This window comes from Solea solea, chromosome 5 (assembly GCF_958295425.1).
Source record: "Solea solea chromosome 5, fSolSol10.1, whole genome shotgun sequence".
Classification (NCBI taxonomy): domain Eukaryota; kingdom Metazoa; phylum Chordata; class Actinopteri; order Pleuronectiformes; family Soleidae; genus Solea; species Solea solea.
Genome location: NC_081138.1, coordinates 26,541,240 through 26,646,556, shown reverse-complemented (window position 1 = coordinate 26,646,556; position 105,317 = coordinate 26,541,240). Strand labels below are relative to the sequence as shown.

The 105,317-nt window shown below is 40.6% G+C and overlaps 6 protein-coding genes across 14 annotated transcripts; 4 read left to right on the top strand and 2 right to left on the bottom strand.

The window, feature by feature from the left end:
* Positions 1-11,646: 11,646 nt before the first annotated feature.
* On the top strand, positions 11,647-19,437 carry cops2 (COP9 signalosome subunit 2). The gene is made up of 13 exons (XM_058630279.1): positions 11,647-11,804; positions 12,201-12,314; positions 13,119-13,196; positions 13,294-13,419; positions 14,314-14,403; positions 14,483-14,560; positions 14,666-14,840; positions 14,919-15,097; positions 15,572-15,624; positions 16,852-16,949; positions 17,044-17,126; positions 18,233-18,291; positions 18,852-19,437. Exons 1-13 carry the CDS (start codon positions 11,751-11,753, stop codon positions 18,994-18,996), a joined length of 1,332 nt encoding a protein of 443 aa, XP_058486262.1. The 5' UTR covers positions 11,647-11,750; the 3' UTR covers positions 18,997-19,437.
* Positions 19,438-21,117: 1,680 nt separating this feature from the next.
* secisbp2l (SECIS binding protein 2-like) lies at positions 21,118-40,140 on the top strand. Of its 6 annotated transcripts, XM_058629069.1 has the most exons (20): positions 21,118-21,395; positions 21,573-21,667; positions 25,624-25,832; positions 27,629-27,956; positions 28,064-28,202; positions 29,649-29,872; positions 30,454-30,478; positions 30,668-30,786; positions 31,097-31,207; positions 31,321-31,431; positions 31,590-31,757; positions 31,859-32,000; positions 32,313-32,488; positions 32,626-32,758; positions 33,471-33,633; positions 34,357-34,577; positions 34,717-34,871; positions 35,014-35,070; positions 35,283-35,502; positions 36,145-40,140. In XM_058629069.1, exons 3-20 carry the CDS (start codon positions 25,696-25,698, stop codon positions 36,807-36,809), a joined length of 3,294 nt encoding a protein of 1,097 aa, XP_058485052.1. In that variant the 5' UTR covers positions 21,118-21,395; positions 21,573-21,667; positions 25,624-25,695; the 3' UTR covers positions 36,810-40,140. The 6 variants fall into 6 exon arrangements, with proteins under 6 accessions (XP_058485052.1, XP_058485049.1, XP_058485048.1 ...); XM_058629066.1 differs by lacking the exon at positions 21,573-21,667 and having other exon boundaries at positions 30,671-30,786; XM_058629065.1 differs by lacking the exon at positions 21,573-21,667.
* A 1,735-nt stretch (positions 40,141-41,875) lies between these two features.
* Positions 41,876-55,283, top strand: LOC131459746 (SHC-transforming protein 4-like). Of its 2 annotated transcripts, none has more exons than XM_058629823.1 (13): positions 41,876-42,035; positions 42,695-43,206; positions 44,395-44,465; positions 46,570-46,630; positions 47,250-47,369; positions 47,501-47,551; positions 49,502-49,553; positions 49,678-49,804; positions 50,619-50,808; positions 51,118-51,196; positions 51,462-51,558; positions 51,817-51,964; positions 54,656-55,283. In XM_058629823.1, exons 2-13 carry the CDS (start codon positions 42,697-42,699, stop codon positions 54,782-54,784), a joined length of 1,635 nt encoding a protein of 544 aa, XP_058485806.1. In that variant the 5' UTR covers positions 41,876-42,035; positions 42,695-42,696; the 3' UTR covers positions 54,785-55,283. The 2 variants fall into 2 exon arrangements, with proteins under 2 accessions (XP_058485806.1, XP_058485805.1); XM_058629822.1 differs by having other exon boundaries at positions 47,498-47,551.
* Positions 55,284-59,637: 4,354 nt separating this feature from the next.
* Positions 59,638-66,270, bottom strand: ppm1g (protein phosphatase, Mg2+/Mn2+ dependent, 1G). 3 transcript variants are annotated; one of them, XM_058628698.1, is made up of 14 exons: positions 66,254-66,270; positions 64,788-64,924; positions 63,884-63,953; positions 63,525-63,610; positions 62,997-63,126; positions 62,709-62,811; positions 62,232-62,434; positions 61,756-61,937; positions 61,518-61,649; positions 61,298-61,400; positions 60,709-60,840; positions 60,303-60,432; positions 60,049-60,148; positions 59,638-59,946 (listed from the first exon to the last, which is right to left on the bottom strand). In XM_058628698.1, exons 2-14 carry the CDS (start codon positions 64,896-64,898, stop codon positions 59,749-59,751), a joined length of 1,680 nt encoding a protein of 559 aa, XP_058484681.1. In that variant the 5' UTR covers positions 64,899-64,924; positions 66,254-66,270; the 3' UTR covers positions 59,638-59,748. The 3 variants fall into 3 exon arrangements, with proteins under 3 accessions (XP_058484681.1, XP_058484683.1, XP_058484682.1); XM_058628700.1 differs by having other exon boundaries at positions 61,756-61,934; XM_058628699.1 differs by lacking the exon at positions 66,254-66,270 and adding an exon at positions 65,920-66,058.
* Positions 66,271-67,244: 974 nt separating this feature from the next.
* On the top strand, positions 67,245-69,492 carry mis12 (MIS12 kinetochore complex component). The gene is made up of 2 exons (XM_058628708.1): positions 67,245-67,695; positions 69,074-69,492. The coding sequence occupies exons 1-2, from the start codon at positions 67,276-67,278 to the stop codon at positions 69,341-69,343; spliced, it is 690 nt and encodes a 229-aa protein (XP_058484691.1). The 5' UTR covers positions 67,245-67,275; the 3' UTR covers positions 69,344-69,492.
* A 19,173-nt stretch (positions 69,493-88,665) lies between these two features.
* Positions 88,666-96,721, bottom strand: dld (deltaD). The gene is made up of 12 exons (XM_058628687.1): positions 96,255-96,721; positions 95,868-96,164; positions 95,021-95,081; positions 94,084-94,341; positions 92,775-92,835; positions 92,509-92,639; positions 92,218-92,387; positions 91,886-92,102; positions 91,602-91,775; positions 90,764-91,493; positions 90,366-90,645; positions 88,666-90,236 (listed from the first exon to the last, which is right to left on the bottom strand). Exons 1-12 carry the CDS (start codon positions 96,303-96,305, stop codon positions 90,231-90,233), a joined length of 2,436 nt encoding a protein of 811 aa, XP_058484670.1. The 5' UTR covers positions 96,306-96,721; the 3' UTR covers positions 88,666-90,230.
* Positions 96,722-105,317: the final 8,596 nt, after the last annotated feature.

The window sequence follows — 105,317 nt, the reverse complement described above, 5'->3', positions numbered from 1 at the left end:
CATTCTCCGGGTTTTTCTGCCTTCTATAGCCTTACCTCAGGTTCAGCAGGCCCCGACTCATCTGGAACCACAGAAGACAAAAAGAAAAAAATGCTGAACGCTGAACTGCTATTACCCTCCTTATGGGATTGCCTAAATGTTGTTAACCACACCATCATCTGTGGTAGTTTATGCATGCAAATGTGGTTTGTAAGTGTGTTTGATCGCACTTCTTGTTTACTGTGACAATGCCATTTATTTTTCTGTATTAATGCTATATGAACAGTTGCCTGGCACCAAAAAGACCCAGGGTCACGACCTGGTGAGAATGAGGGCCTTTCTGCGTGGAGTTTGCACGTTCTTCCGTGTGTACCTGGGTTTTCTCCGGGTTCTGCAGTTTCCTCCCACAATCCCAAAACATGCACAGATTAATTGGTCACTCTAAATTTCCCGTAGGTGTTTTCCCTGCGACGGACTGGCGACCTGTCCAGGATGTACCCCACCTTTCGCTCTATGTCAGCTGGGATTGGCAGCTCCATGACCCTCAGTCAAGACAATGGTACCACAACTATCTACAGATGAAAGATGAGCAGATGTTTGGGACAGATGCCTAAAGCAACTACGTCCAAAGGTTAGCATACACTCTTCTCCCTCTCATGCGCGTTATAGGTAGATATTTAATGTATATAATGTTTTTAACGTTATTTGTTGCCTTGTCATCGCTGCTGTTCCTGCTTGTAGAGTAGCAAACACACTTTCTTTTTACAGTCTCTGCCTGTTTTTGACAAAGGAAAATACATCACATTGGTTAAATGATAAAAATTAATCTGTTACGTATGTGCATCAAGGTTCCCACACCTTGACTGACATCAGGACTTTCCAGGAGCAATTTCCTTAAAATTTAAGGACCAGATGTGCTGATAAAGCTTAAGATGGGAGGGCAACTTGTAAGAGCTGCTTCGCCAATGGCGCCCACTTTTATCGATTTGTAGCACGCTCTACATCTGGACAAGTGATTGTCCTTGGGATCTTGGTCAAAGTCCGTTTTTGTAATTATCTTTGATGAGACAGAGATCTTGGAATTTTCATTTCCCAGGCGTCACACCATTTGCACTTTCATGTTTAACAATACTCTTTCATTGTTCTGCATGGAATCTCCCGCCAACGGCAGAGAGAGACAGTGGACAGTGTCCACAACACCACAGTAATTACAACTTAACGTTTGTTCTGCTTAGACCTAGTCTACGTACATCAAGCAGTGCAGGGCATGAAACAAGGCATCGGTGGTGGGAGACGTTTATCTAAATATCAACTTAACTTCTTTCTTGCACAAAATTCAAGCACTTCCAATGACCCATATCTATTTAGTGTGATTTTCAAAAATTTTCAAGGCCCTTGCATTTTCTTTTTATTAGTTCAAACTTTCTAGGATTTCAAGGACCCATGGTAACCGTAGTGTATTGTTTCCATGTTCCAGAAACTTTGGCAACCAACACACTACAATATTTTGAACTGGGGTTACAGTAACCTTTTTAAACACTAAAGATCACTGTCCCCTTTAATATTAATAACTTATTCACTGTAGGAACACAAGAGTGTTTACAGCAATGCATGTCATCTTTTAAAGCAGCTCTTTATCATGTATGAGCAGCGACTTCAAGTGTGGAAAATGAAAGATCACAGAGCACCATCTGTATCTGGGGAGGTTGTGCAACCAGACAGTGATGCTCCATCTAACATGTGTGCACCAACAGGCTCAGTGAGACACACATGGTGTACACGGACACTTGTTGTCTAAAATGTAAACAAGGCCAGAGCCAGTGAATGGCCATCATTCCACACTCTGAGAAAGACGTTTTCCTCTCACTTAAATGCCCACCGCTTTTCCAAGCACTTTAATTTGTTGCCATTTAACACTGAGGGCACTTAGGGAGAGATATGGTACTTCAAAGTGATCTCTCAGCGCCGACCTTGCTTCCATGCAATGGAAAGTTGCTATTTGTGACTGACTGTGGAAAATCTCACATGCCTCACTGGTATTTCACTGCCATTCTCAGTTCAGAATATGGGCAGCTCACTGGTAGAGAAATAAACAAAGTGGATCCTAATGGATGGAAGAGAGGGCTTTTATCTGATCAAGGAGATACAGTAATCTCTTTGACTGTAGCCTCAATCAAGCCTCAAATAGTGCAGTGGAGTAACAACAACGAGTCAGACAAACATGGCTGATTGTAATATCTGCTGGTGCAATATTAAAGAAAAAAGATGATTGTTTTAACACATTGTTTGCTCATTCAATTGAACTTTTCTCCATCAGTTTAAAAGTTTTATACATAATATGTATAAAACTTTAGGTACGATGTTGTGCAAAAAAAAAAAATTGTGGAATACAAATTAGGCACTGATCTAAATCTCTCAAATTAATTTTCCTCACCAAACCACTGGCTTCGGAAACTCCCATGGGCAAATTATTTCTTTTTGTTTGAGCATGTTTCATTAAAATTACATTTCCTTGCTTGAGGTGAGGACTCTTGGCCACCAATTTGTGTTTGCTCTGCAACTGCTTGGATACTCGTGCTTTAAAAATTTCCACCAAGCCCTGAATTCACTTCCATTCGTCTTTGAGAAGCTGTCCTTTCCCAGACTCATTAGGCGAAGGTGGATGAGCTTCAGTATGCTGGGTCAAGAACATCAGGCAAGTGAGTAAAAGCAGATGAGTATGCCTCACTCCAGAGACTTGAACTCTTCTGTGGCTCTCATCCTGCACACACTTGATAACCACCAGCTCAGCTCAGCTTCCTCCAACTCCTCTTCTGGCAGGTTCTTGCAAAGAAACGTGCCTCCCATTGCTACCTCTATGTCGAGCCTAAGAGTAAAAGGAGCAATATGAATTAAGGCTACATTCACATTTCTCTGTTTTCCTTTAAAAATTCATAAATTTGTCTCAGGATATGCCAGCTGTTCACGCTTCCCAGGAGTCCCGGAAATCGACAAGTTTGAAGACACTGCTGGATCTGCTTAAGTTTGACAACTCCTGGTTAAACCCTGGTTTCTTGGTAGAAACTTCCTTTCTGTACCTACGAATACATGCCCAGTGTAGCTAAATAATCATGTCATGTGCATTTTTATCATATGCCTGCAGATTTCTTCAGATATGGTGTTGGATGCAGGTCCAAACAAAAGACAATACTGTAGTATCAAGGCAGTAAGTGTTGTACTGCCTTGATGAGAGTGTTAAAGTAGAAGAAGCACTTCAGGTTTACAATGCTCAGAATGTCCTTAGAGACATTCTTAGTAATGTTAAAGGAAAAATCACTGACATTCTAGGTCTATTTTCGGATAATAACGAGCTACAATGGCATTGAGTCAAGACAAATCGCTATAAAACCACTTCAAAACAACATTTCATTTCACAGACGCATCACACAACATATCATTACGTTACTGCTAGAGCTATCAAACAGACCGTGCTGTTCTATGCAGCTCCCACTGAGAGATTGTTCAGCACTGCAGATGGCGTCACAGAACCACAACTTTGAAAACCCTTCAGTGTGGGGCAGGGTTAACACCTTTACCAAACATCCATGGTCCGACCACTGGGCTAATGGAGCATTCTGAAGCTCTGACATGTCCCCCTCTCTTTCTCAGAATGTTTCTGCTGAGCAATGGGTGTACGTCCATTTGAAGATTCATGGATTAGATGGGAAATGATTGTGGAGACACCTGCTTTGTGTCATTTGACAAGCTTTCTGAATTTATGCTTGCAGGTCACCCATGGTTTAGAGCTTGGAAGGGCCTCACAGCTGGTTGTCATCGTGCTGATTGGCTCTCGTCGATACAAGAAGCAGACCTAGCCGGTCTCCTTCTCTCTGACTCTCCACATGGCTGGCACCCAGACCTCTTGAATACATGCACACATGTTTCACACATCCAAGCATATGCCATACTGCTGCCCTACTATTTCTCCGCATTTCAAAGCGAAATGAACGAGTTGAATCTCGTCAAACTTGCGCGGAGTCGCTCGCGTTGTTGCAAACTGACGCATTTGTCACATTCAAATTCAATACTTTTGTTTGTACACATACTGTACAGCACTCTGTACACAGTTTACTCACTGGCAGGATTATGTTGTCTCAAAACAAACGCAACTGTCGAGAACTCGCTGGAAATGACAGTCACAACATTTGACCACAGTTGCCACCTGCCAAAATATCTGACTGATGAGTTGCTCACTGGACATGAAAAGGAAAGTTTTATATTTTGTGAGTGAGTGTGTGTGTGTGCCAGCTTTTTCATGCGACGTGGAAATCAGCACTAGTGACATCTCCTGCTTTTTCAGCCATCGCTAAATACTTTAATAGTCTCTGCATGATTAGCTCGTAACAGAGCTAAGGTATAGAATACACTAAATCTGTAAAAAATATTCCTGCAAATGCTTTTCTATAGCAAATAACTGCAGTTGTTGCATCTATGACTATTTCCTCACAATCCTCCACAGCATGTTGTTATATTGTTTTTCTATAATTGCAGCAGATTACACCATAATGCCACAACAGCTGCAGATTGGAAAAAAAAGAGAGAAATGACTGTAGATTGTTTGATGAGAAATAGCCCTGAAGAAGACAATAACCTGCCTAACTATATTTACTTTATGCTAAACCTAAAGACACACACAAGCCTTTCAACAGATGAGTTACGTGCGAGCCGAGGTTTTATTACTCCTCTTCTGACGAGCACTTTCACAGCTGTGAGTTCTCTGAGCTTGGCTGTCAGTTAAAGACGTAAAACACTGTCTTTGACAGGTCAGCGCGATGACAAAGAAAAGTGAGATAATTATCGAGAACTCCTTGTAGCAAAACCAGCATATTGTCTGCAAAGAGGTCCTGACACTGTGGCCAGAGTGGGAGCACAAGTCTTTAGTGAACATGTTCATTTCTTCTTCATCTGCTTAATTCCTGTGACCACTTATTCACTGAGAATGACGTTGGCATAGCCATTAGCTATGAATGTTTTTTAACAAACCATACTTTATAACTTTATAAGATGATGTATCAGTATCTGATTTCATTTTACTTCATTACATTACTGCCTTAAAATCATTACCTTTCTACTGAAAAATAGTACCGACTCTGACATTGTCACTGAGCTTCTTCTTCCTCTAATTCTAATTTGGTTTTGGGGGTATTTGTGATGTCACATTTCACGCCCAGCCGACACATGGGTGAAAAATGAGAATGGTGTAGTTGCATTTTTGTAAGCAGGTGTTCACTCAGGTTAAAAATCCAAGGTATATCTGCTAAGTTTAGTGTGAATTCCACACAATGACCCGTTAAATTCACACACTGTGGAGGCTGTGTAATGTCCAGTTTTTGACTGTCCATGAGAGCATTTTCTGATTTCTTTGACTTCTTCATGAAGCCACTTACCTAATGAGATCACATGATGGGGAATCATGAGCTTGTTTTGTCTCGCTGGCCCTCAGGGATATCTTGTTATAATCTTGATTTATTGCATTTTTCTTGCCACATTTTCATTGACTTGACTGACTTTAGCTTGATCTTTGACCTGTTACCTACAAACATTTGTCATTGGGAAATCACTTTCTCAGGTGAAAAAAAAATACATCCATGCATTTTGAAGTCATCATGAGTCGTGGTTTTCAGGGCGTCCAGATCATAGCATTCACACATTCATGTGCACACAGAGAGACAGAGATAGAAGTCAGAAAAAAGAACGATTTTCATCAGAAACCAGAAAGAAAACTGTGTTTTTTTAATATATTTAATTTCCTGAACCAAACCACTTGTCAATTTATCTATATTTTGAGGCGTAATGACACTGGGGAATGCCCTTCTTAATCAGTGTGTAAAATTACCCACGTTGGTTTGCCCTTTCCTTCAATCATTTCTCTATTTTTTTTTCATGATGCCTGTCAACAAGGACACATCACAGCCATGTGCGTGTTCACCGTGACGAGCAGGCATGCAGCTGGAAGGGACCACCTCAGAGGACATATCAATCCACCCTTTGATGTTATTGTCTCTTATCGTGGAAAAAAAAAGGTTGCTCTCGTGAGAAATTTTATTACTGATTATTACTGAACTTTATTCATGAACTGTCTCACATGACTTGCAGGCTGGATCAAACTGCAGTTATGTTGGAAGTTCCCACCCCTTGTCTTAGTTTCGTGTTAGTTCTTTATCTCACTTGTCATGCACTTAATCCTCCCCCCCGCCCCCACCCTCACTCCCTGGCTTTATCATTATATATTTGAATTTAAAATGCACCAGGAAAAAGAGGAACTGAAGCTGAAAGGTGAGAGTGGGAGAGTTGATAAGTATTTCACCGAGACCCCTCCTGCACTCTTCATCCTGAACGTGACCTAAAAGCTGAACCTGCTTTTATGCCACATCTGTCTTTATTTTCATCCTTAAATAAAAAAAAGAATAATAAAAAACAGCGCATCTTGGAACTGTTTGCCTTCCATTGTCAGAGGGAAGTCACATCAGCGGATGGGGTATTCTGGTTCTCTACGCTGCAGGGAGAGCTTTGGCTGACTGGACTTCGTGACATGTTGGCAGTTATGACACAATAATAAACCCATACCAACTTCCCATGTGCTCAAATGGGTAATTTTATTAACTCTGTGTATAGGGTAAATTGAAGAAAGGCAACCACAGCTATGTCTGACTTCACATTTGTTGTGTCTTTTAATGAGTGATGGATGTAGAGTCATCCTTAAAGGGGTAGTCTGGTGTAATAAGAAGCAGGTATTTGCTTTTACTTCAAGAAGTCTTGTTGCAACAGTTTCTGCAGCTGGCCAAGAAATAGTCCGAAACATTACCCCGCAATATAACTTAGTTTTGTTTCTACACTTTGATTTTTTGCACGAATTAAGCAAGCAAGATGGGGCATGTTACGTGAGCTTCAGAGGTGCTGATAGGGGTTTTTTCTTCCCTTTGTACAGAGCATGACCTGCCGTTTCTCCCTGCTTCCTGTCTATGTAACATTAAATACAGACATCTTCTCCTCGACTCTTTGTAAGAAAAGTAACATCTCCAGAAATGTTCAAATGTTCCTTTTAATTTGGGGTTTTTGCGTGTTTATTCTATTCCAATGAAAAATGACTTGAAAGAGTAATGTCCTGAGCACTTTATCCACAAGCTAATCCTTATTTGAATGAATGTTTTTCTTACCCACTTACATTTATAATACACAAGAACTCTCCACACAGCCCAGCACCCCAGCACCGCGGGCCACATACCACACACATACCATATTATTCTAGCGTGTGATGCAGTGGGCGTGCGTGCGGACTTGGCATCGGCGGCTGCTTCAGCTCTTGCAAATTGGATTTCATCTGTAAATAACAGCCCCTACTTGATGGAAGATGTTGCATAAAATAGAGACACGCTTTTACATACCTTGTAAAAATGAAAACAGCAACAAAAAAATAAAAAGAGAAAAACAAACTGGCTAGTCACGCATCTTGCACAAGTTGAGAAGTGAGAACAGATATGATGACCCGGGGGCAGCTTGTTGAAGGCTGGCAACTGCACAGGTTTTGGGGGCATTTCACTTTATGTCTGTGCACAGACACGCATGATTAAACAGGTGTGTACAGTATATTAGGGCACACACACGCATATATACATACATTTATATATGTATATGTATATAGAGAGAGATATATACATATATACAGTATATATGAAACTATGTGTGTGCATGCGTGAGTAATGAGGTACAGGGGAATTGGCTGTGGTGCAAAAAGAATTAGCACCCTCGTGTGAGAGCTTCAGTGGTGAGAGCCATTTGTGTCGAGTATACGAGCAGAGCAGGCGGCCTGCTGAGAGTGGTATGAAGGCTTTTGCTGCCAGATGCCATGCTGGAACTACATTAAAAAGGTGCTTGTCTCATGTTTAAGGAACTGTCAGAAATTAGATTATTATTAACTCTATTAAGGTTATTAGGTTCGGCATAAAACAGTTTTTGGCAAACAAAGATAAAACGGATTATAAAGCCCAGTGTATACATTTACGCCCAGGGACTAATACAAATGTACTAATTTTATCGAGTGAATCATCGGATATCTGAAAGATGAAGGTGTTTATACAGCTTAATACCACACTTTTGGATCTGTAAACAGGGTCAGTAGGTTTGATTAACTTGTGTTTATCTCACTGTCACTCTGACACGGTCAGATAAATACAAGTATTTGGTGCATTAGAACTGTTTTTCAGCCTCTGCTCACCACAGGACTTTAGAGACACTGTGAATATGTTGACAGGTCAATCAGTCTGTGGTAATAATGCTGTATTTCAGCTATCAAAGACTTCACGAGGTTGTGAGGTTGTTGTCATGACAAATATGTGTGTCTCTCGTCTGAAACCCTCAGTAATTCTGATGTGGTGGATTCCGTTAGTTTGCATTTGTTTAGTGTTTTGTTGACACATAAAACAAATATGTGTGCACAAGTCACCAGGGCTGATGCAGAGAGAAATTAGAATATTCTGGTTTCTCTGTGAAACCAGTAGACATCCTCAGCACACCCGGGATTTACTGCATCTCCAACATGGTCATCTCTGTGTAGGAGATGTAGTTAATCTGTCAGTGCGAACATAAAAGATTATATAACGAAGGAAAGTGCACTGTCTGTGACTCATTTGTATACATGCGCCCTTGCAAAAGTTATATTATCGTGAGGCTTATAAATGCCTTCAAAGTTCAACATCAGTCTGTGAATAGGTTCTTCTCTCTCTAGTACTGGTGTTGGTGATTCATGTCTGAATATTATAAATATTATGGCCAAACTGACTGCGTCAGATGATGGACTTTTTTTTTGTTTTTCACTCGCACTCATCCGTTTTTGGATATAAACTTATGACACATTAAGTGATGACACACAAGCTGATGGCGTAGGTTTTCGGAACAGTTAAGTCATGTCTGCGGTGATGAAGCGTTTCACATGGTGCCCTGTGGGACGTGACGCGCGAAACAAATGGAAACTGTGGCCACAAAATATGTGAACTGTGCTCACAACACACAAATTCTTGGCAATTAGTATTTTGTGCAAATTAAATATGAATTCATGGGTTTCTTTTTTTGTCGTTGCATTATTAAAACACAATGTAACTTTGTTGTTGGTTTGTCAATAGAGAGGACAATCCTGTTGTAATGTAACAAAGTATAAATACTTTGTTACTGTACTCAAATACAAAATTAAAGTATCTGTACTTTTCTTTGTTATTTACTTATATTTACAGAAACTTTTACTTTTACTCCACTACATTTCCTCTGACTATCTTTGTTACTCGTTATTACCAAATAAAATCAGAAGAAGAGTTGGTAGTGGTGTGTATTTATATAGAGCTTTTCTTGGTGAGCTGCTTTACACTATAGTTTTGTCACACTTCAACATGGGGTTAAGTGTCCTTGTCAAGGACACATAGACTAGCAGAGCCAGGGATTGATCCCACAACCTTCCAGTTAAAAGACAATTTGCCCTACCATGGCTCAATTCTAACTCCTCACTTTTTTAATACTTTTACTTTAACTTCTAAAACTAAAATACATTTTATATCAGAAAATGACTTGATACTTAAGTACAGTAAAGGTCATATACTTTAAGACTTTTACTTGTTATAAAAAGTGACTTCAACCAAAGTGTTTTTCTGGTAAGATACTTTTACTCGAGTATCCCTTTCAAGTACAAGACTGTTCTTTTCTGATACGAATACCTTGTTGTTGACATTTTGTATACATCCACCTGTAACCGTGATCCTTTCCAGAGCCTTGTCGTTCGTCAGTAATGAAATCTATCCCAGCGTCCAAGACGTACCTCAGCTGGTAAAGCATTCTGACTCTCAAAATTCTACTTTAATGATTCATTGCAATGTCAGGCTTTTGTCTCCATCACTGCACCTTTGTTTACTCTCTATGGACGCCGGCTCCATAGAGATAGCTAAAAACACACCCAGGTTAGTATGTTGTGGCCACAAATTAATATTTTGAGACCACAATGTTTTTATTTGTTTGTTCATGTCGTTCCTGGGGCTCTGTAAATACTGTCTCTGAAGAACAGAAATGCAACAGGACCAGATGAGACACCGGCAGAAGTCACTGAAGCTGAAAATTAAATGGGCATCAACATCCTCTTCAGCAAGATCCAGGAGGGGGAACTCATCCTCACTGAGTCGAAGGAGGGAATCAGAGAAAGGGGGCCTCCAGGACTACAACAACTACTAAGGGATCATGCTTCTATCAGAGACCTACATGGTTCTAAGCAGAGTTATTTTGGAAAATGAGGATAAGTATGAGAGTTGACACCAAGCTCTGAGGTCCTGTGCTGACCAAATTACAGGGCAGTCACAGTCTTGAACTTCATTGACTATGACGGTGTGGATGGAGGTAACGAGAAACTGATCTACCTCATCCAATACACCTACCATAGCATGATCTACATGATAACTCCTGCAGGCCAACTGAGACCGTTCTGAGGTCAGAACAAGAGTCTAACAGGGCTCTGTCTCACTCTTCCTCCTGGTCATCGATGATGAACTAGATCAGTGATTGATCAGTGAAGTGTGGGCCGCTGCCCCCCAGTGTGCCGTGACGGTACTGCAGGTGGCCTGTGAAAGGTCATTATATATAAATAAATGTATTCTAATCAAGTTATAAATTGCTTTAAAATGTGTACGATAGATTTTAAGAAATGCTTATAAGGAATACAACAAAGCCATGGAGTTTAAATTATGTGTTATTTTTCTTTTATCTGACCTAGTATTGCAGGTAATATATTTATAGCAATATTGTGACATTTTATGTGTAAGTATCCAGTGTCAGCTGATCAGCATACAGGCCTGACATTTTAGGATTATATGCTGGCCTAACATTTTAGGATTTGCACTTAATGTTAATTTGTTCATTAGTAAATTGTTATTTATGTTGATGGCACTTTGTTGTGAAGCTAAAACTTAGTATAAATTAGTATTGCATGGAGCTCAGCTGCAACCACATGTCTGTGTTGAAAGTGAAGTGGACTGACTATTAATCTGTGCAAGTTTTTATCTCATGTAACACATGACAACAATAATATGGGAATTATTGATCCTAGTCTTGTGTGTTGATCAGGGTCCTGAGGATTCCCGATACTCTTACGTTTGGAAATGGCTGAAGTAGACAATGAACGAGAAATGATCAGAATATTGAAGTAAAAATATATGAAAGTATAAGAAATATAAAGCAAGTCGAGAGGGAATAAGCATGTCTGAAGAGGTGAGAATCAGAGTTTGTGATGTCATGTTGTCGATTGTGTTATGAGTATATTATCTGCGCTGGATCTGTGTACATACAGTATGTATGTATGTATGTCAGTTGTACAGTCAAACAGATTATGCTTTGTTCTTTAAGATAACAAAAAGAACAAAGCATAATATGTTTGACTGTACAACTGACATACATACATACATGCAACAAATTATGCTTTGTTCTTTATGAAAACAAAAAAAAAAATTCACATCAACATCCTAAAATTCCAGTATAGCACTGTCACGCTTTACCATGCAGCGCTGTGAGACTGTGGTTGGTAAAAAGCCTGTCTGCTCTGCAGTTGGTTGTCTTTGACGATCCAATAGCGCCATCTATCGACACAAACGGCTTCCTGCTTGTTTCAGTGCTGCTGTCACACCATCATCCCACCACGGCCGCGAAACACAGCACAGGCCGGGCCACCGTCTGTCTCTGAGTAAGGACTAGGAAACGTCGCCAAGATGTCTGACATGGAAGATGATTTCATGTGCGACGATGAAGAGGATTACGACCTGGTATTTACAACTGAAATAACTACGTTTGCCTTTGAAACTCACTCGCTTTTATCCGCTAACAGAGTCCAGTGCGGACATGGCTAGCTGTTTAGCATGTTGGCTAGTACAAGTAGAGAGCGGGTCACTGTCGCTAGCTTCTTAGCCGGCTAACTGCAGTTAGCTCTAACGACCAGGTGCCCGGTTGATATAATGTATATTAAGCGACCACCTGTTAGCTGAATTAAAGTGTATGCATTGTGTGGTCTAAATTACAGACACTGAAACCACAGGCAACTCGTTGTGCTCATTACGAAACCACGGCGTCTGTGTTGTTTTGCTTAGCATTGCGTTAGCATGCTAACGAGTGCTGTGTTTTATTTGGTAACGTGACTTTGACATGCATGTGTTTAAACGCAGGAATATTCAGAGGACAGTAACTCCGAGCCAAATGTGGACCTGGAGAACCAGTACTACAATTCAAAAGCCCTGAAGGAGGATGACCCCAAAGCTGCACTCAGCAGTTTCCAAAAGGTGAAGTAGAAAAGACTCAATAAACAACACAGCTTGCCACAACTCACCCTAGAAGCCACCTCAAAAAAGGCTGAACAGTGGGATTAGTAGGGCTGCATACTATAATGAAAATTTAGATTAAATTAGACTTTATTGATGACACACTGGAGTAATTCACTTGCTGCAGACGCAAAAAGGTTATAAATAGACACGTGTAAACAGTAAAAAGTAATAAAATAGAACATTTAAAAAAATGCAGTGCCACAGGATTGTTACACAGATGATGTACACTGGTACACTAGTAGAGGTGAGGGTTTATTTTACTGCTCCTTTGGTGTCTCAACACCCATCATGTGTACAATATATTTATTGTACATTGAGAGCCTCCTTACAAATTATTTTATTTGCTGCATCAACAGTTTGGCAGTAAGGCAAGGAACCGCCCAAATCATATTTTGAAAATCTGTTCATAAATCATCGTAACAATAATGACTGATCTGAACTCTCTGTGGGAGCAATGTGTCATCAAAAAGGCCAAAAGTATAAGTAATTATGACCATGTACTTAGCAATGAATTTATTTATCAGGATGATGTAACGTGCAACATCCCAGGAAGACAAACCGATCTTATCCATACTTATCTTTATATATCTATAGAGAATCTTGAATAACACTTTAGAAGTCTTTTGCATGTAAACATGGATCTCATGAAGCCAACACATGTGATTTCCTTTAAATAATATGTGATTTCTTTAAATAATATGCTGTTTATGTGTAACAAAAATCGTGATATTGACATATGTTTTGAATATATCGTTTTCTCAGGTATTGGAACTGGAGGGAGAGAAAGGAGAGTGGGGATTCAAAGCATTGAAACAGATGATTAAAATCAACTTCAAGCTGGTATTCTTTGCAGTATATGCCCTCATTTCTTTCCCCCTGTCCTATCAGAGGTGATTTCTAAAGTGAGAGTTATTATTTTTGTGTCTCAACCCTGCAGACAAACTTTCCAGAGATGATGAACAGGTACAAGCAGCTTCTTACATACATCAGAAGTGCTGTCACCAGGAACTACTCAGAGAAGTCCATCAACTCCATTCTGGACTATATCTCTACCTCCAAACAGGTATGGACACACAGTCCACCTACACACAAAAAGAGTTAGAATCAAATCAGGTTTTTTTAACCACTTGGAACCAGCATCTTGGGAGCCCTAAAATGCTATTTTTGGAAACCAGCTCCCAGGATGTAAACATTTTGAAATGCCATCCTTGCGTTTCTGTGTATACTATCAATACGCAACTTTGGGGAAACGATGATCTCACTCTTGCTTTGGTATTTCCTGTTGTCATTGTCGTCTTCTTCTTGTGTTTAAAATTTGTACACAGCTTGCAAACTTTTTGCACATAATCTAGTTTTTCCTCCTTTTTTGTTGTGTATTTGTGGCAGTGTTACAGCACCACATACAGTCCTGGCACATGTACAATAACGCTTAAAGACGTTGTGTGTGTATGAAGAATTGAAATAATGCCATATATATATATATATATATATATATATATATATATATGAAGAAAAATAACAAAGAAAAAGACCACAGTGACCATGTCTTCACGGACACCAAACATCTGAGGAGCAGCTTGATTTGTGGCTGTTTGTCTCATGAAGACATCCAGCTTTGTATGAGAATAGACTGGGCTTTTTCCTCAACTTTCATGGGAGTTTTCACCAATCGCAAGGGAGTAACGCTTTTCTGTCGTCCAATCATCTGACTATAATGGGTGGAGCTGGTCTAGCTACACCCTGACTGTACCGCACCATTTAACTCTTGTACCCCAAGGGAAGGGTGCCAAATAATGGAGTGGTTGGGGACAGTTATTTTGGTAGTATTCCTAATGGAAACGCACAAAAATATGTATCGTACTGTGTCAAGGGAACCATTCCACTCAGTGAAAACATGGCATTGGATTTCCAAATGTTTGAAATGTGTTTTGCTAAAACGTGTCTCCTATTTTACAAGATGGATTTGCTGCAGGAATTCTACGAGACCACTTTGGAGGCATTGAAAGATGCAAAAAATGACAGGCTGTGGTTCAAAACAAACACAAAGGTACACAAAGATTCTTCTCTGAATCCATGTAATAAAGCATAATCATTTCCTATTAAACCACACATTTCTTTCTTTGCAGCTGGGGAAGCTCTACTTGGAGAGAGAGGAGTATGGAAAACTGCAGAAAATCCTACGGCAACTTCACCAGTCATGTCAGGTAATTGGGTCAATTTTGATTTTTTGATTTATTGATTATGCCATAGTTAAATACAAAAAAAGTTTTTTGAACACCATTATAAGTAGTAGTACTGTTTCTACACAGACGGATGATGGAGAAGATGACCTGAAGAAAGGCACACAGCTGTTGGAGATCTACGCTCTCGAGATCCAGATGTACACGGCACAAAAAAACAACAAGAAATTGAAAGCTCTTTATGAGCAGTCACTTCATATTAAATCTGCCATTCCCCACCCGCTCATTATGGGAGTTATCAGAGGTATGATAAGATTTGTGTTGTATCAATGTCACATTTGTTGCACCTTATAGCTGTTAATTGAATTTTTCCTGTGACCAGAGTGTGGTGGAAAGATGCACTTGAGAGAGGGTGAGTTTGAGAAAGCGCATACAGATTTCTTTGAGGCCTTTAAAAACTATGACGAGTCTGGAAGCCCAAGGAGGACAACATGCCTGAAATACCTGGTCTTGGCCAACATGCTGATGAAGTCAGGAATAAACCCCTTTGACTCACAAGAGGTATGAAAATAGGTTTGGTTATGCATGTTCACTATGAAAGATTATTAAGGCTGCAACTATCAATTAATATTATTGTTAGTTGCAGCCCTAAAGATTATGAAATATGTGCAGACTACTAACGGCTTGAATGTGTCTAACGAGAACAAATTACTGAATGTACTTTGTGAGCGTCTTGATGATGGTAGTTTTAAAGCTACTTTCAGCATGGACAAAGACCATTTTGACCTACTTCTTTCACCTGAGTATCAAAAGGCCATCTTTCCATCATGGAGAAATGTGAACATGCCCAGAAATATAGGCGTGTTTAATGGTGTCACTCTTGTTTGTGTGTGACGCATGTTTACTTTCAAAAATAATGTAATTGTACATTCAAAAGACGCCACATGTAACCGGCCAGTCTGGGTTTTGTGCTTACTCATTGAACAGTGACTTTAGTTCAAGTGCCATTTATGACATTTCATCTTTTTTCCAAAGGCCAAACCATACAAAAATGACCCAGAGATCCTAGCGATGACAAACTTAGTAAGGTAAGCATGCATGTTTGTAAATTCTATTAAAAAAAAAAATCTATTTCCTACATTTTCCTACTGTAACATCTACTTAAAAGCAGAAATTGATTAGCAGATGGTAAACTCTAATCTAAAATGTTTAGGAGTGTATAGTTTATCCTTTTTATCAGATGTGTTTTAGATGATGTGTTTGAGCTTTTTATCTTATCAGTGTTTGATGTCACGTGTATGTGTTTGGCAGAGTCACTGCTTTATATCATTAGATCATAGTAGGGGAAAGAACAGCTCATAAATGTACCTTAGGTGTGTGCTGGCATTTCACACAGTGAAACACAGTGGGTGTGTTTCACTTGACCTGGCTTTGTGCACTGCATCTTTGGATCATAACCAAGTTGTTGAGGAAGGTATGTTTTTGTGGTTGGCTGTAATATACAAAATAAAGCCAGATTGCTATTAATAAACACTTGCCATAATGTTTTTAAACAGATATATCGACCTACGTTATTTTCCTGTAGCATTTTTCCAGTAGAGGTGCTGTTATTATGCTTGTGTCCATTGATTCCATGACGTTGTGGACCATATTCTTTTTGAGTCAGAATAGTGTTAAATTAAATAGATTTTTTTTTCTGTGTGTGTCTTGGCAGAATTTAGATTTGGGTATTTTGGTGCACATTTGTGTGAATTTTACCGGCAGTGCTCAGAAACTTTGGTCAGCTTTTATTTAGTACATCTCAGTTTCATTCTACTTCTGGCTCGATTATTTGATTATTCAATTATTAAAACAAGTTTTCTGATTTCTTGGCTTCTTAAATGTGAATATTTTCCGGTTTCTTTGCTCCATATAACAAAGAAATCATTAAAACTAAATCATTTTGGTATACATTGACAACATCAATGGACTGAATTAATATGATGTGTAGTTCGCTACAACTGTGCTCGTTCACCATTAGTTTACATTTCACTGTATTTTTACAGATTTTGGAACATCTTCTGCGTCTGTTTTTTTTTTTGTCCTCATGTTTACATAGGTTGCAGTCACTGAATCAAGCTGCACATGTTTCTATTGTATAAACAAGAAACTGAAAATGCACACCCAGAACTGTAATAAGAATAGTGTTTACCTAAAAGTCAGATATTTTGGAAGGTTTTTGGCAGCCTTCAGAATAAGATTTTGTCTTTGGGTCACAGAGACACAATGTACATAGTGTAACATCATTGATTGTTTTTCTTCTTATTCCCCTCCAGCGCCTACCAGAACAATGACATCACTGAATTTGAGAAAATCTTGAAAACAAATCACAGTAACATAATGGATGACCCCTTCATTAGAGAGCACATAGAGGGTGAGTCAGCGTCCACATGGATGACACGTGTTGAGAGAGGGAAAAAAACATTGTTCTTTTAAAACATAGCTGATCATGTGATGTTGTGTTTCAGAGCTCCTGCGGAACATTAGAACTCAAGTACTTATCAAACTCATCAAACCGTACACAAGAATACACATCCCTTTCATTTCTAAGGTAAGTCTACATGATCATAAACTGCCTTATACATTGACATCTTCTGAAAGCTAGTCAGTCATATCATTGAAGACAAAAGGTATAATCAGAAAAATCACAGTTAATCACACAAGTACTCTAGCAGAATCTGATATCAAAATATTTGACTTTATCTGACTTTCCAAGAATAGCAATAGCTAATTATTATTGTAGTTGACATTAAGCCTTTAAGTAAATTTAACCTATAAAGCAACACAAAACAAGTTTGGCTACATCCACTCTACTCCATTTTTGCTTAATACGGTGGAAATCTTGCTCCGGAAAGTCCCAGGGATGCGCTTTATTCTCGATGGGCAGATACTGAGACCTTTGGAAACTATGACTCAGTTGACTACATTTGCTTCCCGAATAGTTCTTATCAGCCATGACTTGACTTTTTGCTATTGATGAAAAGCTCTGTTAAAACATACAGTCAGCTTCAAATAAAAGAAAAATATCAGCTTTTACCTTTCACCTTTGTTGTTTGTCATTGTTCGTATTTTTCTGGAACAAGGCAAATAACTACAGGGGAGAGAATTAGCTGGCCGCACATTACTTCTTGGTGCTTGGCACAGATTTGAAAAAGCCATTTTCAAATGAAAATATTGAGATGTAGTCTGTGTATCTGAGTTCTCTAGGGGCGCGGTATCTGCTCTGTCAACTGCTGAGGCCAAAGGTGTTATTTTGTTATTGTAGTTTTTTATTGGCCTGCCTCTCTCACTCTCATGAATACAATTTCTCAGGATCTCCTTGAGGAAATTTCTATCCATTTGACACAAACATCTACTTGGTTTCAAAACTGACTTCTTTTCTAATCAGTCCCATTCTTGTGGTTTTTGTGGTTCGTGTGTCACATTGTATCTTAACCATGATTTGGGTCACTTTTTATGTCGAGTGACAGTTTAATATATCAACATATAAAGTACTTTACTCTAATGCAAAGATGAGATCCTAAAAGTAAAGATTGCTTCAATCATTTGTCACATTTTTAAATAACATTCAAAAATGGTAAAATTAAATTGCAGCCATTGCTAATTCGAAATTTCAATTTGAAAATATGTGACTCTTGTCTGCTTCTGTTGTCTCAGGAGCTGAACATCGATGTGTGTGATGTGGAGAGTTTGCTGGTGCAGTGCATCTTGGATAAGTAAGTTTCCCCACGTGACTACTGAGAAGTCTGAGAAAAAAATGATCACCTCCTTCCCGTAAATAGTCGTCGTTCCTCATAGTTAACAGTTTCTGTTACTTGATTGGCTTGCGCTGATAGTAGTTTGTTATTTCCGCGTCTTGTACCAGCTGCACTGGTTTGCTGTCGTGCGCGACTTGGATGTAAATCAAAATTTCAGCTGACTTAGATTTACTAAAACAAATTTACTAAGAAATGTTGAGTGATTTCTTTACACTCATAATTATTTATATCGTGCCTTGTGCTGGTATGTTAAAATTAAAAAATATGGCTAACTTGAAAGCAGACACAAGTGCAATCGTACAAAACACAACTCTCATGTTTAAGAATGAAACTTTGTTTTTTATTTCTAAGCACTCAAGAACCTATGCTGCATCATTTGTTGCAGTTATTTTCTTTTCTGCATCACCCAAAGTACACAGACTTGGCAGTTTAGATGTAGTGTAAATACAACACTATATAGTCAATTATGTGAGTCTAACTAAATTGTTTCTTTCTCACTGTCTGTTCATTTTATTTAGCACAATCCATGGCCGTATTGACCAAGTAAACCAGCTACTAGAACTGGACTACCAGAAGAGAGGAGGGGCCCGCTACACAGCTTTAGACAAATGGACAAATCAGCTGAACTCTCTGAACCAAGCCATTGTTAGCAAGCTCACATGATGACATGTAAAAATCATGAGGCGAGGAAAATGGCGTGTTTGAATACATCCATAAAATATGCTACTGTGCTTCTTCAAGTATAACCTCCGAGACGAGCGCTGCAGCACAGGTTTTGCGAATGCCAACAAGAAGACTCAGACCCACAAGAACATGTTCAAAGTGTGTTGTTTTGTCCCGACGAGAGGAAATCACTGACACTTGTTTTTGTTTTTTCATGTTCCTGATTGGCAGACCCATGTACAACACACAAACACTTCATTTCTGTACAAAAGGAATTCAAATGTGTGTTAAAACCGTGTACACAGTATTTAATGTATACTGTTGCCTGTTGGTAATAAACTAAATTCTTTCAGCACTAAAAAGATTTACCTGCCTTTGACTAGCTACAGGGTGTGGAAATAGGGTTGAAGTGGAATAAAAAAATCTTTTTAACTCAGAAAAGGAGCCCTGAAGAAATCGTTTTTTCTTGAGTTGTATCATTGCTCTAAGTTATTTGTAGACTCTCATGATGTTACTGGCTCAGCAGGACTCTTCCCAACAGAAATCTAGTCACTAAAAGTCAAAAATATCATATCTATAATAGCACTTTTGATGATATTAAGGAGGAATATTGATGTATCCTGCATTTTCTGCGACATGCAACTACTCACTGTCTACCCTTCTTTTGGACCTGTGAACACACTCCGGATGTTTGGCAAGTTGTAAAGCGATTTGCATTTGATTAGATCTATGTTGATCTTGTTTTGTGCTTGAAGGACATCTTGTTTGGCTCCACAAATAGAAAAACAATTTGAGATAATTTTTTTTGTCTCTTACGAGACTTTAACAGTTGATGGATTCACAAACGGATAATTAAATCCAGAGGGAGGCAGTAACGCAACATTGAAGATGCCAGCTGCTGTAAAACAAATAGAAGAACTTCTCAAATTTGTACATTTGACAAGAATGAAAGAAAACAATAAAATGTTTTTGTTCTTATTACCAACGTATGCTCATAAATGCTCATCGGCCACCATTTTGGATCATAACTGATAAGCCCTATGCTGATATAACAAAGTAAAACTGAAATGTGAATAGCAAAATTATATACTTCCACTTCTAGAAAAACGATATCAAGAACAACAGAAATCTTTGGACAAGATACTGCTCTCTAATTTTATTACCTGCATCAGACAGTTTTGTTATTAATCAGTAAATAACTTATTCTTGTGAGTTTAGTTCACACATTTCTGTTCCTAGAAACTAAATCGTGTTTTAGTGCAACCTTTTTTATTTCCTTCAAAAGTTTATTTGACTGTTTAGTATTTTCATTATTGGTTTCATGTTATTTAATATTTAATTAAAACATTATTTTTACGGTTGTTAGATAACAGTGTTGTTTATTTAGGTATAAAGCATTTTGTACATCATATCATTTAACATACTGGGGAAAGAAACACTATATATCAGCCATTGGCTGCTCTGATATCTAAATATTGGCAGATAAAGAATACTCATATCGGTTAACTTCTGAAACAATATGTAATGTCGTGCTACACCCCCTGTCACGCCTGCCTCACTGCAGGGGCCACAATGGGCTGTAGCCTCCACTTTAGGAAACACAGTTCCATACAACACTAGTAGTATTGCTTGATTTTCTGTTTTTCTTGATTTATTTTTACTAAGTTGGTTTTATTATTTTTGTTTGTGTGTATTTTTATTTCTTTGAATATTTATCAAAAATCACCAAGTTACGCACTGCAGCTTTAACTTTTAAAATAAAGTCTAATAATATTTAGCTTTTCTGAAGATATTTTATTGTTAAATCAAGTGATTTTTATGAAAAAGTTTCCCCTTCACAATTTTGAAAGTCCATAGTGCCACGCCTGGCTGACTGCAAGGGCCACCAATGGGCTGTGGCCACCACCTTTGGAAACAGTTCCATACAGTACTATTAATGTTGCTTGATTTTCTGTTCTTCATATTTAGATGATGTTATTATTTTTGTTTTTTGTTTGTTTCATTTGTCATGTATATTTTTAATTTCAATGAATATTTAAAAAAGGGGAAAAAAAAGTGTGACTGTGTGCCTCGGCGGCTTCCGTCACAGGTGACTCCCATTTCCACAGTGACAGCAGTTTGCTGGCTCTCAGCAGCAGCAGCAGCAGATACTGAGCTTGACCACAGGCTGCTGCTGCTCTCAGAGCTCAGCTTCACCAGCTGACGCAGTAGCGTCAAGCAACAGTTAGCAGCGCCGTCCAGCAAAGAGCCGTCGCCGACCATTGCTGCTGTCGTTTTTCAATACTATTTAATCCACAATGAAGAAATTAAAGCGGCCCTCCTCCTGACGTTCACACTGTGGCCAGGGAGGCTGTTTTTCCGCGGTGAGGGTGACTGACATGGACGCTTGTGACAATAAGGTAGGTTTCTGTTTTTGGGGTCTTGCTAAAAATGCATTAGCGGGTGGGAAAATGTATCTCAACGATAGTAAAAAGATGCTAAGGCCACATTTTGGATTATTGCTCATGTTTCTGATGCATTTCATTGTATCTACACCTCGTAGTGTAATTTAACGTATGCTTACATTTTCTCTTTAGGTCATTATCCACTTTAAGAGCACGACGCGGTTCGGTAAATGGCAACAAGACTGTTATTCCACTCGGCTTTAAAGCTAACCTCATAACAGCTAACGGTAATCACGGTTTTATTTTCAACGCCAGCGCACAGTACGTGTATTGACATGACTTCCAGTACCTGTGTTTTTTGTCCTTTTGATAAAAATGACTTGAATATGTTTTAATGTCAACGTTTCCATTCGTGAAGCTCAGAAAAACAGCCTTCTTCGCACATTAGCTTTGTTAGCTAGCTGGCTAGCTGTAGCCACACAGCTCAGCTGTCATTACACGGCGGTGGTTGAGGTAATGTGCCCAACTCCTTTTTTGTTCAAATGTTCGGTAACAATTAAGATAGGAAGTCGGCTTGGCATTCTATGTACACTTCTTTCGGTAAGGGATATGTGCATGAGAGAGGGTGATGTCAGGGAAGGCGGAGAGGTTTCATGACCGTCACAAGAGGAATGTCTGGTTCTTCTGCATGTATGAAATTCCTCTGACTGTTTTGCTATGCTGAAAGTTTGGTTGTACTCGGCTCTGCAGTGTCTCGGAGTAACCTCATTGCCACATAGGGGTGGTACTTTGTCACCTATAGCAGTGTTAACCAAACGTTGTATACTGTGACCCCTTTTTAAGGATCACACGACCAAATAGTCAGTTTAAAATGCTTTCTGTCAGAGCAGAAACTGACCGCTCCTACTATAGGCATTTGGTCCTGGAAAGCTCTTGAGCACGAACTTGTAATCATTATGCCTGTTATAAAACACAGGAGAAATCAATTAGTTCCTGTGAGCTGCAGCTGCTTTAATTCACTGATTCCACTTCTTGTTGTACCTGTTGCCCAGCTACAAGTTCTGGTTCCCACAAGGGACTTTTCATTATGTCTAAACACCTCCATTAATGTTGGATGTATTGCATGACTGTAGTATTATATGTATATTATATTATTAATTTAGCTAGATGTGATCATGTGCCTTTATGCATGATCTGGCCCACTGCTGCCATACAGGAGCAGATAGTGTCTGGTGCTGTTGGAAAGCAACTGGTGTAAAAATAAAAAGTTTGGACAAACAGAGGCTTGTGAGATCAGTAGCCCTCAGTTGAACCACTCTGAGTTCTGTCATCCCCAGCGGATCAACATCTGGGTCTGACCTCATTGTCTTTTTCACAATCACAGCTATTCTCACTAACAGAGATGCACAAAGACCCATGGGTGAATCTAGAGATTGATCCTCTGTCCAACTGTCTTCCTTCACAAATCTTAGTTACTAAATAGTCAGTTTAATTTGATGGTGTTTAAAAAAACTAGGATTCCCTAATAGTGTAAAGACTTCTCTGTGGTGGCTTGCAGTGTAATTAGCTTATCCTGCAGTGCTGTCCCTAATTCATCCTCTCAAACTTAATCCTGTAACAACATCCTATCTGCTTTACTGTGCGATTGTGCACTTTCAGATCCTGTACCATGTTCTTAAAGCTGCAGTGTGTAATCTTTAAATATAAATAATGTGCGTTGCATACCAGCCATTGCCAAATGAATGCACACAATGCTGTTAAAGTCTCACAGCTCTATGTGACTCCTGTGTTTTTTAGTATTGCAGTTTTTTTTAATTTTGTGTCAAGTAAGACAGCTGCAACTGGTCGGAAATATAACTAAAACCACTAAGAGGCACCCTCAAAAAGTGGATTCTACTGCTAAAGAGAGGGAGGGACAGAAGTTACACACTGGAGCTTTAGAACCACGCAGTTATGCACAAACTTGGTCATGGAGGCTGCTATTACTCTTAAAGAAATTTGAAAAAGTTTAATTTAAATCTGTAATTTAGTTTTCTGTTCTAAACTGGCAGAGTAGACTGTTCACCACGAGCCGGTTTAGGTAGGATGGGTTCTATAGATTACCTATGGAATGATGAGGGATCCACCCACAGTCAGTAGCAGTGGGTGACAATGGCCATCTGTGTTACATCCACTGGTTGGACTGATTCTGTATTCATGCATCCAAACCACTGTTTCAGACAAGTGAGGGGGTGTCTTTGTACTCTGAACCCTGTCACCTCTCCTTATCCTTTGTAGAATAGTAGATTATTTTATTGGGACCTCTTGGACAGAGCTGTTTTCTTGGGTTAGATAAGTGTCAACAAAATGTCAGATAAAGACATTTCACATGCACTTTCATTCAGATGGAATTTAAATTACATTTAAATATTTAATCTGACAGTGCAGTGTATCTATTTATAATCTATGCCTCAAGTAATGCTCTGTATTTTCTGCAGGACGTATACTGAAAACAATGATGTTTTCCAGTCTAGAATCTGCCCACACTACCAAATGTCTCTGATTTTGACACTGCAATGATTTGAAGTAGCTGGTTGAACTTTATAGTCCAAAGCCTGTCAAGCTGTCTAGTGTTTGAGTTCATAAATCTTTGGTCTCTCTGTGGCCTGTTATGTCATTTCCTACACCACAGCAACCTGTTGTTGGCTTGGTTTGGTCCAGCCATAAAGCCAGACAACCATAAAAGTAGAGTTAAAATAAACACCAATATTCTGCTTTTACCTGTTGCTTTTTGACTGAATTACCAAATTGATTGATTTATATGGCTTTTTGTATCTTGTGGTTTTCCAGATCTCCACATTTCCTTTAATTTAATACAAACAAAAGTGGTAATTATAGATCCCTTTTTCATTGTGTCATAATTAACAGTACATATTGCATTATGAGTAATCTGATGTTATCTTCAATACAAAAGTGGTACTTATTGGGTCTTTCGGTTTTCTACCATGCCTTTTTAAAAAAAAAAAAAAAAAGAAAAAAGAAAAACACAACTTGATTGTCATATAACATCATAACAGATGTTTTGTTTTCACAAAGATTTCACACAGATATATATACTTCCTGTTGTAGTTTCCAGTGTGGTTTCATTTTAATAGTCATATCCTCATGTGGCAGAAACCCCAGGACATCTTGTGGCACAGTTTGAAGATTATATGGTTCATCAAGTGAGGGCTTTCCACTTTCCGACCATATTATTTATCTTTTTTGAACTGGTTAAAAACTAGATTGATTAAAGTCTTTAATTTGATCAAATAGTATCTGCAAACCTGTCAGAGCCCAGTTTTTGACCCGTAGTGCTCTCAAAGGCCATTGTGTGTTGGTACTTTGAGGAAAATGGCCAATATTCCAAACTAAATCTATGACATTGTATGATCAGTTTCCCATATTTAAATACCTTTTACACAAAAGTCTTATTTTGAGTCTGACTTGACATGTTGTGTTCTTTGCTTTGATGTTTTTTGTTTGTGTGTTTTTTATGATCAATGTACTTCCTTCTTAAATGGGAAAAGAGTATGAGGAAATGCAGTGCTCAGCTGTGACATGTACTGCTCTCTCTGCCAGACTTTCAATACTTGATGTATCACTTAAATTTATTGGGCGTTGTTCCTCTCACGCATTTTCAGCTTTCACAGTATTAATAGAGATGACGATGGAAAATGTAGGGCTTATGTAACAAACATACACATAGAAAAAGGTACGGAAGTGCATTGCAAACTAGAAGGAGTATTTGACAGGATTATTCTGTGAATATTAGAATATTTGAAAATCCAACGCTTGAGAGCAGAGTGAAAGTAATGCAGGGTTTACAAGAACTTCTCCATCTGAAAATATAATATTATAGAAAAAAAATACCTCTCGCAACTAGTTAATCGCAACAAGGTAAATTTTCGTGATTGGGATAATAATGAATGGAAAAAAATATCAATACGAATGAAAAGTGGGTAGATTACAAACGGAAGCCTCTGCCGGTTAATGTTTGAGGAGTTTTTATGTCAATTGACAGTTGTGGAATGGATACAGATATTGAGAAGACAAAATGGGTTTGAAGTAACAGAATGTGCTGACTGGTATGAGCAACTTAATGTAAGGGTTTTACAAACGGGTCTCTATTGTTATTCAGTGTTGCTCAAATACACCGTGGAGTCATTAAGTGGCTACTAGTGCTCATGACATGAGTTTTATGACTGGTCATCTCTCTGTCTAGGATGTGAAGCTTTCTGCCGAAGTGGAACCGTTCATCCCACAGAAGAAAGGTCTTGAAGGATCCTTGGTCAGCATGAGTCTCTCTGGAGAGGCGGGTGGTGGAGGAGGCAGCGGGGGTTTAGGAGGAGGTGGTGGAGGAGTGGAAACCACACCCATACCGAGCTACCTCATCACATGCTATCCTTTTGTCCAGGAGAACCAAGCGAACAGGTACTGTTTTTGATTGGGTGGCTGTTGCATCAACCACATTAACCCAGGTTCTGTTGCGGTAATTGTGGTGTGGTGGTTCTCCAATATAATTATGAATTTTGCAGACTCAAAAAAAAATATTGCCACTCCCAGTGGCTTTGTGGGGAAACGATTGCCCTCGTTTTTAACTATATAAGCACAGTGTTCTCACTTCTGGACCTTTTGTATTTTTAGAATAACACTGTGTACTATTTTAATAAGAGAACACTGTGTCCCAAATGTGCTTCTCACAATAGATAAAGATCCTTTTAAAAAGTGTACTTAGAGCCGTTACATTACTCTGTTGTTTAAGAATGCTTAAATATGAATGGGACTCTCCCAACTGTTTACATGGAACCACAATTGATGTTTCCAGTGGCTCTGTCTTTGTCCACAGTGATCTGCTGTATCCTGCACACATCCGTTCCTCTGTTTCCTTCCCTGCTATTTGAATGCAAGGAAATAACCCACTATAGTAAACTGCCTGTGAAAATGTCATCTAGATCCTTATCATCATTTCTGCATACTATGTGACACACCCTAACAAACTGAAGCATCACATTAACCCAGGCACCACCCCCTCTTGCTAGGTACACTTACATAATTTTTTCTCTTTTTTTTTCTTTAAATCTTCCCTATGTTGCATTTTCAAAAAATAGATATTTTTGTCATACTGTTCTTAACTGAGAATGTACTTTTCTGTATGCCAATACAGAGTTACACAATACAGAACAGCTTTGCCACATTATACAGGGACACGGTGTACATTTAAAGCTGTCCTATTGAAATAACATTTGATGGCTAAATCACTGTGAATTAAGACAAGGTTGCCTGCCGTAGATTATATTTGTTACCTTCAGATGCTGCCACTGTCATGAGACAACATCTGATGATTTTCCTTGTCTTGTCATATATGCTTTTGTAATGATTCTTCATCTGAAGTAGGTTTCAACTTCCTGTTTATAAATTACAAAACTTTAACCAAACTTAACTGCTTACTGGAACCAGTACTCTCCACCAATGAGGTTGGACTTACCCAAGCACATTTAGGTTTGTCCCTGAAACCCAATTTAGGTCCTGGTTCAGGCTAAATTGGAGTATGAGTATGCAACTGGCTTTTTTAAATCACTTTAAGTATATTCCTTCCGCCTTTTAGTTAAATAAGAAGAAATTCATTGTTTTCCTTTTGGGAAGTACAGCATTCTACACCTACTTGTGTTTCCTTGGCTGTGGCCATGATGCTTATCATTGATGACACTCGCAGATATCTGTTTGTTTTGTTCTTCCTGACTGTGACAGACAGTTCACGGTGCCAAAAGAGTTTGCCCTGCAGGAAATGCTTGACTACAAGTCTGTTTTTCTGTCATAGAAAAAAATGCTGTCATAGGAAAAAACATTTTTGAGTTTTGTTTGTATTGATTAATTGTTTCATGGCCTGAAAGCTGGATTTTCCTCACCATTGACTTACAGCGAGAGGGTCATTATATTATTGTTTTAATGTTGTGGCAGAAACAATTTGAATTGTACATGGACACATTCTCAATCCCCAAATGCTACAAATGTTGAAAATCTAATTTTGGCATGGATGATTGGGTCTTTAATCCATAAGTGTTTGTTTTGGTGTTTTGTGGTATTTGGCATTAGGTTGCATTACTGCCTTCTTCCTCTTTCTTTGCCTTTCATTTTTCTCCTTTCAAGTAGAGTTGCTCATTGTACTGATATATTTAGTTGAGCCTTTTGTCTTTAATAGTGAAATACCTTTAATTTTTGCTTCACAGGCAACATACCATGTACAATGGAGGGGAGCTGCGCTGGCAGCAGCCAAACACTACACCTGGAGCTCCATACATGGCCTACCCCTTTTTGTCATCCCCCCAGCCTCCTGTATCCAATGAGTATGCTTACTACCAGATTATGCCAGCTCCATGCCCTCCTGTGATGGGCTTCTACCAGCCCTTCCCTGGCACATATGCAAGTCCTGTGCAAGCTGGGGTCATCAACCCAGTCTCCGCAGATGTCGGGGAAAGACCAATGCCTCTGGGGGCGGCATATGGGTTGGCTAATCAAAGAGGGAGAGGCATGATCCGGCCTAATGCTCTCCCAAAGGTATACACGAATATTCTTGATAATGTCTCAAATCTCCTCATCCTCTTTTGAACTATTTAGTGAGAATGCTGTCTTTCTTTCTTTCCTCCTTTCTCTTTCCTCTGCAGCCACAGTTGGGCATGTGTCAGCCTCCAAGGGGTCGCAGGCCTCCAACAAGGAATGTTGCTGTGCAGAAGGAAGTATGCACCTTGGGGCCTGATGGTAGGACCAAGACGGTCATGCTGGTGGATGCAGCACAGCAGACAGGTAACAATAGTCCAGTAGTAATTAAAGATACATTAATTGGCAAAAACTGAATATACTACCACGTTTGTAGAAATGTATAATCACTTTTAAGAAACTGTTTGCTTGTCATAGCCGTTTTATATGTACTTCAAAGAGTCCACCATATTACAGTACCACCGTGTTCCTACAGACAATCCATGCCAGATTGAACACATTTTGAAGCAGAAGCTTGCTACGCAAAAAAGAACAACAACATTTTGTCTTGTATGCAAAATAGTTCCCTGACACACTTGGGAAAGCACCATTTTATATATAGCTTCTTCTGGACCTTTTAAGTGCTCCCATACAGGTTGTACAAAGAGTTTTTGTGTGTATAGGCTAGTTTCACTGTTGTTCTTTAGTCCTTTTATGTTGCTAAAAGGAAGCAGAGGCTCAACACATTCCAGACTTTGTTAAAATTACCTGCTTTGCCAGTCAACAAGAATCTTTTACTGTCAGTGATGAAGTGGGACACACTATCGATAGTGTCTGGTCCTACAGGTTGATGTTGATGCTTGAGCTTAGCATCGTGACAGAAGTGGAATGCAGAGTTTCCAGTTGGAAAGGGTAACGTGCATTTCATGATGTCATCAATGATATTGCTGCTTTCATAAATCCATTCAGTTTTGTGTCACATGGAAAACACGTCTCTAAGTCCTGGTTCAAGTCAGTGCTTCAGTAAGTCTCTTTTTAACACTTACACCTCATTCGGGCCTGACGTTAACATCAGTCCTCAGTGATCTAATCATGGCCAGATTATGCTGAACAGTCCCAATGTAACCTGCATGCATCCTTATCCGAACACACAAACCACTCTTGAAGGTGGTTTCCAGACACATTTGTCCACATTCTTAAGCTGCATGAACTCATTCTGTCCTCAAGACAGAATAGAGACTGCCTCCTCAGCCTTGGATGTCATGTGATCAGTGGTATCTTCACAGCATTATTATTCAGCCCTCATGTTAATTAATTTGCAGCCACTGGCACAATATTATCTATAATACAACATTGATCACAATATGTTTTCCTTCTAATGGTTAAAACTTTTTCAGAGTGAGGAGAGTTTTGATTCACTTGGTCTCATCTCTTCTCTCACTCACACACACACACATACACATGCATACACACTGAAAAACATGCCAATGCTTTGACAGCAGTCATATCTGTATAATCAGTTTGTTAAAAAAATTATTTTGTCCACGCAAATAGTTTTGGCATCATTATGTATTCAAAGAAAAGCTTGGGAAGCCAGATCCGATCATTGGTGGCAACAGGAGACTCATCAAGTATGCAGTTTACTGCCAGGTGTGAATAGTGCTTAAATTAACTTAAAAGAGTGATCTGGTTGTGATTGTATTCCTGAGGTCAGATGTTAATGCCAACTCTTGTGTTTATTTTGTGTTTGGTGTCCTCTCACCTTGTCCTCAGATACCCCAGGTGAGGTGTCGGGGCGATGTGCTGCTGAGCAGGCTAGTCCTCTGCTGTGGAAGAACCGAACAAAGAGAAGACGGGCAGCCCAGGCAGCAGAGGGCTACAACGAGCATGGCGCCAGTGAGGCGGATATAGACAGTGACAGTGGCTACTGCAGCCCCAAACACAACCAGGCAGCTGGGGTAACGCAACGAACAGCAGAGCATACAGCAGCACCCAAGGTATGAGCCATTTGTTTACCCTCATATATCGATAAACAACATTTTCTTCATGCTTGTTCAGTGGCATTTTTACATTAAAAATTAGCATCTGTAGGTGCTGTGATGTGATGTATTTCAGACTGAAACAGAATGGGTTTCTATGATGATGATAAATGAGTATGCTTTGCGTTTAAAGCACAATATAAATATGTGGAGACGTGAGGTTCTTCTCTATTCACTTCCACCCACACTTCTTTCACCTGAATAATGTATGAATGAATAATTTAGACCTATTATTTGCAAATGTAAGTACTATGCACAAAGCTAACAGGCAAATGTGTTTGTACGTGATAGAGAGAGAAGCTAGTTTATCAAATTAGAGTGTAATTTGTCAGAGCACATGAATTTGATCCAGTTACTGAAAGTGTATTTTGCAAGTTGTTGAGTAAAAAAGAGAATTTTTAAGGGTGTCCTAATATTACGTGTTCATGAAGATGATCATCACTATACCAGGCAAAACAATCAGGACAAGATTTGATTTAGTCCTTAATTTATCTTTGCCCTCACAGTGTTGGTAACATATTCTATGTTGTATGTTATAGGGAGTAGAGGCTGGTGTAATGACAGGTACGTTTGACATGTTTTTGAACACATTTTTGCATAGACTGACTATACAAATATATGCAGTCTTTAACTCGCATCTTCCCACCATGCTTTCTTAGCCTTGTTAATTCTACAACCTGTATCTAATATTTTACCAATGAATGGAGGTTTTCTCTTATCTGAGCATTGCTTCTTATGTATTTGTTTATTCAGTAGCCGATACCTGGGTAAGTGTAGCCTCTCAGGCTCCCCCGAAGTCCTGGGGAGACAGGGACGGCCAGTTTCACAGAGCAGACCAGAGGAAGAATCTTGAGCAAAGAAACTTCTCACAGGTGACTAACTCTGGTGATGTGTAAATGTAGTGTCATTTTCTGGCTGGAATTAACAATGACACAAAAGTTATCTTTAAGATAACATGCTGTTACATGCTAGACCTTTAAGTGGACCTTTTTCTGAATAATCTGTTAATTTTAACTGCATACATGTTTCCCGTCTTTTCTGGATGTGTTCCAAAAAAGTGATTGAGAAAAAATTGCACTCTGTATGGTTATCATACTTGCATAAGACTTTTGTTATGTACATGGATGATTATAAGCTTATAGAATAGTGGAATCCTGTCTGACTCTGTGCTCTGCTGTTTAGGATTTTCACAGTGGCTATCCAGGACGTTTGCCACCCAACCAGCCAGAACAAAGACTACAGCCAACAGTGGTCACTGGTACTGACATCACTCCAGAGCCCCTCTATTTTGAGGTAAGAGAAGGTTTCTTGTGAAATAGTCACTGCAGTACTTTTGATATTATAACATTTTATTTTAAGGTAGAGCTTTTTTTGATGGGCTAAAATGTTTTCTACATCTTAATCAGGATGAAGATGAGTTTCCTGATCTTGCTACTGGGAGCACTGTCCAACGCAGCACCAAACCAGAATCTGTGCCCACTCAGACACACACGCAGCCTAAACTGCCCAAAAACCTGGTAAAGGAAAATTATTTCTGAAGGTTCTTGTTGTGTCTGATGCATGTGTATAAGTTTGTACTAAATCAAGCATTTTTATTTTCCAAATAAAATTGATTTGTCACACCAATTGCCACTGCACAACATTGCACTCATCAATGTCTCCAAACACCTCACAGCTGGATAACCTACCAGAAAACTCCCCCATCAACATTGTACAGACACCCATCCCTATTACCACGTCTGTTCCCAAGAGAGCCAAGAGCCAGAGGAAGAAGGCTCTGGCTGCTGCCTTAGCCACTGCACAGGAGTACTCCGAAATCAGCATGGAACAGAAGAAATTACAGGTAAAAAAAGAAAATGTCTGTCTGACATTGAGGTTGTGTTCACAGTGAACCTGTTTGATTGCTGTGACCTTTTTTCTGCCTCTTCTATCTTCACTCGGCAGGAGGCATTTACCAAAGTCGCAGGGAAGAAGAGTAAAACCTCAGTCGAGCTGGACCTTGGAGACATGCTGGCAGCTTTGGAGAAACATCAACAGGCTATGAAGGCCAGGCAACTCAACAATACAAAGCCACTGTCTTTTGCAGGTATGCCCAAACTCTGTCTATCATAAGCTCAGGGTTTATTTTGGCTAATGTTTACGCAAACATTTCTTCTTAATGTCTCAGCAAGTTTTGCCCCTGATCGTAAGCTAGTAGACTAGTAGAGAGACAAAGAAAAGTGCAGGGTAAGGGAGTAATGCAAAATTACAAATGCCAATTGCTGTATAAAACCAAGACCAAACTTAGAAGAGCTATACTTTTGAATCACTGAGTGGACAGGTCCTGACCATTTAATTAACCCTGGACACATACATGTACACATCCTCACACTCATACATCTGTTGTCCTTCTGTCTAGTTGGAACAACTACTCCATTCCACAGCTCCAGCTCGACCAACCTGCCCTCCATGTTGAAGGGTCATCAGAAGCCGTACTCGGCCCCACACAATGCCCTGGATTCCACCGCTCCTCGGGTCAAGAGAGGGAAGGAGAGAGAAATACCCAAAGTCAAAAGGCCAACGGCCCTGAAAAAGGTTGATGACTTTAAGTTGAAAATGATTTTTTTTGGAATGAAAGTGGGAGTATGCTCCTGTTTCACCTGGATAGTTTTTCATAAAAGAAATGGGGGGTAATGAACCATGGGGATATTGTTTTTGTTATGGTTCTGTAGATCATCTTGAAGGAACGTGAAGGAAAGAAAGGGAAGGTGAGTGTGGAACAGGAGCCGACGGGTCAGGAGGAGAATGGGGACGAGTGTCTGCGTTTCACTGAGGATCTTACACAAGAGCCTGCCTCTCAAGAAGGTGAGGGCCATGTGTTTAAATAAAAACATTTAAATCTGTCGTCAGTTGAGTAATTGAGTTAAAATGCACGTTAGAAGAACTATATTCCAAAGGCTGTCACTGATATTGAGTGTTTTATCAGTAGTGTGGTACTTTAATTTTTAGGCTCCAGGATGATTTTTTTAGCCCAGAAGAACACGCTTTGAACAAAGTTTAAAAATACTGCTTCAAAATACGGGTGCATGGTTTTAGACTTGACAGGCAGAAAAACAATGATGTTACCTGCATTTCCTTCATCGTTGATTCTTATCAGCCAAAACAAAGCCATTTGCTTAGTCTCTATTTTACCCCTTGTTAGAATTACTTCAGCTTCCTGTTTACACCTGAATGGTCACATGACATACATTTTCAGCTGGAGCTGTCATTTCTTTATTTTTAGCACTTGTACAAAGTGAAGGCCCTCTCAAAAACTATATTGTCTCTTACACTGGGCATCCTCTACCTGCTGAGCCTCAGATGCTCTGGTCAGGATGGAGGTTTAGCCTTTTCTGCCCACTGCTATTGGTCTTTTAATCAATTTTATAATATGTTTATTGTAATTTATTACAACTGTGTATGTACTGATTTGTACTATTTTATTGACTACTGCTGTAAAGGATATTGCCATTAGGGGACATTACCTTACCTAACCTAATGACATCTAATTATTTCTGGTCTGCTGTTTTCACCACAGAGAATGGTCTGAGTGTTCCCAGTGATGCATCCCTTTCCCCTGCCAGCCAGAACTCTCCATACAGCATCACTCCAGTGTCGCAGGGTTCTCCTGCCAGCTCTGGCATCGGGAGTCCCATGGCTTCAAATGCTGTCACCAAGATCCACAGCCGGCGTTTCAGAGAGTAAGTACACGCCCTCGTCCCACATGGATCAAGAACCAGAATGTGGAAAAGGACAGACCTTTTGTAGGAATCCCTGGTATTGGAATGTCTCAAAAAATGCACAATGTGGAAACAACAAAATGGCCAGTGAAGCAAATATTTGTCCCACTCCCAATTCACACAGCCTTGGCATTGAGAAGCATACTCTGAAAGTTAACGGGTGTTTTTAAAGGCGTCACTGTACAATAAAGAATTGTAGAGTACGGCGAGGATGCCTAGCACACTGTCCCTTCTCAACGAAAATGTGTGCCAGTGGTCACAGACACAGCTTTGTCCTCCTGCGTCCTCTGCTGTAGGCCTTTTGTCCTCGTCCACCCTTCACACAGATTTTGCATTTAAAGCTTCCAAAAAGCCTCTGTAGTCAAACTCCGCCCCTTGGCTCTTACCAGCAGGAGGACACTTGTCCTCGGACTGCTCGACCAAATGTTTCATTAATATTGCAGAGCTAATTGGAGAATAACTGAATTATTTGTTCCATCAGGTGTTCTTGTTTTGACCAGTCAGGAATCAAGAAATTTGACATTTTAAACTAAATCATCTACAGCCTTTTTTGCCAGCAGTTTACATAAATGATTATCTTTGTCATAAGCCTCGTAGTTTTCCAAAATATATTCTGAACATTTGTAACCAGCATGATTTTTCTCCCTGCCCTCCACCCTTTTTTTTTCTCCTTTTCCTCTGCAGATACTGTAACCAAGTGCTGAGTAAGGAGATCGACGAGAGTGTGACTATGCTGCTGCAGGAACTGGTTCGCTTCCAGGAGCGAGTTTACCAGAAAGATCCCACCAAGGCAAAATCCAAACGCCGCCTGGTCATGGGTCTCAGAGAAGTCACCAAACACATGAAGTTGCACAAGATTAAGTGTGTTATTATCTCTCCAAACTGTGAAAAGATCCAGGCCAAAGGTAAATCAATAATAAGAAAATATCAGTTGAAACAAATATTCTGAGGTCTGACAAACTGAGCTGTTATCCTGTTTAGATAAGTATTATTTACTTAATTACTTAAGTAACTCTGAGGTAATAACTGTTTACTGTGTTGCAGGTGGTTTGGATGAAGCTTTGTATAATGTCATTGCCATGGCCAGGGAGCAGGAGATCCCATTTGTGTTTGCTTTGGGCAGAAAAGCTCTTGGACGCTGTGTCAACAAACTAGTGCCTGTCAGTGTTGTAGGCATTTTCAACTACTCTGGAGCAGAGGTAATTCATCCATTCATCCATCCATCCATCCATGATAATCTCTAAACCGCTCATGGGTTTTCTTACTGTCACCCAGCAAGTGTTTAGTGTCTACTTATTTGTTTTTTAAGTAAAATAAGAATAAGTGTTATGTTGTTCTCAGAACCAAAATGGATCTAAGGCCATGCCGCTCTCACTGCGCCCTCTACAGGACCATGTGGTAATTACTTCAGATGGTCTGAGGCGCTTTCTAAACTATAATTTGAACTCAACCTGGTTTTTAAGGTTCAAGTTTGAACTTAACCGCCAAGTACGAATTTCAGATCAAAGTTTGGTGCAGATTTATCAGATTAATTTCTTTTTCTTTTCTGTTGTAAGAGCTAGATATCATTTGCTTCACAGCAATTTGAATAAATCCTTGTTCCTCTTCAGGGTCTCTTCAACCGTTTAGTGTCACTGACAGAGGAGGCAAGGAAAGCCTACAAAGACATGGTGTCTGCTCTGGAGCAGGAACAGGCAGAGGAGGCGCTGAAAAATGACAAGAAGGTCCCACACCACATGGGACATTCCCGTAACCACTCTGCTGCTTCTGCCATCTCCTTCTGCTCCATCTTTTCTGAACCGATATCAGAAGTCAATGAAAATGAGCATGGTAAGCTTCCCTACTTCTTTCTTTCACTTTTCATTTTAATGTTATTTCTTTTTGTTTGTAAATCATATGAGGTATTTAAATACAATGGTTTTCAACAGAGGTCAGGGTTTTCTGTAATTACTGTTTATCTAAATTTGTTGACTGATAACAAAGTAAAGAAGAAAAAATTATCTGCTACTCAAATTATTTTTCATTCATTCAAATACTTCATTCATTTTAATCCTGAGCTGCATATATATAATTGACTCAGTTATTCGTTGCAAAATGAAGTTAGTTTGAATGGTCTATGGGAAAAATGTTCGACTTACCTCTTGGTTTACAATGTCTCAATCACTAGTTTCAGGTCTTCAAAAGAACACAATGTTAGTTTTGTAAATAAGAGGAAACTATAAGATGTAGGATGACACATATGAGTGGACACCAGTGTGATTGACAGCAAGGTACAAGCCTTTAGAAACGGTTTCCACTTGAGCTTGATTTGATTTTTTTAAGCAACTATAGCTGTCCAAGTAAATGTGTATGACAAATGTCTCTCTGAAATGTGCAATTTCTGTGTAATTACACTGAACTACAGGACTTGAATTCATGTATTTTGCTATGTTTCACCACTGACCATAACCTTACTGTTTTTAATTCCTCTAGAAACCAACTGGAGGAACATGGTGGAGACTTCTGATGCTCTGGAGCCTGTTGAGCTAGAGCAGAGTCGCCCTGCACCTTCCACAGCTGCACAGAAAGACACTGAAGCACCACCAGCCATAACCACCACAGCTCCCCCCACCCCCACCACCACCACCACCACAAACCCCATCACTGCTGTTCAGTCTGGATCCACTGCTCTCCAATCCAGAGCTGGACCTTCGACACAGGGCAGTGGAGAAAAAGACGAGGTCCGTGCTGACGACCGGCTGGAGCTGGCCTCACAGCAGAGCACAGAAACGGGCTCGTTGGATGGAAGCTGCAGGGGTCCACTTAACAGCTCCATCACCTCCACCACCTCCACACTTGTGCCCGGGATGTTGGAAGAGGCAGAGGAGGAGGACGAAGAGGAAGAGGACTACACTCCTGAACCCATTTCTCTGGAGGTGCCCACCCTCAGCAGCCGCATTGAATCGTGGGTGTCAAAGACCCTGGAAAACCTGCAACTGGGGAAGAGCCAGGAAAGTACAGAAGATGAGGACGAAGAGGAGGAGGAAGAAGAAGAGGATGAAGAGGAGAGAGGGCAGAGTGAGGACGAGGAGGAGCTTGAGTCTGCTGGCATCACAGAGGGCGAAGAGCAAGTGGAGGTGAAGAAGGTCATTGGCTGAAATCACTTCAACTCCTCCCTCTTTTCTTTTTGTGTTTTTTTTACATGTACTCATTCGCTCACTTCTCTGGCTCTCACTCATCCGTCTTCACAGCAGCCAGCAGCTTTTCTTAATCGTCTTTAACCCCTGACACTACACATAATCTCAGGTATCCAACCAACTGACCAACACTCACACACCAACCATAAACGCATCGTAAAGTAACCGACCAACCCACAAACACACAGACCAACCAACAAGTCGCGCATATTTTGATTGGACAGGCGCTTCCTCGACCGCATAACCTGCTACACTTGAAATCATGGGAATGTTTACGATTTCCCTCCTCGGAAAACTGAACTCTTGTTAGAGTGGGGGGAATTTTCTAGGAGCAAGCGATGAGCAGTGATGATGAGAGATGATGTTAAACTGCTGTGTAAAGGAAAGTCCACTCCCATCTTTACGTCATAGGGATTAGCTGATACTTTATTAGCCAGGGATGTCCCGATACAGATCTCTCGTCACATTTTTTTAAACCTGATCAGAGGTGAGCAGACCCCTCCATCATTTACTTCAGCTGCTGGGCTTTTCACAATTTCCAGCTGTCACCAGCTTACTTCCAGCTTAAACAAAGCCTCATCTAGAACCAGTTCATGTCCAACCTTTATCTTAACCTAACCACAACTCAAATCTTAGCTCTAAACCTAACCAGTTCCTCAGAAATTAGGTTCTTCCTCAGTAGGACCAGGTTTTGGTCCCTATGACCAGGTTCTGGTCCTGACAAGGTCAGTGTTTATGCCAGAAAAGATCACAGAAGTAAAAAGCACACACACTCTTTCATACACACCGTATTATCGCACTTAGGGCCACTGACTCGTACAGAACATTAACATCAACGCTCGAGAAGTGATATTATATTATCACTTGTGTCCCTGGTTTCACTCGCAGAGAGCTGGTGTACAACGCACCTCTGTTCTCTAGGCAAAAGACAGTTGCAAATCAGGACTCCACAACGGCAAAAAAGCTGAGCGGGACATCCCTAATATTCAGTATTGGTATCAGTCTGACACTGATCAAAACTGAGATCAGAAAAAAAAGAAACTTGAAGTCCTTTATGGTCTTAAATACCTAAAATCATGTCTGCCACACTGCAGTGATCATGTGAGCTGCGTGGACTTATTTTAAAAGACAAAAGAAGAAAAACTAAAAATCACGTGTAAAATATATATATATATATAATATTATTATTATTATTATTATTATTATCATTATTATCATTATTATTTTTTATTTTTTTATTATTATTTTTTAAAAGGACTGTCAGACTGATACCAGTTTCGAGTCATCCCTGTGTCTCCATTCAGAGCCCTGCAAGGTTTACAGATTTGCAAGTATTTGTGTATGCGTGTGTGTGTGTGTGCACTGGCACATGTAGTTTGCATTAATTTTGCTGTGTTCTTTAGCTTTATTTTCCTCTGCTTTAATTTGTGTGTGTGTGTGGCATTTTTCCCACCTCGTTGAGGGAAGCAGAGACGTGCATTTCTTTATGACTTACTGCTCAGTTGGTATTTAGGTTTCCTCACAGAAAATGACTACAGTGTCAGGGGTTCTTCTGATTCTTCTCTCTCCACCAAAACCACTCTCACCCATCAGTCTTCAGTGTTTAATTTTCTTCTTCTTTTTTTTTTTAAATGTTCAAATTTCTTTTTGTTCCTTCATGTATTCAGACGATTGAAACTTCTAAGGAGCAAAACAAGCTTTGTGTATATAACCCTCGTCTCTGTGGTTCTACTACAGTGTGTAATGGTGTGTGTGTGTGTCATTGATTTGCTTGTGTGTGAAACTGTTTGGGGTTTGATTCCTCTGACGAGACTTGTCCTCAGTTTCCCCCACATGCTCTCTGTGCTTCATATAAAAAAGTGCTCCTGTTCTCTCTGGTGGTGTTTGTTTGGGCTCTTGAGCTTTTTCTTTTTTTTCTCTTTTTATCAGATTCATCACTAACACTGAGGATCTGTTGTGAGTCTGTTTGTCCAGAAAAATATGTAAAGGTTTTTGGTAGATGTACAGTTAGTAGTACTGGAGTATGTTGCAGCATTGTGAAACAACTGGGAAACTAAACCTCTTGCAAAATGTTATTTTTTAGCAGTATTGACTCCCATTTCCTTATCTTTAAAAAAAAAAGGCAGTTCTAACTGCAGTACATAACTTTTAAATGTAAACAAAACATCACTTTGAAGCATTAGTCAACTCAAAGTATCAGATATCAGTTTGCTAAGGAAACACCAGAAGATCAAAAACCTAAATTTTCTATCAGTCATCAAGTCGGTCATCAGTGTGTTGGGATAAGTGCTTCTCGTCTCCACCTGCCTCTGCGCTGCGACTGTATACTCACAAGCGCTCCCTCAGTCGGTTGTGATAGTGTTTGCTTGACAGAGCCTTTTTTCCCAGATGAAGGATGGAAGGCAGCATTCAATTATGTTACATTGTTTCTGTTCACAGAGACCAAACATAGGCAGAATAACAACAGCAGCAACAAAGGTTACGTACTGCAGTTTTAAATCAAATTAAATTTAAAAGTGCCTGACTTGGCAAAAACATCAGAGAGGGTTTGGTTGGAACTGAAAAGAATCTGCTGTCGAGCTCTAAACCTGAGAAGCTCACTCTCTCCTCAGGGCACAGTCCCACAGTTTTTTTTTTTGTTTTTCTTCAAATCTTCCTGCACAAATTAATTAATGACAAACCCTTGTAAATACATGTGTACAAAAAGAGATTTTGCATTGTATTAAAATAAAAAAAAAATAAAAAATACAATCATCCTTTTCTTAAAGCCATTTGATAGTTTTGACATTTAAACCGTTGGAATCCAGTTTGATAATGGTGTTTGATAGTGATTGATAGTGAAGGTTCCAGCCGGTCTACGACGGCGCCGTGGTGTATTAACGCGGTGTACTGAGTGTCATACCCGGCGACCCTGAAAGTATTTCCGGTGTGATGGACGGTACGCTGCGTGGAGGCTTTTTTTTGTTTTGACTTCCATCAAAGTGTTTTTCGAAGTATGTTCATTGACATCAAGTGTTTTGGTTTTTTTGCACTATGTAAATATAGTACTGGTAAAAGGTCTTGTTACTAATGTGAACAACAAAAACAAAACAAACAAAAAAGAAACGGTTCAATGAAGTACTTTTTTTTTTTCAGCGTGTTCCTTGTCTTTGTATGGATATTTAAGGCCGTCTCCTTCAGACTGTGCATCACTAGCAATGTTGTTAGAAGCTCTTTCTCATAATCCTGTTATCACTCTTTAATCTGTATGAGCAGAGGATTAACATCATTAAAATGTTGTTTAAGTAAATGATTTGGGAGAGTGTCTCATCCTTTGTCCACTCTTGTGTACACAAGTTAGTATTTCATGGACGAAATGATGCGTTTACTTACCTTCATATTGATCAACATAACAATGGTTCTCAAACTGCTACGTGAGCTTCCTCTGATGGTGCTTGGAGGTTAATCAGAAATACTGGGTTTGTGATCAGAGTGAGCTGAGGAATTTTGAGTGCGAAGAAAATTATAATTAGTTAAAAAATGTGATGTAGACATTAAATAATATGCAGTGCAGAAAAATCCCAGTGGATCGCTAGTTTGTCTACGTGCCACGTCCAACGACACTTAAATCAACTTTCCCCCTCGTTCTATTGCTCGGTTTGAGCTCGCCGTCACCATGTCTACGTGACTGGACGCAGTCACTTGCTGACATGTGATTGACTGATTAGATATTTGCTTTAACAAGCTGTGGCTCACTCAGCTCATTAGGATCCAGCTCAGTCTTTGCTCTCTGCAACAGGCTTCTCCTCCTCTCGTAAGATAACGCAGTGTGGTTCATTAAATCCACAAAATAATATTAATTCAATTCAATATAGGACCAGATAGTAAGGCAGAAGTCTTTGCAATATTAAAGAGAAGAGAAACACAACAGTTCACACAATGAGCAAACACTAGGCATCTGTGGAGGGAAGAAATCTCTGAGAGAACCAGACTCAAAGATGTGCAGCCATCTGCCTCGACTGGTTGGGGTGAAAGGAAAAATGGGGACAGGAGAGAAAGGACAAGAGGGAAATGAGAGAGAGACCAGAAGCAGATATATAAGTTGATATTACAAAACAATTGTAAAATAAAGGACAGTATCAGAATCAAAAGAAGAAAGATTTAAAGGAAACTCCAATAAAAGGCAAGTAATTAGTGAAAAAATGTATAAAATCAACAATAATAATAATAACCCCTAAAAAATCAAAATACATTAAAATTAGGTGTACCTAATAAAATGGCGGTTATTTGTGGTCCCACGTTGCAATTCCACTGAATGGCCACAGGGAGGTGACAAAGCTCATTGTTTCATGCACCCTGGCTTCATCTCATCTTTTCACAGTCACATACAGATCATCTTTTTAATGGAGCACTTTTGTGAAAAAATAAATGCCAGTTCAAGTCCAAAAATGACCTCTTTACTATTGTCGTTTCTTGTACATATGTGGAAACGTGAACAATTGTATTTATTTTATTTTAATCAGGAATAAGTGCAGGATGTAAAACCATGTTGCTGTCGGGAGGAAATGCAAAAATGTTCCATTTAGGTCTCCTTCCGCTTGTGTTCTTCTTACAGGTGATTTGAATATGACATGCAAACAGGTTTACTGTCGACTGAATAAATCTGATCTAATCTCATTTAATACAAATAGTAATAATGACTAATTTAACATTTTTTTCAAGGGGGGGAATGAGCAAATCTGGTGTTGGAAGAGAAGAGAGAAATGGAGCACTCATGAAGTGTACTGGCTCTACTTCAGTGTATTAAAAGTGTGTGTGTGTGTGTGTGTGTGCAGCATGAGTCACCCTGCCTGCCTGTGATTGGATGTTAGTCTGTGGGTGGGGGGGGTGGTTGGGTGAGGGGGCTGTGTGTCAATCTCTGCTCCACTCCATTCACACATTGAGCCGCGTGCACCTTCACAGACAGACAGAGGGAGTGAGCGAGAGCCTCTCATTCATAAAAAAGAGAGAGGGAGGGAGAGAGGGAGGGAGGGGGGGAGAAAGTTCATTCATAAAAGCTGCACAATTGTGCTCTGCCTCACAGAGGAGATACAAGTGGATGTGGAGGAGAAGCAGATCTCAGAGGGAAAAGTGTCATGTCCTCAGCATGAGTGGAGTGGACCAGACTGGACTTTAGGACACACACAGGACGTCCACTGTCACACGCTGGTGAGTACGATCTGGTGTGAAGAAGATGATAATCTGACATCAGGCGATCCAGATCAGATGATTCACCAGAACCATCATTGTATGTCTGTGTGTGTGTGTGTGTGTGCGTGTGATCCACGTCATTGCTGTGTCCCTTTTCCCTGATGATGAGGTTATAATCGCAGACTTAGATGTTGGGTGCGGCGGCTCAGTGGTAGAGTGGGTTGTCTTTCAAATGGAGGGTTGTTGTTTGATCCCCTGCTCTACGCTATACATACGTGTGTTTCCCAATTTGCAATTAATATCAAAGACGGAGAAATTTAAGACTAATTAAAATACTATATAACATACTGTAACAGTATATAACATACTATACCAAGTATATAACATATTATAACAGTATATAACAAACTGTATCTATTATGGAAATTATGTCTATAATGTACATTCTATTTTAACTTTTTATAGTTGTTTGTTAATATCTTTCTATATTGTACTTTTATTTATTTATCTTTATCTTTACTGTCTTTGCTGCTGTGACAATGTAAATGTGCCCACTGCATGACATAAAGGAATCACTTATCTTATCTTAAGTGGTGGGCCACATGTAATCTGCAGTGAAATGATTCCTACTGTAATGTAGTATATCTGACTTGGACTCTTTCATCCTCTACTTGCAGGCATGCTGAAACGCACCAAATACAGTCGTCTGCGCAACGATTCTCTCACATCTCTGGAGGAGCAGCCTCAGAAGATGCCGCCCCAGAAGATGGAACTGGACTTTGACTCGGATTTGACGCCTTCACACCACGGCCCATCCACGCTGAGGGACTTCATACCCCGTGTGGCCAACATCCGACTCCAAAGTCCCGTCTCTCTGCGTGGCCTGACGGGACACAGAAACACAGCTGGGGCCAGAACCAAGGGTGGACACACGGACACATGCTTTGCAGGGACAGAGTGGGGGTCAGGACATCATCAGAGGATTTGTAGCCAGCCTTGCCTTCATGTGCCACTGTGTGCAGGTCAGAGCCTCACTCATGTGGCTCTGTGCTGCACAAAAAGACCCATCACCCTGCATCGCATGACCAGCCTCCCCTGGACCCCTGGGTGTCCTCCCTGCTGCTCCCAGGACACGCGTGATGATGCAGGCGTGAGACAAGCAAACAGAGCAGTTCACCATGACATCAAGGTACAAACACTTTCATCACAGCAAGGCATGAATACACAACTTTCTGTTCACACGCCTTAAAAAAACATCATACTGAAACTCATCCATAACTAGTTAATGCCTAACCTTAACCTAACTTAACCACAATTCAAACCGTAGCTCCAAACTTAACCAGTTCCTCAGAAATGAGGTTCTGCCTCATTAGAACCAGGTTTTGGTCTCCATGAGGACTACTCTTCTTAGAACACAGCATTGACTTCCATTCATTTGGACATCCTAAACATAGTATTATCCCTTTATTCTAATCTTAAAACTGAATCTTAACCCTCAAAAAGCCATACACACACACAGGTTTGTGCAGCTATTCTTATCAGGACATTGGACTAACTTCCATTTATTTGGGCAGCTGAAATAAACCCTTAACCCGAACCACAATCATTTAATGCCTCAACCGCAATTCAAATCTTACTCCTACATTTCACCATTAACTTAGAAATTAGGTTATGTCCAAAACAAGCTCAGTGTTTGTCCCTGAAAAAAAGGTCCTAAAGAGGAAACAAATCCAGGTACACACACACACACACACACACACAAACACACACACACACACACACACTCCTGCCTTCTTCCTGTGTTCACTTCTCACCATTACACTCACTTTCATACGTTCACCCTCCCACTCAGACTGAGCTTCCTGTGTAGGCAGTAGTGACTCATCCTGGCTTTCTGCTCTTCTCTACATCTACTCTGCTCGCTTGTGTGTGTGCGCGTGTGTGTGTGTGTGTGTGTGTGTGTGTGTGTGTGTGTGTGTGTGTGTGTGCGCGTGTGTGTGTGCATGTGTGTATCCGGTATCAGTAGAGTCCATGCCATCCTCTAACCGGAGCCGTGTGTGCGCATGAGTGATCAGGAGCAGGGGCCCGCGAGCTGATGGGGATGAGAACGGACATTGTGACTGTCCTCAATAAACACACACACACACACGTGTGTGTATAGATTGGAGTGTGGTCTGCCTCCAGCCTGAAGCTACAGTTGCAGAATAGAAATGGAAATTGGAACATACTCTGTTTTACACCCACTCTTACTGTACATGATGGGCCTTTAAGACTGTGTTACACTGACTGTTTCTAAACCTGAATTATTTAACACTTTTAAATCAGTTAAGAACTGGTGTGTGTGTGTGTGTGTGTGTGTGTTCTGTTGTGTATTTAGTACATGGGCAGTGTGGAGGTGACCCAGTCCATGAGGAACCTGGACTTTGAGACGAGGATGCAAGTCACACGGTAGGATGTCCTGACACAGTTATTACACAGTATTCAAACATACAGTATATACATATCTACATACGTGTGTAGCTGGGTTTTTGTTCTTTATGTTCTTAAAATGTATTCATACATAAGATGCAGCTTAAGGTTCCCAACATCACAAATGTAATTAAAAACATAATGAAACACATAAGAAAAGATGTGGTGTATAAATAGACAAATACAAATATAGCCATGAAAATTAGTTTTCAAAAATATGCAAATTGAAAAAAAATACATTTAAATATTAAAAAATATACATTTCAAAAAAGGTTTAAGCTGTTTTATAATCTTTATTTACTGAACATTTATCAAAACAACGTAAAAAGTTCCTTTTATGTTCTGTCATAAACTCTTTAAGACAGAACATAAAATCAGGCAAAAGGAAGAAAATAAAACTAACAAATTAAACTGACTCTAACTCAGACTCAGAAGGAAAATAAGTTGGGAGGGGTTTAAAACAGGCCACAGGATTGTAAAATTGTGAAAGTACTGTACATACATTTGCATAGAATGAGCAGCAAAGTGCTGAGAACAAAACTATGTCTGGATGAACTGATGTTGGGGAGAGGAAACACTGATTGAACGGATAATTTGATCATATTTTTAACCAATCAACATCCATTCATTCCTAATTATGTGCACTAATTAGCATTTGACTGTCACAGGAGGAGCTGACGCTCACACGGGCCAGGAGGCAGAGGGTAAGACAATCAGTGAGCCAGTGAAGACATGTGTGGCTTATTTTAACAAAATATTTCAAAGGGAAAATCAAATTAAATGTATTACGTTTCATAAATGGGGGTCTTTCTCCTCGTCATTTGATATTGACATCCTCGTAAAGATGCCAATACACTGGCGGACACAGCGTCTTCTGTCCACAACATCACCAGATGAAGAAAATCACATTAGAGGAATTTCCTGCTGATGATCTTACATAGACTCATAATATGAGAGGGGGAGAGAGAGGGAGAGAGAGGGAGAGAGAGAGAGAGAGAGAGGGAGAGAGAGAGAGAGGGGGGGAGAGAGAGACATTTGTTTTCCAGGAGAAGAAAAACTCTCTTTAGTGCAGGGGTCACGTTGGGGGTCGGATATTCAAATAAAATGAAATAAAATTTACAATTTGGCCTAATAATTAAGTGTAGTTGAAATTTTACTTTTTTGTTGTTGGCATTTTTTGTCACCTTTTTGACTGAGAAGTCTATTAGAATAAATAGACACAAACGTGTTAATAAGAACAGCATGTGGCTCATCATATGGTTCTTCTGACCTTTCTGCCAAGTGTCAGCTCACAAAAGACAAAGATGTAACTTAAAAAGTGATATTTAGGTCAGAATTCTTTAATTCAATTAACTTTAGGACATTTAAAAAAAGGTAAATGTACGGTGTTACAGACAATAAACGTTCTTTAGACGAGATATCACGAGAATTTATTTAAGAAATCTCTTCAAATTTGGCACTAACAAGAAATAGCTTGTAACAGATCATGACCGTACTTTGTATTTAATTATATTTATTATAATTTACTTTCCAGTATAAACATTTCACCTATTTTTATATATATTAAAAACAAATGATAACCATGTCAAAGATATTTGTGAGACTGTGAGTTTGTTTTGCAGAATTATTGACATGCTACAAGGGGGCATGAACCCTGTTGCTGGAAATAACTGGACCAAAACATCATTTTATTAAAAGTAGTTAAAGCAAACATGGACCTCACCCAGTTTTTCCCAGAATCATAAATGGCTTTATTGAGCCAATTATAAGCGCGCATTCAACGACTCCAGTTTTCTATGACTCCTTCTACTTTTTTTTTTTTCACAACCAAGACATCAACACTGAGAAAATAAATGTAAGATTAGTGAAGAGAGGTTATAATAAAGCAATGATGGAGGAGTATTTTAATCTATGACATTGTGGATTGATGACCTGTAGGAAGAAACTGTTGCTGAGTCTGGATTTGCTGCAGCACCTACAGAAAAAACCTGTACTTACACATGAATGCCTCAGTATTAATGTTTATATAATAAATAATATCCCTCACTCATATGTAATTGTGTGTGTGTGTGTGTGTGTGCAGAGAGGCGATCAGCAGGATTTGTGAAAGGACTTCTGCCAAGACAGCAGCGCAAACTAAAAGGGTATGTTACACAAACACACGCAGACACACAAAAACTCTTACAGAGGACATATCATAGACATAATGCATTCCCCATCACAGCTAAGTGCCTAACCCTTACCCTAACCCTAAAACTAAGTCTTAACCCTGAAAAAGCACTTTAATGTTGTGGGTCCTGTGCCAAAATGTCCCCACAAGGTCAAAGACAGGTATGCATGTTTTGTTGGACCTCACAAAGATATAAATACAAGTGCACACACAACTAAATGCCTTACCCTAGCCTTAACCATAACGAGTTAATGCCTAACCCTAACCTTAATCTAACCACAATTCAAATATTAGCCTCATTAGGACCAGGTTTTGGTCTCCATGAGGACTACTGGTCCTGACAAGGTGCAATGTGCTTAACAGGCAACAAATACAAGTACACTCATAGACATAGACATATACCCTAACCTTAACCATCACAACTAAGTGCCTAACCAAAACCCTTACCCTAGTCCTAAAACCGAGTCTGTTAAAGTTGTGTGGACCAGCCAAAATGTCCTCACAAGGTCAATATGTCCTCACAAAGATAGGTTTGTTCACACACACACACACACACACACAGCCAGATGAACTGACGTCTGTGTCCTCCTCAGTCTGTGGACCAGGGATCGTCTTCTGTCCTCGGTCATGTCAACCTTCAGTTCTCCGGACGCAGGATTGTGCTCACTGTCTCCACAGACAGCGTGACTGTGATCGCTGCCTCGTCCTTACAGGTGATACCTCACACAACACTTTAGGCCAATCAATAATTGTGAAATGTCTGAATTATTGAGGTGTTGATTGTGTTTCCTCTTCTTCTCCTCCTCCTCCTCCTCCTCCTCCTCCTCCTCCTCCTCCTCAGAAGATTGCCCACCACCCAATGCAGGCCATTTCCTTTGCCTCAGGAGGAGAAACAGTAAGTGTATGTCATCAAATGATTCACATGTACAAACATGTTCATGGGTGTATTGGGAGACAAACAGGAAACTACACACACACGCGCGCACACACACACGAGCACATGGGATGATTTAATTTAGTTTGATTACTTCTTGGTTTCCTGCCATTCCTGGCAGATTTAATTATTTCCTAGCACAACTTTTGATGTTTCCAGGGTGATAGTTTATCATACTATAAGACATTTCTGAAATCTCTGTCTCAGTTTCTCTTTTTTTTTTTTTCATGGCACACGTTAAATTTAGAAAAGCAGAAGCAACGTATATGTTTGGAAAAAATAGTAAATTGAATTTTGGCTCTGCAACACTTTGAGCAATCAATTTCATGCCGTCCGTCTTTTAATTGTATTATCAATTTGTAATGACTCATTTCTGTATGTTTTTTTCTGTAATTAATAGATACATTTGGCATCATAAATACATTTATATTGTGAACTATTTATCATTCCTCATCAAAACAAACAGATATTTTAAAAAGTGTTTCAGAAACAAACTCTACAAACTCAAGCGTTGAGCTTTTATTAGAATAAAACTTGTTATAGAGTCAGATAGTATAGTTTCTTTAACGGGTTAATTGCAAGTAAAAACAATTTTCACACAAAATAAATAAAAATGCAAAAAAGAGGTTAAGTTAACTTAAGTTAAGTTTTATAACATCTTGGCTGCCGCTCACCTTTTGACAGGAAGAAAGAAAAGAGACCACATCACAACTGTTTTGCTCCTCCCTCCACTGGCTTCCTATTCGTTTTAGGATTGATTTTAAAATGTTATTGTTGGTTTTTAAAGCTCTTAATGGTTTGGCACCATCTCACCTCTGGAAACACAACAGATATAGAGCGATGAGAAAGGCAGACGGCTCTATACTGTTGAACTTTGACTAAAAGTTCCAAGAAGACAGGGCAGAAACAGTTAAATGGTACGTTTATTTGCAAGAGGAAGGCTATAGGGGCGGAAATAGTACATTTAAAAGGAGAACCCGTGAGAGCAGAGAGATCAGGAGCTGAGTTCACGAGGTCAGTCTGGAGATCAGCGTCTGAGGATCAGAGCAGCCCAACATACGATAACAGAATTACTATCATGAACAGGAAGGTTTAAATTAAAAAAGACTGAAGCATGGGCTCTTTGGCAGGGGCTGATTGGTGGATTCTGCCGTGCTCTGTCACACCTGTAACACATTACATCACATTTTTAACTTTCAACAATTGGAGGCAGTAGTGGATTGACAACTCCTGCGTGCTGAGATGTAAAATCACACATTTTCTCTACGGACTCGGAATCAACAAGGCAAGCGAACAAACTCTTAAGACAGGAGTGTCAAACTCATTTTAATACAGCGCAATTTGATTTAATGAAGTATCTTTATTAAATGATACTTCATTAAATGTAAAGCATTACAGCTGAGCTCCATGTAACATTTGAAAGGTTTAGCTTCACAACAAAGTGTGTAATTACATATTATCCATCAACATCGATAATGATTAACAAATGAACAAATGAACAAGGAGTGCAAATACTGAAATGACATATAAAATGTCAGAATATTGCTATGTACTATATATTACCTGCTATAATTTAAATGCCATGGCTTTGTTAGTATTTCTTAAAAATCTGTCATACATACTGTATTTTACAGCTATTTAAAAACTTAATTACAAAACTGAAAATTAAAAATGTATTTGTATTTAATGAATGACCTTTCATGTTCACCTGCAGTACCATCTAAGCCCACTGGGGACCTCTTCACACACTTTGGTTTAGAATGATACGACAAAAAGTTAGCAGAATTTGTACAAACACAGTAAACTGACTAATCACAGAATAGATTTTCTGACAAATTATTTTATTTACTGTTGGCACTGTTAAATTAATTATACATTGCATTTTTTTAAAAAGTGTATTTATTTTTAAAGGACATGGCAGATTACATCGCTTATGTTGCCAAGGACGTCACCAGTCACCGAGGTAAAAGAACAATTTCTGTGCTCTCTCTCAAAGATTATGATCATTATTATTATTATAGCTAAAATAAGGTTTGTACTGTCAGCATTATGGAGACATAAGCTTTCTCTCTCTCTGTCTGTGTCAGCGTGTCACATCCTGGAGTGTCCCCAGGGTCGGGCCTGCGAGGTCATCAACAGCATAGGTCAAGCCTTTGACGCTCGTTTCCGACAACTTCTCCTTCACGCACCAACACTTCTCTCCACTAATCCCAGGTTGTCCCTCAGCTTATTACACTGCAACGCTAATGTTTACATTTCATCCATCTGATCACATCAGATGTACAAGATAGCACATCTAAAGGCCTTTTTGAGGGTTAAGACCTGGCTTTAGGGTTATGGTTAAGGGGCCTGTAAATACATCATGTATATTACGGTCCTCACTATGAATGCTGCGCAAACTTGTATTTGTAGCTTTTTGAGGACCAAACAACCTGTTAAACCTAAGGAAGTGGGGACATTTTGAGAAAGTGAGGACATTTTGGCTGGTCCACACGTTCTGTCACTTTTTTAGGGTTCAGACCTGGTTTTAGGTTTTAAGTTTGAATTGGATTTAGGTTAGGGTTAAGGGTTGGGGTTAAACTAAGGGTTAGGCTCAGGGGCTAGGAAATGCACTATTTATATTATGGTCCTCACTACAAATGCTGCACATACGTGTGTGTGTGTGTGTGTGTTTTCTTGTATTTGTAGCTTTGTGAGGACCAAACAACTTAAACCTAAGGAAGTGGGGACATTTTGGGAAAGTGAAGACATTTTGACTGGCCCACTCATTCATTCAACCCTCAAAAGGACTTTATGAGGGTTATGACCTGGTTTTAGGATTAGAGTTAGAATTGGGTTTAGGTTAGGGTTAATGGTTAGGGTTAAAGTAAGGGTTAGGCTAAGGGGCTAGGGAATGCACTATGTATATTACGGTCCTCACTACGAATGCTGCACATACTTGTGTGTGTGTGTGTGTGTGTGTGTGTGTGTGTGGAGGTCATGTGAGCAGAGGCAGTGAGGTTAACATCATGTCACTTGCTGGTTGCAGGGCAGCAGCGAGACTCACTCACAGATGGAGCACAGAGGAAACATTAACAGACCAGAAGGCCAAACATGAAGGTGAAGTCAGTGAGAGTTGCAGCTACTATAATGCCATCCCAGGAAAGATGCCACCTCCTGGTGGAATGGAGGACCTGCGTACGACAAGGGAGGAGGACACACATGCTGACACACAGGAGGTGTGTAAGTATTTCAGATACATGCATGTCAGCATTTGATAATAAGTGACACTGTGACATCATTATTGCAATTATTATTTAGAAGCTCATAGATGAGTTGTGATATTCGAAAATCATTTTTAGTATTTAGTGTTTCTTTTTCCCTAAAGGGAGGAACTTGTTCTTTTCTTTACCCTTGGGATTTTATTGTAGGCTAATGAAAATGAAAGAGCAATGTGTACAACACACACACACACACATACACACGCACATGCACAGATTCAAAGATCCATCTTGTTGTGTGTATGACTCATTCTAGTGCTGTTACAGATTTGTTTGCCTCGGCCTGTTTCTGTGTCACTGTATGAGAACTGCTCCATCACAGAAGAAACTACAGCTCCACCTGCAGGTACAAAACAGCAGCACATTGTGTAGTTATTTATTTATTTATGCACTTATTCATTTGCCATTTACTCACACTTTCATGTAGTATATCTATGTGCAGCATTTTTTCTGTGTGTGTGTGTCCTTGAGGATAAGGGTGTCCTTTTTCTCTGCAGCATTGTACGTATATTTAGTGAGTGTCCATGGACTGGAAGGTCAGGTCCAGTGATCCTGTCTGCAGTCTACCTCTGCTGACCTGTAATACTCTCCCTGTTTTGTGGTTCCAATAGACTCAGTGATATGTGAGGTCAGAGCGGGAGAGTGCACCCCTCTCTGTGAGTCACCAACCCAGGACCTAATCCAGCGGGAAAGCTGGTTCCATGGCCGGTGAGTAATCAACACTCCTGCTCCCGCTGATATAATACTCTCATTTTCAGGACTCGTGATTCTGCTCAGTCTTGAGCATTGGCTGCATTTGGACTCACATGCACACATCATGGAACGCTTTTTCCATCTATCCAAGCATAACTTGTCCGAAAACACTGCCTACACTAGCCACTGTCATACACAGTCAATTACCAATTTTAACACGTCCAACTGCCTAATGTCTTAACTTTCTCAGTAACATTGTGTCTTTCACCACAGGTTGGGAAGAAAGCAGGCAGAGTCACTCCTCACCTGCAGTGGGGATTTCCTGGTCAGAGAGAGCAGCTCTGCCTCTGGTCAGTATGTTCTCAGTGGTATGGAGGGAGCCAACGTGCGCCACCTACTGCTGATTGATCCACACGGACAGGTAACGGTGTCAGGAGTTTTCAGTTTTTCCCAATTTTACATACATCCACACACACAGACCTCTGAAAACGTGAAGCTCATGAGTTAGTCTCACTCATGTTGTTACATCTTTGTACCTCTGTACTTATTTTCTTTGTGCTTACATAAGTGAAATTACTGTCAACAGTAAAAAAAAAAAAAAAACAGGTGCCAGGTCTGTTGTGTAGGACTAGATGTTGCTATCCCTCAACCGAAATAAAAAAAAATAATAATATAAATGACCAATGGCACTCAATTGAGTGATGTCATCCATTGGGTTGTCAAGTGGGCACTCTCCTTCTTGGGTGTTTCGCTGATAGCCCACGACACCTCAAGAGGGTTCAGCAATGAATCCCAGCGTCCAAGGTTCACTCCCTAGATGCCATCAACTAATTTGAAGGCCCAGGCAAAGTCCTTCCTCTTCATCCACAGTCACTGGCTGCCCTTCTCAGCAGCCCTGGAGAGGTCTTTTACTGCCTACCGATGGGCCTTCCCTCGCACTCCCATCTCCCTAAGGAGCCTGGATGTTGAGGTGGCTATGAACCCTCTGCAGCCTACTTCCACTGGGCATACGTTCGCTTTCCAGCCTTGTTGTATTTGGGCGTCGGCTGCAAGTTCAGCGTACCTCAGCTTCTTGGGTTTGTTGATGTACAAAAGCTTAATTGAGGCTGACCACAGAACAAGGTCTGGTCGCAAGTTGGTAGATGCGATCTCAGCTGGGAAGCAGAGCTTCGTGCTCAAGTCTGCCAACAGCTTCCAGTCCCGTGCTCTGCCCAGCTGCCCAGTGCCTGGTCTTATGGTGGTGAGGCTTGATTGCCCCTCGCCCTCCCAGACGAATGGTATTGATCGCCAAGAGGATGGTGTGAACCTAACCTGGCTTAGGTTTGCAGGAGAAGGCAGAACATCGTAGGCAGCCCTGATGGTAAAGCTCGCCTTGAATGCCTCCATCTCCCACAGCTCTTTCCAGGAGATCTTCCTCTTCTCCACTCCTTCCCATGCCATCCACTGCCCTTGTTTTGCCTGCGCCACTGCTTGTGCGCACCTTCCCGCTTCCTCTTCCCGACATACCTCCTGGACCACCAGCTTGCGTCTCTCAGATGAAGTGGCCTTGTTCCACGCTGGTGTACTGGCCCCGAGGCCAAGACCACTCCTCCCTTCCTGCACTCGGCCCACGATGTCCCTGTGTCTAAGTGTTGCCTTTGCCTGCTCAGTTGCAGCAAATGGGGTCCACTTCCTCCCGGTGGCCAAGATGGGGGCGGTTTGGGCTCCAAATGGATCGGTTGAGTCCAGTAGCATCTGCACAGCTGCACAGCAGTCACTGGTTGACCAGATGATCAGGTCTGTTGTGTAGGACTAGATGTTGCTGACCCTGAACCGAAATAAAAAACAAACAAAAAAAAAACCAAATAAATGACCAATGGCACTCTGTGGGATATTCAATTGAGTGATGGCATCCATTGGGTTGTCAAGTGGGCGCCCTCCTTCTTGGGTGTTTCACTGATAGCCCATGACGCCTCTAGAGGGTTCAGCAGTGAATCCCAGCGTCCCAGGTTCACTCCCTAGATGCCATCGACTCATTTGAAGGCCCAGGCAGAGTCTTTCCTCTTCATCCACAGCCACTGGCTGCCCTTCTCAGCAGCCCTGGAGAGTCTCAGTGACTTCAAACTGCAAAACTCTAACACAGTTTTATTGATATCACTCACATATCGTTCTAAAGCTGCAATATTTGTTCAACACCAACAAAAATGGCACCCTGATTACGTTACGTTAAGTTAGTCTCACTCATGTTGTTACACCTTTGTACCTCTGTACTTATTTTCTTTGTGCTTACAGTGAAATTACTGTCAACAGTAAAAAAAAAAAAAACAGGTGTCATATGTAAATGTGGTACTGCAAATGCTATTTTAGGACAAAAAATAATAATCCACCAAACCGGGAAAAGGCAATATTTCCACACACCTGCATTAGAAAATGTAACATGGATTATCGATAGAGGAAATATACGCACATCCCCTTTCTCATTTTCCCTCAAAACTGTATTAGTGGACATTGATTTTTACAGATATTATTATGTCAGGAACTGTCCATAATTATGTGTAAGTGTCATTTACAGGTTGGCCATCAGGTGGTGCTGACAGAAAAGCTCGTTTTAGAACACTTTAGAAGAACAATTATTCAACACTTTTGAAAAATCTGTGAAGGTTCTACAAATATGTGAAACAAACATTCCATTTTCATTCATTATGGAGCAACATGAATATTATATCACAATTAGAAGAGATAGACTAATAGACTTTATTGTCATTGCATATTAGGGTACAACGAAATTGTGGGCGCTCCACTCAGCAACAGTGCGCTAAAAATGCAAAATTCACAGGGAAAGTTTATTTATATCGCACATTTCAACAACAACGCATTTCAAAGTGCTTTGCAATTAAACAAGAAAGAGAAATACAGCAGCAGCAGCATTAACGCTATAAGAGGCATAATAAAAGACAATAAAAACATGTAAATTGAGAGGTAAAATAAAGAGACGAGACAAGGAAATTAAAAGAAACTAAAAGTTGCAGTTGCGGCTGAGGTGCAGCAATGATGACAATTGTATTTTTCTTCAAACGCAGTGGCAAACAGGGTGCTTAACCAGTGCTGTCGTCTGTGTCTCCTGTGTAAACAGGTGCGGACCCGGGATCAGGTGTTCCTGAGTATCGGTCACCTGGTGCGTTTCCACATGGAGAACCGGACGCCCATCATTTCCGGAGGCAGCGAGCTGCGTCTGAAGCAGCCGATCCTGCAGCATCACTAACTGTCACATATACACTGTGCATACTGTACATCAGCCAAGACAAAAAAAACTAAAACTTTTTAACATATTTATTTACTTTATACACGCAAAGACATCCCTTTTTTTTGGATCATATTATTATTTGACCATTAAAACCCAAAAGTTTGTACATATGCAGTAAATTATTGAGTTTGTCACGTTGTGTACACGGCGCCTTAGTGTCCTGTGATGAGAGCAGACCTGCTGCTCTTTGTGCGGCTACATTTTCTGGTGTTCACTGAGGAAAACGCCCTGAATGTTGAATGGCGGCTTGTACGTGTTTAAGTTGTCTTGTTCGTCTACAGTTTGTTCTTGATGTTGGTTCCATTAGGTTTGTCTGACCTTTGGAAGAAAAACTACTTTCTCTGTTACAGAATTCTCTTGTGAGACAGATTTTACGCACACGTCGTCCCAGATAAGCTACTGAATATGCAAATACTTTTTGCAGTTAAATACATCGTCACTTCTTTGACACAATGAATTGCTGGACTTTTGTCATTTCTTCACAATCCCTGGATTATCCAGGCACTTTTAGTTTTTAGTTTGTATATCTTCCTCGTGTGTGTTTTGTACCTGGTTAACTCCCCCGTTGATTGTCTGCCCCGCCCTAATGTGATTCACCTGTGTCCTATCTGTGTCTCACCTGTGTCTGATTGTCTCCTAGTGTATTTAGTCTCTGTGTCTGCAACCAGTCTGTTTCGGTTGGTTTGTTTGTTCCATGTCATGTTTCAGTTCTTTCTGGGTTTGCGCTGGGTTTTTAATGCTCTTATTTTTGTGTCTGTTCCCCATATTTTGGTTTGAGCTTTGCCTTTTTGTTAATTTCTTTAAACTACACTTGTACTTTTACATTTCTTGGCACCAACAAATAGGCAACTTTGTTTCCTCTTAAACCTGTAGGCAACAGAACTTTCTCAAACAGTTGCTGAACCTCCACGTGAACCACCTGTTTTTAGTCGTTGAAAAAGAAACCAAAACAGTTGCTCGAGTCAAAATGATGGCACAGTTGTAAGATTCAAGTTATAATTCTGAAACAAAAAGTCAAAATGATGAAAAGGAAAGTCATGGTTGACTTTTTATCCACACCTTGACATCTTCAACTTTCTGATAAACCTTCCTTCATCCTCCTGTGGAGAACACATCACAATAGAAGCATGTAAGATAAACAAGATATTTAAGTTGGTTATTAGTGTTGGGTTGTGCACTTAATACAAAGTGATCACTAAACAAGTTGGGGTTGTGTGACGCAAACATTTTGTTCCTGGTTTCCTGTTTTTATCTTGTACAAAGGGCCCCGCCCTGATTTGTTTCACTGTGTCTGATTGTCCCTGCCTCCCAAGTACATTTAGTCTCCATTTGTTTCATGTCATCTTTCAGTTCTGTCTGCTCCTCCTATTTTTTTCAGTTTGAGTGAAACCTCCACAAGACAGTGTAATGTCACTATAGAGAAGCCTGTTTTTAGTCAGTGAAAAAAGAAACCAAATTTATGTCACAGTTGTAATTATGAAACAAAAAGTTAAAAAGTGATGATTGGCATTGGGAGACTTTCAGTCAGTTACAATCACTTCAGAGTGGAAGTGATTCCACACCTGCAGAAGCTTGTTGACATCTTCAACTTTCTGATAAATCTCTTCATCCTACTGTGGAGAACACATCACAACAAAAGCATGTAAAACAGGGTGTCAAACATACGGCCCGAGTTTGAATTTGTCGAATTCAGGTTTTATTTTGTAGCTTTCTAGATACACCATGATCTGTAGGTTATAATACACATGTGTAAATGGTAGAACTTTCATATTAGTTCTATTATTTTACTGATCCAGTCCATTTGAGATCAAATTGCGCTGTATGTGGCCCCTGAACTAAAATGACTGACACCCCTGATCTAAAATAAACAATATATTTAAGTCAGTTGGTGTTGGATTGTGCACTTGGGACAGAAGTGAGCAGAATTGCACAACAGATTGAGCTGTGACTGCGTGCTGTGACTCGTAGTATGATGTGGAATATTTTTAAAAGGAGTGATATTTATGACATTATTATGGCAAATTATCACAGAGCAATGAAGGCCACAGGGATTAAAAAAGGCAAGATACTGGTTATGTGACAAACAAGACTAAAATAATTTATATTATTATATATTATTAGCTTTATTTTGAAGATCAAATAAACAGATCTGGAATCTGAAAGTATTCCTTGGTGGTATTTGCAGTAGCTCTAATAAATAAATACATTATCGATTAAATGTTACTTCAGTTTCTTCCGTCATAATCTCAGCGAAACATTATGTGGAGTTGCCATTTGTGATTATTATACATGGTCAATCAATTGTGCACTTAAATACATGCAAACAGCAAAACCATAATATAGTTCATGCTACACTCAATATTCCACATTTAAATGAAATAAACTATGGTGGTGGTAGAAGTTTTAGATGTCAGATAGTGAATGTTAACAGATTTTAGTTTTTAGAAGTTAAGCAGCAGCTTGAGTAAAAGAAAATATAAAATTGGTCATTGCAACATAAATAGAAATCTATGCACAAGATACCACAAAAATTTAAATAATCCATGAAACCAGCTGGTAAAACACTGACTTGCAAATAAACACACACAGGGAGACGGTTTTCTCATTATTTAAAAAATGTATTTGTATGAACTTACATACTGGTGTCAAAAGAGTATGCACCAAAAATGTCACGTTGACACACAATTACAAAGAAAAAGTGTTTTCTTTTTTCCTTTTTCTTCAATTACAAGTATTGAAAAAACTATGTACAGAAAAAAGGGCACGGCGACGAGACGGAACACTAGAAACAAAACTTACAGTCACAACATGGTTTTAAATGAGGCGCCTGGAAAATAAAGAAATCTTAACAGTTGCACTGTCTCGGGAGCTGTGAAATTCAAAGTGTATTTCCATCCAACGAACAAACAAAAAAAACAACCTTGTGCATCCTCTCTACAGTCCAGCGTCAAGACATTTTCAGAGTGTGGTCACAAAAATTATCATTTCTTTAAAAAAACTGCAAGAGAATCAATTAATCAAAAAAAAAAAAAATCATAGACTTGGAAATACATTTTAAATAAAACACATGATCAAGAGATAATCTTAAAAAGATGTTACGAGGAAACAGAGATGGGCAGAGAGGGTGAATGCAGTGGAGGAAGGTTAGAGTCCTGGAGATAAGGTGTGTGTGTGTGAAGGCCAGATCCAGGTTTTCTATCATCGACACCTCTCCTCCATTTCCCTGCCATCATCTCCTTACAGATGAAGAGTTCACGCCTTCTCAAAACCTCTGGCATCTTTCCGCCACGTGGTACAGATTTTGATCAAGACAAAAGACACAAAGCGGGAATCGAAAAAGGCAAGATAATGGTCCTGTAATGTGTGTGTGGGGAAGGGGGGGCGTTATGTGACCAACAAGGCTTAAAAGAAAAATCCTCACATTTTAAATGGGTGCTACTGGGAAGAAATGTACTGTATATATTTATATATAAATTGTAAATTAGAGCAACTGGACTCCAACATCCTTTATGGTTTGATACCAACATCAGGAGCACAAGGCTAAGTCCACACTAAATGTTTTCATTTAAAACAAAAAAAAAAAAAAAAAAAAAAAGGCATTGTTGACCGTTTAGTAGAATGACAGACTGGACAATGACCACAATGCAAGATCGGGATTTTTTGTTTTTGTTTTAGTCGATTAAGTGGAACAGTTACGACAAAATCATCACGAATAAGGAAAGAATATGCCGTCACCAATTAGACTTAATCGGAATGTGATTGTGGGCGACTAACTCTGTCGGGGGGTTATTGTGTCTCGTTAAGTCCACACCACAGTCAAATTCATGATTGTAAAAAAATCTGATGTGCTCTTAAAGGAAATCATGGCAGTCCCTGGCACAGTGGACGAACCAAGGAGACAAAAAAGTTACTCCACAACTTCTGTATTTTTTTTAAGTGATAATCTTTGTTTGTGTTTGCCCCAATAACCACTGGGCGGTTTGTTTTCTCCAGTCAGATAAACTGCTGGTGCCGAGATGCTAAAATGTTCTCTACACATTCTTTGCTTCATGCATGTTTTCTCACTTTAAGGCCTTTTTTTTTGCTCTTTCCCTGTGCCGCAGCTATAACAGCTGATCACAGAAGTAAGAAAGAGATTGTTTTAAGATGATGATGATGAGTTAGGATTTATATACATGTGTACTAATGGTCATTTACACCACACCACAGCTGCATTGGTGGTTAATATTACAGTAGTATGAGTGGTTGGACAAATTACTGATGTAAGGAAGGGGACAAAAACAAAACAGCCAAGGGAATTTATCATAATTTCTTAATGTCTTACTTCCAGGCCTGACCAAAATTAAAAATGGGGTCAGTTCTTTTTTTTCCTTTTAAACCAAAACACTTTTTTGGACATAGCCTGAAACAAGGCATCAAAACATTCGTGCGACATTAAGAGCCACATTCGCTGGCTCGCGGTATCTTGGAGTTTCAATTTGGGCCACGCAGGACGGTAATCAATCCATCCATTTTCCCTTAAAGTAACCTTCATACAATTCCACGTTCGACGCGTATAAATACAAGGAAAAGTGACGTTCTAGTCGGCATGCCAGTGAGCAACAAAGTCTGCCTGTTGTGAAGTTGTTAAGAAGTTTAAGTGTGTCCAGCCTCCTTCCACTGCTACCAAAACAAATGAGAAAAAAAACTAGTGTGGGTGTTAAAGTGGGAGTCCACCTAAGACAAGAGGACAATGACTATAGTGACGATTGTGGTTTGTTCAGCTGATTTTTGCTTAAACACTTAGCAATTGCAAATTCGGTCTTGGGGTGGACTGTTTTTGTTTGTGAGGTAAGGATTTAAATTTTAAACACAACGTGTCTCTGGTGTATCTGGTGTAGTCTAGGACCAGATGCTCCCCGGGACAGGTTCCCCCTTTTCCTCTAGTCACTTTTGGCCCTTTTGCTTTCGTTTCCGTTCGCCTCCAGCTCAGTCCCGTCTGCCTCCTCCTGGTGCTTCCTCTTCGTGCTGTCCGGCTGAGCGGAGGACGAGTGAGGCTGCAGGGTGATGAGGATGCAAGTCATGTTGTCGCATCCTGTCCCGTCTCCAGACGTGTCGGGAGCCAAACAATGGTCAACCAACTGTCAGAAGAGGACACAAGGATTTTAAATGCGAGATCAAAAATGTCTGGGGGTCAATTAAAGCTACAAGAAGTAAGCTGTATGTGTAAGAAACCCTCTTACCTCTTCCACTATAGATGACAGCGGTTTGGCATTGCCCCTCTGGTCTGGTTTGAGCCTCTCACTGATGAAGTCCACAACCTCCTGACTGCTTAACACATTCCTGCACGCACACAGTGGATCAACTGGTTATTATTCTTATATCATTAATTATGTATCATCTCACCCAAGTGCTTTTAATCCAAATTTATTTCCATGACCTGCCTCGCCTGATCTGCAGGTTAAGTGCAGCCAGTGTCGTCTCCACTGTTACTCACCAGATGCCGTCGCAGGCGAGGACCATGAAGTCATGTTCCTCATTAAGTGTCAGGACTTTGACGTCGGGCATGGAAGAAATCATCTGCTCCTCTGGGCACAGAGCCTTGTTCCTCTTGTAGAAGTGGTCACCTGAGAACCAGAGTCCACATAAACCTTATATTAGGACATTATATTTGTCTTTAAGCAGCATAAAAGGACAGATCTAGATTGAAATATTCTGGGGATGTAGACTATGGACCAAGAAAATCGTGGCCTTGGGTTGTTATCTGGATTTATAAAAAAACATTTCTTAAGTGTATCGTCACTGTAGGAAAAATGTAGCCCTATATAACTTATTATAAAGTTGCGATTTAAGCTAAATGAATAAATCAAGAGCTGAATTTGATGGTCAACCTCAAGTCTTACCAATAGCTCTGGACAAGTTCAGTCCACCGTTGACACGTCCATCCATGGTCACTTTCCCTCCAGCGTTTTTGATGCGAGCTAGTTCCACCTCATCTTCTGGTTTGTGGTCGTACGACATGTCGACAGCTTTGCCTACAGCAGAGCAGGAAAGGAAGTGCTTGTTATTACACAGCAATATCTCCGTCTTTCCTTAAAGATTCTGCTATTACACACAAGCAAGATTAAAGAAGAACTGAACTAGCCGTTGTCCTAATGAAACAGGGATTTATTTGAAGACCTGTTCACATGGGCTGTAAATTCCCTGCCACACACACTAGTGAAATGACTTGTGTTATAATGTAATATATATGATTTTTTCACTGTTCATTCCTCTCCTGGTCCTTTTCAGAACAAACTGCACAGCTGGAGCATTAATGTGTTCAAAGATTTAATTGACTTGCTTCATCCATCATGGTACACTATGACATGCGTGTAGTACAGATTCAGTCGCCCAACATCTGTACCACACACACACGCACACGCACACACACACACACACACACACTTGTAATGAAGGTAAATAAACACCGTGTGAAGATTCTCAGCTTACCGTGTTCAGACACCACACAGCGAGAGTCACCAGCATTAGCCACGATCAGCTGCTTCCCTCGGATCAGAGCCACGACAGCTGTGGTGCCACTGTCTGAGCCCGGCTGTAAACACATGACAACATTTTCTTTGAATTTCATGGTACTGACATAAAGAAAAATTTAAAACTACAACAGAATGACCTCATGGTTTGAAACAGTCTTTATGTCAGTTGTACAGACCTCCTCCTTGCCATCCATTCCAGGAAGACACATTTCTTCCTCCTCTTCTTCCTCAGAGTCTTCCTCTTCCTCCTCCGTATCCTCCTCTTCTTCCATCTCACTGCTTTCGCCTTCTTCATCTTCACTGCCATCCTGATATTTATAAAAAAAAACATAATTAGAAAGATCTTCAGAGTTAAAGGGCCTTCACATCCAAGAAGAAAAAAAAATATGTTCTGTTCTGTTCTCCCAGTCTAACCTCTTCATCACTGCCCTCTTCTTCCTCTCCCTCCTCAGACTCCTCACTGTCATCAAAGAACCTGGACTTTGAATCTCCTGCGGCCTTAGAGGGCAGAGAGGAGCAGGACGGACCTGCATCTCCTTCGGCCTTACCAGCCTTTCCTTCACCGTTGGAGCCCCCCGACTCTCCACAGTCAGCTGCTGTTCACAAGATGCCAGAGCAAAGAACAACAAGGAGGCAGTGTTTAATAAAGCTTATCAACAGAATGACCACTTAGTAAAAAGGCCCAGTGTGTAACATTCAGGAGGGCTGACTGTCAATTTAAAATCACTGTAGTTCCCTGATGCTTTTAGGAAAGGTAGTGGAGGACTCTTCCGTTTGTTGCACTCCGTCTCGCCATTAGATGTCAATTAGTTTTACACATTGGACCTTTAACACAGGAAGTTAGTCTTTTTACAGCTTTGGTTAAAAATGAGTGAATCCACGATCTGTACCTGCACTGCTGTCTTCGCTTCTTCCTGTTTGCCGACAGGCCCGCAGCTTAGAACCGCATGCCGCTCCTTCACCTGCTTTCACCTTCCCATTGCTCTCTTCCTCCAATTCTCCGTTCAGGCCCGCTTTCTTCTTTTCTTCCCCGCTTTCCCCTTTGTCCCCCGAGGCCTCAGGGTGAGGGCAGCATGCCTTTTTAGCAGCTGAACTAAAAACGGCAAACAAAAAAGGGTTCAATTGCTTGTTAAAGCAGATGCAGAGATTCTCCTCTTCATAAATTAAATGCATGGTGGAAAATGGGGGCTGAGAACAGGAGAAAGACATTACAACTGTGGACATGTGCTTGAGTAAAGAACAAAAGCTGGATCTACAACATCCAAGTTCAGGTGGTAATTCTTTTAGACAACGGGGTCAAAGAAGTGCCAATCACTGCTACACCAAGGGCTAAGACCTTGCATGAAAATAAAAGATTGATAGAGTACCTGTTGGCAGAAGCATTTTTGACAGCGTTGCCATAGCGCACCAGCAGCTCCTCTATGCTCATTGTGGCCTCCTCGTGGAGAAGAGCTGCCTCCTCTGTGTCCACTGAAAGCAAAGGAGGAATGTAGAACATTATTCTGATTTAGCATCAGTTTTTTTTTCCAGTAGTGAATTTTCACACCCACTTGCCCTCCTTTATTGTAGTCATAATTATGTTATACAGGATGTTCCATATTATGTTTGTGACAAATGACGTCTACACCAGAGAATACAACATAAAATGCACTTACAGTCATCCTCATCTGCCACCTTTTCTGTGGGCAGCTCCTTGGTGGGCCGTCCAGCGATCTGTACCAGCTCCTTGATGACCTCTTCCGTGATTATTTTGCCATCGATTGCCAAGAAAGCATCTTCCAGTGCCTGGAGACAAAAAGCAATACATGTGTCAGTCAAAGTCAAGTGGGACTGTGCAGTATTAGGTTTCTGAGATAATGCTGGAGGTCTATTCCGTTATATCCACCATGACTTTGCTTTCTTTGTTGCACCAAATTGCCCCATCATATACCTTTTTGCTTTTATACAGTACTGTATAAGTTCAAAAGACCTGAGTTTGTTTTTTTAGTAATGCTATAATCATCTTATATAATTATTTCTCAATCTTTCCATTCAAATACCAGACAATGCAGGAAATGTACATGGATTAAGTATTAAGACTCTGCAACTATGTCAGAGTTGAGCAGCACACACTGGCCAGAAAGACGTCTGTTCTCTCAAACTTTTTAAAAATAACATGGCCTGTGTCCCCGGGAGTGTTGCACCTTTTGCAGTTTGCCATCTTTGTAGGTCCTCTGCTCCTTGATGATGTCAGGAAGGTACTTTGAACAGTACAGAGCCACCTCTTCACCTAAATGAGAACCAGAGGTTATATAAATTGTCAGGGTAGGCGTGGATACACATAATATTGCAAGATGTGTCCTAACAACAAAGATAACCTGTCATAACACTTCACAAAAATGTTTATATCGTCAAAGAATCCATAAGTAAAAGGGAATTTGTGTGTATGCCTAGTGCGTGTTATAAAAAGCAGTTTGCTAGAAAGGAAACAGTGAGTGCTGCTGTACATTATCAGTGTAAGGTGTAACATGCTGAAAATTGTACAAAAGTATGTGTGTATTACCTCCATGTCCATCATACACCGCAAACATAGCAGTATCCTCATCAAAATCTGGAATACAATTGTGAGCATCCTGTAACACAACACAGGTGAAAATGTTGATTAAAATATCAGCATATGTTCACATAATAATCTGCTATTCTATTATTATATATTACTTTCTCACCGTTTGCATATTTCAAGTTGACCATTACCACATTACCTCATTCACCACTGAGACACTTCCACACTTATTTCTTCCCTTGTTCTGTCTCTCTTTTTTTTCTTTTGTGTTTTCTTTTTTGGACTTAATTATCATTTTCTAAGTTCCTGCTATCCACCCTCTCAATTGCCCCACGGGGATAAATAAAGTTTTCTGAATCTGAATAATATAATAACGAAATTTCCCTACAGCATACACATGTAGGAAAACATATTTCATCATTAAGAAAACTTGTTAAACCACAAATGATATTGTATTCTGGTGATATGTCAAGCAACAAAGTTGCATGTGTGCATACATTCTTTCTGGCTGATTTGCTCACATGTGTGAACTGAATTTACCTGTTTTTGTCTGATTGTCTGTAACTGATCTATTACTAGTTGGCTCATATGTGATAATGCGTCACATTTTCTGACTTGAGAAAGGGGACGTGAGAAGAAGAAGACGACACAAGATTGCAGCACTTTTTCCACATGCAATGAGCCAAGAGTCACACAGCCAACATCAATTACATGTTCTTTGATGCTGTCAGACAGTAACAAAAACCCTGACGACGAATGACAGACTTCACCCAGCACTGCAGCTGATGCAGAGAGAGGGGGGAGACACTTTGGAGAGACATCGAGCAGGTACATTCAAATAAAACCTACACATAAAAGGCCCCACAGGACAACAACATGGCTTTGATCTAATTTTCCTCCTCACCTCCATAGAGACGCGCCAGCCCTGCATGGCAGAGAAGCCGTAGCTTAAGTTGCTGTTGCCACCATTGGAAGAGGTCTTGGTTGTGTTTGGCTGCGACAGATAAGCCCCCATGTTGACTGGATTATATGGCTTTGCACCTGAAGAGAGATTAGAAAACAATAGAGTAGAATAGATCTTTATTATCCACAGGGGGCAATTTGTTGTGCAGTCAGCAATATTCACACTCATCCAACAGGAAGACAACAAGAAGGATGAAAATTGTAACACAATTCAAACAGTAAAATTAATAAAAAACAGATAACAGGCATTACACAAAAGGAAACATCACAGTCAGCAAAGCAAACATTTTCATGCAATTGCATCATTTTGTTTCATTTTATGAGCATTTTGTCAAAAGATCAGTACAACTTTGTAGATGGAGGGGCTTTAAATATTGACAAAGACAGCACAGTTGAGTGACGGAGCTCAGGATGATACGGTATGCAGCATTCTACGTTTTTGTGATAAAAGGTTCCAACAATAAGCTGATTGTGGTGAATACCCATTATTGGACTAATTGTGCATGAGGGAAATGAATGACTATAAAATGGTGTCAAGCTTACCAACAGACAATCCTTGTGATTAATTTGAAGTGCATTCATTTTGTTTACAGCAGTGTTTTTCGTTGCATCATGTATCACTGGAAGCTTTTGAGCAGAGGACAGAGAAAGGGGGGGAAGTCTGCCATTGAATGTTCACCAACAATGTCCTTGTGCTACTATTTACAGTAACATTGCCATGTTCAAATTGCTATTTTCAGACGTTCTTGTGAACATTTACTTTACATATGACAAAAAAAGTATTGTTTTATCAGCACTAATCCAAATGAATAGTTTGTCATGAATTTGAGAACATAAATACAATAAACCTATCTATTTACTCATAATCACGTACTTGACATAAACGGTAAATAACAAATCGTTTTTTTTATTCAATTTTAGTGCATTAGTTTGTGTCTGTGTTTCCTGTTAATTCTACAAACAAACTTGGAAACCTTTTGTTTGAGGACAGACTGAGCCTGTTGTGTGTGTGTGTTCACTGGCTGTGTCCTCGCGCTCCTCTTCATACAAAACAAACATGCAGACCTACTTACTGGTTGTTGAGTTAGCCGTGTTCTTCGGCCTACGAACGATCAATTAACAGCTCCTTCATACGCTTAAACTACACATAACTACACAGGGCGTGTTTGTGGACAGATAATGCTAATTGCAGCTGCTAACGTTAGCGATCTATGGCGACACCACAACAAAAAAGTAGACGCATTGGCAGCAGCAGCGGCGGCGGCAGCTAGCTAACAGCATCGAGCTAATAGCGGCAAACCCGGCTAAACTTCCAGGGTCCGTAACCTCTGCCCCTGCCGCGCAGGCGGCTGCGCAGACGGCGCAAACAAACACAAAACACTCACCGCCGAAGGTTTGTGTACTTACCGTGATGGAGCAGGAGGATGGGAACGGGTTCCGAGGAGAGAAATTCACATAGGAAGGCGCACACGTGTGGGAGCAGAAGCCGCTATCAACATAGACGGACCAAAGAGGAGAAGCAGCAGCCGAGCAGGAAGAGAGCGCGCTCGCGCAAGTCCTTTTTTCTGCCAACGGGGGGGCGTGTCGGAGCCGTGCGTCTGACGTCACGACATCTGTACTGAATATTCGCAGGTTATTTTAAACTGGTAAACGTTATTATCGTTGTGGGTAAATATCACATACATAAGGATACATTTAACAATAATAAACCCACTAAAAGCTATTTAACATAATTAAAGGTGCTTTCTTCCGTGGTCACAAATTAGACTGTACAACAAGAACTTCTCTCAGTAGACCACACATAACCAGGCTACTCATTCCTCCCTATCACGTGCAATATACTTATACTTAATAATTACTTACATCATTTCCCATGTTCAACCTTTGTTTATACTGTAAATATCAAGCCCATTCTGTCTATATTCTGCAAATTGTCCAAAATCTACATTCTACATTCTAATATTGTTATATATTGTACTTTCTTTTTTTTGGTAATGCATGTTTATTATTTATTATCTTTATCTTTACTGCCTTTGCTGCTGTAACAATGTAAATTTAAAATAAAATAAAGGACTATCTTATCTTATCAACGTTTTTTTTATCACCATGTCATGTCTGCAAAGAAAACGATTGTTTACTTTTTGTGCCGTTTCCATGTAGATAAGCCTCTTGCTCTTAGAGTTACCTTGTGGATTCATTATTTTTGTTAAAACGTCATCACCCTTTAATTGTCTTATCTGTTATTTACTTTTGTATGTTCTGTTACACAATATAAATGCTGTTTGTTTGATATTTATTTATTTACTTATTTATTTATTCTCCGTACCTCCCTACCGGTTGGTGGCGGTAAAGCGCCATCTTTCACTTAATAAACGTCGTAAAAACGTCACAAGAGGAAGGCGGAAAAAGAATGACATCACAGGTTTGACATGGCGCGGGAAGCCCGGGAAGTAGGAGAGATGGAGGTTCTCGGAGAAGTTGACGCAGAGTCGGACTGTCTCTCTCCTTCGGCGCTGAAACTGTACGAGGCACAGTTTTTCGGCTTCACCCCGCAGACGTGTATGTTGCGGGTCTACAGCGCCTTCAAGGACTGCCTGTGCGACATTTTGCCCGTGGTGGAGAAGGTGTGTGTTAGAGAACTGAGCAAAGGCGAGTCTGACGCGGCCGATGAGCTGCTCCGGACCCGAGCCCGTGAGTGCAGCCGGAAGCTACAGCTCTTTCTCGAAGAACGGTTCAAGCAGCTGTCGGAGCGGATGGAGACGCTGCTGACGAACCGCTGCTTCTCCGTGCCGCCAAATGTCCTGCTTCCCGAGGACCAGTCACACAAGAGCTACCACCAAGACCTGCAGGTGGGTTGAGGAGGTGATGTGGTGCTCCTGTCACAATTATCCTAAACCAAAATCATTACCATTCAGAATATAATATATATCACCTGGTTCGTAGACAAACAAACCTTTCGGTCTGTATTCTGTTTAAATTTGGTTCATGTCGCTAAGGTTTTGGGAATATTTTCTTAAATAATTATGGATAAAGAGGAAACTTACTAAATACAGTCATGTATAAAGTACCTAAAAGCGATGCTTGAGTAAAAGTATCTTCACAGAAAATTACAAAAATCACAAATAAAACTTTGGTAGAAGTTGAAGTCACTTTATAATATTACCTTAACCTTAGTAAAAGTATTAGAGTATATAACATGTACTGTACTTAAGTATCAAAAGTAATTTTCTGATATAAAACATACTTAAGTTTAACAAGTAAAAGTATTCATAAAGTGAAGATTTAGGATTGAGCAATGGTGGCTCAGTGGTAGGGTTAGTTCTCTTTCATCTGGAAGGTTGTGGGTTCAATTCCTCGCTCTGTTAGTCTATATGTGTCCTTAACCCCATAGACTAGAAAAGCTCTGTATAAATACAGACCATTACTGACTCTTCTTCTTCTTCTGAGTTTATTTGGTAGTAACAAGTAACAAAGATAGTAAGAGGAAATGTGGATTAAAAGTTGCTAGAAATATAAATATCAAAGTAAAGTACAGATACATGAGTAAATATTTGTGCTTCGTTACCATACGACACTGGAAGCATATGAGCACATGTTACAACATACATTTCCAAAACATGTACCAAACACCTTACCTTGCAAAAAAGTGTTACAAAATGTTGTAATGTTACAAAGACTTAGGGATGAAGGGATACGATACTCGCAACAATAGTCGATTATTAACAGATTACTAAAATAGTCAATTATTTTGATAATAGATTTGAGTGTTTTTAAAGAATTAAAACAAGTACTCGGATTTTCAACTTCTTAAATGTGACTATTTTTTGGTTTCTTTGCGCCATATAGAAAAAAAAAACATTTTATGAACCAAAAAATTACTTGATTGTGAAAATATCGACAGAATAATCCATTTAAAAATGTGTCAGCACAAATACAATAGGTAACTTGATTTTTCTATTTTTTTAAAGAAAAGACTTTTGGACTGTTATTATTATCAAGGTTTATCTCATTTGGTAACCCAAAATGTCTTCTTTTACCCTGAAGAATTTCAATTATTTTTTTATTTATTTAATAAATTAAATAGTGGAACAAGAATGTTAAGTAAGCAAAATATGTTAAAGAATAACTGTACAATTAAGCCAAATTAATTATTAGAAATACCATTTAAAAACAGTTTGAAGTCTGCAACATAAAAATTAATATAGCAGTTTTCATGTCTCATGTCAGGAGGTGCTGAGGCTGGAGTCGTCCATGACAGACCTGCAGAGAGCTTATGAAGCAGAGGTTTGTGCCAGGCAGGAGCTGCTGGCTGAGCTGGAGGAGCAGAAGGAGGTGCAGGAGCAGCTGGACGGGATCCTGACATGGGTCACAGAGCTGGAGGCAGCGTGGGTGAAGGAAGGTAACGGTAACTTTAGTCAAAGTTTCCGACTGGTGATGGAGTCGGTAAAGAAGCTGCAGGAGGCTGTGGGCGAGGTCTACAAGAAAGTGCCGAACTGAACTGAACTGAAATCGCACTGCTTCCTCTTTTCTTTTTTTTTTACTATTTTTGTCGGACATCCCTCCAGAACTTAAAGAGTAATCTGTGTATTCTTTTAATTTTTTTTTACAACCATAGCGAAATGTAAATAATAAAACAGTTGGGTGTATTTTGGTGTCAGTTTAGCCGATTTATTGGGAGTTAAATTCAGTACTTTTGTCATGTACCTCCTCCACTCACCTTTTCTGCCTTATGTAGACACATTAACAGCAACAATCGTCATTATAAATCCACATAGAAAATGCAGCAGCCTCAAAAACTGAAGCCCATTTTCCGTCACAGCATTTATTTTTCTTCACTTTGCACTTCAAAGATTATAGCAGTAAATGTTTTCATTCCACCGCAACCCCAGCCATGTCCAGCAGAGGGGGCTCTATCCACTCTAATTCCCCCTCACTCAGACTACATCCAAACTTATTTGTTGAAAAAAGTGAGATGAGTAACATTTAATACGTTAAATTGAAAGTAAGAGACAAAATTAAGTATTAAAAACTGCACAATTAAGTTTTATGTAACATCAGAAATGTCCCAACACTATCTGTGTATTTGCATACCTTCATTAAAATAATAATAATTAAAAATTATTAAACAACAGCAACCCGATTACTTAAGAATAACTAATCAAATACTCAAACTTCAGTATTTAATACTTTAATTTCTGCGCGTCTTTGGGTGTACAAAAACAACACAAAACACATGAGACCAGCACTTTATTCTGCATTTTTCTCCTAAACTAAACTGTTAATTAACTAAATAAATAATACACTAATTTACAGAAATATGACTTTTTTTTCTTTTGGAAATTTATGAGACGTTTAATGTCTTTCAGTACATAAGTAATACTCCATATCTACATTTTACTGCTTTGAAAGGTGCACTGTGTAACCAGTAGGGGGCAGCAAGTGCATATTATTACAGTTCACGTTTAACTCTCCACTTCACTGACACTTAATTACTTGTTGCTGAATCTGCATGGACTGGATTACGTTTCTTGCCTTGTGAATATGTTGTCTAACAAAACTTAATCAAAAAACCTATAATATAATAATTATTTGTGGCTGAAATTGTTGCACTGTAAACAACAGCTTGTTCCAAATACTAATAAATTAAAAATAAATTAAACTGATGATTAGCTGAAGGTAAGAACCATCAGTTTGAATCAGGATAGTCTGGTTCTGTAGGTATTGATGTCAGATTTACAACCACCACCACAACCACAATTGCAACTGGGAGAAAGTATATAAACAACAACAGGTTCAGTGTAAACGTCAACATTTGTTTTAACATTCCTACATTCCCTCTGTGTGTGTGTGTGTGTGTGTGTGTGTGTCACCTGCCTGTTGTGTTAGACTTGAGGAATGGTCAGTCCAGATGGAGAGGCGTGAGAATCCATCATTGTTGCTATTTGTGTGTTTTATTTGGTAATTATACAAGAATGTCTGAAGCCAGGAAAATAAATGATCTTACAGGCTGTGAAGCCATGCTGAATGGGACACTGTAATAACCGGAGAAAACACTCCGACAACAAAAACCTCTGCCAAGGCTGCTCAGTTTCCCACTTCCCTATTTCATGAGTTTGATAAATAGTTTGAAAAATTCCTTATCAGGATGTGTCCTGATCACCACCAAAAAAAAAACATAATCATTTCTCACTTAATGTACATCTCCAGAAAAAAAAGTAATTATATCTGTCTTTTTACTTTTTTAATTATGCTGCTCACGTCAGACACAAACAATTGCATAACCTCCTCAGTGAAGGTAATAATACATTTAATTTATAATCACCTTTCAAGACAACAAAGTGACATACAGTGAGCTTGATACATGTAGAAAAGTCAATAAAACCTTTTTTTTTTTCATTCATGACCTGTTTTAGGTAGTTTTAGTATAGACATTATTTTTACTGAAAAAAGTAGGGGAATTACCAGAGACACCACCATATGATATTTAAGTCACAACACTCACGATATACTGATTGTCTGTACAATGGAAATTTGCTCTGTGACAGAAAACTGAATGTCTTTGGTTTTTGGACAAAACGAGACACTTGAGGACGTTGTCGCTTTGAGGGTTTGGGAGTAAAACAACAATCAACATGTTTCTCAATTGTTTGACATTTCATTCATTTATACATTAAATCTTGACTAATAATTCATAATGAAAATAATCAGTTTTAGCTTATTTTAGCACCAGGAAGAATCCTTTTTTGTTTTCATCTGTTTAAAATGAGCTGAAGAATAAAAATACTCTTATTTGTTCCCTCTTTCACGAACAATGAAGCATACATATCATATTTCCTATTTTTCTCTTGCCTCAGCAATATTATTAAAAAAACCACAACCTAATCCTGTAGTCCTGGTCTGTGGTTTCTGTGACGAGTGGTTTTCAATGGAAGGCTTTAACATGGTCAGTGCTGCTGAATAGAAAACCTGAAGCAGGCTTGATGTTGTGACACTGTTGTGTCAATCTGCATTTACAACTGTCACCACAAATTGAAAACAGAGCTTTAAAAAAAGAAAAAGTAAATGAAACGATAAATGAATAGATAGAAGCAAACATGCTTTGTAGTGCCCCCTGTATAATAAACAGCCCTGATGCCTGATGTGGTGTCATTAGTTGACTCTGTTTCTCTGTGTGTAACTCTGACGTGTATTCACGTGGATTATTTTACTCTCCAAAATTTGATTTACTTTGGTACGACCAATGTGGGACAATTCATTATCCTTTTATTCATCCATCAAAGGACGATCCAAGGCAAGAGGCAGAGCAGACAATTCCTCCACGCAAAGATAAAAGACAAGTATAAAAATACAAATTCACGTTTGCATTTCAGAGTTCACCACATCACAGTTGCACCGCAGACATTATTTTTCCAGTTTTCACGCACTGTTCACCCAAATATCTACACTTGAATTTGGAGAGAACTATTCTGAGAAAAACTTACACATCAACAACAGAACTGCAGTTAATGTATTAAAAAACACAATATATGTGTGTGTATATGTATATGTATATATATATATATACATACATACATACATACATATACATATGACAAAATTAAGAGGAATATGAGGAGATAAAACCATCTTCAGTTTAAAGTGTCGAGTATTTAGTGTGACCTAGCCTAGCACGACCCTGGGTGTAACCCGACTTAATGCTATTGGTGACACCTGTTTGTCCCACTATAAAATCTGCTGTGAAAAATGGTCTTTTTTTTTATGCCAGGTTTTTATAAGTCATGCTTGAGCCGTATACACACGTATGAGTTTACCTGATTCAAAGTTTGATAATATACAAAACCAACTGTGCCCCGTATCTATGGCATCTCACAAGTGTTCTTATCTTTATTATGATACCAAGATCATTCACATAGAGCTTGTAATTGCAGAGAGAGTCAGGGATGAAGAGGTTAAAGAATTATATCAAGTTTCTCTTGACTTTTCAGCTTCTTACATGTGAATCTTTTCTGCTTCCTTTGCTCCATATAACAAAGTAATCAAAACTGAATTATTTTGGACATTTGACTAACACTAATGACATTTTATGGACCAAACGACTAATACATGTTACTGAAGGAATAGAATATGAACAGTGTGTAACGTTAAAAAATGTCTTTGTGTGTGTTGTCAGAGAACAGCTGCCCTGGAGGTATTTTAAAGTGTGTGTGTGTGTGTGTGTGATACCGTCTAAAGCCTGTAAAGATGTTGTCAAAGAGTGTGAGGACACAGCTGTATGCAGCTGGTCGCATACGTCTGGTCTGTCTGGCACAGGGGAGAAAGTGGAGTCAAGTGAACGGGGAGGATGGTGCCAGTGAGTGTGTTTTGTTTTTTTTGTTTTTTTAAAGTGAAAGTGTTTGTATTTGAGGGGAGGAGAGAGAAAATAGTGACAGAAGGCAAGTGGAAGGAAAAGTGTCTTCATTCTACAGAAGAGTCTTGAGTTTTCACGCCGCTGCCCTAAGCAGCTTTAGCACCGAGGCGGAAACCGGTGATCGGAAAATAGTGTTTACACGTGAAACCAGCATGTAGCTACATCAGCTTTTACAAGTTTTTTTTCTTTATTTGTCCACTGTGAAATGTCATTAGAGGAGGAGAATATTGACATTTCTTCCTCCTGCAGTCACAGTCAGCTGTGGTGAGCAGAGCAATCCACTGTTTTTATACACTACACTACACTACACTCTTTTTATAACGTCAGTCAATTAAAAGTGCAAGTTTCATGAGTGATTTTTTTTTTTTTAGCAGCTCAGTAATCTGACCATCTTAACACACAGCATAGAGTTAAAACAATAAGGTTGACTGATTAAATCCTGAATAGATCTCTACTATTACTACTTTTAATCTGAAATTTGGGTGTCTATTGAAACTTATGGGGAAAGTTCAAATATTAAAACTTTGAGTTAAATGTACACAATTAAGAAGTACGGGTGGGTCAAAATATTGATTTGATCATCCCTCCCTGTGTAATGTGATAAGCAGTGTGCCAATGCAAATACTGATATTGTAATTAACAAATGAAGGCGCTCTAAAGTAAACAGTGTCTTCCAGTTTCACTCACCGGGCGTCACTCACTACTTCGCGTCTCCTCACGGCGGCGCTGCTCAAATGAATGGGGGAAACTTGGGTGGAAGTTACCTGGCTGAAGAAGAGGGAGTTTACAGCAGGGTAATGGTGGAGAAAGCTACGTTAAGAGATGCCTCATCCACGTTCAACACATAGACTTTATGCACTTTGTTCTCTATGTTGTGAATAAATAGAATAAATAATAAATAGACGTTTTGTTTTATTCAGCTCAGACAGATATCGGGATTTATCGCTTTATGATTGTCTTGCAATATATTGATTATCACAGAATCACCCTTCTGTTACCAATTATGTCATCACCTTCTCATTACCGTAACTCCTAGACCGCTTATGATAGCTAGAAAATTGGCCCGGAGGTCTGTTGACCTCACCAGAGCAAGTTCTAAAAAAATAAAATAAATAAAAGCACCAGGTACTATCACTAATAGAAAAGCCAAAAAAAAAAGTGTCAAGTCGAGGCCCAGGAGTGCTAGAAGTTGCAACATGAATCTTCACCCACAGATGTTCCTATATTTTACACACTGTACTATTGTATTGCAAACATAATTATATACAGTAGGAGGCTGTTAATGTTGTAAGCAGTGTAGTGGCATGCTGTTGTGAGGAAGATTTAATATACTCCCTGTGTGTGTGGGTGTAGCTCTGGATGGACAGATGGTCCTTTGTGACTCCTGACACCTGCCAGCTGCTGCTCCTCTCCTCTTCACCTCTTTCTTGCTCTGTCCCTCACCTCATCTCTTCCCTGTTCTCTCTCTCTCTCCTCATCCTCTTGTCCTCCTCCTCCTCCGCTCTGCTGTTCATCCTGCCTCTCCTTCTCATTGTGTTCTCTTGTTGTAGCCGTTACTCTCTGAAAAGGCATTTAGAGGATCAAACAGTTGCGAAGGAGAAAGGAGGAGCACGGGACTCGCAACATCTGGGGTTCAGGGAGGGTTGTCGGGTGCTAGAAGAGAATTTCTATTCATCGGTTTGTTTTTTAATGTTTGAAAGAAAAGAAAAACTTTATTTTAGTACACCGAGGGCTGTACAATCTTTAAAAACATTTTAAAATCACTTGATATTGATAATTATTATGATTAAAGAGTGATTTTTGCTTTTGAAAACATCTGTTAAATGCAGTTAAGTACAGGTTAAATTACATTGACGTACAATGTGTTGAATTTAAGGATATAGTATTTAACTTTGGTGCAGTAGAACACAAAATTTACTCTGTTATACTGAAAATCTGCTCAAAGAAAGTTGTTTTTTTTGATCAAGGGGGTACAGTAAACAATGGGGTAGGGACGATATCCTTTTTGTCAGGAATTAATTGTATCTCAATACTTGGGTGCAGATTCAATTTGTATTTTGATTCCACAATTGTTGCAAGTCTGTGGTATCAATAGTTGCAATGTCGTTGTCCTTAAACCAGAGTCTAATGATGCATTTGTTGAGACAATAACTCATGGCTCATATTTCCATAATCAGCCAACATCACGTCAGCCAGTCAGTCTGACAGAAATTGAATGGGACAGTGATACTGTACACATGTACAACAACAGAATGTTTTATTTAAGTTAACGGCTACATTTTGCTCAAAACAATTGACCTGCTGCTCATGATGATGTTGCTGTGTACCATTTGGTTGTCAGGCTACTCAAGCAAAGTCTTAGTTTAACAACTGGAGCACAGTTTGAGGTGGATCCTACAAAGGCCACTTCACAGCCTCAGCCCTAAATATTCCCGTCCAGTCATCTTAAGCTATGTTTAAACCTATTTTTAATTTTAGCACATGGTCTTATTGCCAGCATTTGTAATTTGTTTCATTATTATAGCATTTCTATTCATCAATAAGGATTTTTATGCTTTTATTTTTGTTTTTATACATGTTTTTTTTCCATATAAATTGCTTATTTTATCCTGTTTGAAAAGTGTCATAAAAACAACTAACGATTATTGTAATTATTGATTAAACTGTCAATTCTCTTCTCGATTAATTGATTACTTATTTAATCCACAAAATATCAGAAAATGTTAATTGACTTCTTTGTCACGTGGAGCAAAAAAAACCATAAAATATTCTCATGTAAGAAGCTGGAAAATCAGAAAGTTTGTTTTAATTATTGAGTTATAAAACACCAAAATAAAATAGATTAATAATAGATCGATAAATAATTGATGAATCAAATAATTGTTGCAACCCTTAAAACAACATTAGTATTACATCTGCATCTGAAAATAAAAGCCACCTTCTATATGTTCTATGTCTCGGTGAGGCTGGAGTTTTCACCCGCCAAACACAGATGTTTCTTCAGAGCGGAGGAGCTTGAAAGTGACGTCTGTTGCTTCATTGTGGTGAGCGGAACAAGAATGCTGAGGTTTGACAGTCATGTGATCACAGGCATTTGGTCTGTTTTTTGGAGAATCTCCACTTTCTGGAGCAGTTGTCTTTTTTTTTTATAAGGTTTGAACTATAAACAAAGCAATAAAGCCACTGAAAGCTGCGTGACTGAAATCACACAAAGCTTTTGGCTGGTCATGTTAACCCAGTTATGGAGATAGTGTCTTCTCTACTCTGAGAATTGTGCTTTTTTCTTTCAAGTAATGCAAACAATGGTTGCCTTATTTGGAGTAAACATATATATATATACAACAGTAAATGTGATGGCAAAAAAGAGGACTCGTAAGAGACTGAAAGTTGAATTTAAAATGAATTTAAGAATAACAAATCAACAAAAGGCCACAACTATGTACATTTATCTCAGTGGAGGAAGTTATATAAGTAAAACATTTTTATTTTAGTTCAATTTGAGTTGTGGCAGAATCACTGCAGTAAAGAAACACCACCAGAAACCATAAGATTAGATACCAGAAGATTAATATAATTGTATTAATGTTTTATTTCATGAAGCAACATGCCATTATTTACCTCCATAAGAAAGACACAGGATGTTCATCACTATATGATTTTGCTGCAGATGCAAATTCAGTCCGCCTGCATGTGTGTGTGTGCACATATGTTTTTGTAGGACTAATATGAGTCATTATGAAATGTATTTGTTTATTTATTGTTCTTTTTTCTGAAGAAAGTAGATTAATATGGCAGTAACTCATGTGGTTAAGATATTCTGTTCAATTTCAGACTGAGCATCGGAATGGGGGAGAAAGGTGATTTAAGTGACTCTAAACATGGCATATAACTACTGGGATTTTCACACACAACCACAACAAAAAGTCAAACCTAAAGCAGACGCTTTATTAGGTGTCCTGTGTCCCTAATAAAGTGGCCACTGAGTGTATGTACATGTGGTAGTGATGGTATGTGTCCTGTCTATCATGGGATAGGATTTCGTAGAAAATAGATGGTTGTGAGTTCTAGAATGGATTGTGCCATTCTTTTCTCTTACCTCAAATTTCAAAAAGACATTTTGAGTGAATTAAAACAACCGCAATGAAAAAGGAAAGAACATCTGGTGCCTGTTCTTTACTGTTTTCTTCACTGTAGGATTACAGCTGATCAAGGTGAGGATCAGATGTGATCTACAGTTAAAGAGGGATAAGAACGGTCTGTTGCCGCTGTCGCTGCTGCTGCTGCTGCTGCTGCTGCTGCTTGCGTGTGTTGGTTTCCCTGCTGGGTAACACGTGGGTTTAAAAAAGTCAGAGTGAATTCCAGCCTGAGAAAACAATCCACTCCGTCTGCTTGACTGCCACTCTCACCTCCGCTCCTTCTCATTCTGTGTGGGGACAGTCGGGCAGTGAGGACAGCTGGCCGGCTGAGAGAGTGGATGTATCTATGTGTGTGTGTGTGTGTGTGTGTGAGATCCACAGAGGTCAGAGTTCAAACTGTGTTTCACATAGAACCACGTTGTTCCCCTCCGAACAGGAAGGGAGGGCACTGCCCATATGCTGTCTTCACTCACACACCATACAGAGTGGTCACTAATTCCATACAGGTACATACATCAGCTCACACACCGAGTACACTCACACACGCATGTTTGCACTTTATTCATAGTGAGGACACTCATAGACATAATGCATTCCCTAGCCCCTTACCCTAACCTTAATTATCACAACTAAGTGCCTAATCCTAACCTTAAAACCAGGTCCCAACAAGCCCTTTAAAGATGTGAGGACTAGCCAAAATTTCCTCACTTTGCCAAAATGTCCTCACGCCCTATAGTTTATACGATTTTTGGTCCTCGCAAAGCCACCAACACAATCGAACACATACAGACCCACTCATACATTGTAAAGTCAAATTACGTAAGACATGTATTCAAACTGTAGAGTGTAACTTTTACATTTACATTAAAAGTTCATACATATCAGCTTCTCTTAAAACGTGATCATTCAATAATAAAAACGTGTCCTCTGCCATTCAAGCACTCCCCTAAACCACTGCCTGACTACAGGGCATCATGTTCAACCACAGCTGCTGCTGTTCCTGCACCGTGCAGCTCCAAGTTTCCTGGATGCAGTGTGGACGTAACATGTTAAAAGACAGACATACATACAACACATAACTTGCCTAAGTATGGTAGAAGCAAAAACTGATGTGTTTCTCTGTCCCAAGTTGTTAACTTTCCTACAAAAACATGTGGCTTTGTGCCGAGGCCTGGGTGAACTCCGCCGAGTCTGCCAGTGATTTTGATTACGATCTGGCAAGGACACTGTTTTGGCTGTCTTTGGAATATGAGAGAGAAGATGGGTGAACGAGTGAGTGAAATGGGTTTGGCCATACGGCTGGTGCAGTGGTTAGCACTGTTGCCTTTCCAGCAAAAAGACCCAGGTCGGGCTGGCGACCCAGTCGAAACGTGCATGGAGTTTGCATGTTCTCCTCTTGTCTCTGTGTGACCCTGTGATGGAGTGGTGACCTGTCCAGGGTTTACCCTGGGATTAGCCTCAGTGACCCTCATGTGGAGGACAAAGCGGTAGAAGATGAATGAAAAGAGTTTTTCGTGGTTGTTATGAGATATCCGTGTTCAGATATGCAGGAGCAGAAATGACACTCAGTGCTGGAATCTGTTTTGTTTTCCCCTCCATCAGATCAGGTGTCATCCGAATCTCCCTCTCACCCCCTATTACACTCTGTTGCTCCCTCTCTCTTTCATGAAACAACTCTCTCCGATTCAACCCATCCTGACTCCCCCCTCTCTCTCCTTCCTTCCCTGTAGCAGCAGACAGAGGGCGGATACTGGCAAACACTTCCTCTCTCCACGAAGTTACTTCCTGTCTCTGGGAATCCATTTCCTGTTCGCAGCTACTACAGCACTTAAAGCATTCCTCAGGAGTTTGTCTATCTCACACACACACACACACACACACAGGCACTTTATGAATGTTCCTCATGACTTGTTTGGCTCGTATCACACTTTGTGTGAATTATTTTCCTTTGACTCGGGGTGGTTAGTGTGTGTTGGCAGAGGTTCCCCTTGTCAGCAATCTTCTCCTGTAACTCATATGTTTGTCTCGGAGGCCAGTCATTCACAGTCAACCGTTTTTTTTCTGCTGCTGCTACATGTAGGTTAACACTGAAATAACAAACTGGACTGAGACTTTATATTTGTGGCGGGTTTTGATTCCATGCCGCCTGTGGGTCCGCGTATGAGAGGTTATTGGCTGAAAATGAATATACGACTTGTATTAGTATATATTTGCTTTAAAATGAGAAGAATTGCTTAGTTGTGGAGGTTGCCATCGTGCGCTGTCATGTTTCTACAGCTGAACTTTTCGACTTTTGCAACATTTGTTTTGCGCTTTTTTGACGTTGTAGCCATGAATCCAAATAACAACTGGCAAGGAAGCACACAAATTGGAAATGACCCTGTGTTTTCAAGTGGAACGGTCTGTGTTGGATTTGCACAGGGCGATGATCGATTGACAAAGAACCAAAAATATTTTCTTAAGACCGTGGACGTTTAAAGTTTCCTGTGAGTTTCCTCCAGTCTGATCGTCTCTTGAAGGCAATTGCACTGCCTGAAACTATGAAATGTGATTTCACCATAAACATCAACCATATAATAATAATAATATTTGTAATAATAATCCAAACTTTATTTGTACAGCATCTTTCAAATCACTACAATTAATCATTAATCGACTATTTTGAGTGTAGTTTTCTGACATTTTATGGACCAAAAAATAACATTAATTCACACAAAATTTAGAAAGTGCTTTACAGGACACATAATTAAAGACAAGGCAGTGTCATTTGAAAAAAGGACTTTTCATACACTAAAGACACTTCTGTGGCTTCTTGAAATGTTAGGTTTTCTCCCACGAGTGAAGCATTTCCTTGTAGGTGTAAGGAAAAAGGTTCATACTGCACTTCCCGTCTTGTTTGCGGCCCGTACCATTAAAAAAAAAAAAAAAAAAACATTAAAATTGCGCTTAAACCAACTGTTATAGCAACCCCTGACTGCATACATGACACCTGCTTTTGTATAAGTCATGTTATCTTTCAAAAATGTTGACCTGCCACGGCGACGGTGGTTGTGTGATAGAGCGAATTGTCTTTCAACTGGAAGGTCAAGGGTTTTCGATTCCCGAATTGCTCTCCCCATTGCACGTTGAATATCGCAGACCCTGGTATACCCGTGTGTCAGGGTCCTGTAGTATCCCAATTCACCATCGGGTAGTGGTACAAGTCTGGACGCAGGGCATAGGACGCATTCCTACCAAAGAAGAAGAAGAAGAAGAAGAGAACAATGCTGCAGCTCCCTTGGACATGTCTGGTTCGAGCGGCTCACTGAAAGGTCTGTCGGCCAGGGGAGTTGGCGTGTCAGCCGGTTCGAGGGTCACCAGGTCGAGGGTCGAATGACTATCCTTGGCGACTGCTTCTTCTGTTGTCGAAATGGTTCTTCTGCTTGGTGAGCGGGGCTTAATACTCCACCTACTGGTGGAGCGGAAGTTCAGTTTGCGCATGCGCTACTTGGGAATACATTGGGAATGATGCACGTTGGGTATACCAGGGCCTTAAAGCTCTGTTTGGTCATCAAGACTTGAAAAGTGCTATACAAAGAGAGATCATTTACCATTAACCAGCTGAGTGATCCTAACTACTGCCCAGTATTGCCAAACTGGAAGTCTCCTACAAAATGTTGTTGTTTTCTGCTGAAAATAAGATCTCTACAGGAGAGTTTCTTTACTCTTAAGTTGTACGGCTGCTGGTGTGTTTGTTCATTGTTGGTCCAGCCTCCTCTCTCTCTTCCTCCCTCTCTCTCTCCATCTCTCTCTCTCTCTCTCCCTCCCTCCCTCTCTCCATCTCTCTCTCTCTCTCTCCCATCTGCTGGTACTCATTAGCATGGAAACAGGACCGAAAGCCGTTTCACACATACACACACTGGCCATTAATCAACAAGTCAGACCAAGGTCCATTCCCACACATACACGCCACATTCATGGAAACAAAGAGCGTACACACAGACACGCTGCCTACAACCACACAAACATCCCTCAGCACGCTTTACTACATCTCAGCCCCACCTGTTGTCTCAGAGGATCAGACCTACTAACCCAATTTTTTTTTTTGTCTATCAAATGTGGCCACCCCGGTGACGTCTCAATTGTTTTATAGTGTTTTGTTTTTTTAAATTAAAGGGACGAGTGTTCCCTCATGGCACCGCCGGTGAACACAGGGAGATCTGTTCCCATCAAGCTGTTCTCCGTTTTTGTCTCCATGGAGAGAACTGGCGAGTATTATTGTGTGAATTTGCCGTCTAATTTGTCTAGCCGTCGTGAATGGGCATATTGAGGAAAGGCGTGTATTCCCATGAACTGACAACCCTGTAAAAATAAGACTGGTGTGTAAAGGCCAACCGGCTAAACCAAGGCTGCAGACGGCGACAAAGATGCCAAAGCGCCTCCATATTGGGAAGTACAAATTTATTCTGCCCCTGAATTTAATTAAAAAGCTTTAAGTAGATATGATGGATTGCAGAAGGGAAATTGGAATAAGTCTAGTGAAATAATGTGAAGTGGATTGCATTAGAAAATAAACTAAAGAGGAAAATTGTCCAAATATCTTTTAAATAAATACAAAAATAAATACTGTTTAGGGATGTATTAAATCATTTGTATTACCTCTGTGTTATATTATAAGACTGTGTGATGTGCTTTGAGTTGCTATGTCTTTTGATTTGGTGCAACAGTATCACATTTCAAGTTTATTTCATTCATATAGCACAGGTGTTTCACTGAGAAAACATACACATTCAGGTAAGAATGACTACATACCAAAATAAACCGAAAATAGTTGAACCACAATATACAAAAAAACCCATAAATTTAAAAGTCAGTCAGTAAATAATAAAATTAATAAAAATGTACAATCTTAACTTACAAACTGATAAGTTGTGGAAACAAAGTGAAGCTGGATAGGAATTTGTGGCAGGTTAAACTGCATTCAGTGACACACAAAACACCTAATGAAGTGACAGGAGTGGCATCTTCTGCTACAAGTGTATTTAGAGATGGTCTTCTGCATACCTTGGTTGTAACGAGTGGTTATTTGAGTTACTTTCTGTCCTCTTTAACCCCTGACCTCATCAGACATTTTCTCTTTTTGTACACCATTCTCTGTAAACCAAAGAAATGGTTGTGTGTCAGAATCCCAGTAGATCAGACTACATGCCATGTATATTGACTACATTGTGCATGGGCATATGGAGTTCAAGAGAATATGCTGCAAAAAGAAAATGTAATACAAGTAAGCTTTTCTATTGTGTAATAATAGAAGTTTCATCAGTGGTTCTTCCAGAGTCAGATTTAAACAGTTTATAAAACATTGGAATCAGAATTGGTATTTATTGCCAAGTACATTTACACATATAAGGAATTTGACTTGGCTTTATGGTGCATTTAAATAGAAAAATCCAACATGTAACCTAGAAAATGTATACAGTAACACAAACACAAAATATGTACATAAGGTGCAATGAGCTAATGGAATTTATTTGATACGGTTTGTGCTTATATGATGAATTTGCGCCTCCATTTATCTTGTCATTAAATGAATCACTTCCTGTGTGCAGCATGGGAATGTTGCCAGAATAAATGCCACTTTAATGACAAACACAGAGACACTAAACAGATTATAATTTGATGGAAAATTCGGTTTAACCGGGAAGAATTTGAGAGGATCAGCAGGAACAGAGCAACACGATGATTCAGTCAAAAGCTGGTGATGGTGCCTTGTTTCACCTGTTACTTAAGAGTGGAAGAGAGAAAGACAGTGTGTGTGTGTGTGTGTGTGCTGCTCTCTCCCCTCCTGTGTCCTCAGTGGCAACATCTGCTTCCTCCGTGGCTCTTTCCCATCATGCAGTGGGCGTGTCCTTTGTGTTGCCCCCAGTTTCATTGTTCTAGCCAATCATTGTCCTCGCCAAGCTGTTCCCACCATGCACCAGTAATGACCAGAAGGCACTGATGGAAGCTGGTGTCTCTGAAGGAATGACTCTCTTTACAAGCGCTAAAACCCCCTGGGAGAGATGACAATAAGCAAAAAATAAATAAAAACAAAGCTCACAAAGAGAAATGGGGTTTACTTTAATCACGTTTGACTCCGGTTAAAACAAAAAAAAAAACAACAACAAAAAATACAGGATAAAAATGGACATGAAATGTAATGGAGACACATTTGCAGATATTAGAAAGAGAAACAATTAGAGAAAGAGGAAGCGTGAGGGGTAGAAAGATGGAGATGGAGCAGTGGGAAAAGATCTGAGCCTGGTCCCTGGGGAGCAGCGACAGATGAAGTAGCTGAATAAGCTGTCTGTCATTGTGCGACTCGGACTGCTGTGGTCACATCGTTTGTTCAATTTCAACAATGGAGGAAGGCTGAGAGAGAAATGTGTGTTTTCCCACAAGATTTAGCCCAAAAATTGCTTGTCAGTGACGCTCTCTCTCTGTTGAAATGCTAATAATGGAGAGAGAGTGAAAGTCAGTGAGTCACTGTTTGTTTTGTCGTGACATTAAGAAAATAAAGGCTTCACATGTACAGTGATACACTGTTCAAAGTGACATAGAAGGTAAATAATGCTTTTGAGCTGACATTTCTGAACCATTTCACACAACAACAATGTTATGTATAAAACAGTTTACAAGTTTAAGCACAATGTGGTATCCAGATCAAATAAACATAATATAAAAATCAAACAAATCAAAAAGGCATGAAAGATGTTGATCAGTGTTTCTCAAATCTGGAAATGATTATGTTCTCAAATGTCTTTTTTTTTTTTTTTTTGTCCTCAAACCAAAATGATTCAGTTTTAATGAGTTAGTTTTAGTTTTATTGAACAAAGAATCCAGGAAATATTCACATTTAAAAGAATTAAAAAGTTATTTTAATTCTTTAAAAAAATAAATGCTACAAAATAATTGTTTATCAAAATAGTAGTTTATAATAATAAATATGGCTCAAATATCTTTAGACAAATCTGGGCCACCTTTGGTAAAGATGTGGTAGAACTGATACTGGCTTATGTGGATGTAAACCTAAAGTGCATCACAGATAATGCATGAATTGTGTTATTTTAAAACATATCTGTGCCCACTTTGGCAGCAATACAGCACAGTATAGGCACTTGTTAATGTGCGTGTGAGCCTAAGTTGGCCCACATACTGTATGATGCAACAAATGTGTCCCGGCTATCTGGAAACAAATCTGTTTTTCTGGTTCACATGTGGCAGCGATACAGTGGCCAGGTTGTGGCCTACATCTGGCAAACAGGAGTCGACCGTCCCAGTGCCATCATTCCACGCAGTATTGGTGCTTTTCTATGACACGTTCCGGCTCGGCACAGCTTGGCACGGTACAGTTTTTTGCTTTTCCATTAGTGGTAGTACCTAGTACTTTTTTTTTTTTTTTAGTACCTTCTCTGGCGAGGTTCCAAGCGAGCTGATACTATGCGTGACATCGTCAGACTGCTGTCCACTGATTGGTCAGAGAGTGACGTCACTGGAGGAGTCATTCACAAGACGTGCCATGCTGAGGTGAGGCGAGCTGGGACTATGTAGTGGAAAAGCCAGATCTGGGCTACAAATGTTTTGCTATCGAGCAGAAGAGAACACCTTGAAGGACTTGTTCTACAGTTTTATATCATGGGTACAGGTTTTCCCCTGTATCCATGTACTAAACTCTATTTTTAAGAGGAACTTTGACCGTTCACATCATCAATACAAGTGTCTTCAGTCTGAATTTTATGTGACAGCTGTGAAACAACATGATTGCTCAACATGCGGCAAAAATGAGGATGAGGACAATGTTCAGTGCAGGCGCACGTGCAAAAAGCCACATGGGTTCTGATAGTCCAGTCCACTCCAACCTCATTTGTAGGTAGTTTTCACATCTAATAGTCCACTAGACGAGATTTGAATAGGGTTCAGGTTAGAATTAAGATTAGTTTAGGGTTATAGTAGTGATGGTTAAGGTAAGAAGTTGGGGAATGATTTATGTCAGTAAGTCTCCTCACAACAACAAGGGTCAGTGGCCAAGTGTGAGCTGCCTTTTTTTTCTGTCTTTGTTGTCCTTTTACAAAGAGTCTTTTTATACATACACACAGGTTTGCACAGCTATTCTTCTTAGGACACTGCATTGCCTTAACAAAGCCTTATCCATAACCCTTGACCTAATCCTAACCCTAACATAAACATAATTCTAACCCTAACACTTAAACCAAGTCTTCCTGAACAAGCCATTTAAAGTTGTGGGGACCAGCCAAAATGTCCTCGCGTCCTATGGTTTTAAGTTTCTGGTCCTCACAAAGATATACATACAAGTACACACACACACACACTGAAACTAATCTGTACGAGAAGAGGAGGGTATGAATGGACAGATTAATCAGATTATAGCAGAGACACACTTAAACAGCCTGTTCAGTGGATTAGATATGGTCCTGCCTACTCCCTGTCAGAATAAAAAAGTGTGTGTGTGTGTGAGGAGAGAGGGAGAGCGTAAAAAAAGATCATATATTATCATTTTATGACACATTGCAATACTACGGAAGAGGATTAGGGCCATATGTCAAAACAAAATGAAATCAAAGTAATTAAAGTTTAGTTTAAAGTTTCAAGTAAAGAGATTAAAGTCAGAATTTTGACATTTTTTTCAGAAGTCTGACTTTTGCTTCTGACGTTTTTCTAGAATTCTGCGATTAAAGTCAGAATTAATTAAAGTCATAAATCTCTCTGACTTATTTCTAGAATTCTGGGATTAAAGTCAGAATTTTGACCAATTTCTCAGAAGTCTGAGAACTTTTACTTTTTTTTATTCTCACTGACTTTTTTTCTAGACTGCAGGGACTAAAGACATAATTTTGTCTCAGAATTCTGACTTTTTTCTCAGAAATGTGTCCCTATGTGGCCCTAATCTTCTTCAATCCACAATTATTCCTGTAGTAGGCATCCATCATGACTTAAACAGAAATCCTCAGTACCACAGTTCTACATGAGAGGAATCAACAAGCCCACGTAAATATACAGTATGTCTATGTGCCGATGTGTATGTTTCACCATAAGGGAGTTTTGATGTTCCTCTCAGAAGTGCAAAAAGATATTGTTCCTTGGCAGCCAGTGACCAGGGGCTTTGTCTGACCACTGACACCAGTGAGATGCAGAGAGGGAGGATGCGAGAGTGTGCGACTGTTCAGTGGCTGGAGGACGGCCGAGCTGCAACAAAAGACCAGCTTTAAGCCTGTCTCCTGTGATTTTCCAACTCAGCGAAAACCTATTGTGGCCCTGAAAAGAAAGTGAAGTTAAAAAGCTTAGCATGGTATGTGCTAACAACTGCCCGCTGCTTGCGCAACACAAACAAATCATTTTCTGAGCAGTCACAGTTGCAGTCGTTGGAAAGGCAACAGTTACTGTGTCGACAACCAACGGACAAGTCACAGTGCGGTGAAGTGTTGCCCTGTGAGGTCAGAGGAAACTTCACTGACGGAGCTTTTGTTGTATCAATATACTGAGTTAGTTTGATGTTACTGTTCTGACTCTGTTTGGTCTTTGTGAAACAAACAAAAAAAGTGAAAGTAACATTATTTGTTTGCTTTGTCTTTCATCTATAAACAGGCTCTGTCAAGCAAAACTATCAGACCTGACTGAGGAAAAGCTTGTGTGTATACTAGAGGTGGGTCAAAATATCGATTTGGTGATATATCACCATCCTTTCTCGAAAATCACTACGCCACGGCAGATATCTATATTTTAGTGCTCTTAAGCCAGCAGTCCCTGCCAGCGTGTTGCTACGTCACGTCTCCTTGTAGTGGCGCTGCTCAAATGAATGAGGGAAACTTGGGTGTAAGTTACCTGGCCTAAGAAGAGGGAGTTTACAGCGGGATAATGGCAGAGAAAGCTACGTTAAGTGATGCCCCTTCACTCAATCCATTAATACATAGACTTTATGCACTTTGTTCTCTATGATGTGAATAAATAGAGAAATCCTGCACTTTTAAACTTTTCACCAACGTTCTGTTTCCTTCAATTAGACAGATATCGTGATGTATCGCTACGTGATTATCTTGCAATATATTGATTATCACTTTATCGTTGTATCGTGATATTATTGGTATCGTGGACCATGTATCGCGTATCGTATTGTGACGTAACCTGGGATTCCCAGGGGAAGGTGGAGGTATGAAACATTTCTCCAACTACTCAAAGACTTGGTTTTTGATCAGTTTTGAATTCACTTCTGATACTTTTCATTGACACTTCTTTGTGTTTTTCTAGTCACGCTGCCGTCTCCATTTTTTACAAGCACATAATGCCATTGCTTCCATGTGTCACGACATAAAATGAATGACTTCCTGTCTGCAGTGTGGGAATATCACGGGGTGGAATTAGGTACTGATAATATACCGAGAGTCATGTGGAGCTGATTTTGATAAACGTTACACTCTACAGTTTTGACTTGACTTTCCTCCCCCCCACTTTAGATCTAAGCCCCAAACTTAACCAGCTCCTCAGAAATGATACTCTGCCTCATTAGGACCAGGTTTTGGTCTCCATGAGGACTGCTAGTCCTGACAAGGTCAGAGTTCATGCCACAAAAAAGGTCCCAAAGACATAACAAATACAAGCACACACACACACACACACACAAAGTAGTTGAGCAGGGGCACCCAGGACTAAATCCAGACTGGTGGTTTCTCTTCCCAGCTATAAATACCCCTCTACTTATATATACACACACACACACACACACACACACAGAGGGAGAGAGGGAGACTCCTTAAAGAAGCTTGTAGAGAAGTCAAACACATCAAACAAGACAAAGTAATAAAAATATATATACACAGCCAAGTACATGAAGACTCTCTCTCTCTCTCTCTCTCTCTCTCCCTCTCTCTCTCTCTCTCTCTCTCCCTCTCTCTCTCTCATACTCATACACCCACACAAATACACACAAAGAGCAAAGAGATGACTCTGGCTTCAGAGGAGGCCAGCTAAGCAGTCTATGATTATGGGGTGTGTCTTTGTCTCATTTAGTGGTTCCACAAGGAGACAGTCTTCTGCTGTGTCAGACAAACTCACACACTCTCTCTCTCTCTCTCACACTCAGACACACACACACACATACACGGACGTATGCAAATACCATCACTTACCCCACAGATTAAATATGTTAGAACTCACCATGTAAAAATGGCTGTGCAAGTTGTTTCTTTAAATGAATGTGATCTTGAATAAAAAAAAAAAAAGAAATCACTCAACACCAGATCGTCTATATTTCATTCCTCTTTTATTTTGGAAAAAAAAAATATTGCGCTGTTTCTCCAGTAATAAAAATGACAGGCTCTGTACATACGACTTCTCTCTTAAATACAACACAGTCACAGTGGTCTCAAGTGCCTAACATACATGCATACATACATACATTCATACATACATACATACATTCATTCATACATTATCTGCCAAATAAAAACAGTCCAACTTAAATTATAACAGATTTAACAAAAAAAGAATCACAACAAAAATAAGAACACAAATAATTACATCATTAAATTAAAGGAATACATCTTTCTTTAGATAACAAATAAAATAAAAAACAAATAAATTGATCCAAACCAATGGCAGGCAGGGTGATGGTGTCCTTCAATTGGCTAATAATAGTGGAAGACGTGGGAGTAAAAAGGGGGGAAAGGGCAGTGCATACATCTGACACCACACAATGACATCACCTCTTCTGTACACACACACACTCTCATCCACACACACCTCCATAGTGCAATGAGGTCTTGGCAGTTAAGACTAGTCCTTTATAGCTCACTTGGAAACATGACCGCATCATCAGAGGTTGGGAAAATGACGACAAATTTTTACAATTGTATTTATTTCACCTGTTTTGTTGTTGTTTTTTTGTTTGTTTTTTTGGTAAATGGAGCAGCAATTTAAACCATCCTGTCCTTTTGTCTCCCTTTGCTTGTCCTCTAAATAACGACAGTGTTTCCTGAGTCGCCCTGCCCCAAAAACATTGCCCTGTGTATCAAAAACCTTCAGGGGTCAGAGGCCAGTATGGCCCAACAGGATCCATGTCGGATCGATCTGCAGTCACTACTGGAATCTTCAGTTCTCTGTTTTGTTTTGTTTTTTCTGCTGAGAACCAGCTCAGCCAACATCATCATCTGTCAGTGCTGCAGAGTTAGAAGATGTGAAGCTGGTGAAGCTGTTTAAAATTGTCAAGGAAAACTCCGAATGAATTCTTAGCAGCTGCAATTTTAACATTTCTAACAACTCACTTCTGCAGCACTGCACAGAACATGAACCGTCCAATATCCGCAGCAGCTTTCACACTGCACATAACAGTACTACAACAGTACTAAACTGTTCATTCAATCAGTACACCACGGTACAACAATATCATCGGTCAGCATCCAAGTCGATACTTGGAGCGGAGAGTTCATCCTGGTACAAGCAGTAAAATCATCCAGTACTGCGACGGAGATAGTTCTTCATCGCTCCTCCAGCACTCTTTATTTGCTCAGCGCTGTTTCTGTACAAGGTCTGTACAATCGCGAGTACTTTTCTTTTGGTACGTCGTCCATGGCACTGAGGGTCAAAAATGTCTAGTATTCACCCATAGTACTGCAAAGTACCAACTCGGTACTGACTCTGTGTTGGCACAGCAGCACCTTGGCTCTAAGTCCTCCGGTAAAAAATCCCAGGGAACAGCAGCAAACAGCAGGAGTAGAACCTCCTGGAGACAAGCTGAGCTCTACTGCTCAGGGCTGGTGTGTGTGTGTGTGTGCGTGCGAAACGCCACCGACCACAGGAAACTGGTCAAGTATCATACCTGTAATACGGGAGAAGAAGAAACATCAGCGTTTTGTACATTTTGCATTCAGTCGGCAGTGTGTGTGTGTGTGTGTGTGCTGAGGAGAGTTACGGTCCCACAAAGACAAATCTGTTTCTGTGAACTCACCTCTGTAGCTATGATACATTCATCCTTCTGGTCCGATAGGACGTACACGGACTGGTATTTGGTGTCAGTGGGGCACTGATACTTGCTGTCATTGGGACAGAGGTATTCAGCATCACTGGTGGACTGGTATTTGACGTCGCTGGTGGATTGGTATTTGAGGTCCCGGGTGGACTGGTATTTGAGATCACTTGCTGCGTGGTCGTTCAGCTCGCTGGACGACTGATACTTTGCTTCGTTGCAGCCTGATGACTCTTCCTCCAGTTTGTTTTCTGATCCGTCACTGTGGGTTAAAGAGCAAAACCTGATTAAAAACAGATTCAGACACGCAGCCCCTCAAAGAACAAATGCTAAATCAGTTTTCATAAACTTGGTTTACATGGATTTTGACAGCTACGCACCTTTTTTGCCTCTTCCTGTATCTTTCCTCTGAGTCAAACTCATCCAGCATTTCACATTTGACCTCTGTTTCATCGTGCTCCTCTTCTTTACACAGTAGCAGCTCCTCAGGCCGAATCTCATGGACCAGGTTGTACTCCACACTGGGATAGCGAGTCTTAAAGCCGTTCTTCTCAGATCCATTGAGCCCACTGACTGCACTCAGGCCACTCAGGGACCCAGCGAGATCTGAGTGGTAGTCTGCCTTCTTGTTTGTGTTTTTAACTGACGTCGCCATCATCGCACCCAGTTCCTTGTCACTGCGGAGGCAGTTGTTGGTGGTCGTCAGGTTGTTCATGGTCTCGCGACTGTCGCTGTGGACACTGTCGCTGTGGTGACTCTGCCGCTCTTGCAGTTTGACCCGAACGTAGACGATCATCACCGAGCAGCCGATCAGGATCACGAGGACGAGGAAGACACCAGCGCACACGGCCGTCCACGGGAACCCACTGTTGTCGTCCTCCTCGTCTTCCACATTTCCATCTTCTGATGTGGAATAACGCCAATCGGGTCCGTCCACCACAGGCTGACCCTTGGGCACCTCGGGTAAGAGGAACTGGCAGTTGTGACCACCGTAGCCCGGTATACATGCGCAGATATAGCGGCCACCGCGCTCGTGGCAGGTGGCTCCGTTGTGGCAGGGGTTGTGAGAGCAGCGAGAGATGGGAGAGCTGCAGTTTTTGCCGATATAACCTATAGAAGAAGAATAGTTTAGAATAGAAACTAATACAGAACTACACACATATACATATAAAAACATGCAAATTCTATCCAAACAGAGAAATCTTGAAGTTGTCATACCTGGAGGGCAGTTACAGGTGTAGCCATTCACTCCCTCTTGACACGTCCCGCCGTTCTGACAAGGGAAGGACAGACAGTGTCCAGAGATGCTGCTGCTGTCCTCACAGTTAGGGCCAGAAAAACCGTCAGGACACTGACAGAGGTAGGAGTTCACCAGATCTACACACTCTGCACCTGTGGAGGGGAGAGGATTTTGGATGAAGATTGAGGGTTAGTCAAGTCCAGATATTCAACTCCTCTATCAGTAACAGTCAAATTAAAAAAGAACAATGAGGACAAAGTACCATTTAAGCAGGGGTTGGAAGAGCAGTGGTCGATTTTCTTCTCACAGTTAAAGCCAGCGTATCCCGCTGGGCACTGACAGTAGTAGCCACCTTCAGGGTTGTCCACACAATGTCCATCATTGAAGCAAGGTCCATCTGCACAGGTACTGGCGCTCAACTCACAGTTGTTGCCGTAGAAACCAGGGGGACAGGTGCACTTGTATCCATTCTCGTTATCCTATAGAATATAAACAGTGGTTGTTTTTCAGTGTTTTTTCAGATAATACTTTATATTTTTTTTTTATCTACACATGACTTGTGATTACTCATTCTTCATCTTGTCTAGTGCTCACCGTGCAGCTGCCTCCGTTTCGACAGGGATTTCCAGAACATTCATTGACCTGGGTCTCACAGCTGGCACCTGTGTATCCAGGTGGACAGGAGCAAGTGTAGCTGCCCTGGCCAGTGTTGGTACACGTGGCTCCGTTCTGACAGGGCTTGTGGTGCGTACAGTAGTTCAGATCTGGTAAGAGCAAAAGAAATACGCATTTGTTAACAACACATTTTTTTTAATATGAAAACAAAGGGACGTATTTGCCGAAAAGGGGATTCCAACAGAGCAGTAAATCGCTCAGTAAACTCACCCTGGTTGCAGAAGAGCCCGCCCCAGCCTTCCTGGCAGTTACACTGCCAAGGCTGTTGGCAGGTGCCATGGAGGCAGCCTGGGTAACGGATACAGTCATCACAGTAACGTCCACTGAATCCCACACGACACCTGTTGACACAGCGTTCATTGAGAACTGTTTAATTACACGTACGAGGAAAACAATCATGAGGATAAAAGCTCTTTGTGGAATAACATTAAAGTTTAAGCAACAATTGAAGGGAATGTCCTTGACTCTCTACTTACTTGCACTCTCCTGGTTTATCACAGAAGCCATGCTCTTCATCACAGCCAGGAAGACAGATTGCTGCAGAGAGGAAACACACAGTCACAGGTGAGTTATGGGAAATCCAACGTCAGAAACATGTTTGCCCTCCATTCACAAAAGCCCTTTTCAAACTGTTGTGTGCCTGTTCCCTTGTTTACTGTCTGTCTGCAGCCAATCTTTGAGTCTCTCTTTCTAGTTTGACCCTGTCATAGAGACTTAATAAACCATGTGTGGTGTTTCATGTCCATTTGGAACAAATGTTAATGGGAAAAAATTTAAATATTTGGTGTAATCGGGGTCATTGCTGAAATATACTGGTTTCTTTAATCCTGAAACAGATGCTGAAACAGTCCACAAGCGGCTGCACCAGCTTGGGTCACCAAAGTGGGGAACCGTCCAACACTGGTTGCACTCCAACACAAAAGCATCCCACACAAAGCCCCCTTTCTCCCCTTGACTGTGGGTCAGAAGTCCCTTTTCTCACCCCTGCCACCCCCCACTCCCCACCCCTCTTCTTTCTGATCCTCCTCTCCTCTCTTCCTCATCCATTCACCTATCCTTTCTCTCTCTTCTCCTCGCACTCCTCTCTCCTACGCTGTCGTTTCTCTGCTCTGCTCCTCCAGTCTCTCCTCACTCCCCTCCGCCTCCTCCTCCTCCTCCTCCTCTTCCCCCACCACGGCCAGCTGGTCTGTGTGGAGCTAACCACCAGACAGCTGCTCCATTGTCTCCTCTCACCGAGCAGCTGCCCCCTCCACAACAATACACAACCTCGCTTGGCCAATCAAGAGCCCGGGCAGCAACAATACAGGACCCCCACTTGGCCAATCGGGGAGGAGGTTTGGGGCGAGGAGGCCGCAGTGGTCTAATGGAAGGCACGCGGCGTGTGAATTACTGAGGAGCCAGTGCGGCTCATTAGAATGGAGGCCTCTGCTGCTCTGGGATAACTAACTGACGCCTGTTGCACACGGGCCCCGCATTAGGAGGCGGAAAAGGTCCCTAAACAATAATGATAGGCATCAGATAGACTGTTGGGGAAATTAACTTTCAAAAGTACCATGTCAGTGTTTAATTGTGGATCTTTAAAGTTACAGCTCGTAGTCCAGTCTAAGCAAAAACTAAATGCAAAGCGTGTGTTATGTTATGTTCTGGTGTTGGTGCAGTTATTTGGGGATCAGACACTCATGACTGTGCTGTTTTTTAAGGCACATCCATCCCACAAGTGGCAATCAGAGAAATATCACTGAAATATAATGCTGGATTAAATCGAACAAAAACAAAGCCACTTACGTTCAGTGCAGTACTGTCCCTTCCAGCCAGAGTTGCATATGATCTCGCCACGCTCGCCACAGCTGAAGTGGCCGAAGGCGTCGTCTCGCGGGCGGCAGAAGACGGAGCAGCCGTCGCCGTAATAGTGCTCGTCGCACAGGAAGCGGTAGGAATATCGCAGCTCTGTCCTGCCGGCTGTTTGTATGTCTTTGAACCATTCATCTCCCACGCTGAGGTGACGCTGAGTGGTGACCCTGCTGATCAGACGCTCTGGGTTGTCTGCAAGAAAAGTGAATCCCAGTTAGTATCACTGACTGAATCAGAAGTTATATTCCCTGTGTTTACATTCTACATTTTTCTACCACAAGGCTACCACATTTATTTACTTTTTTTACAATTTAACAGTTTAATAAGGGGTTATTTCCTGCTCTCCATCTGCTCATTTACAAAAAAGATTGTCACATTATCTTTATCACCAACACACCCTTACACACTCATGTGCTGCTTGTTAGTCAGCATTAGTGCAGTGATAAGAGCAGGAGATAAAGATAAGGGCAGCAAATATAACCCCAGTGGGGCAAATTACAACAAGCACCTGCAGAAGGTATGTGACCTTTTTACTCAGTGCACTGTTAAAAACACCTGGTGTCATTTAAGTTTTGATTCCAATTGTTTATCTTCATTTATGTCTTACTTTTATTTGTATAATGTCAAAATAGGAATAAACTCTGATGTACAATTTGGTTTAATCTGTTGAAATCGTATCACTTTTTTTGTTTTACATGAATGAGGGCGGTTCATTGAATGTGTCAACACAGTAAGTAGGCCTGAAGCATTAAACATGTCTTATTTATGAGCACTGAGTGAAAACGTTGTTATAGTGAAAGGAAACAAGGCCACTGTATCAGCCTTCTGGTCTGTCTGAGTTACACTGCTGCCTTCACTGGCTGCCACCCACCTGTTGTCAGGTCGTCCAGGGAGTCAGTGTGCAGGGCTTCAATGATCAGTGAAAACGTCCCCTGAGGAGAAAACACAGAGAGTCAACAGCTGCTTGGCCTGGAGGTCCTCCTTTCCTCCCCTCCGTTCCTCCCTCCCTCCCTCTGTCCGTGGAGCAGCACAGGGCCATTAGGAGGCCTCCCAATAAACTTCACAGCCTAATTCCCCGTGTTGATTAGGGGCCTAATAAGGGCCAATACCTGCTCCCCTGTTTCACACCCTGCTACTATCGCACTCACTCTGCGCCGTAAAACCAAACGAGGCGGAATTTCACGCTGCGCTGCCAATGATGTGCCAACTCAGAGGATGTTAAATTTCCCACCACGCCATGGTCGGAGGAGAGAGGCGTTTGGTGAAAACACCCCCACTTCTACCCCCCCTCCTCCTCCACACACACACACTCTCCCCTCCCTGCTTTATCCCACCAAAGAGCACAGAAACACACTACAATAGCCCCTCTCACACTCTGCTGACAAAGACCCTCACAAGTGTTGAGTTTTAAGAGCATCTGTTGCGTTTTGCGCTCTTCAAAGATAATGTGTCCCACTGGAATAAGACAATAACAATAACTCCACAGTGTGTCCACTCGTGCCACTCACTCTACATGTGCCTAATACCCAAATGATCATAAAAAATATACATATCTATATATATATGTATGCATAGATATGAATATATGTATATATATATATATATATATATATACAGATATATCATACAGTGATCTTGATGTATAATTTCTTTTAATGTGAAATACAAACATATTATCATTAAATTGTTGTTGCTTATTTATGTCACCAGACACTCACCGGCCATGTGAATCCGAAGGGGAAGCGCACCGGGTTGGTAAAAGTGTCAGCGTTGGTCTCCGGCACCTGGAAGGAGTTGGAGCCGAGCACAGGAGTCACAGCTCCGCCGTAGGTGCAGGGAGGCTCGGGGGAGACGTTGGCCTGGTAGTGCTTCAGACAGATGCGAAAGAAGGTCTTGCATTCGCACTGATGTTGGCTCTGCGAGTGAGCGGAGGGGCAGCAGTTGGCGTTGCCCGTTGTGCCTTTCTTGTTGAGAAACTCCTGCAGCTTCAGCTCAAACACTCCCGAGCACCAAACCTGCGAGAAGGTGCGTCAGAGACAGGTGAGTTCAAGGTGTCGCTTAAAACAAATGAATGATAGCATTTGACTCATGTTGAGTGGACCTACCTGGCAGGCGAGGGAGAGGGTGACAACCAGGAGCAGAGACAGGCGTCCCATTGTGTTGACAGCCCTGAGACAAGCAGTGAAAAGGCTCCACAGGTCCGAGTGGCCCCAAGTCAAACAATCATGGAGAAAAGCCTTTTCCCTTTAAGTCACAGTCAAGGTGAAGGGGTGAGGAGGAGGAGGAGGAAGGTCTTCCACTGGTGCGTCCCCACTTTCTCCAAACTCACGCGCCACCGACAAAAATGTTTCAAAAGTAATCCTCAACAGAAGGATCCGTGAATGAAATCCCCGCTGGAAATATTTAAAGAGCGTTAATTCCAAACCAGTCGATGTAGGAGAAAGAAGTAAGCCTTGTTTTATTTTTCCTCTTGGTTCATAATGATGTGCTGATCCTAAAAAAAAACACAGAAAACAAGTCTCACACTCTGTGTCTCTCTCACTTTCACAGCGTGTTTGTCTGATGGATGTCCTGCCCAGCACTGGGTTTTATACCGGGCCAGCAGGCGAAGGGTAATAAGATGCAAATGAGCCTGCGTGCTCCTCTTCTTCCCCCCTCCCTCCACCACCACCACAAGTCCGCCCCGGGGCCATCACAAAAGAAAGAGCAGGATGGAGGGTGGGAGGAGGAGGAGGGGAGGGGGGGGGTGCACACAACTTTTCTAAAACCCGCCCCCACTCCTCTCTTTCTCTCAAAGGGGACAGACCAAATGGCTACTGAGCTGTTAAATGTGCAACAAACCCCTCTGCTCCCCCCAACTCTGATGCCTCCTCCCTCCTTCAATAACACAACATTTACATTCCGACAAATTCTTCAACCGAAATCCTCCACATCACAGCATCAAGTGATTTATATATGCAGCAGCAGCAGCAGCAGGCTCATATCTGACTGAGGGTTATGGCACAGCCCGTGCGCTTGGCCCGGTGCCTGCACGCATGCATGGGCAGCCGGACAGCCAGCCAGCCAGCCAGCCGTCCCAACTGCGCCACAGCGACCATCTGCTCCGGCGCATTCCTATGGTGGTGTTTCACACCCCCCCACATCCAAATCCAAAACAAGTCGATCTGTTCCTGTTACCTTATCTTTATTTCTCTATTTCTACATGTCATGCCTCCCCACGTGCGCACTTGGCACACTGGGAACAAGTTCTTGTTTCAAATTAAAAAGGGGGGGGGGGGGGGCTCTTCCTATTTGCACATTATTATTTACACTACATATATTTAAAGGTGTTTGCCCACATATAAATATCAACAATATAAAATAAATCATGTAAAAACACATTCAATTATTCCCTTTACAAACACATTTTGTCACATTATGACATTATTTTGACTTGTAACCACTCCATGGTTGTTTGTGAAACAAACTCATGTGCAAGGACGCACGGAAATTACTGGCGCACTGGCGGCAGGGTAACACACCTTCTTCACCGCGTGTGTGTGTGTGTGTGTGTATTTCCCCTTTACTTGCTTTTTTTTTTTTTTGGTGCGGGCAGTAAAAGAGAGACCCGGTGGCGTGTCACTCGCGTGGCTGTCATTAAGAGACTTTGTGCAGAGACGGAGGAGGAGGAGGAGGAGGAGAGAGAGAGAGAGAGAGAGAGAGAGGAGGAGGAGGAGGAGGAGGAGGCAATGAGGGAGTAAAGTTTTTTTTTCTCTTTGTGCTTTCAGCTGTATGGTAATTGGTCCGGCAGCACCTGCTCTCCCACAATAATAGATGACGAGAGATAGAGAGAGAGATAGAATTAACAATAATCTTACAACATGTTTGATAGGAAATAAAATATCTCTTTTTTTCCCTTACTGTAAAATGTAAACAAGCAAGCAAATGTGTATGTGGGTGTGTGTGTTCCGGGTATTACTCATGTTGTGGGGACCTAAATCTGTTTTCACACATTACTTACACACCTTATGGGGACTTGTTTTCCTTATGGAGACACAAATGAAGTCCCTAAAATGTAAGTTATTCAATTTTTTTGATCGAAAACATGTTGTAAAGTTAGGATGAGGTTAGGTTTAGTAGCTTTAAATTTCCACAATGTATGAGTAGTAAATAATTATCTTATCTTGTCAATGTAATGTCCTCTGAAGTCATGGAAACCAGAGGTGTGTGTGTCCCCTTGTATTTGTTTCCTCTTTAGGACCTTCTCTGGGATAAACCAAAACGTGGTCCATATGAGGCAGAACCTCATTTCTGAGGCACTTGTTAGGTTTAGGGCTAAGATTTGATTAGTGGTTATAGGTTAAGGTAAGGCATTTTCTGGTTAAGGTTAGGCAAAGGATGGCTGCGCAAACATGTGTGTGAGCAGAATAATGGGGGAGGGAATTCACACTTGTTGGTATGACAATGATGATGATGTTATTATGAGCTTAAGGCGTATGGCAAATAGTAAATTTATTCAAACATGTCTATTTATCTATCTATCGATCTATTTTCTTTGGTGTTTTATGGCTTTCATCATCCATAATGTTGCATTACTTCCTTTGCCTCTTCTTTTCCTTCTCCTATTGTTAGGGTTACAGACGGACAAAGCAGCACATTAGAGTAAAATGTCTTTTGTCTTAAAGTAGCATTTTTGTAAAAGATAAGAAATGATGTATGATGTATCTAAAAGAAGAACGATGATATAAATGTCAAAATACTTATAGCTATCTGCTCACAGAAAGGAAGTGAGGGGCTCAGAGGGGGGTTGCTTATTGGGCAGAAGTGTCAGTTGATTGTGTTTTGCTGTCACATGTCAGTCACTTGAATCTGCACAAACACATTAGCACAATAGTAATATCCAGAAATGTCATACCTTTTTTTATTTGGTGAAAACGAGCAACGCGCTGTTAAATCTTGTCTGTGATTGGACGGTCGTTCCGCGGAATTCCTGAGGGCTACCGTAATGACAAGTATATAGGTGCAAAGCTCTATTTCTCTGCTTTCCATCCATCTGTATCCATCCATCTTCTACCACTTTATCCTCCTTCTTATGGCAGTTGATCATGGTGTCATAGCTCTTGGCGTGCGTTGAAGGAAGAAAAGTGTGTTGGCACATGCACATACAAAGTTTTGCATGTTGTGTACTAACCAGCACTCTTTGGCAAAATGATGTTCCTGCGCTCATGCATTACCATTGAAGAACTTAATTTGGTTGTCTGTTAAATGGCAATTATCTTTTCATTTTTTTTTTTTACAAAAACTGGATTAAGAACATGCAGTTTGATCTCATGACACGGGACCTTCATGTCAACACGTACAACAGCGCTGATGCATTGTGGGGGCAGGAGAGCTGGTGTTGTGCCATCATTGCATAAGTTTGATGACCCTGCAGCTTGGCTATAATGCCCCCCGGGGTCAGTGTATATTGATAAATGAGGAGGCTATGACTAAAATGCTCTTTACACCCCTTGAGTCTGATTGAAGGGCCTTTAACCTTAAGCTTTAACACCATTATCCTTGCCTGCCACAGTCTTCCCACATACCCGTATGTGTGTTTAGCTATAGGACGCTGCTCATTTCATTTAACCAGTTGATTTCGGCCCCCTCCTCCTGAATGGCCTACAATGCTCCTATATATGTGGCGTGGCGTAAAATCCTTCTCTTGAAGCCCTTTATTTACACTCAACTTTGAGGTCCATGGTGCTCTCTCTCTCTCTCTCTCGCTTTCTCTCTCTTTCTCTCCTTCCCTGTATTAGGCCAATATACCATCAGTCATTCATCACCATGACGTGGCACACATTTTCCCATTACGCCAGCAAACCGTGACTGAAAGGCATGGTGAGATGGAAAGTGACCCCCACCACCACCAACACCTCCTCCTCCTCCTCCTCCTCGTTCACCAACAACAAGATGACATTTTCCCCTAAAACATAATTTATGCCCGGAGATTTTTCTAATTGTGTCTTAAGGAAACTGCAGGAACTCCTCCCCTCTGATCCTTTGTGTGTGTGTGTGTGTGTGTGTGCATGTGTGTGTTTGTATGCCAGGTATTGGTATGTTGTGGGGACCTGAATCTGTTTACACAGTCAGGTGAGGGTCTTGTGGGGACAAAATCAACTAAATTATTATTATATTTTAAGGTGAGGTTAAAGTTGGGATTAACCAGTAGTAGTTATGGTTAAGGTCAGTCTTGTACAAAGCACCTTAAAGGGATACTTGAGTCAAAGTACATTACCAGAAAATTACTTTGGTAGAAGTTGATGTCACATTTTCATAATATTACTCTATAGCTCTATATAAATACAGTAGTAACAAAGATAGTTCGAGGTCATGTATTGGAGTAAAAGTTGCTAGAAATGTAAATAACAAAGTACAGATATGTGAATTTGGTACTTTGTTATATTACAACGCTGGTTATGGGTAGAGTGTCAGGGAACGTATGTAAGTCAATGTAATGTCCTCTGAAGTCAGGGAAACCAAACTCGCTCCCTCTGTGTGTGTGTGTGTGTGTGTGTGTGAGGACTTGTTGTATTTGGACATGTTCTCCTGTAAACACTGACTTGTCCAGGAGCATTATACAGGATCATGAGGTTCTGGTAAAGTAAGGATGATGATGTAACTTGTGGTTTAAGTTAAAGTTAGGGTTAATTGGTTATGATTAAGATTAATGAACAAAGTCAAAGCAGAGTCTCTCTCTCTCTCGCTCTCTCACTCACCCACGTGTGTGTGAGGTTGAGAAATTGTTTAACTGGAGGTCGATTGTTTAACTGAAGTGCTCTCCTATTGTCTATGTGTGTGTATGTGTAAATGCGTGTGTGTGTGCGCGCGCGCGCACTGGTCCGCGTGTGTGTGTGTGTGAGTGAGACCAGGAGCTCTGTGACACGCGGGGGGTTGACAACAAAAGAAGAGGTCTCGCGCCCCGCCGCCCATTCATCCCTTTCTCTCGCGGAGTAATTCCCATTGATTCTTATTGAACGCCGAGTCGCGAGCCCCTCGGGGGAGAGCTGTGTGATTTGTGAAGGGTCGCGAGGACAAGACACGCCCCTCCTCGAGCCTCGGCCATCTGCTCACCAAACACCACAACACCAAGCAGGCCAGCATACATACCCTCACCTCTCTCTCTCTCCTCTCTAGTTCTTCTGTGATACCCCCCACTTTATCTTCACCCTCAATCCTCCATCCTCTTCCTCTCTTGTCATCCCTTCATCTCTCCCTGCTTTTTTTTCTCTCGCTCTCTCTGCATCCTCTCATTTACAGGCCAAATGCCAGAGGTGAATCTCTGTGGATCCCTGAGCCAAATCACAGTGGAGGCATGCAGTGGGTATGAGGTGGCCATATGGCCAGTGTGTGTGTATGTGTGTGTGTGTGCCAAGAAATGGATGGATGGCCGTCGTGGGAACCTCCACATCATCACCATCACACACACACACAAACACACACACTGTTGCACAGAGCAGCCTGTGGTCTGGTCAGTTGTTGAAAAGTTCACAGCGACTCATTTGATTTGAACCAGAACAAATGTCACAGCTTCTGGTTGCACACGAGAAAAACAACAATCTGGTTTTCACTGTCGATAAAAAACAGCACTGACTGACTTTAGATGTTTCACAGGCTGAAAGAGTTCTTTGGGCAGATGTTAAAAGTCCCAGGCACATAAGAAAAGTCAGATTTGAGTTCCCAGTGTTTGAGGCTGAGCATAATCCTTGCTTACAAATGCAAGAATTGCTCGAGTCGGAGTCGAACCTGAGTGACTTGAGAAGAAGAAGTCAGAGACTCGATGGATGCGACTTGACCAGCAAAAACAACAACAACACTGAGATATCAGAAATACGAGATTCTCCTCCCATCTCAGTCACAAAGACCTGATGCTGCCGATCCCTCACACGCTCTCTCTCAGGTCGGCGGATCAGTCACTGTTAGTCGTCCCTAAGACAAAGAGGAAACTCAGAGGTGACCGCACATTTGCAGTCGCTGTCCTGAAACTGTGGAATAAAGTTGCCTTTGCATATCAGGCAGGCTGACTCACTTCCTGTTTTTAAGTCCTCTCTTAAAACACATTTTTTCTCTTTGGCTTTTAACTCAGTTTGACACAGACATGACATTTGTATTTGTCATGTCTGTGTACAGCACTTTATAGGCTTTATTGTGCTTTGTAAATAAAGTTGGATTGGATCCGGAATGTAGTAACAACACCTGTTCACCCTGATATGGGAGACACATAGTGTGATTTAACATTTCCAATTTTATTTTTACTTTTTCATTCTCCTGCATGTTTCACTCAAGGTTTTTGTTTAGTCAAGTCAAATTTCCCAAACAGAGTCTGAACTTCTCAGTCTTTGTGTCTTGAAAATAAAAAGTAAGCATTTTTGCATTTCAAACTGTTGGTTTGCAGCTATTTAAGGACCATGTCATATTATAATCTGTGTAATTCCTAGTTCTGATGGCAGCTTCATTAAATCTAACTGAGCTTTTCATGCCTTGTATCTCATTACCTTGTCATTTTTGTACACATAAAACATTGATACACTGTCCATCCGTGTTTTCCGTTAAGATGTAATTTTCATTCTGTGGTTTGTAAACGGTCTCTCTGCCGGAGACAAATCCACACTTGGCGATGTGTCGGATCTGTGATGATTACACGGCCACTCCGCCGTCGCATCTAATGTTTGATGTTTGGATTTAAAAACGAGCAAATAAGCAAGTGAGCAAACAAGAAATCCTGCACTGTGAACAAATCGCAGACTCCCTGCTCTCTGAGCCCCCCTGCCCTGTGGCCCCCTGGGGGTCCTTGGCCTTTAGTTTGAGAACCAGTGGCCTCCAGCAGCAGGATTAGCCAGACCAGCTGCCCACAGAGACCCTGGGCTCTGGACACTGACACAAGGCCTGACCCCGGGGTGGCTACGATCAGGGACACTGAGGGATCTGGGCAGCTCTTAGTGTGAATGTGTGTTGTTCATTCAGTTAGACAACTGTTGAGCCAGCTACAGATTTGGGCAGCAGTGCTCTTTGTATGTGTGTGTGCGTGCTTGTATGGTCAATTCTTTCCGGGGGTTAACTGCTGATCCAGTACAAATGGGGGGGTGTTGCGGGGGGTGGGGCAGGGGTTGAGGGCAGTCGTGTGCTCCTGGAACATCTGCCTCTGTTTTCTCCTGAGTCAAGCTTTGGTCAGGAGGAGTGGGGAGGAGAGGGAGGGAGGGAGGCAGTGGGGGGGAGGAACTCAAAGAGGAGGAGACTGGAAAAGAGAAGGACAACTTGGTGGAGGAGGAGGAGGAGGAAAGTGAAAAGGAGCTATGTGATTAGGCAATAGAGCCAAACACTGACCACTACCAATGGGATGCAAGATTATGTAAGTCCAGTGTCAGGGCTGGATATTGTCTCCACATAATATATATGAAGTGATGTTGTTTATATGTGTGCACATGTGTTTTCTGTGCTTTCATTGTATATTTCTGATAGTCTTAAAGGGTTACTTGAGTAAAAGTATGTGGCTTCAGTAGAAGTTGAAGTCACTTTTTATAATATTATTTAAGTAAGTACATTTTAGAAGTAAAGGTGAAAGTAAGGGGGTAGGATTGAGCCATGGTGGCTCAGTGGTAGGGAGAGTTGTTTTCAACTGGAAGGTTGTGGGTTCAATTTCTGGCTCTGCTAGTCTGTTGAGCAAGACACAATCCCATATTGGAGTGTGTGAATGGCGAAACTATAGTGTAAAGCAGCTCATTAAGACTAGAAAAGCTCTGTATAAATACAGACTATTACCAACTATTCTGATTTTATTTGTTAGTAAGCATAAACAGACTCAGTCTCCATAACAACCTACATTTTTTGTGACCTGCAACCCCAAACCGAACCATATTCCTCTTCAAGTACTTGTTTTCTGTCTTAATTTTAATGATATGTCAACGAATTGATCAGACCCTTAATTATCGGCAGCAAACTTGACAAATTATAATTGTTTTAAAAGTAAGTTGAAGTTGCCTAACCCTACAGGTTGTAGTTTCTTATAGTGAAATACTTTCTTCTATTAAAGAAGGTTTTTGAGTTAAATAAAGATATGACTCTGGCAGGTTATGGCAGACTTTGTGATTATTGAAAACATAACTAAATAACCCAGAGACGGATTGACTTACTAGAACAGCTGTTTAGTTGCAGACTTGGTTGTATTTGTGTTATTTGAAGGTTGTGACCCAGAGACTCAGTAACTTGCTTTGTCCAAAGTATATGGTCACCATTTGACTAACCCATTTTTTAAAAATCCTTTACAGTAGACAAAATGATTTAACTACAAACAGACAAACACAGTAGACTACTGTCTTGGAAGCTGATTCGTTGTCATTAGCAACAGCAATGAATTTTAAACTTAATCCTAAAGTGTGTATGCATGTGAAAAATTGGCATTTTGGTCTGATTACTGTGCCAGTAGCTCTAAAATCTGAACCAAAGAGAATGACCTCCTAGTCCACAGCTCATCATTTCTGAACATACATAAATCTGTAGTTTCAAGACGAATGGGCAACAAGGAGAATGAAGAAAGCAGATGCTGATTCAACATCTGGTTCCACCGGTTTCCCGACCTTGTTTCCCAAAAATGTCCTCAGGATTAGATTATTTAAAAATAGAGCTCAAGTGATAACAGCGAGAGGGGTCGTGAAATTTATGGGCCAAGTTCTGAGTCTATGTGGTCTTCAAGGGGTCATAACTTTTTCAATACGATCATTCAGTGCAGATTTACAACACAGCTCCGCCCTTCCTGAGGATCAGTTGACCAGGAGGGGTGGATTGTCCTCCCCGTCCATAGAGCATCTGGCTGGGGGACGACAGATGCTGACAGCTGGACTGACAGCCAGCATATGTCCCCTTTCTTTAGTCCTGCTCTGCTCACACAATAGAACTGAGGGGACGGGGGTGCTTTGTGTTAAGAAGGTAGACCTAATAGCTTGTGACTCTCCATTCTCCAGTGGAGCTTGGAGAGCAATTAGCCCGTCTCTGATCCTAGCCTGGAGAGTTATTATGGGAGGACGGAGCTCACAAAAACCTCAATTGTTAATTCTCATTCATGACACACAAGGATGTTTATTTATCAAATTTGATTACAGCCGTATGATGCTCTCAACTGGGTTTTCAAATTGTGCCACAAGGATACATTTTGT

What these genes read in the sequence shown, in the direction of transcription:
- ppm1g (XM_058628698.1), bottom strand. Translation starts at nt 64,898, where the DNA reads ATGGGGGCTTATCTGTCGCAGCCAAACACAACCAAGACCTCTTCCAAT. An exon ending in GCTGGCGCGTCTCTATGGAG is followed by an intron (nt 63,954 to 64,787) that starts GTGAGGAGGAAA and finishes GTTGTGTTACAG; the next exon opens with GATGCTCACAATTGTATTCC. An exon ending in TGTCATCTATAGTGGAAGAG is followed by an intron (nt 59,947 to 60,048) that starts GTAAGAGGGTTT and finishes CTCTTCTGACAG; the next exon opens with TTGGTTGACCATTGTTTGGC.
- LOC131459746 (XM_058629822.1), top strand. Translation starts at nt 42,697, where the DNA reads ATGCTGAAACGCACCAAATACAGTCGTCTGCGCAACGATTCTCTCACA. An exon ending in AACTACAGCTCCACCTGCAG is followed by an intron (nt 51,197 to 51,461) that starts GTACAAAACAGC and finishes TGGTTCCAATAG; the next exon opens with ACTCAGTGATATGTGAGGTC. An exon ending in TGATTGATCCACACGGACAG is followed by an intron (nt 51,965 to 54,655) that starts GTAACGGTGTCA and finishes CTGTGTAAACAG; the next exon opens with GTGCGGACCCGGGATCAGGT.
- dld (XM_058628687.1), bottom strand. Translation starts at nt 96,305, where the DNA reads ATGGGACGCCTGTCTCTGCTCCTGGTTGTCACCCTCTCCCTCGCCTGC. An exon ending in CCTTCGGATTCACATGGCCG is followed by an intron (nt 95,082 to 95,867) that starts GTGAGTGTCTGG and finishes TTTTCTCCTCAG; the next exon opens with GGGACGTTTTCACTGATCAT. An exon ending in CACCTGTAACTGCCCTCCAG is followed by an intron (nt 91,494 to 91,601) that starts GTATGACAACTT and finishes CTTCTTCTATAG; the next exon opens with GTTATATCGGCAAAAACTGC.
- cops2 (XM_058630279.1), top strand. Translation starts at nt 11,751, where the DNA reads ATGTCTGACATGGAAGATGATTTCATGTGCGACGATGAAGAGGATTAC. An exon ending in GCGATGACAAACTTAGTAAG is followed by an intron (nt 15,625 to 16,851) that starts GTAAGCATGCAT and finishes ATTCCCCTCCAG; the next exon opens with CGCCTACCAGAACAATGACA. An exon ending in ACATCCCTTTCATTTCTAAG is followed by an intron (nt 17,127 to 18,232) that starts GTAAGTCTACAT and finishes CTGTTGTCTCAG; the next exon opens with GAGCTGAACATCGATGTGTG.
- mis12 (XM_058628708.1), top strand. Translation starts at nt 67,276, where the DNA reads ATGGCGCGGGAAGCCCGGGAAGTAGGAGAGATGGAGGTTCTCGGAGAA. An exon ending in GCTACCACCAAGACCTGCAG is followed by an intron (nt 67,696 to 69,073) that starts GTGGGTTGAGGA and finishes GTCTCATGTCAG; the next exon opens with GAGGTGCTGAGGCTGGAGTC.
- secisbp2l (XM_058629065.1), top strand. Translation starts at nt 21,375, where the DNA reads ATGGACGCTTGTGACAATAAG. An exon ending in CAGGAGAACCAAGCGAACAG is followed by an intron (nt 25,833 to 27,628) that starts GTACTGTTTTTG and finishes TTTGCTTCACAG; the next exon opens with GCAACATACCATGTACAATG. An exon ending in TCAACTACTCTGGAGCAGAG is followed by an intron (nt 34,872 to 35,013) that starts GTAATTCATCCA and finishes TGTTGTTCTCAG; the next exon opens with AACCAAAATGGATCTAAGGC.